Source organism: Nelumbo lutea, chromosome 8, assembly GCF_056320005.1.
Source record: "Nelumbo lutea isolate HS-2025 chromosome 8, American lotus-T2T, whole genome shotgun sequence".
Lineage (NCBI taxonomy): Eukaryota > Viridiplantae > Streptophyta > Magnoliopsida > Proteales > Nelumbonaceae > Nelumbo > Nelumbo lutea.
In genome coordinates this window covers 9517288-9635000 of record NC_142691.1, presented here as the reverse complement: position 1 = coordinate 9635000, position 117713 = coordinate 9517288, and the positions used below count along the sequence as shown (strand labels likewise).

General features: G+C 38.1%; 5 protein-coding genes, 3 long non-coding RNA genes and 2 pseudogenes across 14 annotated transcripts; 5 read left to right on the top strand and 5 right to left on the bottom strand.

Moving 5' to 3' along the window:
- Positions 1-15432: 15432 nt before the first annotated feature.
- Positions 15433-16362, bottom strand: LOC148842604 (uncharacterized). Its single transcript, XR_016103482.1, has 2 exons — positions 16232-16362; positions 15433-16107 (listed from the first exon to the last, which is right to left on the bottom strand). It is a non-coding gene; the product is annotated as an uncharacterized LOC148842604 (long non-coding RNA).
- LOC148842603 (uncharacterized) lies at positions 16182-18110 on the top strand. Its single transcript, XR_016103481.1, has 3 exons — positions 16182-17228; positions 17304-17546; positions 17771-18110. It is a non-coding gene; the product is annotated as an uncharacterized LOC148842603 (long non-coding RNA).
- LOC148842602 (uncharacterized) lies at positions 17700-18412 on the bottom strand. The gene is made up of 2 exons (XR_016103483.1): positions 18299-18412; positions 17700-18233 (listed from the first exon to the last, which is right to left on the bottom strand). It is a non-coding gene; the product is annotated as an uncharacterized LOC148842602 (long non-coding RNA).
- Positions 18413-19469: 1057 nt separating this feature from the next.
- LOC148842601 (uncharacterized) lies at positions 19470-34400 on the top strand (annotated as a pseudogene). Its single transcript, XR_016103480.1, has 8 exons — positions 19470-19602; positions 19773-19832; positions 28325-29026; positions 31152-31374; positions 31456-31551; positions 31668-31862; positions 32020-32130; positions 33972-34400. The product of XR_016103480.1 is annotated as an uncharacterized LOC148842601 (transcript).
- A 16270-nt stretch (positions 34401-50670) lies between these two features.
- PAP2 (phytochrome-associated protein 2) lies at positions 50671-56064 on the top strand. Of its 5 annotated transcripts, none has more exons than XM_088957891.1 (6): positions 50671-50816; positions 51157-52774; positions 53392-53621; positions 54116-54257; positions 54879-54940; positions 55664-56064. In XM_088957891.1, the coding sequence occupies exons 2-6, from the start codon at positions 52218-52220 to the stop codon at positions 55699-55701; spliced, it is 1029 nt and encodes a 342-aa protein (XP_088814017.1). In that variant the 5' UTR covers positions 50671-50816; positions 51157-52217; the 3' UTR covers positions 55702-56064. The 5 variants fall into 5 exon arrangements, with proteins under 5 accessions (XP_088814017.1, XP_088814018.1, XP_088814016.1 ...); XM_088957892.1 differs by lacking the exon at positions 50671-50816 and adding an exon at positions 50913-51017; XM_088957889.1 differs by lacking the exon at positions 50671-50816 and adding an exon at positions 50944-51017 and having other exon boundaries at positions 55642-56064.
- Positions 56065-65875: 9811 nt separating this feature from the next.
- Positions 65876-67799, top strand: LOC148842599 (ARM repeat superfamily protein). Its single transcript, XM_088959914.1, has one exon. It carries the CDS (start codon positions 66519-66521, stop codon positions 67542-67544), a length of 1026 nt encoding a protein of 341 aa, XP_088816040.1. The 5' UTR covers positions 65876-66518; the 3' UTR covers positions 67545-67799.
- A 2949-nt stretch (positions 67800-70748) lies between these two features.
- LOC148842598 (uncharacterized) lies at positions 70749-76614 on the bottom strand. Of its 2 annotated transcripts, none has more exons than XM_088957886.1 (4): positions 76098-76614; positions 75230-75670; positions 74946-75061; positions 70749-71417 (listed from the first exon to the last, which is right to left on the bottom strand). In XM_088957886.1, the coding sequence occupies exons 2-4, from the start codon at positions 75568-75570 to the stop codon at positions 70996-70998; spliced, it is 879 nt and encodes a 292-aa protein (XP_088814012.1). In that variant the 5' UTR covers positions 75571-75670; positions 76098-76614; the 3' UTR covers positions 70749-70995. The 2 variants fall into 2 exon arrangements, with proteins under 2 accessions (XP_088814012.1, XP_088814011.1); XM_088957885.1 differs by having other exon boundaries at positions 75230-75674; positions 76098-76608.
- A 1797-nt stretch (positions 76615-78411) lies between these two features.
- EMB2726 (elongation factor Ts family protein) lies at positions 78412-93788 on the bottom strand. The gene is made up of 5 exons (XM_088957884.1): positions 93703-93788; positions 93587-93638; positions 86636-88517; positions 81394-82108; positions 78412-79321 (listed from the first exon to the last, which is right to left on the bottom strand). The coding sequence occupies exons 3-5, from the start codon at positions 88449-88451 to the stop codon at positions 78691-78693; spliced, it is 3162 nt and encodes a 1053-aa protein (XP_088814010.1). The 5' UTR covers positions 88452-88517; positions 93587-93638; positions 93703-93788; the 3' UTR covers positions 78412-78690.
- A 4062-nt stretch (positions 93789-97850) lies between these two features.
- On the bottom strand, positions 97851-98525 carry LOC148842596 (syntaxin-111 pseudogene; annotated as a pseudogene).
- A 10668-nt stretch (positions 98526-109193) lies between these two features.
- Positions 109194-111129, top strand: LOC148842595 (protein SPEAR1-like). Its single transcript, XM_088959717.1, has 5 exons — positions 109194-109684; positions 109830-109946; positions 110286-110356; positions 110491-110578; positions 110728-111129. Exons 1-5 carry the CDS (start codon positions 109478-109480, stop codon positions 110842-110844), a joined length of 600 nt encoding a protein of 199 aa, XP_088815843.1. The 5' UTR covers positions 109194-109477; the 3' UTR covers positions 110845-111129.
- Positions 111130-117713: the final 6584 nt, after the last annotated feature.

The window sequence follows — 117713 nt, the reverse complement described above, 5'->3', positions numbered from 1 at the left end:
CATATGTATTATATTTACATAAAATTAGACATGTTCAGGGTCGGGTTGGACTTTCAAATGCAATATATTGAAGCCCGAGGCCGAACCCGAACTAACCATCAAGCCTAAATCGTAAGCCCAAGGGCTAAGCCTAATGCCCGAAGCCCAAGAGATGATTCAAGAAAGTTACATTTCTAATCCAGAGATTGTCGATTTGTCACAGGAAGGGTCGGTAGTCGACAAACTGGAGAGAGAGAGAGAGAGACAGGGAGAGCTCGGAAATGGAGTTCACCGGTTGTTTGTTTGTTGGCTTGCCATTGTAGATGTCGAAAACCATTGTTGGGGAGTGTTGGGGACACTACTACTTTGGAGTCTAGATCCAGAGCTCGAAGAAATGGAGACGTTGTTGAGTACTCTGAGTCAGAGCTCAGAGTTGGTTAGTCGGCTTGCTGTTGTAGATGTCGTCAACCACTATTGGGGACGTTGCTACTTTGGACTCTAGAGTCTGGACTCAAAGCTCGAAGAAATGGGGACGGCGGGAGGCCGCTAAGTACTCGGAGTCGGAGCTTGGAGAGATATCGTCACCAACTCGCTGCTTGTAGTATAGAAGATAGATAAACTACCACCAGTCGGTACTATGAAAGGGAAGAAGTTTCAATTCGTTCGAACAAAACAAGGATGAGGAAGAGTGAAAGGTTGTCAATTTAAATGAGTTAGGGTTAGAAAAAATATATATTATTATATTTTTTATAATATATATATTAGTATTTAAATTATTGTCGGGTTGGGCCAGGCTTTTTTGTAAAATCCCAAGCCCAACCTGAAATTAAGTTAGGCTTAGATAATAGGGCTCGAGCTTAAGCCCGGGCCCACAGGCCTAATAATATGTCCAAGCCCGATTGCAGTCATGTCGGGCTATCAAGCTATCCGGCCTATGAACAGGTATAATAAATATAAATACCCTAATTTTCTATTTGATTGAAATACTCCAATTTTTTTAATTTGGTCCCTCTCTAATTGTAAGGACAAAAATGTAATTTGAATAATCACTTTATTCCTCATTTGAATTCCTCTCATGAAGTATTGTTTTAAGATATTAACTTCCATTAACATTTAGTGATTCATATTTTTGAATTTGGTCCATCTCTAATTGTGAGAGCATAAAATATTCTCTCATTAAGTCTTATATTTAAGGTATTAACTTCATTCGTTCAATGAATTCTATAATAAGTAATCATATTAAAGAAAAATAGGTGTTACAAAGAATAATTATTTTTATTGATGATATAAATAAAATACAAACTTAAAACCAACCCAATAATAGAGTTGTTTTCTTATTTGGGGGTGAGTCAACAATTCAACCTTTTTGGGTCAAATGTGTCAACCCTTTTTGTCATAGTTAAATAATAATAATAATAATAATTAAAAAGATGAAAACATGCACAAATATAAAAAATACAAAAAAAGGTAAAAAACAATGTTTCAACCTGTTGTTAACCTAGTCAGTTGAGCTATTTGAATTGTCACTTGGCCTTGATTTCAAGTCCAGTTCTGCCGAAACCCTTGTGTTGGCAAAAATGTTTACCTAGTAAAAATTTGTTTGACCTGGGTGGTTCAATCACTAACCCATTCGACCCGGTGACTAAGTTGTATGTTGCATAATTAATATATGTGCAAACTTCTAGAGGCCATAACTTTGCACTCCAATGTTTGATTGGGGTATTTTTTTTTTTTATTCTAAGTAGCTTTTCTAGACCTATGTGACCCAAGGGGCCAAAGGCACCTTGCCTCGCTATTTTTTTTTCCAAAAAAAAAAACCCTTTTGGACATTGAATTACAATTTTTAACATTTTTACAAATAAAAAATTAAATTTTGAATTAATAAATATAAGTTAAACATAGAATAATATTTAGATATACATATATTACATCTAAAAAATAATTATACATTTTTAATGGTAAAATACATGTTTATCAAACTAATGACTTGCAACCCATAGTCTAAAGGAGGTCAGCCTCTAGGTCGGTTTTAAAACATCGGTGGAAACATTTGGGTACATCTCTAATGTCATATATTTATGATGTTAAACAAAAATAAGTATGACAAATATGAATTATTTTTATAGACATAAAACATAAAAAAAATGTTAAAAAAATTGGAAAACTATCATCATCAAAAATTGCCACGTGCAAAAGCACATGCGGACTTACTAGTAAATGCGTATATGTATACTTGTAAATGAAATTTATATATTCATACAATATTAAAAGATGACTATACAAAAAATATAAGGTAAAGTACAAAGACCCCTATACTATGGGGTCAATGGCAAATATCCCCTGTACTTTCATTTGTGACAAAGACCCACTAAACTTTCACTTTGCAATAAATACCCCATTCTACTAGAGTTCCATCAATTAACTTTGAAAAAGATTATCATTCAGTTGTTTAATTTTTTTTAAACCCTTGTGCTACATTTTTCTTATTTATCTGAACAATTTACGATTCAATTAGTTTTCTAAATATAATATTGAAATCTTCTTGGTTGCTCTAATAGATCTTGGAGGTTTTTGGCTGGATTCAATATTCAGATGAAATGGTAGAGTTTTCTTTTTAATAGGTATAAATTTAATGCTTCATTTGGTTTTTCTTAATTTATCAGAGAAAGGAGTGAATAATCTTTATATTTTAAGATGAAGAAAAAAATTCATTTTAGTGAAATAAACAAGAATTAAAAATAAATAAAACTTGTTTTTCTATGTCAATAAAATGATTCTTGTTATTTTAATTTGTTTTCTTTTGAGAAAATGGAATATTTATGGGTCAATTAGGGTTTAAAAGAATTTGGGTGAGGAAAAGAAAATAAGGAAAGTTTAGCTTGGTAAGCAGCATTTGTTACATAATGAAAGTTTAGGTTTTATTGCAACTGAAAGTTCAACAGATAATTGTCAATGGGATTTTATAATTTGCCCCAAACACTACAAGAAGAACAGTCAAAGTCGGCAGTCTGAAAAATACTGGCTTAGGCATTCTGACCACGGCCTTAGATCTAAGGTGGCAGTCAGTTGCCCGCCCTCTATTCCACTGCCACCTTAGATAGAAAAAGCTGTATTTAAAACCTTAGTTCGAATTTGATAATTTTGAATTTAACATTGGGTTGAGCTTAGTTTAACCTTCAACCTGATCCAACCCACCCAAATTGCATACCTATCATTAGTGATCACACAATGAGAATAGATCGGGTCCATAAGATCCACAATATCCAGATCGCAGTACATCCATGTTTCCCTAAAACAGGGCAAGAGGTGGAGGAGAGTGCATGTGCAGGTGCAGCGTTACCCGAGTATATGGCCCTAAACATGTTTTGAGTGGCATTATGTCCAAACACTGGTCCCAGATGAAGAGGCTCCAGCCCGGCTGCCCGGCTTGGTGGAGAGAAAAAAGAAATCCGGTGTCGGTTGTCAACTTGACTCGGTTATTTTTCTTCCATCTTGTTTGGGGAGACATCGAACATGAAACTGCATGCCCTTATGAGAGAGAAAGAGAGACAGGGAGGAGAGAGAGATTATTTATTTCTTACTAGTCTCAATTGTGGCCCATAAAGAAAATATCCCTTCGTCTGCTATGCTATGTGCATGCATGATAACTATGACTTGATATTATGTTTCTATGCAAGTTGGGTAAGTCTAGAGCGATCATGATATCAATTGTATTAAGGCTATCAATCGAGGGTTCGCTCGTTGGTGTGTTAAATGGGTTGTTCCAGCATTGACGTGAAATCAAATGCCGCAATCAGTACGTTGGGAAAAAAGGGGGTAAAGGGGAAAGTTATTGTTAATTAACCAAAAAAAAAAAAAAATTGTATTAAGGTTTGCTCAGTCCCAACCCAGTCCAGCCCTCACCCAGGGTCTGATATTACATGTTTGGGCATGGCCTCAAATCAGGCCGGGCCAAACACCCAGATTGGTCCATATGAATTAAAACTAAAATTTTAATTTAATTTTATGTTCATAATTTTAAAAAACGTATTTAAAAGGTTATTATGTATGTAAGTGTATATAATAATATATATTTAATATCACATATATATGTCATACATACTTCATATAAGTGTATATTTAGTAAAATATTATATCAGGTTCATCTGGGCCTAAGGCTTACTTGGCAAAGGCTTGGTCTGCATTGTGTGCAGGTTTGATGCAGGTCTATGCTGGGCTGGGCTTAATAGAAATATAACTGCTCAAGCCCAGATGTCGGGCCAGGCCAGACCATAAAAAATCACTACTAGCTAAGTCTAGGGGTGGATTTGAGCCGAGCCGAGCCAAATAACTAGTTTTTCGAGCTCAACTCACCAAGGCAGTACGAGGTTTGAGCTTGAGCTTGGATAGGCTCAAGTTTGACTTGAGAAAAAATGTTTTGTAAAAATAAAAAAAATTATATATAAAAATATTTTTATTTGATATTTAAAAATTTAAGAATTATAATAATTAGTTATTATTATATATAAAAATAAAATATTATATATATAATATTTTTATTATATATATATTATTTTCTATAATTTATTATTATTATTATTATTATTATTATTATTATTATTATTATATGTAGCTATGCAAGCTCAGCTCGTGAGTCTTGTAAGCCAAGATTTATTAGGCTCGAGCTTGGCTCAATTAGTAAATGAGCCTGTAAATTGAGCTCAAACTCAACTCGAAACTCAGTTGAAACTATGCCGAACTGAACCGAGCTCGAATAGCTCATGAAGAACTCAGCTCGTGACCACCCCTAGGTAAATAATAGTTTGTGCCATGCATCCATCTTCAATGCTTGAAATATTTCACAAATATGCATATGTGTGTATGCGAAAGAAATAAGAACATATATCACACATTTATTAAAGACAAATTGCACCAACTTGTGATGTGCCTAGCATTGTTTGTTACTAGTAAATGTGGACTTGCCTTAAGATATGTCGAGCAACTGGAATGCTATAATTTGCAAGTGTTGTATTCTAGGGGTATTAACCCCACCCATCAATTAGACTGGCATGTTACATAAGATTTAACCATCTTATCCTTGCATCTTATATTGAGTATTCATTATTTAAACTGGCAGAACTTTTTTAATAGTGGAAAGAAGCTAGGCTACTTAATCCAATCAAATGGAGGGTTAATTTCTCTACGCAAATCCACTTTTCTCTCCCACATGAAAGAATGTATATAGGTGATCTTGACTGTTGATAAGATCGATGGGGGATTCACAATATTGGACAATGGATAGAAGATAGAGAATAATTCAGGAACTCCGCTTGATACACTAATTTGCTATATGTAAAATTCCTTACTAACTAATGACCCGGCTTACAACCCTAGCCCGTTTTATCATGTGCACAACAAACAAACATATGACAGTTTATTTGGTCCTAACCACTGAAACACAAATTCAAGAATTTGGATTCAGTACTTACAAAACAAAACTGTACTCACAGCTTCCGTAGCTGTGCACGGTGTGAGGATAGTTTTGTAAAAATTGGTTCTGAATTTCAAATCTGGAGTTTCTTTTATCAAAGATGCTATTAGGAATGGCAATAGGACAGGTTCGGCGTGGGGATCATGCATATTCCTCATCTCCGTCGGATATAAAATTTGTCTTCCATCCCCGATCCTCGATGGGGATGGGTTCCCTGTGGGGATCCGAATCCCCAAAATTTTTTAGATAATAGTTTTTTTTTTGAAAAAAATAAATTTACTTAAAATAAATAAAAATTTAAATGATAAATAATGTTTTAAATATACTTTGATATATAGAAATAATATATATTTAATATAAATAACATTTAATATATAATAGGGGTCGGGCAGGGCGGAGACCTCAATCCCCACCTTCGATCGAGGATTTCTATTAATCCCTGCCCCTGTCCCTGCCTTGCCAAAACAATCCACATCCCCAACCCCATCGGGTCACAGAAGTCGGGTCTCCATTGAGGATGGAGAAAATTGCCATCCTTAAACGCCACTTGTTGTTGCCCCTGTAAAGACTGTCAATGTCATATTAATGGTGTAGTTTTCTTTTCTTTTCCTAAAAGGAATGTTGAATAGGTCAGGCATGGATGCATTAGTTGACCCAACTCCCAAGGAAGTCCAATATATGAGCCAAGGGAGTATAGAAAAAGAGATCATGTAGTCAAGGCTCAATTTGTTTGCAATGCAAATTTCATTTGAATCGGTGTAAATGCTTGAGAGTGCAAATAGGTTGAGTGTAGATTCTGATTTAGTTTTGCTTTAGATTTGATTTTGTTTTATTTGTTTGTATGACTTGTATGAAAGTGAAATGCAGTGGTGCTTGTTTGGTTTTAGATCTTGTTACGTGACTTCATTCTTCTACCTTGGCATCGCGAGTTGGAAGGACTATCTAATTGTGATTTTAATTAGGAACACCTCGGATTGGACAATATCAGTGCCCACTTTATATGAGAGAGAATGGAGATATATAGGATGCTATGTATTTGAGAGTGTGATAAGAACAAACATAGATGAGAGAAAATTTAGATAGGAGGAAGGTGGTGCAGTGTTGAAAATAAATGGCATAAAAGTGTACTTTTTGTAACAAGTAAGAGCATAAATTATAGCTACAAACAAATAAATGCAAAACTGAACCGTATAAGATCAAATTTGTACTGCAAACAAAACAAAACAAGCACATAACTTCAACCGATTGAACAGTCCCATCCTTTTTCTAAGTGATGGCCCATTATCACTAGATATTAGAAGCTCGTAATGAAAAAACGTGGTGAATATTACTTAAAAAATAAATAAATAGCCATAAATAATTATTGTGGTATATATATATTTAAGAAATATATACATACGATGGGCCAAATTGTGCTGTTATAAAAAATCAAGAATCACTGATTAATGGCGAGACAAAATTCAAGCTCACAAGTCACACCGGATGGATGGGTTTGGATGATCCGTTAATCACAGTGGTGGGCCCATCTATTCTGTCAAATAATCAACATTCAACAGTCAGTCAGTCACAAAACACGTTCATCATGTCTAATACTGACCGGCAAACATTCAAGAGAAAAAAAAAAAGGGTCAAAAGTCAAAACCGTTGAGAAGCTTTGGGCGGAATTCGGGTCTGGTGCTTGTATGAAACCCGAGGCAAGGCAAAAAGTTTGAACATAACCCGTGGCTCAGCCCGAGAAATTGAGAGGACTGATATACTCATATCGTAAAATCTTTCAAGAGAAATTGAACCGGTTAAATTTGGGAACCCTGCTTTAATTACCTTCATTCCTTGCGTGCTGATTCCCGAGGGGATATATAGACCATAAGCTGGCAAAACAATGAATGCAGTTTAATGAGTGATGACCTTCCAATTTCTAATTTGCAAATATAAACATGACATGGACAACTAATAAAACTGTATATTAGTTGAAATCTTACGTCTACTAATGATTAAAACTTATAACTAGAGTGGAGATTACGTTTATTTTGTGATGAACATGATATTTTATCAAAAGCAAGTGATGAATATGAGATGGAAAGTTTTGCGTGCACGGGATCTTTTAAGCGGATCCCATGAGATGGGAGATTGGGCGATTCTGTTGCTAACTCAGATTCGGATCGAAAGCACTTTAAATGAGAATTCGCTCGATATTTTATTAATTATTTTTTAAAATATATAAGGTAAAAAAAAATCTCCCTGAGAATTCTGATGCACCAGTTTTTTCCAAATATCTATTCTATCCTTTTATAAATTATATTACATATAAAATTATTGAAATAATCCTATTTTAATTCAATAAAAATACATATTTCAATATTTTTTTATGTAAAATTATTGAGATGGTAGTTAAAGGAGGTTTTTGTTGAATTAAAATGGGTTATTTCAATAATTTTGTATGTAAAATAATTTATAAAAGGGTAGAATGGGTATTTGAAAAAAAAAATTGATACATCAATCTAACGTTTTTCGTCTAAGACAATGACAGAAGGGAGTTTTTGTTGGGTTTCTCAAAAGTTCAGGGGAGGTATTTGTTAAAATGAAACTATATGGGAGGTTTTTATGATTGTTAGAAACTTCAAGGGAGTTTTTTGTATTTTACTCAAATATATAATGTATTCAGGGTTGTCAATGACTCAATGGTCGGAAATACCTGATAAAACCTAACCTACCATACTAATTATGTCAGTTCTAGTGGTTCTAGTTCAGTAGTTTGTGTAGTACAAATATAAATATATACAATATAAATACATACAAAATAATACAAATTATAAAGTTTTGCAAAATTAAGCTGAAATAAATTAACAAAATAGAGCAAAATTGAGCACGTGGACAGAAACAATGCAATGCAACTAAAAAAAATAAAAGCATCTCACTAGTATCTCTTTGTTTTAGGGAGATTGGAAAACTCTTGATCCCCTTCCATTTGGGGTAGTTCTCTTTGGGCAAGCATCTCTTTTTATGAATGGGATCAGTTTTAAAGTCGGTAAAGGGGATAGAATTCAGTTTTGGAAGGATTCCTAGTGTGTGGAGGGTCCCTTGGCTGAAGCCTTTCCCCGTCTGTTCTAAATTGTAGTGAATCAAGACTCTTCAGTTGCTTATAACATTTGCATCTCTGGGGACTCTTTCACTTGGACTCTCCTATGTAGGCAAAATTTGTTAGACTGGGAAGTGGATGAGTATGTAGATCTGTTGGGGCAGATTCAAAATCAAAGAGTTGACTTGAGTGTGGAAGATGAATGGACTTGGAAGTCGAATGCAGATGGTAGCTTCTCAATTAAATCCCTTTTCCTCAAGATGTGCAATTCATGTCAGGAGAGCTTCCCTGCTAAGCATATTTGGAATCCTATCTACCCCTCCAAGGTTAATTTCTTGGTTTGGACCGGATAAATGTTTAACTAGGGTTAATTTGGAGAGAAGGGGTGTTCAGATTCCTGATCACTCCTATGTGTTATGTGGAATTTGTGTAGAATCTACAAAGCATTTGTGTATTCACTATCCAGTTTCCTCTTCAATCTGGGGACATTTTTTCAAGAAACTGGAGGCTTATTGGTCTATGCCTACGTCTGTGAAGGAGCTACTAATGGGTTGGAGATTGGAGGGTCTTAGCAAGAAAGACAATTTTGTTTGGAATACCATTCCGTAGGCTGTTCTTTGGTCCATTTGGATTGAAAGAAACAACAAAATTTTATGTAATCAATCTAAAAGCCCAGAAGAGGTAGTGTAGAAAGTGGTGGGGAAAATTTGTTCCTGAGTGTCAATGAATGAGGAGTTTAAAAATCAAAATGTATCTCACTTATTTTGTACTAAATCGTGGATGTTCTTGTAATCTCTTTTGGGTCCAGGTAGCCCTAGTGGCTTGGGCCTTGTTGTAATCTTCATTCACTTTGAATAAATTACTTTACCTTTTTCCAAAAAAAAAAACTTTTTAATATTTTAGCCTTTTCAATTTTTATTGTTTATGTTTTTTTTATGAGTGATTCAAGGCTTCAACCTTATCAAATATTGGATGTTCTTTAGTGTGGATGAGAAATTGGGTGGTGTTTTCTCAACCGTTGTGGTGTGATATTGTAGTTGAGAACACACCATGCCACAAGAGAATATGTGTTTTGTATTGTGGACAAGAATAGGTAGCCTAAACCACACCACACCCATATAGGCATTATGCAAAGTGTAGTGTAATGTAGGGATGCAAATGGATCGAATTCGAAATCAGGGTATATATGAATACAATTCGAAGATCTGATCGGATCTCATAATTACTTATTCAATTTTGAATTCGATCAAGATGTTGGATATCCGGATATCGGATCCAATTTCATTTTTTTAATTACTAAATTATTAAAAGGAAAAGAAAATATAATAGTATAAATAAAGAAAAATACAAGTATTTTTACAATTATTTTTATCAAATATATACATGTTTTTTATAAAAATAAATAAATATAAATTTTTTACAAAAAATGCAACATAAATAACATATTTATAAATAGATACCATAAATATATTCATACTTTTAAAATTAGTAAAAATATAAGAAAATAAAAAATCCTACTTTTAATACCAATTACTAACATTTGTAATGGTAAGATAAACATTATTAATTAGATATAAGACAAATAATTAAAAAAATATTGTATGAATTAACATACATGCAAAGTACTCAGATAGAGAGAGGGGCTTGTGGTGTAATTGGAACTATGAATTATTGGTATGGTCAATATTTTGAGGTGTGGTATAGTCCACACCACAATGTGGGTTTTGAATCACACCACGCCATAACCAAATGCATTAAAGTGGTGTGGTGTGATTTGAAACCCACTATCTCATGGGTTCACTATAGTACCGAATGCCACGACAATTGTAGGTAAGTTTAGATATGTAATCGTTGTGTTGTCTGTTCCTTGGATATTTTGTTATATTTTATGTCTAAAAAATAAATTATATAAATAGTATATAAGAATTTTTTGAGAAGTATATAAGATATTTTTTTGGTTAAAAACACTTTTTTGTTTTTATGAAAATGAAAGCCTAAGTTATTATTAGGAAAGGTAATTATAGATGTTCAATTCAAACCCAAAATAAATAATTGTGGCGATTTGGATTATTTAATTTAGGGTATTTTGATTGCGGGATTTGAATCCGCGTCAACGCCGGAAGAAACCAGCTAAACGAGCCAGCTCTCGTTGGTTGTTACTTAGATACGCTACGTGTAGATTTGTCATATGAATCCCAATCTTTTAAAGTTTTGATTGTAATATTAGGCCAATCACCACACATCTATATCGCGTGGGTCCCACATGTACCAGGTATGGGTTGGGCTGATAGGGGATCAAGAGATTTTACATACATTGCACTCAAATCAACACTTGGAGACTCGTTGGACCACCAGCTGTGAACTGTTCTTCCACGTTGTCATTCGTAGACGTGTACAGTGTATGTTCAAGAGATTTTTTTTTTTTTATTTTAAGTTCGGTAGGCACCTGTTGGGTTTGAATCCTTTTTAACCAATGATAAGTTGCCACGTCATTAATTGGGATGCATGATTGATCATGTTTTCATGTATTGGTAGCTGTGTTTGAATAATTATGTCTATATAAAGGTTGCATTTGGCATGAATTTTGTGATTCTAAGCAAGGTTTTAAAGTATTGGAAACATAATTAAATGTAAGAAAATTAATCACAAGTGACTATTAGAATATGCATGGATCTATGATGGAAAACTTAGGATATATCTGGACTATGGTCTATGGATGGATACAGTTGAAAATTCAAATTAATGTCGAAAAAGTTATAACACTAAATCATAGTCCTAAATACATATTTTAAGAATATGTTTGGGGTGCAAGTATATCAGTACTAATGCATTATATCTCATTAGAACTCTAAAGTACGATTGAGTAAGAGTAGCATTATGATGGGCTTCGTATTGCACCTAAACTTTTATTTATATTATCTTAAAAAGTATAAATAACCTCAAGAATAATTTTAAATTTTTTTGAGAACAAAACTTATCCTTCTATATTTAAATTTAATGACAAAAAAGAGGACAAATATGGTAGTTGGTTATTGATATTAAATGAGTTGAAAAGAGGTAATTTTAAAATATTCAATGCTCGTTAAATCCAATATTTAATGTATTAATTTGCATTCACCTTCATTGAATTATATATTTAAGGTTTTTTTTTTGTTTTTTCTCATCATTAAATTCTATAATTAAATCCATGCATAATAAATTAATAATCTCAATAACATAAAAACTTATACTTTTAATATCTAGGTAGAAAAAAAAAATAGTGCTTTCATCTAGGTGGTGGTAAGAAATTAAACCATTTGAGTCAAATGGGCCAATCCATGTTGCCATAATTAAATAATAAAATTCAAAAATATATAAAATGCAAAAAAATATAGAAATTAAAAAATGTGAACATTTTTAACATCATATATTTGACATATTAAACAATAATAAGTATGATAAACAATGTTTTAAAAAACAACTTGGAGGCCAACCCACTTTTTTCTTTAGGTACATGTCACCGGTTCAACTATCAAGGTCAAACGAGTCAAACTGCTTTGTGTCAACAGTATATGTGTTTGTGTAAAAATACATATTTTATCAATAAATAGTATAATTATATTTTACATTATTATAGTTACATTTTACGTATATTTATAATTATGTTTTACATATATTACATATAATATATGTATTATGTTACATTTATTTATGTTTTTTAATTCAAGTTTTAATTTTTTATTTATAAAAATATTAAAATTGCAATTTGCATGGGGCAATTTTTTTTTTTTTTTTGCAAAAATAGCAAGACAAGGCGCCTAAGGCCCTTGGGATGTATAGATCTTGAAAATTCACTCAAAAAAGAAAAAAAGATAACCTTGATCAGACATCGGAGTGCAAAGTTATGGCTTCCAAAAGTTTGTACATAATTAAGTGCCCCACAACATGTTTATTGGGTAGAACGGGGCAATGGTTGAACCGCCTGGGTTATATGGGTTTTAACCAAAAGGGGGAGTTTCAACAAAACCAAACCTAGGATCAAGGCTAAGTAACGGTTCGAACGGTTCAATTGGCCAAGTTAACAACATGTTGAAAACATTGATGATAAATAAGAAATATTTATTATTAATGATGGAAATTGATAAAATTTAAAACCAATTGAAAGTAAAACTATTGTCCTATTATGTCTCATCAAATATCATATCTAAGGTATATTCTTTTATTAAATCCTATATTTAAGATATATTTTTTCTTATTATTAAATTCTACTAATTAAATTCACACCATTAATTTTAATAATATAAAAATAAATAGTTTGAAAAGTAATTTGAAAACAAACCATTTTCTTCCCTCTTGGTGGTGGGCATGCAATTCAACCATTTGCGGTCAAAGCGTTAATAAATAATACCATAATTAAATAATAAAAAGTAAAATATATAAAATATAAAACAAAAAAATTGAGCATGTCACTAGTGTTGTATATTAATTATACTAAACAAAAAGAAGTATAAAATATAAGAAGTATTTTTATAAATGATGAAAATGGAACACCAAATTTAAAATCAACATAAAAATGAAGTGATGTCATTGTCAAATATTATTATTTTTTAAATAGAAAATATAAAGAATCACAAAAATAAATGTTGTACATAAGATATAATGTTATGTATTTATAAAAATAGAATATATATTGCATACATCTATAATATTATACATTCATTATATTAAACAAAATAAATATTATACATAAGATATAATTTTCTCAATAATGAAAATATAATACAAAATTTAATGTCAACCTACAAATCAAACTTTTTATTTGGGTCGTGGGTGAGGTCAAATGGATTAATCGATGATATGATAGTTAAATAATAAATATTTAAAAAGCAGTAAAAAAGTACAAGTAATCAAAAGAATATATAAAAAATTATATATTAATTATGTCAAACAAAGATTAAGTGTGATAAATAAAAATTATTTATATAATGTAGATTAAATATATAATTTAAATGTGATCCAAAAGTAAAGCTATTTTCTTATCTAAATGATGAGTCAATGATCTAATTTTTCAAAGAAATTCATGATGTCATAATTGAATAATAAGTATTTAAAAAAAGATCAAACACAAAAAATAAAAAAGCATAGAGTTTTGTTAAAGAAATTTCGGAGCAGTTCTAATGTTATATAACCATCATATTAAATGAAAATAATTATTAAAATAAAAATTATTTTTATTTAAGACAAATAGAGCACAAAATTTAGTAACAACAACAACAATAATTATAATTTAAAATTTCTGCAAGTGCACATTTAGTATAAATGTTAAGTTTATTTTGTCATATTATTACTTTTATTAATTTTAATTTTTATCTTAACAAGATATATCTAAAATTCAAGTAATTAATATATCTAAAAATTCTGACCCTAGGTTGAACAATCATTCTCCCAAAAAAATTGTATACATGCAACACAAGAAAAAAAGAAAGAATGTGTTTAATTTGAAAGAAAAGGTAAGGAAAGGTAGGCCAACCTTTTCTTTCAAGTTTCAAGATGGTGGTTCGTATCCCAATACAATTAAGCCGGGCTTGGGCTTAATAGTTCAAGCTTGGTCTGACCCGCATATATTTAAACTTACACATTTTATGTATAATTTTACATATGTATAAATGTTATTTTACATTATATTATATATTTTATATATAAATATTATAACATGACATATATAATTTATATTATATGTAATATTTTATATTATATAATGTATAAAATAAGTTTATATGCATGTTATGTTATTTAATATAAAATATTATAGATATATAATGTTTTATATATGAATGACATTGGCTTGGAATCAGGCCCGGGCCTAGGCCTAAACTATAGCCCTTATTATAAGTGCAAAGCCCAGCCCGACTCAGCCCATGATCACCCCTAGTGTGAAGGTGGGGAAATGGTTACTACTGATTTTGACGGTATGGAGGAAAAGGTGCGATATTTAGTAATGTTGGAGGCCTTTGCATAGTACTAGGTTTAAATGTGATTGGTTGTTGGATGTTTTATTCAACCTTATGGCATGTTAAGGAGTTTAGATCTGCTGCTACGAACATTTTTATCAAAGAAAAATAAAAAGATATGCTAAGAACAAACAAATGCTCAAAACACTATTCGAACTGGCCATGACAGTTGCAGATCATCGGGGAGACAAGAATTAAGTCCTCATGAATGATAAAAGAGATATTCTCAATGTGTGGTTGCTGTGGGCCGTTGGGATAATGTTGAGAATGTTTTATTGGTAGTAAATCCCTACCCGAATTTAAGAGTTGGCAATGAATATTTTTTTAGTCGAATGTTATCCAATCTCTTTTCAATAACATCTTTTGCAAGAGGAGTTTCGCTTTTTTTTCTGACCTCCTCTTAAGCTTGCATATAAGAGGATTGCATTGCTATGGGTGGGGGTGGGGGTGGGGTTCATGTTGGCAAGTAGTTTCAAGTTGATGTGGCGTTGAAATTTGTGTTTTCCTCGACAATGTATCCTTTTGTTGGTGTTTCAAATTGTTTTTTTTTTTTTTTTTTTTTTATGTGTGTGTCACGGTATGGTTTACATCTCATTCAAGAGCAATTACAGAAGATTTGTGTTCGACCAACTGTTGTTCTCAATTAAAATTTTGGGTTTAACAGTTAGATATTTTAGGATAAGGGCTTTAAATAATAGAAGGGGTTTAACAGTCCAGATAGTCACATCTAGACTTTTGTTTCACCGCTATTGGTTTCATTATTTGTATTGTCAGTTGTGACTTGTGAGCATTATTTCAAGCGAAATTGTCTAAAATTCACCCTTATTTTTTTTATAAATTCTCTTCAACTCATCATAACTTTTCAAAACTTCCAAAATTTACCATCTTATGTTTTTATTTTCTGAAACTTACCATCCGCTCAAAGTATTATTAATATTCATCAGCGAAAATGATCCACATCAACATAAATACAATTTTTATAACCATACCCCTAAATGGCGAATCAACCTTATTAAACATAATTTTATGAGTAATCCAATGTTCATCGTCTCCAACAGCGGCGACGATGGATTCAAGTCGCCTCCATTTATGACCAAAACATCGAAGAGGAGATGATAACTGACAGGATGAACTTCGACAAATTGGTCGGCTCTGATCTCCTTCTTCGGCATCATTGAAGCTAAGAATGTCGATTCTGTTAGTTTGAAAGAACGAAGAAAACCATTTTCTTCAGCATATACAACAGCAGAAGAAACATGCATTGCCCTAACTTCGCACCCCCTACTTCCTCTTCCTCTCTTTCTGGAGTATGAGAGTGGCAGAGAAAACAGAAAAGTCGGAGAGAATAATTATCATATCTCTAGTTTTCTCACCCACTGCAGTCGCTGGCAACAGATGCGTGTCGGCCACTTTCTTGTCAACAACATCTGTCTGTATCTTTTTTTTGCCGAGTTTGTACTGAACATACCGTAGAGGTTTGTTAATTGTTATGCCATTCGACATTGCAACTGCTGTGCAGATGCCTTTCCCACTCCCGGACATGTCCTCTCCCAACAAGAGCTTAGAAAACCTTTCCTTCATCATTTCGATTTCTGGAAACAAATTCAATTCCCACTAGTTAAAAATAAAAATAAAAATACTGTTTTCAGAGTTCATGAGTAAGGACTTTTTTTTTTTTTTCACAAAATGAATGCAGATAAATTAAACCCAGCTCACCGGAGTCTGAAGCCTCATGAGCGTTTGAAATGTTTCTGGTCCAAAGAGGAAGCTCGTACACCCCGTTTGAGTACATCTTCCCACAGCACTCCCCCTCCGACGTCGATGTAAGCCGAGTTGCCAAACCTCACCTCCTCAATCTAAGTTTCCATGGACCCCATGTCCATCACCAGCCCTTTGTCCGTCATAGCCTGGCTATTGATGGAGTGGTCGTTACCCCTTGCAGCAACCGTGAGATGGGCGGACATGGAGGCCGCTCTGATTACTCTATCCGTCATAGCCGGGCCACTGATGGAGTGGCCGTTACCCCTTGCAGCGACCATGAGATGGGCGGACCTGGAAGACGCTCTGATTACTCTAGTTACGTCTTCTCGAGAGACTGGCCTGATGACCGCTAGCAGCTTTGCTTCAACGATACCGCCGAAATCCTTGGCAACAACAGCGGTAATCACTCTTAATAGGCTTGCATCGTCGTCGTCGTCGCCTGGTTTTGTTTTAGTTTCATTATCATGAACGAATTGCTCTAGGAACGCTATTATCGCTGCCATTGGCGGCAAAGCGAAAGGGAGAAACCACCGAAGAGGAAGAAAGCAAAGCAAGAGATTATGAACGTTAAAATAGTAAATTAACGATGTTCGTTAATCAAGCTACCGTTATGAGTTTTGGATGTTTTGAAAAGTTATGATAAGCTTAAAAGAATTCATAAAAAGTGAGGATTCGCATCTACCTTCACATACTTCTCCCAAAAACGTCCCACAAAATTGATACGCGACGCGCGTGATGACTCATACGCATTAAGCGAGACGCGTGCGAAATTCACTTTACGTCGTGAATACACCTCCGTTAATTTCTCTATTGCCCAAATGCGTTTCTTCTCCCATACGCTTCCATTGTACTTACGGGAACCCTTGGCGTCGGCCCCCTTTCGTAACCCACTCACCAGAAATTAATCCGGTCGAATTCCGCCGGCCGATACTGATATCCATACCGGCAGGAGGTAAGTACTCTATAAGTTTTTCTCGTTTCTTATATATTCTTTTGTTTTTTCTCATTCGTTTTCTAACATTCACAGATCTGAATCCGCTGGAGAAGACAAGATTAGCAGAGGCAGCGGAAGAAGAGAACGCTGCTGAAGCTGAGAGATCAGTACCAGAAAGAGGTCGATCACTGGAAACGCTTGTCAAACATGTTACAGGAGATGGAGAAAAGGACCCACCAACAGCAACAGCAACAAACTTCTGTTGAATTTCCTTTGCAGTCGTTGCAGACCTCAGGTTCCGTTTGCTAGCCATCGATCGACGACCTCTTATTACAGGTACTCTTTCCATATTTCTCTATCTAGGGAAAAGTTTTGAAATGCATGTTATCCCTCTCTCTCTCTCATTGTTCGGCAGTTCTTAAGCTCTTAAACGAGACTCCACAAAATAGAAAAAACCTAAACCCGGTGGGAGCAAACAAAAAACATCGATTTTCTGAAACATCCTTTTTCTTTTTTGGGAAATTTTAAACTTTCAATTGTATTGCAAATTTTACATGCAGGCGGAAGCCCAAGAAGCTATTATTCAGAATCTTGCGAACCTATGTGATGTGGCGGAGGCTATGTGCAAGGCGTCTGATGAAGGCTTGAAGCAATCTTTCTTCGAACTTCCAATATGGGGCACCGCTGTGGCCTCATGGCCTCTCTGTCCGACGAGTGATCTGTTGCGACAAATGCCTTTGTAATGATTGTCATGTATTTTCTCATAAAATATTAAAGTTTTTTTTGTCAATATTCTGTCTTTCTTTATTATTATCTGCAACGATATCTCTCTCGGAAGAGGTAGTTGGTTTCAGCAATGATAATTAAGTCTTAGGCTGCATTTGCCTCTTCTTATTTTAAGGACTTGCCTCTTTTTGCAGTCTTAGGCTAAGCGAATGTTGGAATTTTCGAGGTCTTTCAAATTCCGGGGGTGTCAAGGGTTTGAAACGGCATCAGGGGGCTCCTACGCCAGTGGGTTCAGATCTGTAAATGTTAGAAAATGAATGAGAAAAACAAAAATATATATATAAGAAATGAGAAAAACTTACAAAATACTTATCTCCTGTCGGTATAGCTGTTGGCGTCGGCCGGCGGAAATCGATCGGATTGATCTCCGGTGAGTGGGTTACGAAAGGGGGCCGGCGCCAAGAATTTCAGTTCGAAGTAGAATGGAGTATGGAGAAGAAACGTTTTTGTGCAAGAGAGGAATTAACAGAGGTGCATTCACGGCGTGAAATGAATTTCGCACACATTTCGCTTAATGCGCGTGTGTCATGACACTCGTCCTATTCCGTTTTTGTGGAACGTTTTTGGGGGCAAGTATGTGGGGGGCAGATGCGAACCTTAACAAAAATCTAGAAATTACCAAAATTTTTTAAAACTTTGTTTATATTTAATTTATATATATATATATATATTACAACTTATTTTTAGTTCTTAAAAATCATTTTACGTAAGTTGAATAAATCTAGAAAACAAAACCGATTAAACAATTGCAATCAATTGATAATCAACTGTCTTTAGCTAATCGACGAGGTCCAGAATACATATAAGCTAATGGGGCTACGGTGCTAAGTTGTAAATAGTAGTACCAAATAATTTATCAGTTGACTCTAGAAATCTGGAGCCGTCGTCGGTTCGCACTCGGTCCCTACATCACAGAGTGTGCGTACTAACTATCACGCTGTCCTTCATTCACCGGACGTCCACTGTCAAAGTGTCAAGCTTTTGCTGTTCCGTTAACAGGTAGACTTTCCTCTCTTCATTCAGATCTGGCTCCCCATTGTCTAGGAGACTGAGAGGGCTTTTCTGCTTGTTACGTTACTCCTGTCTGCAATACTTAGCTCTGCCTTATATGAAGATCAAGTAGGGCTTGCTGATTGGTTCGTCTTCTATCACCCCTCTCGTCAATTGATTTTTTTCCTGTTATTCATTTTCTGAACTGTTTTCTATTTATAATTCATCCCAATTGATAGTTTTTTTTTTTTTTTATTTCTGAAAAAATTTCAGAGCTTTCGAGCTCTGTACTTCCGATTTCTCTATTGCATTCAGGAGAATTTGTGGCCAAGTTCAATCTTTGATAGTTAACAAAAGTTCATTCATTGTTTTTTTAAGAATTTCTTTCATCGTTTCCCTTTTCTGCTGTGAATATATCGTGCACCTTAAATTTTTATAAAGCTTGTTTAGTATAGATGCATTACATCGTTGATTTGGGTTTACAGGCATCATCAGTACATTGGGAAAGTAAAGCAGGCAGTGTTCCATGCTCAAAATGTTGGTGGAAAGCGTGTTGTTGTCTCAATAGAGGAGAATGTTATTGCTTCACTTGATCTTCGTAGGGGGGGGGGCATATGTAAGTTTATATGTCTATTCCATTATGAGTAAGTGTATTAATTTCAAATCTCCTGTTTTTGTTGACTTTCATGATATAATTTTTATGAACCCATGATTGTTTAATTACTCATCATCTTAAATACCTAAGTAGATTCACTGAGATATTTTTTTGGTTTTGGTTAAATGCAGTCTGGAGACATGTCCTTGGGGCCAATGATGCTGTAGACAAAATTGATGCCACTAGAAAAAGTAATGCTAACATGTAGTTTTAATTCTTAAGAATATTTATTTTACTATTGCTTTTTTATTCTCCTAAGTTGGTCTTGTTAAATAGCTGAATTAAATAGGAACAAATAGGATAGCCATACATTTTCTAAGCTCTCATGGATTAAAAAACAAGCAGAGAATGATAAGATAGTGAACATTACTTCCATTATAAACTCATATTATAAGTCATTGTGGATTACTACAATACAATAAGCTACCTTTTTCCTCAAAAAAATGTACATTTCTTCTGTAACATTATCGTTACAAGCAATAAAAGTTTGAGTTACTGATAAAAAAATAATGTATTAGTATGGAGGGATGTGCCTTAGTCCTTGTGGCATGTTATTTGATAAGTTAGATGCTTCAAAGCCAGGGTGAAAATCTTATTCAACTGGCATATAAGATCTACCTATGAGTGAGATGTATCAGGGCAACAATACCTTTCTAGTCGGTGGTCTTTTTTTGGGGAGGAGCTCAGATTTCCTGCCCACAAACTCTTCCCACATGCCTACCTGCTGGACATTACAGGTGTGCATTGGGAACATCTCCCTTGTCATTCATGTGGAGATGTTTCCAATACATGGAAATAGTGTCTCTTGGGTAGGAGATCCAGAGTGGACGCTGAGTGGGTCAGTCAAAGGGTTTTTCTTGTTTTTTTTTTCTCATTTGGTGAGGTTTGCTTACCTGAATGAGGTGTTCACTTTGGGAACCAAGGCTTTGGTCTTTTTGATGATATGCAAAATGCATGATAGCCAAGAGCCATCTATCTTCACTCTAATCCAATTGATAACCATCCATGAATTACCTTCTATTCACAGTCTCCTACGTCTGTTCCATTAGAGCAAAGTATTCATTGATGTAAATGAAGCAGATAAGAAGTGGTCAGGATGGTTGCTTCTCAGTTTATTATTCCTTTGTAAAGTATCTTGGTGGTTCCATCATGAATCCTTCTTTCCCATGCAAAGTGGTCTGGGATTCCTCTACTCCCTCTAAAGTCCCATTCTTGGTTTGGACAGCTGCTTTGTGGAAGTGCCTGGCAAAGGATGTACTATTAAGGAGAGGGTTAATCCTGAAAACCCTATCTTAATTTTTAGGCTGTCTCAAAAAATTTGGGTAAATAACCTTGCCACATCTTGAGCCTCCCACCTGCACCCAAAGAGAATGCACAAAACCATCCAAACATAATTCACAACGGTACATGAGATTAGTAAATGAGGTATAGTCTCACCATTAGGGCTGTAATTGGATCTGATTTGGCAGAATCCTAATCTGATCTGATTATTGAAAACTTGCATCTGGATCCTATCGGATTTGAATTCAAATCCTAATGGACTCGGATCGGATTCAGATTTAATGTGACTCTGCAAAATAAAAAGTTAATTACTTTTCAACTTGTATATATAATAAATTAATGTAAATATAACATACTGAATTTATTATATATAAATTTATATATAATATAATATATAAAATTGAAATCAATAAATATTTTAATATAATCTTTGTAGTGGTACTTAGATTAAATTTTGGGAACATGTTTGGTTAAGGGTCTTCCCCTTTGAAGAAAAATTGCCCTCACTTTTTACACACACTTGTACTAAAAATAAGCCCATCTCTAAATTCTTGATTCCTTTAAACTCAAGTAATGGCTTTAATTGGGATTTGGACTTTTAGAGGGGTAAAAGAGATTTTAAACTCTAGAGTGTAACTACTTCAACAGTCGGAAGATTACTTTCTTGGTCCTTCTAAGTCAAATAACCGAATTTGGACTTGTACCACTTCAGGCATTTTGTTGTGCTTTTTCAAAGCCTTGTCCTAGCCTCTCTCTAATTCTTTGCCTTCTTTTCCAGTTAAGGAGGTATGGTGTAAGCCTATTCCTCCTAGAATTGGTATTTTTTGTTGGGAAGTTGTCTATGAAAAGATTAAAACTTGTGCTTTGCTTAAAAGAAACAACCAAAGTGGTGTTTATCTCTTCGCTAGTGTACTTTGTGTAAGGATAATGGTGAGACCTATTTATCTCCTATTCTTTCATTGCTTTTATTTGGGAATGTCTTTCTCCTTATTTGAATGTAGATGGAATCCGTCAGCAGATGTTCAAAGCCTATTTGCTCCAACTACCCTTATAGGGCCAAAGAAAAGGGGAAGACTCATGTGGAGGTGTATAAGAGTGGCAACAATTTGGTAAGAAAGTAATCCTAGAATTTTTCTAGAGAAGGAGAGAAGCAAGGAAGACATGTTGAAGAAAATTATGATTAGAGTGGCACATTAGTTGAAATCCTTGGATACCTTTTCAAATGTGTCAATGGATGATTTACTCAAAAAGTGAAAGGAAGTGACTGAATCTTGCTCAACCAAGATTATCTCCAATTACCAATGGTCTCCACCGGAAAGAGGGTCCATCAAACTTAACTTTGATGGCAGCAGCACAGGAAACCCAATAATGTTAGGTATTGGTAGTGTCTTTAGAGATGGGGAGGGCAAGATAATAGCTCTATAATCAGAATTGTCTAGGGAGGGAGACTCCCTTAGAGCAAAAGTATTGGCTTTGCTGGAAGGTGTACAAAGGGTGTAAGAATTGAACATTGGGAACTTGATTATTGAGGGTGATTTGAAATTGGTAGTAAGCTGGATACAAAGTGAAGAGTTGAAGCTATCAATTTACAACAAAGAAAAGAAATTCAGATTGTTGACAGAAGACGGAAGTCTCTTTCAATTGGATTAAACGATGTGCTAATTCCTTAATTGATACTTTAGCCAAACAAGGGGTGGGGAGACTTTATTTTGGGCACAATTGTAAGTGAGGGGAATTGTTGTGGGGAGAACTAAAAAGGCTTCGGTGGGGTCTAATGGATCGCATCTCAAAGGGAATAGGATGAACAAGGGGAATTCTGTTAAAGTGACTCAACGAAGGTATTAAGCTGGAATGTCAGGGGTTTGGGAGGTCAGCTCAAAAGAAGCTTAGTGAAATAAACATTGAAGAGAGAAAATCCAGACATAATTGTCCTTCAGGAATAAAAAAAAAAAGAAGTCATCGACAGAAAACTTATGAAAGCCATATGGGGAATAAAGGGTAGAAATTGGACTGCTGTTCCAGCTGAGGGATCCACTGGAGGTATCATCCTAAGATGGAAGGAAGATGAAATTTCAGGTTTGGAGATTGACAAAGGTGAATTCTCAATCTTGGTTCTGTTCACAAATATTAAAGATAGATTCAGCTGGATCCTCACTGGTGTGTATGGTCCTAACTCTCCCTCTGATAGAGTGAGGTTTTGGGCCGAGCTGGAGTCCCTGCATGAGGAGGAGGATATACCATGGTGTTTAGTGGGCGACTTCAATGTCACTAGGTTCAGTTCGGAACATTCTAGTGGTAGAATCCCAACCAGAAGTATGAGAAAATTCTCTAACTTTATTGACAGACACAATCTGTGTGATCTCCCCCTTACCAATGGACTATTCACCTGGTCAAACATGCAAGAAAGCCATAAGCTGCAGACTTGATAGATTTCTGCTATCTCAGGATTGGTTGGAGAGATTCCTGAACATGTGTCAAGAACTTCGTCCAAGATGTACTTCAGACCACTGGTCCATATTGCTGAACACCGAAAGAATCATCAAAAGAAAGACCCCATTTAGATTGGAAATTTTCTGGCTACACCACAAAGATTTCAGTAAAAATTGTTGCAACATGGTAGGAAGACTTCAAAGTAGAGGGGTGGGCTGATTTTGGGCTTCTTCAGAAATTAAAAGCTTTGAAGTAAAACCTTAAAGCTTGGGGGAGAGAAGCATTTAAAGCTGTTGAAGAAGAGAAGAAAAGAATTCTTTCAGAATTAGAGGATTTGGATAGTAGAGAGCAAAATGGGACCCTTAATGCCTTAAACAGAAATAAAAGAGCAGAATTAAGAAAGGAATGGGAACAGCTAGTTAGAAGGGAAGGAATCTATTGGAGACAAAGATCAAGAGTGAGATGGTTGAAAGAAGGAGACAATAACTTTATTTCTAAGCTATGCCTCATGAAGGAATAGGAAGAACTTTATTTCTAAGCTCAACCTAAATCAGATGGAAATGGAGAATCTTGTGGAAATTTTGGAAGCTTTCCTTTCCTTCTTTAAAAACCTCTACTCCAAGGATAGTGAAAACCAGTTTACATTATATAATTGGGAAGGCACTACCCTATCAGTTGAAAAGAGGGATTGATTGGAAAAAAACTTTGAAGAGGAAGAAGTTAAGAAGACTATTTTCAGCATGGACGGAGACATGGCTCCAGGGCCGGATGACTTCCCTATTCTTTTCTTCCAAAAGTGTTGGGAAATTGTAAAGTCAGATCTCATGGATTTTTTCAGGGATTTCCACTCTTCTGCCATTGTTAACAAAGGCCTAAACTCTACCTTTCTCTGCCTCATCCCTAAGAAAGGGGGAGATTTGGAAATTAAAGATTTTAGACCTATAAGTCTGGTTGGGAGAACAAAATTTTGGTGAAGGTACTGGCCAACAGACATAAAGAAGTCCTTGAATATCTAATTTCCTCAAATCAGTTTGCTTTTGTAAAAGGAAGACAAATTGTGGACAGAATTCTTATTGCAAATGAGTGTGTGGAAGACAGAAAATCTTCTAGGATCCCGGGGGTCCTTGTGAAACTTGATCTAGAGAAGGCGTACGACAAAGTGGATTGGGACTGTATTCTTGAGTGCTTAAGGCTAAGAGGCTTTGGGAGAAAATGGATCAGGTGGATTAAAAGTTGTATTGGATCTCCTTGGTTTTCAGTGTTGATAAATGGTGAAGCGAAAGGTTATTTCAAGGCTAGTAGGGGTCTAAGACAAGGTTGCCCTCTTTCCTCCTTACTATTCACTTTGGTGGTGGATATATTTAACTACCTTTTTGACAAGTCAATTCTTCTCAACTTGGTGAAAGGGTTTGAAGTGGGTAGGGATAAGATTCACATCTCTCACTTACAGTTCGCTGATGACATAATCCTGTTCTTGGATGCCTCCACAACTAACATCGCAAACACCAAAATGGTAATCGAATGTTTCGAGCTTTTCACTAGTTTGAGAACTAATTTTTGCAAAAGTAGTATTGTTGCTCTTAACTCAGTGGAAGTGGAACTTCTAGAAAACTTCAAATCTTTGCTGGGGTGCAAAGAGGAGAATCTCCCCATTACCTACCTTGGAATGCCTCTTGGAGGGAATCCAAAATCCCTCAACTTCTGGAGACCAGTGATGGAGAAATGTGAGAAGAAACTATCAACTTGGAAAAAGTGTTATCTCTCAAAAGGGGGTAGGCTTACTCTCTTTAAAGGCCTCCTTATCAAATCTGTCAGTCTACTTTCTTTCAGTCTTCTAGATTTTGACCAAAGTCAGAAATCAGATTGAGAAGCTTCAAAGGAACTTTCTTTGGGAAGGTGGTGGAGATAAGAGAAACCATTTAGTCAGCTGGAAACAAGTATGCAGACCTAAAGAGGAAGGCAGTTTGGGTATTGGACAGCTTAAAGAGAAAAATTCTTCTCTCCTAGGCAAATGGCTCTGGAGATTTCCGAAAGAACCCAATGCTCTTTGGACAGCTGTCATCTCAAGTAAATATGGATGAAATACAAACGGGTGGGATTGCAATCTCCAATTGAAGAGGATAAAGGCCACAAATCCTTGGAAAGGTATCTGTCCCATTCATACTTCTTTCTTTCCTTTTATAAGGTATAAAGTGGGAAATGGTTCTAAAATTAAATTCTAGAAAGATCTTTGGTGGGGGGGAATCTACCCTGGAAGCCTCTTTCCCTAGGCTGTTTAACCTTACCCTTGATCAAGAAGCCACTATTTCTTCCTGTCTTCCAAACCAAACTGCTGAGAATTCTTTAAACCTCCATCTCAAAAGACTCCTAAGGGATTCAGAGATTTCTGATTTAATAGCCCTAATTCAAACCCTCAAAGATGCCTACATATCCCCCTCTCATTCTGACACCCGAATATGGACCCTTCACCCAAATAGCGAATTCTCTTCTAAGTCTATGTTCAGGGCTTTGATTGCTGAGGAACAGCATTCCTCTTTTCCTTGCAAGAAAATCTGGTGTAGCCACATCCCTTCAAGAATTTGCTTCTTTGTTTGGGAAGCTTGTCTCCAGAAAGTTAATACTTGTGATCTCCTACAGAAATAAACTTTTGGGAAGACGCTCCATATCTCCTCATGTTTGTATTTTATGCCTCAGCGAGGGTGAATCTGCAGATTACATCCTTCTTCACTGCAGTTTCACCCAAAGGATATGGTCCCACTTCTTGAAAATGGCAGATTATAGCTGGGCTTTTCCAAAACACATTATGGACACATTGAATCAATGACAAGGAATAGGGCTAAGCAAAAGGGGTAAGGTCTTTTGGCAATCAGTGCTACATGCAGTGTTGTGGGGTGTTTGGGATGAAAGAAACAATCGCCTCTTTGACAATAAAAGCAGAACCTTGGAGGAATTAATCTCAGATATTACCTACCTTTGCATCCTTTGGACGGTGAATTCAGCTCTGTTCAAAGGACTTTCAGTCAATGATCTTATCAGAGATGTTCACCCCTTTCTGTTTCTCCCTCATCCCCAGCAAACATCCTTGTGCCTTAGGTAATCTGGCCTTGCTGGTATTGAAGGTACAGTAAGGGACGAAAGGGGCAATATATGCTGGACTTTTGGTGGTCCTATCGGCTGGGCTGATTCCACAAAGGCTGAAGTGATGGCTGCTCTCACCAGAATCAGGATAATAAAAAATTTGGGAATTCAGAATTTGATAATTGCAGGTGATTCAGCAAATACGATAAAATGGTTAATTTAGTTTGGATTCCTAGGGAACACAATCATACTGCAGATGGCCTAGCTAAATTTGGTGTGTACTTGGACCATTTGTATAGCGACAAGCTTCCTCCTTTGTAACTTGTAGTGGTTCTCCCCCTGCTTTGTATACCTCCCCTTGTTCCCCCTCTTTTTCTTAATAAATTCTTGTTAAATTTTCTCAAAAATTGTTATGGGGAGAGAGAAGAGATTTTATCTATCACTGACCTACTTTACACCTTTGTATTTCTATATTTTGTACAATCCTTTCTACTTTATCATCAATAAAATTATGCTGTTATTGATCAAAACATATAGAGGAAAATGATGCACTTTATTCATGAAGTCCAATTTAAGGCAATGTTTTCAAGCCATCATTGACCCAGATGGTTGAACCATTCAACTCGGAAACTGGTCCCATTTACTCTATAACCCTGCATTGTGAGAAAAACATGGACAAGATGTAGCACCGTGTGGACAACAACTTGGACTTCTACATAGACTAAAATTTGCCTAGCGTTTTGGATTCCTTAGATTGGAAGTGGAAGGGGACTCTCAGGTGGTCATCTCCTGGATAAGATGTAGCACCCAGACCCCGTGGATCTATAGGCACACATTTAGGGAGATTGAGAGCATTGCAAGGGAGTTGAGTGTTACTTTCAAATAGTTGAGAAGAACAGCGAATGAGATGGCGGATACTCTAGCTAAACAAGGGGCTATGAGACATCAAATGTTTTGGGCAAAACTGTAAAACTGTATTTTGGGGTTCTCACCCTGTTGTAACTTTTTTTTTTATCAATCACCATGTTGTAACTTTTCTTATTTGGCTCTAATTAAATATTTTCTTAATGATAAAAAAAAAGGAAAGAAAAACTGTCGAAATAGTTAGCAAACTGTCAACCCAAGCGTTTGAACTGTTAAATCGTTTGGCCCGGGTGATGGCTTGCAAGTAATCACTATCTCTCTCCCTTAAATGTGATGTTATTCACATCAATTAGTGGTCATAACTATCACATTTCAAACCTCAATAAATAGTAAGAATCACGACGTGATCTCTCTCTCTCTCTCTCTCACACACACACACACACACTCTCACTCTCACTCTCTTGCGTGCGTGTGTTTCTGATTGATTGAGTGATTGACTCACATCGATAAAATCATAAAGTCTGAATGCATTTTCTTTTGTTCTTTTTTTTTTCGAGAACTTGTAGTTCCGTGTGGTATGTTATTTAAACTGTTTTAGGAATATTTGTCTAAGGAAATCAATCTCATCATATTTTTATATGTTTATGGGTCAATCTGTTTGACCTGGACAGTTGAACCACTGACCCGTGACCCAGAAGGAAAAGTGGTTCCATTTCCGGTTGTTTTTTAAAACATTGAATTAAGGTACAAATGGAGCCATCTTTAAATTATCGAGAGATGCAACATCTATGAATTAAACCTATCAAAGGTTTAAAAGCTCCTTTGTAACTTGAAACTATGTTGAACACAATTACTTCAGCACATTTTATTGATGTTATTTACTAGAAACTTATTTTGTTATATCTAAGATTTATTCATGCTTGAAACTGAATATATTTCCCCTTTTTATGTTTCCATGTTTGAAATCAAAGATTTTGTTGTTTCTTTGTTTCTTAGCTGATATTGGTCTCCACTTTTGTATTCTGGAAAGGGAAATCTTTTGAAACTCAAAGGAACTCTGATGCTTGCATGCCCTGATGACATAGCTGCTATACAAGGAATGAGGATGAAAAACTCTGAGAAGAACAAAATGACACGAGGCCACAGTGGATTTTGAAAACTGCTGATAGTTCTTACTAGAGTAGGCAAGCTGTATGCCCTGCATACAAGAGATGGATGAGTCATTTGATCTCTTTTACTGCTTTCTCTTCGTAGATCAGAAGCCTGTCAATATCCCACTGGGTTGGACATATATCAATGGTGGAAATCCATCTATTCTTGTTGTTGGTAAATGTGGACTTGGTTTTGATGCACTTGGTGTTCTCTCTTTTGTTGATTCATACACTGGGAAGGATTTTGTATCTTTGAATCTTGCTTATTCAGTAGCACAAGTTACTCCATTGCCATTTACGGATTCAACAGAACAATGACTCCATCTGCTTATGGATTCTGTCAACCATGTACACGTATACCCCAGAATTCCTGAGGCTATTGATATCTTGCAACGTGAGCTACCAAACATATACTGGTATTCTGTTGAATCTGAGGACATCATTAGAGGGCATGCAATAGAAGGAAATTGTATTCTTGAAGTGGAGGATGACTACTGCTTTAACACCAGAGAGTTGTTGTCTGTTGCATTTCCCTATGATTCAGAAAAAATATTGCAACTGCAACATGGAAATTAGATGAAGTTCACAATATTATCCTAATTTCTTTCTTTCTTTTGCTACATGGTAGTTCTTTCTAACTATTACCTATTCTATATCTTCTTTATATACCAAATGTCCTTTATTTGGGTGGATTCTAAATTAAATGTTTTAGGCTTATCCTCATTTGTTCTTGACTTGGTTGAGAATGACAGTACAGTGATATTTTCATTCTACTTATAACCTTCGTGCCTCATTTGGAGGAAGACAACATATTATGTTTAGGTTGAAAATGAGGATAAAGGACTGTTGATTCTTTATAAAAGAAGATATTGGTTTAACTTTCTCCAATCTATAACCTTGTTAAGATGAATGTTACATGCTTCCTCCAGCTTGTCATTAATCTACCCATTTATGCTTATACTTGCCCACCCTACAGGAAATAAAATGTAAAAAAGTCAATTCTGCTTACTATCATCCCATTTCTTTAGTGAAAGTTTGTACCTCGAGATATGTCCTTGAATCCTGCATGGTGCATTAAGTTTTGGCAGCATTTCATCCTGCATTGAACTTTAAAATCAAAAGTATACATGGCCCTCTGTACAACAAGTTTCTATAGTATTAACAACCCATTCAAGGACCCCTAAAAAGTCGACATCCAAAAGGAGTAGGGCTGAATCTTGGAAGCATAGATAATTAGAGAGATAGCAGGAGACTGTAACATGTACAAGTTTTAGATGAGCCCCAAGGTCAGTCAATTACATGTCAGATGCATTAGCATAACAAGGCACCAAGGGGAAGCAGTTGTATTGGGGAAGGATCCCTCGTATTGGGGACTTTTAGGAAAGAATTGATGGGACATTTCTTCTGTTTTTTCTTTCTTTTTTTTTCTTTTTTTTTTATTGATGGTAAAAAGTATTGTATTAAGTAAGAACTATAATGAGGGGTGAGAGACACTCAAACACGTACAAAAAGTGTGCCTATAAGTATGCCCAGCATATACACTCAGCTCCCATACATTTCTTCTGTTTCTTAGGGGAAGGTTAGTAAGGGCTAGGCTTTGTATCAGGGTGCTTGGCACAATCTGCTTTATGTTTCATTCTTTTCATACATAACAAATAAAACTTCATCGCTACTGATAAAAGAGTGTTGGTCTTATAACTGTTTTATAGAATTTTCCCTTTTGTCTCCTTGCATTTGCTAATCACACAGCACAGTGGATTCATTATCCAATTCAACCACCCTGAGCTAATGCTATGGACAACATCCCCTTTAATTTCTCTCTCTCTCTCTCTCTCTCATTATGGATGGTTGATCCAAGTTAACAAGAGTAGTTAGTTTGGGGTATCTCCTTGTCATCAAATCTCAATTGCACCATAAGAAATTTCTTTTGCATACATGCTCTCGAAAGGAATTTCTTTACAAATTAACTAACAGTGCTTTTTTTACATGCGGACATTTATCTACAAACTGTGTATTCTACATGTATACATGTAGATAATATTATTTTCTTTTATAGGAAATGGTAACTTCATTAAAAAAAACTTAAAATACAACTGTCACCCCTAGAGTTGGGTTTGAGATACAATCACTGAGTCACAACTCTGCCCAGAACATGTTCCCCCTAACAGCCCCCTGTTTAGCTAATGTATCTGCTAATCCATTAGCTGATCTTCTTATCACTTGAAGTAGACACCAACCTCTCTTGTTAGGCTGATAATTTCCCTCATCGACTGTCTATGTATCCATGCCCCCAAATTACCTGATTGAAGCCACCCTTTTACCAGCTTTGAGTCCTCTTCTACTTCTACTTGTAGTCCTAGCTGCTTTGTGTATCTTACACCTTGTAGTAACGCCATCAATATGTAATAATTTATATATATATATATATAGATAATATTATATATAATTTCTTAAAATGTTATTACTTAATAGATATTGGAGAATATATAAACCATGGAACCAAGTTGATTCCTCATAGCTTTATTAGATCATGGGAATAATTCATTTAAGAACTATTTAATTATAATAGGGCTTACTGTACATTGCTTTTGCTCTTGTTGCATATATTCTTAACTATTATCCATGCTTAACTATTCTTTGTATTATTGATAAAAAAAAAAAACTACTTTGTATAGACTGAAATCATTTATGATTTGTGTTCACTAGGTGGTTTGTACTCAGGCTAAGGTTAATAGCATATCAAGATGTGATGTGTAAATATATTTCAAGAAATCTGCTCTTTGTAGCTGCTGTTTCACCTAAAGGTGCTGGTGAGATTGGAACAGCTGCACCTGAGGAATCTTGGTTGGTAGTATATCTCATTGACACCATTACCGATCGTATCCTGCACCATGTGACTCATTTTGGTTCACAGGGTCCTATCCATGCTGTAAGTGGTTATATCTTTATTTTCATCATTGTGTATTTTTATGGGTGATGGAACTGATCCCCCTTCTTTTTATTTCTCAAGATCTTTAGTGAGAACTGAATTGTATACCATTACTTCAATCTTAGAGCACACAGATATGAGATGTCTGTAATTGAGATCTATTATCAGTCTCGGGCTGTAAGTATCTTTTCAGTTCTTATGAATTCCTTTTTGTACTTGTATTTTTGTACTTGTACTTTGTACTGTTTAAATTAATCTTTCTCTGTATTCCCAAAATTGGCTTCTGTACCCAGGATAACAAAGATGTTTGGAAGCTTGTTCTTGGAAAGCATAATCTTACTTCAGCTGTTTCTTCATATTCTCGGCCAGAGGTGATGGTGAAATCCCAGTCGTATTTTTTCACTCACTCAGTCAAGACAATGGCAGTGACTTTAACAGCCAAGGGTATTACTTCCAAGTAACTTCTTATTGGTACAATTGGTGATCAGGTCAGTTGAAATCTACAGACAAACATTGATTCTTGAATGCACTCTTATTAAATTCTGTTGTGCAACTGGAACATTTTGCAGAGCAATTTGCTATGTTTCCAACATCTTTGTCTGTGTGTATGTGTGTACTGACAGTGCTGCAATTTTTGCTGTATAGGTGCTGGCACTTGATAAACGTAATTTAGATCCTCGACGATCGATTGATCCAACACAAACAGAGAGAGAAGGAATAATACCTTTAACTGATTCATTGTCAATTATTCCTCAGGTACATTACCTTTTCTTTCAACTATTCTATGTCTTTCTTTTCATGATTTTTTTTTTCTTTCATTCTTTACAAAGAAAGCTCCAGGAAGATTACCTGGGATATCTTTTTCCACAGACATCTTTACAGTTTACCAGACCATTAGATGGATCTAAAAGTTTATCTAGCTGTAATATGTACAATATATTGTTGAGTTGTTAACTAACCTTCATTGGAGCTGCTCCATATAGAAAAGGACAGCCGATTCAAGTTGTAATTCCTGGGTAGAGAGGTGGTTGCAAACACAATTCTCAGCTTATCTTTATCACTATTTGAGTTTAGTGTGCCTGGAATGAGTTTCTCTGCAAAATTCACTTGCATTTAATATACCTATGTTATTTCACTTGTGTGTATTTGTGCATGTATATCTGCAGCCATACCGACCTTAGCTTGGCTTGATTATTAACTTAAAAATGAAAAGGACAACATCTCTATGCCAGTTCAAGAAGCAACAGAAATCAAGAGGATCTATTTAGAAAGGACATTCCAATGCTAGTCCACTGTTGAGGACTTGGGAAGGTTTGACTGGAGACAGACCTAAGCTCTGCATTCTTTTGCATGAAGTGTCTGCTCTCAGTCTCAAATCTGTATAGTTGCACTTGTCAGCCCAAGATTTTACCATCACAACCAATAGCCCCTAAATCAGAAGCTTCTTTCTACAAGATAACAATGCAAGTTTGCTTGTTATATATACATGTAGCAGACCATAAGAGGAAGAAACAAAGGTTGAAAGAAATTGAGTGTAGGACTATATGTTTCACCCCCCTTCACCCCTCTTTATCTGCTAAGTTTCCCACCAAAAGATCTCTGTAGGGACATTATCCAAATGTTGTTCTAGGATATCCACAATTTTGGGAGGGGTGGACTGGTTATGGACCTAACCTTTGACATTTTTTTTGCACACAATTTCTGTCAGACTCAAACCCGTTTTTCCATGCTTCTTAGCCTGGGATTTTACTATTGCACAAAAAGGATCTCTACCGTCTGTCAAATTTAGCTGATTGTATTCTCCATTCCTTTTCCTTTTACAAATACATTCATGAAAAAAGAAAATGAAGAAAGAGGAAAGTAAAGCTCTATGATGGATTCCCTAGTCCAAGTATCTTTCATACCATATTCCAGGGTTGTTGCCACCATGTTTCCATAAACTATGTAATGGATTGAGCAAGGAACAGAAGTAAGATTACAAGGGAGGAGCTACTGTGAAACATCTTTAAGGTCTCAATATGAGATACAGACTTTTGTTTATCTATGTTTTCTTTGCTAAAAAATACTTGAAGCTGTGTATGTGATGACTCCAAGTGGAGCGGGCTCCAAGGCATGTGGCTCAAGTGACAAAGAAAGAAAATAGAAGAAACAATTCAAAAGAAAGAAATAAGAAAAATGAAATTGGATGGAACTTTATAGATGGAGATTGATTACATGGAAATATCACAAGGTTTGTATACCAAAATATATATATATATATATATATATATATGTATATTACAAGGTTTTGGGACTCAATCACCCAAAGAAGAGGGGATTCACTTACCCAAAAGGGTTCTCTCTCTCTCTCTCTCTCTCTCTCTCACACACACACACATAAACAAAGGCCCTTAGCTCTTACAAAGAATGGATAATGTGGATCCCTCATACTTGAGGTTATATGCCTTTTTATAGAAGAAATATAGCTGTTGGAGCATTTAAACAAAGTTAGCTGTTAGAATATGGTTAAGTGCTTCTTGTAACATGATTATATGCTGCATCATATACTTTGTCCTATGCTAGTTTGGTTTTTATTGATATAAGGGTTGTTTCCGCAGTCTTACGTGACACACTCACTCAAGGTGGAAGGGCTACGGGGCATTGTAACGGTTCTTGCTAAGCTGGAGTCAACTAGCCTTGTCTTTGCATATGGAGTGGATCTCTTCTTTACCAGAATTGCACCTTCACGTACCTATGATTCACTAACAGAGGATTTCAGTTATGCTTTGCTTCTCATAACAGTTGTTGCATTGATTTCAGCTATCTTTGTAACATGGATCTTATGTGAGAATATGGATCTGAGAGACAAAAGGAGGTGAGTCGGTATCTCCTTTTTGGTTCCTTTTTTGTCCTTTTAATTTTTTTGTACTTTCATCAAGTTATTTTTGTTTCTTCTTCATTGTATCATTTGAGCCTTAGTTTGGGACTTAACCCCACCTTGTAATATTACATTTTTTCTTAATTTGGTATTGCGCCATTGCATGCAATTTAATTTCTATAGTTTCTAAAACAGAAAATTCAAAGGAAAAGCTCACATATTGCTGGTAAATTCCATTTTGGTTTAAAGTCATGCAAAAATCAGGTCCATCAAATACTCTAGTACAAAGCACTGGCACTTGAATTGAAAGTACATTTTTTTTCATCATATGGATGACTTCCAATCAATAATATCACAGAAATTAGATATTTCTGAACCAGTAGGCTCCTGCACTTGAACCTTGAACACCTTATGCAGCTGTTTATCACATTGTTTACCTCTAAAAACATTATCGTATTTAACTGCTAGGAGAACAAATAACAAGGAAAAAGCCTCTAGATTGACTGTGACCTGTTTCCCTCTTTTTTGACAAGAGCTTTGGCTTTGCTTATACGTTTTAGGCTTTATCAGAAATGATTTCAACAGAGCCACTTAGGTGGTAGTAGTGTTCAAGGTTTAGCTTTTTTTCTTTGTTATCTTATCCGAAAAATATTAAAAAGGAAAAGAAAGGTTGGATAAAAAGATATGGCCTTATTATGTAGCAGCTGATATTTGTAAAACAAAGCAAACAGAGGAGGTGGTAGATGCCCTAAATGGATCCTCCACACCAATGATTATATGTCTCGAGTCTTGTCATCTCTGATGGTTAGTATGACGCAGCAGGATGGAGCATCTGACATGGAAAGTAAAAATACCTTAGGAATAATTTAAAGCTTTTCAATTAAGTTCAGAATCTCCTTTTAAAGTTTCAACAGTGTTAGATGCTTGACTAATTAAAGCAGAGGCATGAAGGAAATCCCTTGTGTTCTCAAATGAGAGATTAGAAGGAATAATACTTCCATGCCATATCATAGTTGAACTATACACATGAAGTTAAACATACATGCTAGAGAACTCCACGACGTCCTGGATTCACTTTTATTACCCAGATAAAGTTGAAGGCTTGAAGCTGGGGCTGGAGAGCTGTTGACAGTAAAAATTTACTTGGATAAAAGCAAGCTATTCCCATGAGATGCCATATGATATCTTAGTACTTTAATTGATTCTATTCACACCCATCTCACATGGTGACCCCACCGAGTGTCGATGCTTTTCAACGATATGATTCACAAGCCTAATCATTTATATGTAATGCGTCAACCTCATTCCTCTATTCAAGTATTATTGGCTGTGATGTTGCAGTCAATCTGGCAGCTACCTGCTTGATACTTGATACATGCTTCCATTGCTCGTTCTGTAATTTTCATTTTTTTTTGGTTGGCCATTATTGTTATGCTCATCCCCCAAATTTGCCCTACTATACAACTATGAACTTGACTTTTTTTTTGCCTTTTATTAGTTATCATAGCTGTCAGTTGTTTTGTTGGATACCATAAATCCACTGAAATAGTTTATCAAAATATTATAAGGTTTGACAAGTCTTTTTGTGTGGTCTTTTGGTTTTTTCAGAGTTCAGGAAACCAAAATTTGGTCTTTTTTCTGTTTGGCAATAAAAGATGGAAAAGCCAGAAAGACCCATGCCTCAGAAAGCCCACGGAAGCCCCAAATGGCTGAAAATCATACTTTCCGTGCCTAAAATCTTTCATTTAACAGCCTGATAGACCACAGCAGACTAGGATTTTGATCTTTAAAAAACAAGACCCCGAAAACTCAAGTATGCCTTTTGGTTATTTGGGTTGTCTGGAACATCTTGCTAAAACACTTGCCAAACACACTTATATTTCTTAACCGAACATATGTTTCCTTAGATTCTCTTGTATATTTACTCCTTCACTACGTCTCAATTTTCATCCCTTTTATCGGTCCCTCTCAATTTGCACATTCTCTCGTATTTTTAGGCCGCACGAGACAAGCTGTAGTCTTGTAGTTCAGTTGAATTGTTGGATAAAAAAATTTTCATTGATGCGTGCAGACGTGTTTGTGGGTAAGGGGGTCAATGGACCGGTTTTGGATTGGACCTCGTTCAGTCCACAATCAATTTGGGCGGATTGGACAGACCAATAAGGCATATTGGATTGGACCGATTCAGTCCAAAATATTTATTAGATTGGATTGGAACTGGTCCGTTCATAACAAATTTATATTGGATTGGGTTGTATTAAGCCAATATCTGGTCTATTGATATAAGATATGAATACGTATCAATGGACCGGGTTTAGGTTGAAACCAATCTAAATCAAAATGAATTTGAACAGATTGGGCTATTGATATAAGATATGAATACGTATCAATGGACCGGGTTTAGGTTGAAACCAATCTAAATCAAAATGAATTTGAACAGATTGGGCGGTCTAGACATTGAATTAGATCGGTCCATATTAGTCCAAAACATTCATTGGATTAGACCTGGTCCATTTATAATGGACTCACATTGGACTGGATCGAATCAAATCAAATCCAATTGACACCCTTACTTGTGGGCCGTTATTAAGGCCTTATATAATTGTGGTCATTAGTAGGTGTAAGAGGTCAAAGTCATTGGACCTGTGATCTCGAATCTCAATGTTGCATCCATTATTAAATGGTTACTGGTGAACGTGGTCTGGGCCTACAAATAATTCGTGGTGATACTTTTGGATCCCCTAGTGGAAGCACATCGAGTATGGGGTCGATCTGGTGGTGTCCATAACTGGGCTAGAACGTCAAGCTTGGATTCTTGTGTTCATTGTGACACCCTCCCACCCACCGTTGCAGGTACAAAGTATTACATCCAACATGTGACTGGGCCTTGAATCCTATCCATGATCTAACCTTTCGGTAAAAATGCATGGCAATAAACTTTTCTTACCTTCCTAGAGAATGCTCACTAATACATAATAAGGTTCAAAACACTGCAACATATTGGTGCATATTGTATGATATGTATTGATTTTTTAACTCATTGAAATATTCTTTACAGCTATTTAGTTTTTTTTTATGAATTTTATGTTCAAACATTCTAATCCTACTTAACATGTTTATCTAAGCCTTGTCCCAACTATATGGGGTCGATTATATGAATTCTCTTTCACCATTCCATTTGGTTTAGTGTCATATCCATTGTTAAATTATGAGTGTTTTAAAGTTTTTTTTTTGGTATTAATAATTGCCTGACACCCCTATAGGGGCCATTATTTTTTTAAGTAAAAAATACATTACATCAACAACCTCAAATAATCACATAATTCTTTTTCTTATAGATATAAGAATAGCGGGATTTGAAACCGCACCACCAACAGGACAATTCATCCAACGCAGCAACTGGGCTACCCCTCAGGTGGTAAGCACTTTAAGTTTGTTATTCATTGTTTTCCTAATCATCCCTTCAACTTGCAAAAGATCATTTCTTAAGGGATAGTTACTCTTCAATCTCCATATGATATTGATAATTTGATACACAGGCTTTCCACCTTCCATCCCATCAGCTACAGTCTCCTCCAGAAAACAAAATCCTCTTACTCTTGACACTTGATTTTGGCTGGCTTATCATCCATCTTAGCCAGGAACAGAGATATGCAAATTGAGGGAGGTCATTCTGTTGTGCTTTCCAGTTCCACTCTTAGTGACGTGATCGTTAACGCCCAGGGAAGACGGTAGACCATGGGGTTAGTTGTTCAGAGGTTATCAAATCAATGGTTATTGGTGAAGGGGAATCATCATCCTCTACACTATGAGACCTGTCATAATTTGATTCAAGAAACAACCACTGTCCATTGATTTACAGGAGTCAAAAAACTGAAAAGAGGTTAGGTCTTAATTTGTCACCTCGTGTCCTTCTCTCTTGATTCTTTCTTTTGACTCCTCAAAACAAACAAATTTGGAGGTACAGTGATGATGGGCATCAGCCATGAACTCATGAGCATAAATCCTCCATGGTTCTTGTATTGGGCCAATCACCTACACACAGACAGGCACATAAAACCCATCATGCCATGAGTGTGAGCTGGTCCATGTTGGGTCCCACAACCAGGCTGACGGGGGCATATCTTGATTGGCCCAGCAGTGTCCGGCCCAAAGAGGATGTGAAAGCCCATTTGTCTCAGAAGAAGGCATCTTTTAAACTTTAACTTTTAAAGTGATACACATGTACTGCTGGTGCCGGGTCCCACACGCATGCGTGGCTAGTGTGTAAGTAAATAAGCTATTGACCACAAAAATGCTACATGTTGATATTTCATTCAATAATGGCGCATTGGACCAGAAACCAGAAAGTAGGCCGATTCCAGTCACTTGTTACTGTTGAAGCAGCTTCAGGACTCTGGGAGTCAGGTGGTGCGTGCTACAATAAGATTCATCCTGTCTCCGTAGTCCGTCCTACTCCTGCCTGCCTCTCCAAGAATCAATCGTCAAGTGTCACTCCATCCAGCTCTCTGTATATTATATATTATTCCCCATCCCATCACCTCTTGCTAACAATTTCTTTTCCTCTTTGATTCCTCAAAGTCAAAATCCCAATTTCCCAAGTTTAATGGATCTGTGAAACAACTGGGCAAAGGCCCATTTGTTGTTGGGTTTAGAATTTTGGACTTTGGATGGAGGTGTAATTCAGTAATTGGACGGTTGGACCTCGCCTTCGCCTTTCAGCCTTTGGTGTTACTGTTGGATAAGGATTAAGGAAAAGAGAAGAAACGACGTAACGTAATTCCGTAAATTATCTACGTTGTCCTTGAGCCGCGTGGGGCTCACTGTAGCAATCGTGCGCGGCATGTAGGACCCACAATTGATACCACCAAAGCGTAGAGCTGCATAGGATTAGGATTGGGATTTAAGAGGAGAGGGTGAAAGATGCCTCCGTAAAAAAAAACGCCCATTTCAGTATTTCACTTCCGGGAATCAGGCATCAGCTTTCTCTCATCATGAGTCAGATGATGCCTGATGCCCTTAACTTAGTCAACCAAAACGTAAAATAACCCCGAAACAAAATATTCATGATGTAGACAATTTGATTGACCCGATCCATTTAATTCCGGTCTGCTGCATCGCAAATAGTGTATTATCATACATTTAAAATGGGCAGGCCACGGTCCATCTGAAAACCCACATGGCTGGAGTTCTTATCAATATGTCCTTAATGGGTTTCTTTTTTTTTTTTTGCGGTTTTGAGTATAAAGCTCAGATTTGATCAGGAGATAAACAGAGTACAGTTTTTTGCTACTCTTGATAATTCTTGGCCCGTTGGGCTTTAAAGAGAATTCATAAAGTCAATTTCACGTCACATTGATGGGTCGTGGGTCAATCAATTGAATGGTGGATGATGCTACTTATCATGTACACAAGTACAGTTTCATTATATTATCAATGGTAAAGTGCTTTCCTCACGGGAATGCCTAAAGCTAAAGGGTTTTTACTTTTTACTTTTATTATTGTGACTTTTTTGTTATGGCTTTTAATGAAAGCACGCTCATTTCAAAGAAGAGCTCTCAGCTCTATGGTGAATGGTGCTAGTTGGTGGTACGAACTACGAAGTACGAGCCAGGCAGGCCAAACTACAACGAACCAGACAGTCTCTGCAGTCTGGACTCTGGATGGGTATTTACTTATTACTGGATGTGGGTCAGCGGGTGGGCCTCCACTTCCCTGTACCCACAGTGCCTCTACGGACGGAGCATTGCATTGGATAACAGGCTCAGCCGCTCAGGCAGCGAGCGAGCTCTTCGACTCCGACTTTTTTGTTTTGTTTTTCTTTTTTTAAATTTTCGTAATATAAAATGTGTTTCAATGAAAAGGAATTTTACAGAAATGCCACTGAAAACGACACAGGAGTATTTTTGTCTAAGAACCCCCCACCCCCACAGATTCCATTAACGAATTGGGGGGATATCTATCAACCATCACTTTCTTGCTTTGATGAATGAAACTGATACTTGTATACTTGTAAAAGCCCATTTTGCTTCCAGCCAACGCGTATTTAAATTAAATTAAAGCTTTCCAAAATCAAAAGCAACAAATCGCCCAATTAAAGCAAGTCAGAAACGACCTCTGTTATTCCCGGAAAATTACGTGAAAACGTCTCTACCTCCAGAGTCCAGAGTATGCGTATTAAGCCAGGAATAGCTTAAGCCATAAGCCAATGCCAATGGGGTCCTTCCCAAACCCAAAACCAAAAGCTAAAGGGCTTTGTTAGTTGCCTGGGCTTGGCCCTACCAGCTTCCATTCGATCCAACCCAACCCAGCCCGATCTAATTATGAAGAAGTGTGACAATGTTATCGTACATAGGTTGGCATAGGTGAATTTTCTTCATTGAGTAAATGAGAAGCTCCTGGAATCGGAAGCCCCGCTGACCGTCTCAAAAATTATAGAGTTTGGACTTACAAAGTAATTGTACACTTTTTTTTTTTTTTAATTTTCTTCTTTGGGCCTACCAACTAAGTAACTCGGCCCCTTCAGAATTCAGATAGGGATAGAAATGATGAACTTGATCCATCATGTCTTATCGATCAAGCCCATTCAAGGACGCAACTAACTGGAGTATTTGAATATTTGATACTACTGGAACCAATTTGACTATTTGAGTAAGCACCTGAACCCGATTCCCTTAATATATGTATGTGGCCCACTAAACCGGGACTCAAAACCAGCCAACCTCTCCCTACCCCACCACTCAAAGAGGAAAAAACAATATGTCTGGCCGAGGTAACTGGAAAGCTGGTATTTTCCAGGCGACCTGATTTGTATTCCCTGGCCCATGAACGGAATGATCAACCTGATCTGACCCACCGAAATTACCATATACAAGTGTATGTGTAGGGAATCCTATGTACTGTGGTTTCTGGGGTATATCACTCTTCAGAGGCTTCAACTTTGAAGTGTGGGCCATCCATCATGGGCCACAATTGTCAAATCTGATCGGTTGTTGTTGTTATTCTCTGGGTAAAACAAGAAGTACTTTTGTGGGTTAGCCCTTGGAAACCAGATTGGACTCACGTGGGTTGTGGCCCAATTAGAGTTAATCCTGGTTTTGGGTTAGAGTTTATGCAAAAGCTGTGCTGCAATGCAAATAATGAAATATATCTGTGCTAGTGTTGTAACTTATAGGTTTATGGGACCCACTTATCTTTGTCGACCCACCAAATTTAGGTGATCAATTTGACAGTTATTGGCTATTTTGTTCGACCTTCCCAAGAAACGGAAGTGGGCAACTGGGCATTTCTTCAGCATTGGTTAAATCAATCTGGACATTCCGCATCCATTGAAGTGCTTTCCTTTCTTTAGTTGATTCATGGGGTTTTGGGCTCGTCAATAAGATGTGTGGCTCAGGCCTCAGAGTGATCCTGGCCCATATATAGGCCCTGTTTACACGATAGAGAACCGGTGCCTTCTAGTTCTGGTTCTGGATACGAGAAAGAGAATTGATGGAGCGCGATTCGGCTGGTCTTAGCTGTCCGCTGCCTTGCTTCCGAACGGGGTAGCAGGGAACCTGAAACGGAGGAGATGGGAAAGCTCCGGGGGGGAACTCGGTGTAGAAGCTCCGAATCTCAAGTTAGAATCCTTCAAAAGCAAGGTAATACCAGATAGCGCAAAGTTTGCATACCTCCGTTGTCGGGGGGGGGGGGGGGGGGCAGGGGGCTCTTATAGTCACTTCGTGTACTCGTCCCGAGGCCCTTGTCAGATCGGGTATGATTACCCTTGCGCTTATCAACTCGACTGTCGTCCTTTCTGCTGAGACAGAACCGTCACTGCCTAACCGTCTAACTGGAGATGGCGGCGTCAGTGGCGGTGGCAGGTGGCCGTTTAGACAGGCTCGGGAGGTCAAGGGGAGTTTAGGAGCGTGTTGACGCTGAACTACGCACTTCAGAAGAGTAGGGACGCTACTTTCCCCGAGGAGGTCGCGGCGTGGACCGATCTTCCCTTGAACCAGGTCGCTTACCGCGTCGTAACACATGCCATGGTGGTAAGTTAGATTCTGTCTTCCTTTTTTATTCTGTTGCTTCTGCTGTCATTTTGCTCACTTGTTTCTTTTGGTAGGTGAATTCTTCGATTCATGCCTTGGCGGCCCAAGTGGAGAGGAGCTCGCGACAGGCGCGAGCTGCTGAGGCTGCCGCTCATGCTGCTGAAGAAGCCTTCCGTGCTGCAGAGGCAAATACCCGGGCTGCTGAGGCGGCTGCTTATGCTGTTGAAAAGGCTGCTCGCGTCGCGATGGCCAGACAGGCGAGGTCTCAGCGTGACGCCGAGGCCATGGGGGTAGTTGTCAAGCATATGGCGGACTTGAAGTTGGATTTGCAGCATCAAGTCGAGTATCTTCAGGAGGACATTAGGGAGAGAACACAGATTTTTTCCCAAGGCATTGAAGATGCCAAGAAGAAGGCAGTTGAAGACTACATTGCCTCCCCGCGTTTTGACGATCTGATGGTGGACTCTTACAGGAGGGGCTTCAAGTTGAGCCGGTGGATGATCCGGAATACATACCCCGACCTCGATGTAAGTGCCATAACCACTTCGCGTATAACTCAGGAGATGGCCAATGCTGCCAATGGCGAGCCGGACTCTAAAGGAGAGGCAGGGCCTTCGGGTGTTGTTGAAGTGCCTTCCGATGGCGAAGAAGTGGCTCCAGGCATGTAAAAATTTTTTTTTTTTACCAATGTACTATTTCTGGCAATGGAGTGTCTTTTTCCCCTTGCTCATCTTCCCCGAGCTGTTTCTTTGCCGGGTTTTTAAATTTCCGTGGCCTTTTATGCCGCGAACTGATTTTTTGCCGAGCTGATAATGTGTTGTCTGCGCTGAAGTTCCTCGGCTTGCCTTGTGGCACATAGGGCCTGATTTCGTCCACTTCGCTAGGTGGTTTATAGGTAGTATCACCTCAAGTTCACGATGTTCCATGTTCGGGGTACTTGTTTGCCTTCCAAGGTTTCGAGTTCGTATGCGCCCCCGAGCGCTGTTTTTACTTTATAGGGCCCTTCCCAATTAGGTCCAAGCTAATCGATGCCGGGTTCGGGCACCATAATCTTACGGAGGACCAGGTCGCCGACTCAGAAGCTTCGTTTCTTTACTCTGCTATTGTAGTAGCGAGCTACCTGCTGCTGGTATGCCGCTGTTCGGATGTGCGCGAGGTCCCTTACCTCGTCCAATAGGTCGAGGTTGGTGCGTAACTCGTCTCCGTTCGTTCGATCGTCGTATGTTTCTAATCGCAACGTTGGTATTTCGATTTCCGCCAGGATCACCGCTTCAGTGCCGTAGGTGAGGTTGAAGGGGGTTTCTCCCGTGGCTGCTTTTTCGGTCGTTCGGTGAGCCCATAAGACACTTGGTAGCTCTTCGGCCCACAATCCCTTAGCTCGATCCAGACGTGCTTTCAGTCCGCGCAGGATGGCTCTGTTCATTACTTCCGACTGACCGTTTGCCTGTGGGTGCGCGACTGACGTGAAATTTTGCCGAATCCCCATGTTCTGGCACCACTCTTGGAACTTGATATCCTCGAACTGTTTGTCGTTGTCGGAGATTAGAACCCGAGGTAACCCGAACCGACATACTATGTTCTTCCAGAAGAAGTTCTGTATGTTTCGAGCCGTGACGGTTGCCAGAGGTTCGGCTCCTATCCACTTCGTAAAATAATCTACCGCAACAACTAAGAATTTTCTTCCGCCTGTTGCTGGTGGGAATGGCCCTAGGAGGTCGATGCCCCATTGTGCAAAGGGCCACGGGCTGGCGAGGTATTTGAGGTCGGAGGCAGGTTGATGGTGGATGTTAGCGTGCTTCTGACACTTGTCGCATTTTCTGACGAGCTCGACAGCTTCTGCCTTCATCGTTGGCCAGTAGTATCCTTGTCGAAGTGCCTTTTGGGCGAGTGCTCTGCCCCCAAGTGTCCGCCGCACAGGCCTTCATGAGTGTCGCGGAGTACGAACTCGGCTTCGGTAGGTCGCAGGCACCGCAAATAGGGGAGCGTGTACGACCGTCGGTATAACCGTTCGTCTATTATGACGTATTTGGCCGCCTGGCGCTGCACCCTCTTGGCCGCATTGCGTTCTGCAGGGAGGGTTCCGTCTATCAGGAAGCTCGCGAGTGGATCGATCCAACTCGGCTCTGCTTCTAAGATGGGAGCGACCTCCACTGTCCCCCCGAGAATACTAGGCCGAGGTAAGTCTTCTATGTACACAGTTCTCATATTGTTGTGACTCGTACTGGCTAACCGGGACAGGGCGTCGGTCTCAGTGTTTTCTGACCTCGGGATTTGCCTGATGATGTGTGACCGGAAGTTGAGCAAGGCTTCTTTTACTATGGCCAAATATGCGATCATGGAGAGATCGCGTGCTTCGTATTCGCCGGTAACTTGGTTTACCACGAGCTGAGAATCGCTGCAGATGACCAAGTGTTTTGCCTTAACCTTTCGCGCTAGGTCCAGCCCGGCGATCAGTGCTTCGTACTCTGCCTCGTTGTTGGATGCCGCGAACTCAAAGCGTAGTGCGTATTCTACTTTTGTGCCGCTCGGGCCGCACAAGACTATTCCAGCTCCGCTGCCTTGCCGGTTCGAGGAACCATCCACGTGAAGGATCTAGGGCTCCTCATCCCAATTCGCTCTTCGCCTGATTAGGAGAGATGCCACACTGGGTGATACTTCACGGGGTTCGGACTCTATGGGCTCAGGAGCTCCAGGTTCACCGCAACTGGAGACCTCGGGCTCGACCTGTGGGGCTTCGTGGCTGAAAGTGCACTCGGCGATAAAATCTGCCAAGGCTTGGGCCTTGATAGCGGTTCTCGGTTTGTACTGGAGGTCGTACTCGCTGAGTTCGATGGCCCATTTCGTCAGTCGACCGGAGACCTCGGGTTTGAGTAAAACTTGTCTAAGAGGTTTGTCAGTTAGGACGATGACGGTGTGAGCCTGAAAGTACGGGCGGAGTTTACGAGCTGCTATTACTAGGGCATATGCTAGTTTTTCTATCTCCGGGTACCTTGCCTCTATTCCCTACAAAATTTTACTAACATAATATATGGGTCGTTGGACCCGGTCTGTTTCCTTTATTAGTACCGAATTGACCGCCTCGTCGCTGGCCGAGATGTACAGTTCTAAGACCTCGCCCACCTCGGGCCGTGCTAAGGTTGGCACACTAGCGAGGTAACCTTTTAGTTCGTCGAACGCGAACTGGCAGTCCTGGGTCCACTCGAACCCTTTGCCTTTGACTGCCTTGAAGAAGGGTAGGCAGCGGTCTGCTGACTTAGACGAGAAGCGGCTTAGAGCGGCTATGCGGCCGTTTAGCCTCTGAACCTCTTTTACTTTCCGAGGTGGTTTCATATCTAGAATGGCTTTTATTTTGTCCGGGTTCGCCTCAATACCGTGTCGATTGACAATGTAGCCTAGGAACTTGCCCGAGGTGACGCCGAAGACACACTTGTTGGGATTCAACTTCATGCTAAACTGACGCAGGATTTGGAAAACAGAATCTAAGTCTTGTATTAACTCTTGTGAAAACTGAGTTTTGACGACCATGTCGTCTACATAGCACTCTATCTTCGTACCAATCAAGGGCCGAAATAGCTTATTTACAAGTCTTTGGAAAGTTGCCCCGGCATTTTTTAGTCCGAAGGGCATGACTTTATAGCAATACAGGCCGAACTCGGTAATGAAGCTGGTTTTTTCCTCATCGGATGGGTCCATCCTAACTTGGTTGTAGCCCGAGTAGGCGTCTAGGAAGCTTAGCAACTCGTTTCCCGAGGTCGCGTCCACTAGGCGGTCAATTCTGGGGAGGGGGAAGCAATCTTTCGGGCAAGCTCGGTTCAGGTCGGTATAGTCGACGCACATGCGCCACTTGCCGCTTGCCTTTTTTACCAACACCGGGTTGGACACCCAGCTTGGGTAGTGGACTTCCCTTATGAAGTTTGCTGCGAGGAGCTTCTCAACCTCCTCGTCGACCGCTCTCCAGCGTTCTGGGGCTAAGTTGCGTTTCTTCTGTCTAACGGGTCTGACTACAGGGTCAGTATTAAGTTTGTGAGTTATCAGTCTGGGGCTAATGCCGGGCATGTCGGCCGCGGACCAGGCAAAAGTATCTAAATTTTGAAGTAAAAAACTCACCAGTTCGGCTCGTAGGGGATCTTCGATGGAAGCTCCGATGCTTAGTGTGCGAGCTGGGTCCGTAGCTGAAGTCGGGATTGCGACTGTTTCCTCCGTGGGCGAAGCTCGCTCCTCACCTTGCTCCGCCAGCCGCTCCAGTTCGAGGTTGTCGGCCGCCTTGGTTTTTCCTTTTAGGGCGGCAACGTAGCACTTGCGGGACTCGAGCTGGTCGCCCCGCGCTACCCCTATACCGAATTCCGTAGGGAACTTCATGGCCAAATAGTAGGTGGAGACCGCCGCCCGTAGGATATGCGTGATCGGCCGCCCTATTATGGCATTGTATGGGGAGGGGGTCGCGACCACCAGGAAATCATGGTTGAGTCTGACCGCACAAGGCCATGTGCCGACTTCCACAGGGACAGTTACTTTTCCGAGGGGCCTGACTTCCTCTCCGCTGAAACCTACCAGGGGAGTGTTCGCGGGCTTCAGCTCGCTCCTCTTTAACTGCAGCTGGTCAAATGCTGATTTGAAGAGGATGTCCACTGAGCTGCCCGAATCTACGAGTACGCGCCTGACCTCGAAGTCGTTGATCCTTAGCTTAATGACAAGCGCGTCATCATGGGGGTAGTGGACTCCTCGCCCGTCGTCCTCCATGAAAAAGATTGGTTCTTCGGTCTTTGGTCTTTTTGGGGGGTTCCATTCTTCGAGGGCCGCTTCGCGAACTGAAGTCCGGGCTGCTGCCGAGGTACACCCCGCTACCACCGAACCTCCCACTATTACATGGATGGTTCCCCGAACTGGCCTCTCTTCCGAAGGCTGCTTCTGCAACGGTTCGGCAGGTCTGTTGCTAGACTCGGGGGCATCCTTTTCGTGCTCCCTTTGTCGACATGCTTTATTGTTATTGCTGTGCTGTACAAAGTTTCTCAAGTATCCGCGACGGATGAGTCCCTCTATCTCGTCCCGGAGGTTATTACACTATTCGGTGCTATGACCATGGTCTCTATGGAAACTACAATACAAATTCTTGTTTCTCTCGTTAGGATTTCCTTTTAGCCGAGGTGGCCACTTAATGTACGGAGCGTCTTTGATCGTCATTAAGATCTCTGTTCGCCTCGTGTTTAAAGGCGTGTAGTCCGTCCGAACTGCTAGGGGGGCCCGAAAGGACTGGTTCGGCTTCGGCTCCCGGGTCGGGTTTTCTCTATTCACCGGGTTGGAGAGCTCGCCTTCTCTCTTTCTTTTCTCGTTCCCGCCTTCGGTTCGTTGGTTGATTTCTTCCTCTGTCCTCATGAACTTATCCGCGAGTTTGAGGAATTCGGCCACGGTCGCGGGCTGGTTGGTCACCATGTGCCATTTGAACTCTTTGTGCGTCACCCGTCTTTTGACCGCCGCGAGCTGCACTGCGGGGTCCAACCGCGGTATTTGCAAGCATGCTTCGTCGAACCGCTTGATGTAGCCCCAAATAGATTCTCTTTCTCTTTGGACCACTCCGAAGATGCTTTCCTCTATTCTGGGGCACCGTCGGCTGGTGACGAAGTGTGTGGTGAAGACTTGCATGAACTGGGCCCAGCACTTTATCGACCCGGGGGCCAGGTTCCTGTACCAAGTGCGGGCTACCCCCCTGAGGGTGGTGGTAAAGGCCACGCACATGCACGATTCGCTAGCCCTGGCGAGGTGCATTTGCGACTGAAAGGCGTCAACGTGGTCGTTGGGGTCGAAGGACCCGTCGTACTTGTCCAGAGGTGGGAGCTTGAAGTCTCTGGGTAAGGGGACCGCTAGGAGTTCCGATGCGAGGGGGGAAGGAACGGAGAGAGCCGGGGCAGCCCCTACCTCGTACGAGCTTGTGTCTTTGCCTCTGAATTCCGACAAGGCGCGGGTGGCGGTTTGGCGACTTCGCTGGCGCCTTCGCCGTTGAGCGGGCCTTGTGCTGGCGCTGCTGGCCTCCGTGTTACCGAGCTCGATGGGCTCGGAGTGCTGGTAGTCTGCCGCCAGGGTGCTGAATCGGTTTTCAGTGAGCGGGAGCTCGGGCTGGGAGCGCCGGGGTGCCGACCTTGCGGGCGAGGTTCCCGACCCGCCTGCGGGTTGCGAGGCGGGGATGACATTTTTCTCTCTTCGGTCTGGGGACGAGGCCTGGCTGTTGGGGTGGTTCTAGGATCGGGAGGCCTTCGCCTGGTGGGGGCGCCCATCCTGCGGGGAGGCCTTGACCGGCCTCGGAGCGGGGTGGCGAGGTGGAAGTAGTGGTTGGTTCAGTGGCAGTTGGGGGAACTGCTGTTGATAGTGATACTGGGAGATGTTGTGCAACACTTGGTGCTGGTGAAGCTGGTGTTGCTGGAACTGTTGCATTTGGGCTTGCATTGCCCGCATGCACTGCATCAGGTCCTCCAATCGGTTTTGGCTAGCTGCCAGGGGGACGACAGTTGGTTCAGTGAAAGTTGTCTCAATGGGGAGAGGAAAGGGGACGCTTGTGGTAGGAGGGTTTACGGGTGCCACTGTTTGTGGCGTGTTCAAGATGGGGATCCCATCCGCCGAAAGGGGGATGGTGAACTGTCTAACGCACACTACGGGGACCTGAAATTGCTCTCCGTGGCGTTTGTCTTCGTGCCACGTCCGGTGTTGCTGGAGGAGGCCATGAGTGTTGGGTTTTTTGAAGAAAAAAGGGGGTATCGAAGTTTGGAGGGAGGCTTTTTGAAGCGTTTCCCACAGACGGTGCCAATTGATGGAGCGCGATCCGGCTGGTCTTAGCTGTCCGCTGCCTTGCTTCCGAACGGGGTAGCAGGGAACCTGAAACGGAGGAGATGGGAAAGCTCCAGGGGGGAACCCGGTGTAGAGGCTCCGAAGTTCAAGTTAGAATCCTTCAAAAGCAAGGTAATACCAGATAGCGCAAAGTTTGCATACCTCCGTTGCCGAGGGGCAGGGGGCTCTTATAGTCACTTCGTGTACTCGTCCCGAGGCCCTTGTCAGATCAGGTATGATTACCCTTGCGCTTGTCAACTCGGCCGTCGTCATTTCTGCTGAGACAGAACCGTCACTGCCTAACCGTCTAACTGGAGATGGCGGCGTCAGTGGCGGTGGCAGGTGGCCGTTTAGAGTGCTGCTGCCAAACGTCAGATCCCAAGTCAGTCAGGCGTGGCGCCCTCGGGCACGGACTTCCCTGGTGTCAGGCATGGTACGACTTGTTTGGCTTTGGTGCCCAGAAGATGATGCGAAGTGCTGAGCGAGGCGGTCTTGAGCTCGGAGGTATCCCGAACTGTTACAAGGTGGGTCAGTTTGGCGAAGTGTATCCCGAGCTGTTACAAGGTGGATCAGTTCGGCGAAGTGTATCCCGAGCTGTTACAAGCTGGGTCAGTTTGGCAAAGTGTATCCCGAGCTGTTACAAGGTGGTAGTTCGGGAAGCGTATCCCGAGCTGTTACAAGGTGGTAGTTCGGCGAAGCGTATCCCGAGCTGTTACAAGGTGGTAGTTCGGCGAAGTTTATCCCGAGCTGTTACAAGGTGGGTCAGTTCGGCGAAGTGTGTCCCCTTGTTCCCGCCTAGGCTTGGCCCATTTTGCCGAGCTGTCGTTTCTGCCACATGTGATAATAGAGAGGTCGGGCCAAATCTTCCTTCATCAATAACCGTAACTAATACATGTCTACGCAAGTGCCCATGTAATGTTAATTTACAATAAACGAAATTCAACTGCAAAATAATGTAGAAATTAAGTCAAAATCCAAAAGGTAAGGAATTCTAATTCCATGCCTCAGAATCTCAAATCCTGCCTGTAAAGTGGTGGATCTGTTCATCAGGTTGGATTTGGGCCGACGGCTCATGGCTTCTGGATATGAGTCTTGTCCAGTTTGGGTCCAAGACTGACACAGATGGTTCCTGCCTTGAGCAGTAGCGAACAGTGGACCATATTGTAGGTGGAAAACATCAAAAAATTTGAATTATTAAGAAGGAATATCTGAATAGGATAGTCCTTACAATTAAGGGTCCGGGTTTGAATTGACTGAACTGAATTGCTTATTAGTTGGCCTTTTTTTATTGGGGGTGGGGCGGGGGGTTAAGGCATTAATTTTCTTTGGTAGATAAAATAACCACGCTGACATGCCATTTAGCCATTTCGGTTCAGACGTTCATCCAGTGATAAAAAGAGGATAAGAAACGGGTTATCTCATAGGGTGTGACTTGTGAGTATACAAACGGGTTATCCATGCCCGGTCCATATAGGGGTAATGGATGGACCCGCTCAATTTCATGCCTCATCCGGTTTCCGGTTTTCATTTCACGCCCGGCCATGCACGAGTGGTGATTCGTAATCGGAACGCCGGGAGATGCCAAAAAGTAGTAGCCGGTGGCAGAAGCGTCGAGCCGTCGACCGGGACCCTGGGCCCTGACCATCACAGTACCTGTCGTTGCTGAATCTCAACCCAACAAAGCTTCTGGACCTCTGGCTGTTACTCCGATCGATCCTCCGATCGCTGACTTATTTCAAGTTAAAGGAAAAACAATTCCACTTTTTTATCACAGTTTTACTGCATGTAAAAACGATTAAAAAGTAGAAATTAAAGAGAAAGTACAGTTTTCAGATGATAATGCAGTGAATATTCTTCAGGGTTTCGAGATCACATGTTGAACTCTTCAATTCTACCCTAAAATTAATCAAATTGTCTTGAAAATTTCCTTTTTTTTCCTGGTTTGATCTTTAATCATCAATCCAATGCATATATTTTTTTTTTTCAGATTCGTTAAAACTTGATTTTCTAGGTTTTACTCTCGAGATCGACTGTTTTATTCATGCCTTTTTTTTTCTGGTGAATATCAACTTTAAACAGGATTTTTTTTGGGGGAGAGCTCGCTCAGTCGCTGGCCTGGTCTGGGATGGTGAAGATTACAACTCAGGTTTTCCAAGTCAGATCGTTGAACCTGAAACAGACAACGTTCTGCATCTCAACTGCCGTTTTTTTTCTTTTCTCCGTCCTTGTTTTTCTTTTCTGAGTCTTCTACGTTCGAGTGGTGTCAGCTTTCCAGCAATTCCCTTCAACTTCTCTAGGGTTTCGAATTCATTCTCCGTTCGGTTCAAGCCTCTACCTCTTCCCACCCGCATTACTTTAATCCTAATTTTGTTTTTTTCTCTTTTTTTGCACGCTTCAAGTCCGACGAAATATTCTTAAAAAACTAAAAATAATTACCTGGCGAATCTCAACAAGAGATCAGAGCAGGCCAAATCTCCAAGAACTATAATCGTGGGTCTGCAAATTTGTCGAGTTGAAAATCCGAAAAGAAAAAAGAATCAGGAGACAGCATTCGTTCAATCCCTTTCTACATTTTTTCCTTCCCGCCTTTTCTCTCATTTCTCTATCTCCGATTCCGTGCGATTCGTTTCGGTTCCCTCCAAAGCTGCTCCTCTCTCTCTCTCTCTCTCCTCTTTACTCTCGCTATAATGCGCTGCTTTCATCCGCGTATCTTAGCATCACTTTTTTACTTTTTCGTCCAAACAAAATAAATTAAAATGAGCATTATTTCGAAAGACTGCCGGAAACTTTCAGTTTCAGTAACCTGTCGGTGAGGTTGCCGAAAAGGGTGAAAATCGGGAAAAAAACCAAAAGAAAATTACGATAAAAAAATTCCCCAAACCAAGACTGTTTCGGTTTTCTCCTCTCTGTTGCTGTAGAGAGAAAATATAAAATAATAAAAAGCCTACAGAAGGGCCAACGAGACTTCTCTTCTATACATCAACTAAAACCAGCTCGTTTAGAGGTCCCGAAAGCTTCTTTATCCTGTTCTGCTCTCTCGACTCTGGTTCAAATAATCTCTCTCTTCTTCTTGTGCATATTCTTTTTATGCTTTCTGGTTTCTTCTGTCAGGTACTTAGGTGCCTTTGTGTTGAAGTTTAATGTCTAGGCCCTTAGAACATGATTACATAGGCTTATCAGAGGTCTCTTCCATGGAAGGCTCTGAGAAGATTTCTTCTTCCTCCTCCACTGTTTCTACCGAAGAGGAGGAGAAGAAAAATGCACTAAACCTCAAAGAGACTGAGCTCAGACTTGGGTTGCCTGGTTCTGAGTCTCCCGAGAGGAAGGCTGATGCTAGGGTTGGAATTTCCCTCTTGGGGAGGACAGTGGAGGATAAGAACGGCTACTCACTTAGTGTACTGAAAAATTTTGTTTCTGGGGCTAAGAGGGGATTCTCTGACGCTATTGATGATTCTGGGAAATGGGTTTTCTCTGGGGCGCCTAGTGGATCTGAGGTTGATTTGGGGAAAGGAGCTGTATTGTTCTCTCCGAGAGGTGGAAATGGTGGCAAGTCTCTTGCTGTTTTGGAAAACAGTAACCAGCAGCCGGCTTCGGCTGTTCCTGCGCTCAAAGACTTTGTTCCACCGTCGCCCAAGCCGGTCCAGGACAAGAAGCCCCAGATGTCTGCCGCAAATGACCATGTTGCTCCTGCTGCGAAGTAAGTTTATTTCCTTTTAGTTCCATTTCCACATTTTTTCCATGCATACCTAACCTGTGAAAGGGGAGAAATCGACGTATTTGTTCATTTTCTCTTGGCTTTCAGCTAAGTAAATTTTTGAGATTGCTGCTTTGCATACAACTCAAGTAAGCCTTGTCTGACCAACCATTATAGGGTCGGTTAGATTGCAGCTTTATATGGCAAGAGAAAAATTGGCAGAGTTGTTCATGGGTTTCTTAATTTTTCTCTATGATGTACTCTCCCTCTCCCTCCCCCTCTTTATTCACTTCGCAGATCAATCTCTTTTTTGTTCTTTCTTATATGTTTTAATGTAATTCGCCACACATTGTTTGGACGGACCATGGTTTCCTTCTTCTGAATGGGATGTTGAAGCTCCTCATTGGAATATTATCAATTTTGCTATGCTTTGGTTCTTTACGTCTATGCATTCGCCTGGTTTATTTCAACTAGATGCAATCTTTCTCTCTACTTTTCTGTATTTGTGCTTGCATTTAATTGAGCGGATTTCAGAGGGAAAGAGGGAGTTGATTGGTGTGAACTTTTCAGACACGAACGACTTAAGTAAATTTATTTTCTTTTCTTAATTCCTTGATCAGGGCTCAAGTTGTAGGATGGCCACCAATTCGATCTTTTCGGAAAAACACCATGGCTACCAACCCAGCAAAGAACAATGATGATGCTGAAGGAAAGTCAGGATCTGGATGTCTATACGTTAAGGTTAGCATGGATGGTGCTCCATATCTGAGGAAGGTTGATCTCAAAACCTATGGCAGCTATACAGAGCTTTCAGCAGCGCTTGAGAAGATGTTCAGCTGCTTTACTATTGGTAATCTCCCCTGTCCCTTACGTGGTTTTTGTAAGGCCTTAACATGATTTATTTTGATGCCAAGATTATGTAAATGCTTGACTCTAAGATGAAAACCTGTTAATACAATTTTCCCATAGAAGTTAGGATAGCCCGTAACTCAGAAAAATAATTTACATTTTGATTACTGAAGAATGCGGAAGACATGGACTGCTTCATTTCTTTCTCTTATATTCTCTAATTATAATAACAATCTTTGTGAAGTAGAAGACTGCACAAACGAATGCCTCTGTCAAGTCATGATGTCTTCCTAGGTTTACCAATTCTACCTTCCCTGTGCTAAATATAAATTAAAAGCAGGATTGTGACCATTGAATTTTTCAATTATTCCTTCCTCTTTCCTTTTTCTCTTTGATTACCAAGGTATTTCAGAGATTTATGACAGTTCCAAATAATTCTTCACACTCTAATAATATGAAAAAGGTGTTGATTACGCTTTTGCATGGATATTCCAGGGCAGTGTGGTTCTCATGGAGTACCAGGTCGAGATGGGCTAAGTGCAAGTCGATTGATGGATCTACTCCATGGCTCTGAGTATGTTCTAACTTACGAGGACAAAGATGGTGATTGGATGCTCGTTGGTGATGTTCCCTGGCAGTAAGTACAAACTCTATTTGCTGTACATGGATTTTCTTTCCAAAATCCCACGAGTTTTATAGTAAGATGAGTAAAATCATCCCACACCCAAACCATTCAATCTTAATATCCATTCTCTGGTTTGGTAGGATTTCTCAAAACGGGGCTGATACTATATACTTATCTGATGCAAGTATGCAGCAGAAATGCATAAAATTCTGTAAAGAAAGATAAAATACAGAAGTATCACCAATTACTGAGAATCCTTTAACCTGGAAAAAAAGCAAAATGGGAAAAAATAAGAAAAGAAAACGAAATGTTTCTTCTGTCTATTATTGTCTAGAACCATCTCAACTGCAACTTGGCAGTTGGCATGGTTATCTCATAATTCTTGTATCATTTGACATTACGTACATAGCGACCTCAGTCTACATATTATTAACTGCTCTTGTGGCGTTAATTCAATAAAATGGCGAAATCTTTATATGTTATCTTTAGCTGTTGAAACGGTATCCTCTGCTTTTTCTTTGACCGTTTGGTGAGAAAACAGTAGTTTTCCTTGTGATATTTTCTTGCCCTCTGCATATTTTTTTCAAGGCTGTGTTACATCTCCATATGAATTTTCTTTTGTTGTTGCTGCAGGATGTTCACCGACTCTTGCAGAAGGCTGAGGATCATGAAGGGTTCAGAGGCAATTGGACTAGGTATTTACTGATATATCCAAAACCTTTCTATGGTATTCTTGTTACCAAGAAGGTACTATGATCTGCCCTTTGATCTTCAACTTCAAAACAGGAACAGGTCCTTGACCATCAGCCACGCCAAACCCCTCCCTCAAAGCAGGCAGAAAAAAAGAAAGAGGAAAAAAGCAGATAAAAAAAACGGGGGGGGGGGGAGGGGTGATGGTGGTCTGCCTTGATTGCCCTGGAGCTTTAACATGGGCAAAAGGTCCTTCTGGAGAACTGATTTGAATCTGTGATAGTGTCTGTACACATTTGTTACTCATTTGCATTTTCCGAATTTACCCTTTATGACGGCAACCACTTCCCACTAAATTAATGTCTATGACCTTGAGGAAGATCATCATGATGCTTTTGCCAACTGAATTGCCTGAATGGTTTTATCATGTCGATAAGCTAAAATGCCATTGGGAGGAACTTCAGCATAATATGAACATAGTCAGTAGGAGTAGATAGATGCTAACCCAGAAGTCAATATTGATTCAGACAACCTAAGCGCCCAAGTCTGGAGTTGACTTGCTTACTGGTTGGTGGCCTAGACTTTGAAGGCCAGTTGTCATCTTTCCTATTTTTCTGCTTCTAGCTACCTGATTGTTTCATTGATGAAAAAATTTCGTCCTGTTATCAACATGTTTACAAAATTCGACATGAACGCTGTGATGAAGTCTTCAATCTGTTGGGTTGCAGCTCCGAGGGCCATGGAGAAGTGCAAGAGTCGGAACTAGCGGCACCGCCAGAGGATTGAAGTTGAATGAAGCCAAAGGCATCTCTTTTCAAGTGTTTTTTAATCGGAGTACCTAGAACAAGGCCTTGGGAACGGGTTCTGAAGTTGGGTACTCTGTTTCCTAATCATGTATTTTCTATGTAACTTTGAGGTTTGATGTCTTTCATGGACTGGGGAAAACAAAAGACTTCCTTGTAGGCTGAAGCTGAACTGAAGGTATCATTCATCTCTACGTATGTAAATGGTTTCTGTTTACTCTTGAGACCTTGTTTTCCATCCATTGACGATGGAAATTTTAAGCTAAAGAGAGCGTGATTAATGTCACAGAGTCCATCACAAAAAAGTGGTCTTTTTGTGCCAAAAAGTGTCGTCTGTATTGTTGTTGCTTGTTGGTGTTCCCTCTTTTCACTGGGCAGCCATTATGGGGCCAAGCGGCCAGGAACTCTGGTCTCTGAATGGTTTTCTTTTCCATAGTCGGCTCCGTTTTGGCTGAAACGTTCCGAGTAGGAACTATGGTTGCATGTGGCGGGCAAGACGGGCCACGCAGGAAAGGCGTCAGATACTTGATGGGCCATTCTATGCCATATTATATGTGATGCACAAAGGAAAGGGGTCATTTACAAAAGTTGAATGAAATAAAATCGAAGGGCTTAAAAAAAATGAAATAAATTAAAAGGGGGTTGTCCCATCGTTCCACTACAAGCAAATCAACAAAAAATAAAGGCTAAAAGTATGTAGAACCAGTGCTGTAGATGTTTCCTCTCCACTCCTAAAATATCGGCTTTTTAGGATTTTTTTAATTGAATAAATTAAGGATTCCTTCTTTTGGGTTGGCTAAATCTGCCCAATCACCTGTGATTGGGCATCTACAAATGCTTCCCCAATATTCTCTGTTTGGTATAAACAGATGCATTATTGTATTAATTAATAGGTTGGATTTATTTACTCTTTGTTATTAGATAAGTTGCAGGTTGTTTTAGCTTTATCTGTCGTGACCTGGATCTAGGTAATATTCTACCTTTAACAATTCTCTTGTCCTTATTATCAGAAAAAATTAAATATATCATGATGTACATCGTTTGATGAAAATAAAGTCACCCCTACTAAATGACTAAAGTACCCCTATGTTGTTGACTAAAGGCATAGCTTAACAGGGTTTGCTCATTTGGGTTACTTTAATATATATATATATATATATACTTTGAATATGCAACCAAATTCAGCCACTCTAGAGTTGTAGCGGACCAACTTGATTAATGTGGCTGAGGCTTGGGCAGCTTTTGAAACTTATAATTTGGTCATGCTATCCTCTCTCCACTGGAATATCATCAAAGAGAAGTTAAATATTCAATATTCTCGTCTCAGAAAAGCTAATTTTGCAGCGGATTGACTTGTAAATATGGGTTATGTTGTGGGATCTAGTGGGTTTGTGAGTTTAACTCGGTCGTTTTTTTTTTTTTTTTTTCAAGTTTAAGGTGATATTTGGCATCGATGGTGATTTCTTGAAAATCACTGTCATGTTGAAGTCACATCAGCATTAGAGTGGCATTGAAATTTCCGTTTAGTTGGCCAATTTTTATGATTTTCAGGAAATCGGTCAAAATTGATTATTGAAATCAGCCTTTTTTCAGGGATTATCTTTTTTTAGTAATTTCTAGCTGATTCTGATTTTTTGAGTATTACATGACAACGGCATTGTATAATACAAAAATAATTGGCTTGAGAATCAGTACCAAACAAACTCAAAGACGATTTCTCAAAACTTGGCTTACTTAAGGGAAATGATAGCATATAATAAAATTTACCGATTTTCGAAAAAAACACTAATTTCAAAAATCATTGATTGAAAAAATCAATAAAAAATAACCAGCACCGATGCCAAACATCATCTAAGTGATTGCTGGGGAGGGCTACCCCATGTTGTAGCCCACTCTTTCCTCAAAATAAAAACACACACACAACTGGATTAATTAAAATACCAAAGTTTTGGCCTTCTGAGCTGCAGTGCTCTTGCTACACTTGATTTTCTGAGATGTCACACAACGAAATTTTAAAAAGAAGAAAAAACGAAAATAAGGACATCCAAATTCATTAATAAATAATAATTTAAATAATCTGTGCAAAAGCATAATAACCATAAAAAATTAAATAAAAAAAAATCAATGTAGAACGTCCAGGATTCTAATGAGATTGTGCCCGGCTTGTGGCCCAACATAATAACTAGAAAACAAAAATTCCTGGCTCACCCTTGTTTTAACATTTTAAGGAAATCTTTCACGTGCTTTCTACCACTACAAAGGAAATCCATTCCGGACGATACACATTTTGGGCGGCCCATGTTACCCGTATTTTTTTTGTATTATATAATGAAATGGATCCAATCTAGGCCCATTATTTTATTTGTTATCACTGAAATGTCAGAGAACATATCCATCAATGCTTTTCAGGGGATGGACTAAAGTTGGAGTTGTCTGTTTAATCAACTATTTTTCTTTCAAAACCTAATTTTTTCTCTAGTAAAATAAAATCTAATAAAGAGGGTGGTCATGTTGGAGTTATTGTTCTTTCCTAACTCTTAAATCCTAACAACTCTTCTTTTTTCTAATAGTTTAATAAAATTTGATATTCTCAGTTTAGGTTTATGATATCTAAATTCCCCACATCTGCCAATTCTGCCTCCTTGTTTCACTGGGCCTCACATGGGTCCATGCTCATATAAACATACATGACTGATGTATACAAAAACGTACAGTCAAGTCACATGGGTATACTTATGTTGGGCTGGCCATTAATGGAGTTATGTAAATCTGGTGCTTCATGTTGGAGTTAAGAGATTTAGAATTGAGGTTTGGTGCACTTTTTTTTTTTTTGCTGCATTTATCTTACACCGATTCTTAGTAGTAGTTGGTATTGATTCTTTGATATTTGGATTTGATTGAGTTGGGAATTTGTTAAAATTTCGATCAACATGAATCCTAATCCAAGCTTGATGTAGTTGAAGTTCTTCAAATCGGGTAATCCGACTTACAGCCCTAATGACAGGTGTGTATAAAAATGTAAGGTAAGTGCATCAGAGCCAGACTTTGATTCTTAGTGGTAGTTGGTATTGCTTCTTTTGAAAGGTTCAAGTTAGGGATGGATTTTCGTGTGTATATTTATATGCAAATTTTAGGAAGGGGGGGGGGGGTGTTAGTCATACCTTTGGCATTGGGAGAAGACACAACTCATGAATGCAGTCTGGTTTGGTTGAGTTGTTGACTGTTGAGCCATTTCTTTCTAATGAAAGATGAGGGTGGATAGGAGACACAATCATGCACTGAATGTGCGTTTGCGTGCTAAAGAGGAGATGAGTGTTTTCTATGCTTCAGAAATTCATTCATGGAGACCCAAAACAGAATGGTAAGAGGAAATTTAGAACCTAATGGTAGTCCTTTGATGATCATTGTATTAACTAAAATTATTGAGGGCCTGTTTGGTTTGTGGGAATAGAGGTCTGAAAATGAAATTGAAATGAGTTATTCCGACTCCAACTGTTTAGTTGGATGGAATCAAAATTTTATTCTCATTTTAATTAATTCTGATTTTCATTCTTATTCTTATTTGAATCAAATAAATTATAGGAATAGATTATTTTAATTTTAATTCTGAAGAATTTTTATTCTAATTCTGGCTACAAACAAAATCAACCTTAAGATTTAATTGGAGTAAACTCGATACTAATGTTTAAAATATAGAAATATATGAGTTTACTTCATTTGACACTATAATTTAATCATAAATAGGAAAAAGCATGAATTAATATCAAGAAGAAAGTGAAGAGAAGAAGACAAAGGGAGCAATAGGAAATGGGGTTGATGCTTGAGGACAAGAGGAGGGATGGGATAAGGCCTGAAATGAATGGATTCTGATGCCTCATGTCGGGAGAATATTAATAAATTAAAATTAATTAAATAAATAATTCAATAAATGAGATGTCATTCATGCAAATGCATGCACACATACCCATCTGGATTCCAAACATCATATACACAATAATATTTCTTATGATTAATCATTCCTTTTCCTTAATATAAATGGTGGGGGGCTTCTCATCATCAAGCGACAAGCATAGACCGGACTGTATGGATATCTCCTACAGTCCTACTTGCATGAACGGTTATGCATGAGATATAATTAGATTAGTGGAATCCAGATTATTCTTCAATCAAGAATTGGACATGACATGGGTATTAATTAAATTAAACATTTTTTATATATAGAATTACTTCCTGTCTCATCCTGTCTATCTTTTATCCGGATGACTCTCAAAAGTTTGCGATTCTTCTTTTAGTGGCATTTTTTGATTGGTCGAACCTCGAACCCAGTGAGTCATCCCGGCCGGTTCTATTTCTACCCGGTTGTAATGATCGCTACAGTAGGGTCGTATTAAGCGGTGTTTGGAGCCAATGCTATTTTCTGAGATATAGGTGTACTGATATATAGGTGTTTTTCATTATCATGTCAGCATATCGGAAAAAGAAACATGAAAACACCAAACAATACTTTTTTTTTTCAGACACAGCTTTCCCAATTTCTAAGGCATAGTCTGAGTATATATTTGGCATCAATGTTATAGATGCAGCTGCTGATGTCTGAGTTGGAAGCACCGTTTTCTGAGAAAATGATGCCTTTTTTTGTTCTTTATTTTTTTGTTTGGAATCGTTGCTTCCAGGTAGGACATTTCCTAGAGCAACAACTTTTTCTATTTGGTTCCAATGCTCCAAGAGACGTTTTCAGCACTGGTACCCATTATCCAACACCACATTACTGCCACCTCACATCCTTGTTGGTAGCAATAGGTTGCAGTTCCAACAAACACCAAAATCGGCGTTGCTCCAAGCCATGCCTTCCCGATTTTCAAGACGTGGCTTGGAGCACTATTTTTTTTATGGAAAAATAGTTCCAAACAAATGCCCGTTTTCTGGAGCACCATTTTTCTGATGTGGTACTGATGTGGCCCCATTTTCTGGAGCAATGGCAACGATGCCAAACAGACACCGAGAAAATGTTTTTCAGAAAAAAACGGTTAATGAAACATTAAATGTTTTCCCAAAAAATAGATTTCTATTGTAGTGCTGATGTTATGTTGTTTTATGAGGAAATGGAATTGATGCCAAACACCTACTTAATTAACCAATTTATCAGGCTGCCTTCTCCGCGTACGGACTGCATCTGGACCATCTAAGCTCACCTACCTCCAGACGACTTCAAGTATAAATAGGAGGTGACACCCTCAAGTTAAGAAACTAGAACTTAAGCTCTCTAACTAGCACTCGAGATCTCCCATTCTCTCTAGTGGCCTCGTTTGGGTGCTCACACCTCGGACCTTTTCCACTTTGCACTTCCTAGTACTAACTTGACCATCAGAGTCTCCGCCTCAAGTTTCCACTCGGGGCCTCTGACATTGTCCTTTTCGCAGGATCGACCTACTAGTCCTTGGGTCCCAGATATCTCGGCCTATATACCTCGACCTCTTCGGCCTCCTTGGATACCTCGGTGTCACTTTGGGTGAGGAGCGAATTGACAGTATTATCCTCGGCCAACAACATGTAAAATTGTAAATAAATTCCTAAATTAATAAAAATAAGAATTCAGCAAAATGCATATACCAAAAAAAGCTTATAACCAATTAACCGGAATGATAAAGGTGATAATTAATCGGATGAATGTTTTAAAAGAACGGAAAGATTTTCATCAAAATTAATGAAAGGTTGTGATTGGTCAAAACCTTTCCGGCATCATAGATTTTCTCTAAAAATAAAAGCCACGTGGGTTACACATTTCTTTGGCTGTATTTTGAGCTAAAAGAGCGGAAAACAACAAACAAACTACCTGAGTATAAGGTATTTTAAATGATTTGACACCGCAGCTGAAAGTGACCTGAAACAAACTTGACGAGTTGAGAAGGAAAAGGATTCATTTTGCAACCGAAACAAAGACTAGTGATAATAAGTTAAAAGGGAAAATCTATGATAGGGGAAATATATGGTATAAGAAGAGATTTGACCAATTAAAATCTACCTATAAATTTTGATAAATAATACCGAATTGGCTATACCAATTGGTTAGTCAAAAAAAAATTCACATATGGCATCTTTCCCGTATCATAACCGAATCCTAAGTTAAATTAAATCACGAGGCGTGTGAGACTCAACTTCAAAACTTTGGTAGTATTTGCAGAAAAATGAAAGTCAACATGGCTGCCGCTTAGGGCCATGTTTTTGGCATGTAACCATGAATCATGGGCTTCCATTTGATTTGGGGTTTTTATTGTACGGTTTAGATAGGTGCCAAATCCAAATTGATGCCAATACAATACATGACAGGGGATTAGTGTTCTAAATGAAGGTATTTAAAATTTTGAATTGAAGTTTATAATGGAATTTAAAATTCTGAGCTAATGCACTTGTGTAACTATCCAATTATATAAATACATCATCTCAATCCGAGATAATGGGACTAATTGAGCCGGTATCCACTGGTGCAGACTATATGGCAATGATTGCATGGGGTTATGGAAGTAGGCTGTGTCAGTTCGGTAACTTATAGACGGGCCACGCGTGGCTACACATGAACCTTCAGAAACTTTCTTATTGGTGCCATATCTTTAGTTGGATGTTATATTCTAATACTTCTCGTGGCGTTTCTTGTTGCTATTCCCTAAGATTCTGAATCAGCTAAAGCTAGCTGTAAGACTTGTACCAAATTAAAAACTGGAATTCTGCACAATTTTATCAATAATTTCACTTTTGCTACGACAGTTTAATTCTTAGCGCAGGGCTAAAACCGAGAATCAAGACCTTCCCCTTATATTGCAGCGTTGATCCCAGTGAGACCATACTTCATCTAATCCAAATAAGCCAAATAAGGTGGGATTATAGCAAGACATCAAAGGCCTTAATTTCGTTGTTTCAGCACAAGGCTATGACGATGCTGTAGCCAATTAATCAGCTGGTTAGTTCATTTAACCGGGACCCAACATGCTTGCTGGTTCTTGATTAATTTTCATGGTCCAACCATCTGTCTAGTCCAAGACTAGCTTAGAACACTGAAGTCAACAGGATACAAATTAAGCAGCAGGCTATAGTCTCCAAAACCAGAAGATGGGCCATCTTCACATCATCTCTGAGGTGGTGTACTTGCATCTCATTTTTCTGATCAAAGATGACTCACCCAGTTTTCCATTTCTTGTATTTTACTTTTTTTTTTCTTTGGTTGGTGGGGAGGGGGTTGGAAGTTGGAACTTCCCTATTCATTTAAATTGAAATGTCAAATCTGATTTGTATTTAAAAGGTTGCGGGTTAATTAACATAAGAGTTTAATATGATAGATTTATTAATATTAGTTAAACATTAAATCAAGATTTCTATCAAACATATTAAAAATGTATTTACATTTTATTGGATGACATTTAGAAGATGCACTTATTTTAACAAAGTTTAAGAAATTGGTTATGATATGTCTGTTTATCACCGTCGCATCGGCCAAATCAACATATTTTTGTTGACGTAATAATCGATTATTTTTTCATAAAGCAAAACCATACACATTGGGTGATGGTGATTCATGCAAATGATCCAATCATGAGTCATTCAAGTATTCACACGAGGAGGTCAAGAACCCAATAAAGAAGATGTTTGACATCCCTCCGAAATAGGGGCGCAGCACAAGATCAAACCTATGAAACCGTAGGCTCTCCGTAGTAGCAGTGGGCCACATCACATGCACCTTACTTTGTACTCACCCTTGATTCCCCTGTGGTGTGTACTCTATAATTCCAAACGAAAAACAAAAAAAAAAAAAAAAAAATGTAAATCACACCAGGAGGAAGCCTGAGAGCAGAAATGATGAAGTCTAACCAGGAATGTTCGATTAAATGGAGACTACCATCTCCAAGTTTATCAACTAATTAAGGTAGCAAATGTAGAAGCAAAATTTGCTGCTGTTAATTGGTAATCCGTAATAATAGAAAAAGGGGTTTTAACCGTTCAGTGTACCCCTAGGGTGGAGCTAATACTTTTAAGGGTGGACTGAATTCTGACTATGAATTGATGTTACATTTATGGGCAGGATATGATTTATACGGGAGGCCACTGACAGATTAAGAGGTGGCTGTAATTTCAGATTTTAGGCTTCTTTATTAGTCGTCTATACATGTATATTAACCTTATTAATGTAGATTAGGTTTATGAGATTGGATTTAGGGCAGGACTAAATCAGTCCGACTACTTTAATTTTTTGACGCAAGTAGGTAAGCCCAGGGAATTAGGTCCATTTTAATTCTCTTCATTGCATGCATGTTGGGCCAATTGATCCATAACATCTAATGGAGGAAGGAGATCGCTTCAATCAGAGCAGGGTCCGTTTGAACACTATTCGAACAGCCTTTATAGCCTTGCATCAGGAATATTTTTATACTTGTATGTTTTATTTTATAGGAAAATATTCCCAATGCAAGGTTATGATGGCTCTTCGAATAGACTTTTCTCTGATTGAATACTGTTTCATTAGGAACGAATTAAAGGTCTCAAAACAACCGATAATCCAGCCTGCATGATCAAAACTCTTTGGGGTCCTTCCTCTTTCGTTCTGTTTACAATTTTTTATTTTTTTAAAGGAAAGAAGAAATAAGAAAGGAAGCAGAATATCTAACAACATCAATACACGCCTAACTCTTTAAAGTCTCCATTAATTAGTTGTGACATGCATGCAAAATGAAAGGAATCGACAAATAGCTTCAGCTGTGCTGAAAAAGCTGAAGGGCACAGCTTGAGCTAATTGACCACTTACCGTCCATGCCTGATCGCATCTGCTGCCATGCCATGTTCATCTTCTCTTTTCCCTCTGAAGTCGAGCCACCATGCAGCAACTACCGTAGTTGACAAACCTACTTCAACGTGGTGGGGCTACACATATTTTAATTCAAGTGTGACAAAGATGTCTAGACTCTAGAGAGAGAGAGAGAGTGCTCTACGTCGTTTATTGCTGTAATATGTGTCTGTCCTGTTATCTCGGCTCGTCCCAATTATTGTTTTGATTCAGTACACACACTCTCTCTCTCCCTCTGTGTGCGTGTGAAAGAGAGAGTGACATAGCAAAAGAATGGAATAATTAATGTATATAAAGGCTGACTGCTGACATGGAGTTAGAAATGGATCCCTAGAGTGAGAGTGAGAAAGAGAGGTTTATGGTGTGGAGTTTGGAGGTCTGTACTCTATAGGGAGGAGCCCAAAAATCAAATATGGGGATGAGTAGCATAATTCGAGCTTTAGATACAAAGGTTAGCTACTGTGCCATTTCATGGGCTGGGTAGTTCGATGGGCCGGCCTGGCCCCTAGACGGGCTTGACTTCAGGTTTAAAAGCTCGAGCCTGACTATTTTACAGGTTGGACTCGGGATTTGTTAAAAATGCCCGGCCCGGTTCAACTTTTGTATAAGTTAAACCCTAACCCTAAATATTAATCCCTCTCTTCTCAACCCCTCTCTTATCACTCATCTTTTTCTTAGCCAAACAAACTCCCTTTTCAATCACAGTTTCATAAACATTCTCAGGAAGACAAAACCAATGCAACCAATAAATTCCAGCGGTGACTGATGAGTCCTCTCTCTCTCTCTCTCACTTCATCGTTCAGTTGTTCCTCTTCTCATTTCTCCTTCACTCTCAGAATCTCAGTTCAATTCATTTATTAGACGTGAACTCAGGCACCGACGAATACAGGCACCGACAGCGAATCCTTTCTCTTTGTCCTTTTGTTCTATTCCTCTCTTATTGTTTGGTTGGCGACAAACATAAATGCAGACACAATCATCAATCTATCTTTTTGTTAAATCGAGCTTCGGGCTCGGGGCCAGGCTTCAGACATTTTATTAGGACCGGGCTCAGGCTTGGGCCTAACAAAATCTTATATATAAAGAATAAAAACCCGACCCGGCCCATAACCAGGTCTAGTCACGATCAAATTCATTCATCATCAACAAAATCGATCCTTGACCAGTTGAACCCCTCCTAGCTACATGCATGGTGCATGTGCATGGGGGTACCATCAGCCTTCAGCCCGTCAGCTGCTAATCGGACAGCAGCGCTTGTCAGTTTGACCATTTGATCAACATTTTCCTCAATAACCCAAGAATGGAGAAATAATCGAAGCCGGTTGTTTGCCTATTTGGCTACCATGAAAATAATAAAAACGACACACACGCCCAGACGAGAGCTGAGGGCTCACGGAAGGAATTGTCATTGTCAATTTGTCATTCAGTAAGTGGAGTGGGACCATGAATCAATTACAATTTTCCCGGCCCCATGTACTTCTAGACGTGCACGTGCCACTCTGAATCCCTCTCTTCATTTTTTTTGGGGGGCTTGGATCCATGTCCATCTGCATTCTGCACTGTTTCTCCTGCTCTGCTCACGTCTAGTGAGTAGTGGCGTTTCATTTGTTACTAGTAGCAGCAGCTGCTCTCCATCTGCATGCACACTGATAGATAGAGATAGATATCGCCCCAGCCAAGCCAGCTCCTTAGTCCTTCCACCATGTTTGACTGCTTGGACTACACTGCTTTTGTTTTTCTTCTACTCCTCTCTTTTCCTGTCTCCACACAGAGATATTAGATAGAATAGATTATAGATGGATGGATCGATATATAGAAGAAAATAAATTCATACTAATCGTTTTCAGTCCACTGATAGAGACCTTCCCCAGCTCTTTTTCGATTGATCGAGTCTGAGGCTCAGCAACTTCACCAGAGCCCAGAATTTGGCTCCCTATCTCTAGCTACACCATGAAAACCCATCACCCCAAGCTCAAAAGCCCACCTCGTCCACTCTTATCTTGTGGTATCTTTAGCTACTGCACTCAAACAGTACTTAGCCCCACTACTACTCAGACCCCAACCCTCCCTGAACCGGCTTCTGACACACCCCCACCTCCTCTTCCTCCTCCTCCGCCTCCGCCTCAACTTTCCACACCACCGTCCCGGCCTCATCCGGAGTCTGAGTCGTCCTCGTCTTCTACCTCCCAAAGCTTTACACAATGGCGATTCCCGTTGCCACAATCCCCGGTCGTACATCATTACCCATCAGCCGAGTTGGACGCACCTCTGGAATCCACATCTGCCCAATTACCCAAAGCCTTACCGGAGACCGACACACCTCTGCCACTGGTCTCCAACCTCGAAGAGCTCTTCCACGTGGCGGAACTTCAGTTCAGCACCGGCTCTGACAGTGCTCGGCTTTCATCTATTCACCTGCTTGAACGTTCTCTTGTGCCGAATCCGCCGGCTGATGGAAGCCGAGACCCCACCTGCCCGCCGTCGGTAATGAGTGGGGTGGTAAGATTTCTGAAAGATCCGGCAGGTGCCAAGCCTGCAACAAAAGTTCTGCTGGCATTATGCCTGGCAGAATGCAATCGTCACGTCGCCGTGGAAGCGGGAGCGGTTGCAGAGGTGGTGGAGACAGTGGCGGAGCTAGAAGGATCGGCGGCAGAGCGGGCGCTAGCTGCGCTGGAATTGCTATGTACGGTCCCAGAGGGAGCTTCGGAACTGAGGGCCCACGCCTTGGCCGTTCCAATGCTGGTAGAGATGGTAACGAAGATGGCGGGAAGAGGGAAAGAGCATGGGATAAGTGTACTGGCAGTGATTTTTGGAGGGGGTGGCGAGGAGGGGATTGCTCCGCCGGAAGAGGTTGGTCGAGCAGTGGTGCTAGCGCTGCAGGGAGAGTGCAGCGCAAGGGCGAGGAGGAAGGGGGCCCAGATTCTAAAGGTGCTTCAAGAGAATGGACGGCTGGATCTGACGGAGGACGGGCGCTGATGAACGTTGATGTACTTTTGCTTCTTTTGGCATAGGCAGACGACAGACGTAGAGTAGAGGAGAGAGAGAGAGACCATCTTTTTTTTTTTCTTCTTTTTCGTGTTTTGTCCTATACTCCTGTATTGAATTTATGTTTAATATTCTACAATTCTACTTGGTATTTTGTAGCTGAATGCCTGAAACCCTTCACAGAAAATGAAGTGTGGGAGTCAGATGCCGGCAGCACAGAGAAACAATAAAGGAATACTTTATACATGTGATGGATGCCGGCGACCCAACTCTCTCGGATTCACGTGCAGTGGTTTGTGTCATTGTGAATGTGTGTGAGACATTGTAAATTGTAATTAAGTTCGCAGTCCACACCTCGCAGGGGTGCAATTTGGGCAGGCAGGAATTGGACTTTTGTCAAAATTTAAATGGGTCCCGTCCCGGCCCATAGGGCCTAATAAAACCAGGGGACAATGTAAACTTAGGCCCATCCAAGTTGCACCACTATTAAACAGGGCCGGAACGTGTAGCGTAGCAGTGTAGGTCATGAGGTGACACAGCAAGAGGCAACTAACAAGGCGAAGGACCAGTGGTGGTGTGTCAGATTCAGGCCACGTATTTGAATTTACAAAGTGGACGGGCTGGAGATCTATTTGCTAATTCATCATATTGACGTATGTTGGAACAAAAACGGCCATCCTTGGTAGTTGGTATGGGTCTCAAGTCTCAACTAGGGGCAACGTCATAAGGTTACTTCCGCTTGCTATCGTGCCAAACTCTGTCTATAGTATAATTCACAATGCACAGAGCTGGGGATGTAAACGATATTCAAAAGTTGGATTTTGTATTCATTATTTAATATAATCACATCAAATTTGGACGGCTTTTTCAAATTGTTCAAATGAGCAATCATATACTTTACGTTGTTAAAATTTCCCATACTCTAAAGTTTGAGAATCATCCATATACTTGATACTAGATTTCTTGTTTATTCAACATTTTAGAAGAAAATGATACAACTTAGGGGCAAATCATACATAAAAAAACCATTAAAGAGAAAATATATCCATTAAGAAGAAAATTAAAAGGAAAATATTATGCAGAAAATAGGGAAAAAATTAAAAGTTAGACAAAAATAGAAAAATGATGACCTTGTACGGGTGCAGCTTGGATTGGCCCAAGTTAACATTATACAGTGCTTTGGTCTGAGCCCATTCAAATTTTGACAAAAACCCAACCCAAATCCACCCAACTTGCACCCCTGCAAACTTGAGATGCTAGATTTCTAGTCACCAAGAAGTGTAAAATAGTAAGAAAAAAACTATTTAATTTGGCTAACAATGAAAAGAGAATAATGAACTTGTTGCATTGATTACTAGGAACTCTATATGCTCCGTTAGCTTTTCATTTTAATCTTATTTTATTTAGCCTATAATTACCAAAGTGCCCTTACCATATGTTTTAAAGTTAAAAAAAAAAAACTCAATTGTCATAATTTTTTAGACTTATTCCTACAAGCTTATATTAAGAAACTTACAGGAATCTAATATAGAAGCTCTACTCACTCCCTTCTCACATGATTTTAGAGCCATCAAAAGACTAGCAGTTACACCAGTGAATCTCTCTAAACATATTTTTTTGACCAGTTACAAATGGAAGAAGCATTGTTCATAATATTCACAATAGATAGAGCATTGCAATGAATAACCAGATCTTTAGGCTATGTTTGGTTTAAGGAAAAGGTAGGGAAACCTTTACAAACCTTATACAGGTTTCCTAGTCTTTCCCTTCCTTTCCCTACCTTTTCCTTCAAACCAAACATAGCCTTAACATTTCTTCTCCATGCTTCCTGAAGGCCCAAAATAACTGCCTCCCATTCAGCATCCTAGGGTTGTTTTGCCTTAACCATATGACCTGCTGCTGCAATCTCCTCTCATAACAACATATGAACTAGTCTGATTAATGGATTACATAAAGCATCATCAATCTGTGTACTGGCAATATTGACCCTCTCCTATTTCTCTAATAACTGATATGGGATCTGTAGAGACATCCAAGAGCAACTGAAACTCTTCAAAAGGCGCAAGTGTGACGCCTAAGGCTTAAGCCTTTTAAAAATTAAAGCCATCCAACTATCAAAAAACGATTGTGAAGCCTTGAACGGGCTCAACAGGGCTGATCACTGACCTAACCTGTCTTCTTGTATCCTTTTAGGTTGTTTTGAACTGGGACTAGGGTCAGGATCATACGCGTCCAACCCAGGTTTGGTTCAAAGATATCCTGACAATTAATTTTTAAGGCCCGAACTAATCAAGGCGTATTTCCATGGTTACAGTCTACCTGATTCATCACATTTGGATTTGCTTCGAATTTAGTATAATAATATACACCCATGTCGGATTTCTGGATTATAATATCATATATTTGTTAACAAAATCAACTTCAAACTGCCTTCGACAAAACTAGATATATCATACACCAACGAACCAACCACTGTCTAAGTACCCAGGATTTGTGTAATTCAGTTATTCTCATGTGAATAAATATAGCATCGGTCCAAGTGATTGGTTAGTGTAGGAAATCCGGATTCCTTTGGGCTCAGTTTGGAAAGAATACAAATACAAATACATACAAAATAATGCAAAATATAAGGCTTTGCACTCTATAAATTTGTATTTGTACTCTTCCCAAACTAAGCCTTGGGGGTAAAACTAAAGTTCATATTGCTTTTGTGATTTAAGGTTGCATTTGCTATGATGCTTTTAGAGATTCACTTCAATGTGGGCTGAACTACAATTGAAGCGGCCGAACTATGGATGGGCTATCATGAAAGGGCTCACGCTGGCCTGGAGGCTAAGAGACTGAGACACAAAGGTTACAGAAATCTTGTTCTCCAATCATACCCCTTTATCCACCACTGTTTAAGCCCTCACAACTCAAAAGATGTCCTAATTGGAAGGTAACTCTAACTCGCTTTTTTCATAGTGTGTCATTCGCTCCTGAAAGCAAAAATTGTGCAACCCCCCCCCCCCCCAAGACTATGGCATCTAACTGCTCATCGGGAATATAGAGTACCCTTAGGTCTTGTTTTGATCTTGTGCTTGTTAGTTTGTAATAGTTCATTGTTTAAATAAAAAAAATGTCATTGAAATTTTGCAAAAAATAAAAAGAGAATCAAAAAAGAAAAAGGTATTTAGGCTGTGATAAGCTCCAACATTTAGGCAACCAATAATATATATTTTTTACGATAAAATTACTCCATTCCATATAATGTTCAGTTAAAATACAAACGATTATCAGGAAATGATTCTGCAAACCTAAATGCATTGAAATGAATGGCATGGGGTATACAACAATCGAACTTCATATATGTGATGCAAGAAAAATGCAAAATATTAGTAGATCTTAGATTCCCTACATTTGGGTACACCCTATAAAACCTTTACCATCTATTCGCGCGTATTCAAGAACCAGGTTCAGATATTTGAACATAAACCATCTGAGTGTACCCATTAAATACAGAAGTCTCAAGTCTTGTTAAGCCAAGCCTCTGAAACAAGCCAAATCTACCATCTTCAACAAGAGGCGTCTGTGCACGGGCAGGATCATATCTTGTTTGATGGGTAAGGGAAGGACCTGCCACCGGAGGAAGTTCCCAATAGACATCTAGTACCGATTCCACAAATCTGCTGTTCCGAAAATGTTCAGCATAAGAAACTGCCTTGTTGCTATGGTTGAAATCATCCCGCATCTGCCCTCTAACTCCCCACCATGCTCCATCTGGCCCACATAGTTCTTCTCTGTCCACAGCCTTTTCCCAAAACTTATTTCTCTGCATCCTAATCCTAGCTTCATCACTGTCTGGGAAGCAACTATGACCGCCACCTACAAAAAATAAAAAATCCCAATAAGCAAGCTTCAGACTTTGCCCATCCCAAAAGCATTTGCAGAACACCAAAACGTTTAAACCTCAGGTAGTTGGAATTGAGATTGAATTTCAGATGAGTTAACTTGGGCTGTCAATTGATTTCCCTATGATCAGTATTTTTCTTTATTTTCTATGTATTTATTTATTCATTTTTTTGAAGTCCTGTGTATTTATTTATTCATTTTTTTAAGTCCTACGTATTTATTTATTCATTTGTTCTTTTAGAAAAGGTAGGATTGTATAATAAGAGAAAGGTAAAAGGCTCCCAAGTACAAAATGGTACACCATAAGTGGGTCGGCTGGAAAAAGTAAGCTTCATAATATCTTCAGAGCTGGACTTGTTGCTCTTAAAGAAGCATGATTTGTTCCCATGAAATTCTTCAAAAGGATAGAAACCTAATTTCTATTAGACTGGGCGAGTAGTTGTCTCCTGACTTCTATTAGACTGTTTTGCCCACCTTGTTTGATAGTTTTATATTTGATACCCCTCTTAAATCGGTTCTCCATGTTTGCACTTAAAGTAGATTGTACCATTTGCTAGTCTTATAATTATTTTTTCTTAAATTTTGTATAAAAATTCTACCCTCAAAGTAAATAACATATTATTTTCGCTTATATAACATATCTCCATCTCCCATTAGATTTTGGTACTCTTCTCTTATGCTTCACATTTTACAAGTGGATAACTGTTATTTAGAATATAAATTTTCAATAAAATAGATTTCTGAAAAAATGGAAGAAAAGGGATAGAGGAAGGGCAAAAAAAAAAGGTTATGAGGCCATCCCTGTGCCTGTGTGGAGGGATTAACTAATAATAAGAAACAAGTTATCCTGTTAATTTACTGCTGCAAAGAAATTGGTTTGTCACAATAAATGGCGATTACTACCCTATCTAAATGAGTAATTTTAACTTATTAATAAAAACTTGGTTTTTCTTCGTGAGTATTTTTTAACTTTAATATAAACTTGTAGAAATAGAGATAGGGCAAACAACCTTTGACAGGGTGGCGATTACTACCCTATCTCAATGATAATAAACAAGTTACAAACGAGCCCAATACATTAAATTTCTAGTAGCCCCCCCCCCTTTTTTTCTTTTCCTTTTTCTTTTTTTTTTTTTTTTTGGGGGGGGGGGGGGGGGGGGTTAGGAGGGATCAGCACTAGTTAAGTAGTAGCACCCATTGACTCTTCAAAGCATGATTTTAAAAATCGGACTGGAAACGGAAACGTTTTGGCCACCAGTTCCCAGGTCAAATGGTCCAACTGTCCAGTCCAAACCTGGGTCAGATGGTTTTGGGGTCCAAAACTGGACCAGGACCTATGACCGGTTCCCAGGTCAACCAATCCAGTTTTCAAAACCATGCTTCAAAATTATGCACCTTGTTAGCCAATCGTCTGTTTTATTTCATTTTTTACCAATAACTGCAGATTTCATTAAATAAGAAAAAGAATGTGTACAGAAAAATAATACAAGGACTTAGAGATAAACTCTCTTATCTCCCCAAGCAATTTTCTTTTTAGAACTGTGCCCAAAACATATTTTCTCTCCCCACTCCTTGCTTTGCCAAAACATCTGCAAAGGAATTGACAGTTATTTAAACTTTTTTCTTGTTTTAGTTCCACACCTTCATTTATTCACTTTGTAACCACCCCACCACTAATTTTGAGTCTCCTTCAATAGTTAATTTCCTTATGTTCAAAATCCTTGCCCTTTGTTCTCCTATCATTGCCATGACCTCATCCCTAAGAGAATCACCCTCACCTGCTGGGCCTGAGTATAGAGCAACTATCTTCCCCTCCTCATCTCTGAAAACCCCTCCAATTTCTGACAACCTGGATTTACAATACTACTTCCATCGAAGTTGAGTTTAATGAACCCCATCTCCAGTGGAGACCACAAAGAAGTGGTGATGCTCTTTTTGTGGGACGATTCAGCCAATCGGCCCAATCCTTCCAGTTTCTAAGCATATCAGCCATTGTGGTGGATGAGAATGTCTCCAAGGACTTCAACCAATGGGCTGTCTAATTGTAATAGATTCAATTAGAGACTCCCTACTTCTCTCCTTAGCTAAGAAAATTCTTGAATTTCCTTCCTCCCAAATTGTTAACAGTATAGCTGCCCTTACAGATCTCCACATGATTCTTCCCCTCTTCTTTGGCCATGCAAAGGTTCTTGTAGCAAAGAGGCCAGTGACAGTTCCTTCCACTTCCTGTTTCATTTCATTTCTATAAACACAACCACTTCCTTCCTGCTTTCCATCCAGCCTATGACAGTTTTAGAATTGCCCGCCTCAATCAAATTATTTATATCCATTTCCTTAGCCTGGTGTAGTCCTTGGAGTACTGCAAGGAGTTCAGCCCTTGTTGAGTCTCCTTTCCTTTCTGATTGTTCAGAAAACAGAAAATGGGAGCATGTTCCCATGGATACTCTTTGTTCTCTCTATATATTTTTTATCAGCAACATGGAAATGATTTCATTAATAAAAAACAGGCATAAGTACAACATGAGGTTATGAAAAAAGAAGAAAAACACAGTTATAGAAAAGCAGACTCAACCCAGATATTACAATTGAGTTCTTTGTACCCCGTGCTTAGCTAGACCATCTGCCAAGCTGTTGGCAGTTCTTCTCACCCACTTAACTCTTTATTCTCTATATCAAGATCCTAAATGTGCAAAAATTACAAGATATCTTAAGAGACAACCATGCTACATGAAGAGAAGACATGGATTTCATCTATATGTATTGAAGATTGCCACACACATCCCCTGATATCACACCTTAAAACATCATAATAGCATCAGGGGACTCTTATATCTTTTATTTTTCTTCCTCTTCTCTGTGTGGTTGATTATGCTTTTCTTTTATCCTTATTTTCTTCTTATACTTTTATATTTCTTTTCCTTTCTTTGCACAGTAGTTTTTAAGTTTTTCTTTGTCTCTATGTGCATTGGGAAAGTATCACTACTTGTTGACTTGATTTTAGCCTATCCTTGCTATAATCTCTAAATTCTGCACAGAACTATTCATATTAGTCACAGTAGCATCGCCACAGAGCTCCTCTATGTTTTCAAGCATCAGCAGTTGGCATTGAATTTGATAGATACTATCATTATTAAGGCATTATTCACACTATAATTTCTAATAAAAGTAGAACTTTCAGTTTAAACAAGGAAATATATGTATTATAAGATACAACAGGAATACAGGACACAAGGTATACATGCTTCTTTTTTTTTTTTTTTTTGGTATTACATAGTACATAGTACACAATACAGGGGATTCAGGGATGGGGATAGGACAGGTGTACGTGAGGCCCATTGGCCATGCTACAGAGAGCTTGCAGTTCCCCAGTTTTGATTTGACCACAAACATTATTTTGGAGGAGTGCCAAGTGACCATTCAACTTCTGGATCATTGGCTACATGCTTCATAAGATCATATATAGCATACATGAAAAAGTAAAATAGGATAGGAGAAACACACCTCTAATGTAGAATTGATCACATATCTGCCTCAGTGAATAGTGATCACCAGTTCCAGTGTCATAGTTATCCTCAAACACAAGATGTCTGAAGCCAGCTTTCAGAGCCTGCTTAATCCTACCAGCTCAAAGCATAAAGATGGAAATTTATCAACTGGAAATTCCTAAAGGAGAAAAGAAAATGAAAGACAAACATGCCCAACATATTACAATAGTTAAAATATAAACGTAGTTGTGCATAAATTGTCACATAAATGTTTAAGGAATTCCAGTTTAGAGACAGCACCTCTTTAGTTCATTCTGATGATCATCAAAAAAGATGAGAACGCGATTGGCATCAGTAATCCCATGTTTCTTCATGACACTTCCCCAATCAACACTACCGAAATCCACAAAGTCCTTGCCAGCAAAGTATGTGCAATTCCCATCAACATAAGCAGGTCCTTTCCTGAGGTACTTCTCTGGGTGCCGTGGTGTGAAAGACGCTATGGGTTTGTCTGGCATTGCTTGGCGGAGGACCCAGGTGGAATGCCCCTTGAAGGCACCACTCTCAATCATAAGATCTGGCTTCAGCCAGCGCGCAATGAACCAAAGACCAAAGCTATGGTCGAATCCCATCCCATACATGTTATTTTTTATGGGACGGGTTTCGTAGATTGGTACAAACTCCTCCAAGCCCTTAAGCAAATCCTTTGACGTCCATTCAACCGTTCGCCCATGTTTCGATCTGCCTTTTTCCAATGACACGAATTATTTTTGATCAATATGACATGAATTAAATGGGGGTAAATTAAGAACTCAATGACTCGGTATTCAATTCATCAGGTTAAGTAAACTCTAAAACTTTTTCTCAACTAGCATTGTAGTTGCATACCATCCAGACAGGAACCAACCAAGCGAGTGAAAACATGAAAAGAAAAACGAAATTTTCTTACACCCACATCAAAAACCAACAGAAAAAGAAAATTTGAGTGGCAGGGTTTAGTGACCAGATAAAGATAGACCAAATTAATGAACGAGTAACAGGAATGCAGCAAAACTCCTTCAGATCTGACATGAGCATGACTCGTTAAAAGAAGCCAACATGAAAGAGGAAGACAGAACCCTAAAGCAAACCATTAAACAAGGCCGAGATCAGAGCGAGAAAAACTTACACCAGGGTACACCGAGGTATCCGAAGTCGGAATCAAGGGCGTCGATGCTAAAGAAATTCATCCGAGAAGAAGGCTGGTAGGAAGAGATACAAACGAGATTGCGGGAATGCGGTGAGAAGAGGGAGAAGATGAGTAGGAAAAGAAAGAGAAGGATACATGGCCGCAAAAACCCAATCTTATTCATGTACTGGGTGGTTCTCACGGCGAAGGAGGTGTTCTTTCTGGTCTTCGATTCGTCATCTTCGTCGTCTCCTTCTTCGCTATACTGCGCAGGTCTGCGCAAAGAGAGCACTCTCTCAAGCATGCTAATTGGCAATTGCTAAAGGGGGGAAGAAGGCCAGAGCCAGAGCCAGAGCCAAGAGGGAGTAGAGTATGAGCGCGAGTAGTAAGGAATAAGGATTATGACCCCATCGTCATCGTCATCGTCATCGGTTGTCCTCTCACCTCTCTTCTCTTAGGTTTTATTTTGGCCTTTGGGATGCATCACGCATTTTGATATTTATATGATAATAATTAGGCGGGAGAGATCACGCTGATTAATTTGGCTAAAATAGTGTGAAGTGTGTGATCCCTCATCCCTGTGGCTGTGGGTCGTGTTCATCATTCAAGGGCTAAATATTAATTTGAAAAGTGTCGCGAATAAGAGGCTTTGCTCAATGTGGTTTGTGGTCCCCCCCTCCCATGATTATTATCCATAAATCGATTAAACCGGTGGCTAAACTCTGAAGTATTTCCCATACTGGGGGTTAGTTTTTTAAATCTTATCGCAAATGTTAGATAAGTGTCAAATGGCTAATAAGTTGATCAAGTCTTTGCCTGATTGTAAGGGAGATTTGGGATTAAATTCCCCTAGTGATCAGTTGTAAAAGCCTTTTGGCTGATTGTTGTGAGATCGGCTTCAGTCATTGACCCAGATGGTCGGACCGTTTGGCTAGGGAATCATCCAAGCAACCTTTTTCATTTTACCTTAAATCCGACCTCTCGTAAAAATCGTTGAATCAGTCAACGACCCATTGATTTAGGTAGTCAAACCGTTGACCTGTCAATCCATTCAAAGGTTTTTGACTGTTTTTTATGTTTAATTATTTTTTAAATTTTTTGTCAGAATGGATCATCCATTCGAACTAGACGATCGAACCATCAACCCAAAAACTGATGGCCAAAATGATTCCATCTCCAGGTCATTTTTTTAAACCATGCTTTAGTCAGTACTCACACCGTTCAAACAGCCTCTCCCAACCTTGCATTAGGAATATCTCCCTACTTATATGCTTTATATCATAGAGGGAGATATTCCCAATGCAAGGCTGTAATGGGTTTGAACGGGTCATGCACTGACTGACGCTGAAATCGATTGTTGCCCATACTTGGAGTTTTAGATCAAATTCCAATGTCAGTATGGTTGAATGGCGGGTGGAGTGGGGTGGGGGTTATGGGAACAAGTTCTGCTCCTCACACAAGGATGCCTCACAGGCACATCCACCATGCATTGAAAATATCTCCCATAAATAATAATTTATAAGTACACATCCACCATGCATTAGAAACATCTCCCATGAATAATAATTTGTAAGTATGGGAGATGTTCCCAATGCATGATAGGATGTGCACATGAGGTTGGTGTGAGGCACCCTGTGTGAGGAGCAGATCCGAGAGAGAATGGGCCACCTGCTGTTGTGTAGTCATAAAAAGTGCAAGGCAAATTTATACTCTGGATTATAAATACAAATCTTAAATCATAGGGACTGAACCATGGACCTATTTTTACCACCAGTTTTTAGAAAACTGTGAACTGGATCGATCGGTTCAGTTTCTAAACCAGTTTGGTTCATTGGTTTTTTGATATTTATAATAATATATATTATAAATAAATAAATAAATATATATATATATATATATATATGCCAGTTGATTCGATTAATTGTCAGTTTTTTTATATTGATTAACTGAACATATACCTTCAGCTTTTCAAAAATATCAAAACGATCAATTTGGCTAACCAGAATCTTCGGTTTTGATTTGATTTTTCAAAATTTTCGGTTTTTGATTATCACTCCAAAAACCAGATAGAAATTTTGCACCCAGCCCCAGGTCAGTTTTACATATGTTTGTTACTTGTGCATGTAGCCATGATTTGCTCTCCAATCAAAGAGATGGATATTAGAAATGTAGGTGACAAGTTGATAAACATGATATCGAAGTGGCTGAAGTTGAACATGGCCACAAACAAGTACAGTTGTTTTGGCCAAAAAACAAAAATTCATTCCTCCGCGACTGAACTGTGTCCTCTCTTTACTGCAATGCAAATTGCAAATGGGGAAAACAAATAAATAAATAAATAAAGAAGAGAGATGGCTCTCTTGTTCCATCTCCCTCAAAATGTAGATTTCATAAGTAGCTTTTTGGATGACAAGACAAGAAGAGCATCATTAAAATTACTTCTATCTAAGACCTAAACTCTCTTTTATCGCAACAAAAAGAATGAGATAACCCTCCCAATGTCAATGGCCTCCTCGGTGCTACTGTACTCTTAAGGGTAATCCCTGGAACTGCTCAATAGCTCTGTATGAATTCCCTCCTCGTCCATTCTGCCTTAGGTTTCTGTTTGCACCTCCTCGATTTCCTCCCCGAGGGTAAAGCGTGCAAACCTCCTAACTTTTATGTTCTCCCCAAGGGCGGCAATGGTCTGCTTCACCAAGTCCTTAACTAGTACACTGTCATTCTTGATGAAGGGCTGCTCCAACAGAGCAAGCTCTCCAAGTCTCTTTGCCACCCGGCCCTCAACAATCCTCTCCCTTATGTTCTCAGGTTTCGACTGCAAGTCCTCTCTTTGCATCTCCAGCTCTTTTTCCTCTTTCACCACACTCTCCGGAATATCTTCTACAGAAACAACTTGCACCTGTGGGCAGGCTGCCACCTGCATTGCAAGATCATCAACCAACTCCTTGAATTTTTCACTTCGACCCACAAAATCAGTTTCACAGTTGACTTCAATCAGTACACCAATCCTGGAATCATGGACGTATGATCCAATCCTGCCTTCAGCTGCCAACCGGCTAGATTTCTTGTCTGCACTAGAAAGTCCCTTCTTTCTCAGATACTCCTGTGCCTTCTCAAGGTTACCTCCGGTTTCTGAAAGAGCTTTCTTGCAATCCATCATGCCTGCCCCTGTTTCTTCTCGTAGTTGCTTAACTAGTGCAGCAGAGACTGTTACTGTTGGCGGTCTGCAATAGAATCTCAAAGTCAGACCATGGAGATGATTGATTGAAAAGAAAGCCATGGCTGCTTCATTTATGAAACATTTATCCTTGATATGTATGTAATGGATGCACGGTCTACATATTTTGCACAATGGATGACTACACCATTTGAAGGGTGCCCAAGGAAATTAATTGTGGACAGAATAGTATAATGAAATGACTAAATGGACCATCCAAAATAATTCAGCAAAAGAGATCCTTTGCGACCTGGGCCTTATGCACACGAACATTCAAGATGTGCACCTCAGATGAAGATTGATAACCTTGGAGATCCATAAAACAGGATTGATTCTAAGTATGGTAATTGGGCATTATTGAAATTCAATAGTAAAAGATGATAAGTAGGTCACTTAATGATTATTACTTATATATACTCTTATCATATGACTACAAAACTTCAAGTTCCTAAGGGGAATTCAGGAATTTTATATTAAATTAAATATTGATTTTCTACAAGTAATACTAGTACTAGCAAGAACAAAAGGGGGAATATTTATGGATAAGGTGCTTACTGTATGTTAAAAGATTTGAAATAAATTGAAAGCTTCCTAACTTGTGCCAAAGTAGAGTAAATATGGGAAGCATTTATGTTTATTTTATTAAAAAGAAACTTTCTGAGGCTATATTATATATTTATATATTGAACTTTAGTAGTGTTAGATAGTGGTAGCTTTATATCTCTGTGGGTAAAATGAACATAGTGAAGTTATGACTGTGTATCCAATAAAAACACACGTGCATGTGTTTGGGAGGAGGGGTGCATGCATTTTTTAGTTATTTTGCTTGTTTTTGTATGCGAAAGGTTAGGTTTGTATCCAATCCACCACTCCCAAGACACCAGATAGCTGGAACCAACATTGGGTAATGGCCTTTTTTGCTTTTTTAGATGTTCAAGGGTTGGCCAATGAATGACTGGAAAAGTCTAGAGGAGTGCAGGGGACATATGCAAATAGGACTACATAACAAGAAACAAGTATGACTACTTTGGGAAACCCAAAATACAGATGCTTGGGCATTCTTTTATTAGTTTAAAATGTAAACAATGAAATCAGAGTAAAGATGTGTTTGTTTCATAAAAAAAGATGTTTTTACAAGATACCTAATGTTAGTAAAACATTCTTTCCAACTAAATAATAAAATGCTTTCATTGTTATTGATATAAGAAAAGAATTAATAATGTTAGTGTGCAATATAAATGAACTTACATCAGAATAATGCTGGTCTTCACCAAAAAAAACAATGCTAGTATTTATGAAAGATGATATAAACTGTTTAATGAGTAATAGAATGAGAACGAGTTAAAATACATAATACTAGATTGCATTATTAAATAAGGATATTTTTTGACTGGTCATTATTAAATGGAAAAATCTATGCTGCTGGAAAGACATCTATGATGCCAGTTGATTGGTTATAACTTTTTCGGGTATCATGTCTTTCCGGCATCATAGCTGAACCCTTATTAAATAAGTATATGGTATATGACATGATGCTCATCAAAATAGAACTTGAAAAAGGATCAAAGACATTAACAAAAGATGATAAGCTAAACTTTACCCTTGCTACAAATGTTAAACTTATAGAACAATGCACAACTCTAACATAGGCACAGAAGATGAAACTACCATAATGCACAATATTAATTTGGAAGCTCAACAAAGTAAACCTATGAATTCTTTAACAATGCATTAGCATAACTACCATGTATGTATTGCAAAAAATTATCATATGTCTTTCGTTGCTATCATTTTTCCAATTTCTTTTTCCTTTTCAGTGGGATAAGCTGGGAATAGATACATGACAGTGGCACTGAAGGCAATTAAGACAGGGATGGAGGTGTAGGACCATATTGCCATCTAAGTTACCTGGCTGAATAATGCATTCCCATTTGCACTCGTTAATATGGTTGGGTTCTTTGCCACTACTTTAGCTTGCTATCTAATAATTTGACTATATTAATTATCAAAGCTAATGAAAAACCAATATATCATCATAGTTACTGCTCAGAGAATAGCCAGGAGGAAGAAAAGGCTTACTTCTGAACAGTTTCTTTGGCTTCATCTGCATCAGGTTGCTCTTTTTCTGGAACTACAGGCAATGACTTAGCAGCAGTTTGGGCAGCCACCTCTGCTGCAAAATCCTGGCTTTTCTTCTCCAAGCCTTCTCCAAGACTATACCTTACAAACCTCTTCACTTTTATATTCTCTCCAATGGTTGCAATTGTCTGCTTTACCCAATCCTTCACTGCCACCTTATCATTCTTTATGTAAGGCTGCTCCAGCAATGCAAGCTCCTCAAGCCTCTTCCTGATACGACCTTCAACAATCTTTGACCTTATCTGCTCTGGTTTTGACAATAGATCTTCCTTCTGCATTTCAATCTCCCTTTCCTTGTTGACAATCTCTTCTGGGATATCATCAGTAACAACGCATTGCACCTGAGGGCAGGCAGCCACTTGCATGGCAAGGTCATCAACCAACTCCTTGAAGATGTCACCCCGAGCAACAAAGTCTGTCTCACAGTTCACATCAATCAGGACACCAATCCTGCTATCATGAATGTATGAGCCAATCCTGCCTTCAGCTGTGACTCTACTTGCTTTTTTATCTGCACTAGCTAACCCTTTCTTCCTCAGGAATTCCTGAGCTTTAACAATGTCCCCTCCAGTTTCTGTAAGAGCCTTTTTACAATCCATCATGCCTGCTCCTGTTTCTTCCCGGAGCTGCTTTACAAGAGCTGGGGATATGGTTGCTGCCAAGCATGCATGAACTGAAATCAGGAAGTGAAGGATGATATGCATTTTCTTTGGGATTACCGTAACATAAAGATATTTTTATTTCTGAACTGTGATCCTTATTTTGCTTGACTCATTCAATTTGCCCTTCTGTTTTGGTTTTAGTAGTTCAAAACTATAAAGGCCACTGCCCATTGTTTGTCTTAGCTCTCTGGAGTCTTGGGAGAGGTAGACTGGACACAGACCTAACTTTGGCATTTCTACACAGAGTAGCTGTTCTCAGACTCGAACTCACATCCTCGTGCTTGTCAGCCTGAGAATTTATCATTATACCATGAAATGGTCCCTGGTTTGAATTCAAAACTACCTGAAAAAATGTATTCCTATTGAATGTCTTTTTGCCTAGACAAGATCAGATAAAGAAGGGGCAAGCATAGTGTCAAATCAGAGTAAAATAGATATTGTTGTCCTAGAAACAGAAGAAAAGAAAAGAAGGATGAAAGAAGAAAATCAATATGTGTTTATCAGACAAAGTTTTCAGTTCTTCCATGTTTATGAGTTCAAGTTTTAAAGTCTTCAAGGGTTCAAGACAGTATACATCTTGATTGAACCCTAGAAAATAAGAAAAATAATAAAGAGAATGTAGTATTTTAACTCAAACTAAATAATTTAGTTAAATAATGTCTTTTATTATTATTATTATTATTATTATTATTATTATTATTATTATTATTATTATCTCATAAAGTAAGAATATAAAAGCACCCAAGAGCACTGTGTAAAAATATTTTGACAATTGGGGCGGCCTTCCATGAGAACCTTATTGCCTAAGCATCACTCTACATGTTAAGCTACCTTGGTATTATTTGATTGTCATAGTTAGACAGTATATCCTCGAGGTAGTCTCTATTTTTTCATATGACAATGGGTTGTTCTTATATCATTTGGTGTACCAATACAAACATGCCTTCACTAGGTTATTTGGTTTTGCATTTGATTGATAGCAGCATGTTTTTGTTTTATTCAATGTTCGGTCGCAAGAATTGGTGTGACTATGTGAACTCAAGAAAACCAAATCACCTAGGCATGCACTCATTTGGTGATTTGGTTTATCCTTTGACTTATAGTATGTTTGGGTATTTTTAAAGGCCACAAGAAAGTATTATAATTAAAGTCAACTTATCACTCCACTTGGTAGGCTACCTTCGTATTTTTTGATATTCCTACTAAGGTAGTTGATCCCAGAGGTAGTCTCTGTTTCATTATATGATAGCAGGTAGTTCATGTATCACTTGGGGTAGCAACAACAAGCATGCACTCCTGGGTAATTTCATCTTTCATTTGATTGATATAATGTCTATGTTTTATCAAAGGGTTGCAAAAAAGTGTTGTAACCATGTGGACAAATTGAAACCAAATCACCTAGGCATACACTGAAAGGTGATTTGATTTAAAATTTGATTATTAGCATGTTTTTGACTTGTTACATGGTTACAAGAAAGTGTTGTAACCACATGAACTCATCAAAATCAAATCACCTAGACATGCACTCACTGGGTGATTTGGCTTTTCTTTTGATTGATAGCATGTTAGTACTGTGACCATGTGAACACATCACAATACATGTTAGGCTACCATGGCATTTCTTAATTGTCATAGTAGGGTAGTAGACCTTAGAGGTAGTCTCTTATTTTTTTCCATATGTTGGTTGTTTTTGTACCATTTGAGGTAACAAAAAAGCGTGCACTCACTAAGTGATTTGATTTTTCATTTAATTATTAGCATTTTTATGTTTTATTGTAGGGTTGCAAAAAGTGTTGTGACCATGTTAAGTCATCAAGAGCAAATCACCCAAGCATGCACTCACTGGGCAATTTGGTTTTTCATTTGATTTATAGCATGCCTGTGTTTTATTGGAGGGTTGCATGAAAGTGTTGTGGTTGTTTGAACTTTGAACTAACCGCTCAACATGTTAGGCTACCTCGATATTTCTAAATTGTCACAGTAAGGTAGTAGACGCCAAAGACAATCTCTATTTTTTCATATGTTAGTGGATTGTTAGTGTGTCATTTGGGGTAGCAACAACATGATGTACTAACTGGATAATTTGGTTTTTTGTTTGATTAACAACATATCTGTGACTAGTAAACACATTGAACCAAATCACCCAAGAAAGCATTCACTGGGTGATTTGGTTGATAGCATGGTGCATTTTATTGGAGGATCCAAAAAAGTGTTAGGACCATGTGAACTCATTGCTCCACGTATCTTTGTATTTCTTGATAATCAAATGTAGTGGACCCTAGAGGAATGGTTTTTAAGGCATCGAGATAAATCTAGATGATGTTTGATGTTTTATTTTTTAATAAAACCCATCTTTCACTATAAATTGTCACCTAGGTGATGGGTTTTTTGAATAAAAACAATAAATCCTAGGGCAATTCCATAGGTTCCATAGCAAGCGGCAACCATCTTTTGCTATTAATTGTCTATAATCTTCATAAAAAATGTACAAGCTTCATTTGCAACATAGAAAATCAACAGATTCATGACAAAAATGGATGAAAAAGAAATTTCAGAAAATGGAAGAACTGTTTCTTTCCTAGGAAAAGAAGAAAACAAAAGAATGCGTGAAAATAATCATTATGTTTTGATTGGGAAAATTTTGAGTTGAGGGTTCAAGGCAGTATACACGTTGAATAATTTAGTTTACTAATGTCTATTTCATTACTATAATATCAAAAAGTTAAGAATAGAAAAGTATCCTAAAGCACCGTGTAAAACATGCCTAGGCAATTAAGCAAGGCAACCCTCCATGAGTGCCTTATTGTCTAGGCATTGCCTTAAAAACTATGATCAATCTCTACTAGATTACAATTCAATAATCAAGTCCCTCAATAGTACAAGGACTGAATGCACACATATTATCATTGATCATTAATATGAAAATTATTTAATGAAGTTGCCGTTTCCAATAAAAAAAATCATTAATATGAAAATTACTGGCATTGAATCCACAAAGTAAATTAAAAGTATTCCTTGATAAAAATTTGGATTACAAAAATAAACCAAGAGACATAGAGAATATATTAAATAACTAGGCATTCATCATGTATCCAGGAAAATGAAAAATCAAATCTTTATTATATAATCATTTATTTTAGGTTTGTTATGTATTACTTCCTAGAAATTAATTATATATTTCATTAATACAATACAATACCTTTTTCTCAAAAATAATTATATATTTCAATTGTCACAATTTAACTCATGTGACCATTATCTAATGATGGTCCTATTATCTGGGGTCTTAGGAGGGGTAGACTGGATATGGACCTAACCTTTGGCATTAAAGTGGTCATTCACAGACTTGAGCATTCTGATGCATGTCAGCCCAATATTTTACCATTGCACCAACCACAAATCAATGACCCCTTTTCACCTGTGATGAATTTAAAAAGGTTACTATGGATGATCTTCTGAGGGAGGTCAGAAGATAGGTAGGAAATTATAAACTCTGATAAGTCCAGTCTAGGTAAACTAGAGGATTCTGGCATATGGGGAGTCAACAGAGATGAAAAGAGGGGGAATCCTTAGTTTCTCCGGGTGGACTGGTATCAGAAACTCTCTAAAAGAAAAACCGTTGGCATTAGTCTAGGGTTTAAAACTTGCTTTATCCATTGGATGAACAGATATACTTGCTTGTTTTGTTTTGTTTTGTTTTTTTTTTTTTTTGATAATTGGTGAACACATATACTTGTTGAAGGGGAATGTCAAGTTGCTAAATTGGCTAGAGGCTGGGGATGTTGCTCCTTGGATACTTAGATTTCTAGTTACAAAATCTAGTGCTCTGGTTGCCAAACTGAATGCCCCATTTTGGTAGATTCATAGATCAGTCAATAGATTAGCTGACCTCCTAGCTAAATCAGGAGTTACAAGTGCAAATATTGTATGGGGAACACCTAGGCCAGGATGGGGATTGTGAAATCTTTCTATTTGCTAAACCTTGTTTTTCCCTTTTTTTTGATAAATTGCTAAATCTTGTTTTTCTTTCAGTAACAAAGTTTCTTTTACTGTTACTATAGAAAAACTTATTTCTACATTCTTCTCTATTCACAGGAATATCTTCCATTAAAGAGTGGGATGCCAAAACTTTGTTGAGTACTTGAAGTTATGCACCTTTTGCCCATTCCCTTGTGTTTCTAGCACAGAAAACTTGTACCAAGTCAAAAAACATTAATGTTTTTTTGGGTCTTATTTTCACTTTCACATGGCCAACTCATCTCAGTCAACTTGGATATACTTGTTTCTAGTTATATAAATAATTGAATACTCATATAATAATCTCACAAAATTATTATACATAGTTGTAATCTTGTAGATGTTGTGTTCAGGATCCAACTTTGCCATGTCTGATTATTTATTCATGTCAAAACTGTATCTTTGCATTTAGACAAACGTAAAAGTAGTAAATCACAAGAGAGGAAAAATGAAAAGAAAGAAAGGAATCATAAACAAATTAGTGGAGAAAAAAAGTTTATAACCTTTAGTTGAGGTTTCCTTGGAAGGAGGAATTTCAGCTTGTCCACTTGAGGTTGTGACACTACCATTCTTATCAGGAGGAGTAGGTGGTACATTATCATCTTCACTTGGTTCTGCTGGGGTCTCATTCTCTTCTGCAATTGATGTTTGTGCCTGCACTTTATCCTCTACAATAGTTTCATCAGCTTGAGTCTCTACAACTCCGCTGGCCACATTTTCTACAGAAGAGATCTGACCAGCAGTCACTTCTCCAGCTGTGTCTGATTTATTATCTTCTTTCTCACTATCTGCCACAGAGGCCTCTTCTGATAGCAAACTTGCTTCAGTAGATGAAGTTTCAGGAGTTTGCTCTTCCCTTATCGTTTCATCTGCAGTATCAGCAACCTGTGACAAATTAGAGGACATGTTCTCTGTGTCTACAGTTGTGGCAGTTGCTTCCACTTCCTCCTCTAAAGTAGTTTTCTCTTCAACTGCTCGATCCACTATATCCTCTTTTTCATCTCCTTCTTCTGAAGAAGTTTTGTCCTCTTCAATCACTTTATTCTCTACAGAAGAAACATCAACCTGGTCCCCATCATTGCTTGTTGGCCTGTCCTGCACTTCAGGAATGTCAGACTTATCTTCAGCTTCGTAGACCCTCTTTTCTGTCCCTTCCAAAGTATCTGGTACTACTGAAGTATTAACTGATTGTTGAACTTTCTCTCTCTCATCCAAAAATGCAGCAATGTCCTTGTTTTTACGGAAAGCCAAAACAAAGGGGTTGGTTGCAGTATGCACAACCCCCTGACTGAGTTTTGAGTTCAACTCATCAGCACCCTCTTCTTTCTTCATTGTCAAGGTGACCTGTCCTTTTGTAATACGTAATACTCGGACACTAACTTCTTGACCTACCTGCAGTGAAGAGCCACCCATAATGTTTCCAAACCCTTCATCAGCTTCCTCTGCTGTGGGAAGGAATCCTTCCTCCCCTTCAGGAAGAGATATAAAAGCACCTGCTCTGGTTAAGTTCTTTACGGTTCCTTCCAGGTCTTGCCCCTTGACAAACTTTGAGGTCTTTTGCACCCCATCACGCTTGGACTTTGTAGCGCTTCTTCTTGGAGGATTTTGCTTATCACCACCTCCAGGAACATCTTTCCATTGCTGAAGCTTATCGATGTCATCACTGTCTCTCATAGTTAGAGAAATCCGTCCAGTTTCGATATTCGCTTCCACTAATCTCACCTTCACCTCTTGTCCAACAGAGACAAACTTTGCCACATCTTTAACAAAGGAATCACTCAACCTAGAAACATGTACCAGGCCATCTGTAAATGCTCCAAAATCAACAAAAGCACCAAATGGCTGGATTGACCGTACTTTCCCCGTAAAAGTCGCACCAGGGACCAGATCCTCATTTTTCACGGGTGGCATCTCACTCTTCCTGGATGATCTGGTTCTTTTTGATTTAGCATCTGGTGTAGCAGTTGTGGTTGGTGAAGGTGCTTCACTAGCTTCAACAGTACTGGATGGAACATCAGATGTTCCATCAGCATCTTCCGCTGCAATGGAAGAATCTGGCTCCTCTATAGCTACTTCAGTCCCTGCAGCTGCTAAGATGTGGCATCTTGATCCATGTGGTGCAGAAAAACCATGTCTGAATTTTGGAAATAAGCTTACTTGTCTTGACAGAGGTAAGAAAAGCTTATGTGAGAATGATGTTTGTTCTGAGGATTTTCTCAAGAAATTGAATCTTGTTATACGATTATTTTTCCTTGAGATAAAGGGAGTTGCAGGAATAAGTGCAACACTGCTAATTGAACAAGGAATTACAAATGTCATGTTGGCTGCAGTTGCACCAGTTGAGTTCTAGTATGCAACTACAATAAGTTCATTTGATTTCTTAACCTGCATAGAACATGGAGAGATGAGTCAACAAAAGTGGTGTAAGCCTCCCTTGACATTAAAAGTATAGGTGTTGTTTGTTGATAGCCATTGCTTTGAAAAAAAAAATTAACAAAAAAAAAAGTGTCCTATTTCAGAGCAACTCTGATATATGATCACATTAACAACACAAGGTTTAGAACCAATGACAAGATACACCAGGCTATCAACAGACACTATATTTTACTCCACAATTTGGCTCCATTTCCATCAAACTATTTTTTTATCAGCATCAAACTCACAAGCTTGCATTGAGGAAAAGCTAATTCTAGTGGCATTATATTACTTTTTTATGTAGTTCCATGTATTTAAAGCACTTTTTATTAACATGGGGCACTGATTCAACAGTTAACTAATGTTGATATATGTGAACAAGCATATAGGAAGAGAATAAAAGAACATGCCACAAACATATGGAAAGTGAATAAAAATAAAGAAAATGTACCTACTTAATACTCTTACTAAGTCACTGACTTATATTCACTCTTGCAACCTTATTCCACTCATTTATTCAGTATTCTCAATAGGTTGATTGATCAGAAAAGGAAAGAGAACTTCTTTGATACGATAAGATAACAGTGTCCTCTAGAGTACAAAGTAAGAATACATCCCACGATGAACACTTAATAGCATCTTTTATCATCATATCACTTTTGAGGATCATGTCAAAATGATTGTATTAATAACTTAACCAATAGGGTTCCAAGAGATTTGCATTCTAACAAGGCATAACTTCTTCTTGTGACTTGTGAAAGGGCATGGAAGTGTGTGAGATAAATAGGAGATCAAATTAACTATACTTTAATTTTTTTAATTGCCACAAGATAGAAAAGTGATTAGGCATTGTTTTATTTATTCTCAAAAAAATTGAAATATGTCCATGTGAACTGGGAAGGATGCATTTTGGGTCAAAATGGAAGAATTGGATGAAAGTTTGCATTACAACTCCTAGTGTTTCAATCTTAATCAATGGATCAGCAAAAGAACAATTTAAACTCTCAAGAGGGTTAAGACAAGGTGACCCTTTATCGCCTTTATTGTTCCTCTTGATAATGGAAGGCTTGAGCCGGATGGAGGAAAGAGTGTCATCTTCAGGCTGTCTAGAAGGCTTTGAAGTCAGCAACAATGGACTGAAGGTGCCTCTTCTGCAATTCGCAGATGACACTCTACTCCTTTGTGATGCCAAGGCGGATCAGGTTAGTATTCTGAAGCACTTATTATTCTGGTTTGAGGTGGTGTCGGGGTTGAAGGTCAACCTTTCCAAAAGCAAAATGATGGCAGTAGGTGAGGTGCCAAATATTCAGGAACTGGCTGATGTGTTAGGATGTAAAGTGGTAAGACTTCCTTCTAAATATCTGGGACTCCCTCTGGGGGCTAAGTGCATCTCCAAATCTCTGTGGGATCCAGTCCTTGAAAGATCAGATTCGAAACTGGCTTCATGGAAGGCTCGTTACCTGTCAAAACTCAAAAGGAGGTAAGATGACCTAATCAAAAGTGTCTTGGATAGCCTACCTGCCTATTCTTATCCAACCAGTGCCCTCGAGTGTGGCTGACAAAATCAAGGAAAAAATGAGGAACTTCCTTTGGGCTGGCTGGAATGATTCAAAAAAGTACCACCTTGTCAATTGGAAGCAGGTGTGCAGACCTTTGAGACAAGGAGGCCTAGGAATATGGAAGGTTAAACTGTTCAATGCTGCTTTGTTGGGAAGATGGTTCTGGAGATTTTCTGCCGAACCAGATAGTTTGTGGAGAAAGGTTATTGAGGAAAAATATGGTTTGAGAAGCAATTGGTGGGATGCTTTGGATCCTAACCAGTCTTACAGATGTGCAATGTGGAAGGGTATCTGCAGAGCTTATGATCAGTTTTCTAAAGGCCTAAAATTCAAGTTTTTGTTGAACCCTTGGTGTGAGGATAATGCTCTAAAAGGTGATTTCCCGGCTCTACTTTCACTGGCTGCAGATAAATCAGCATTAATAACTGACTCTTATGTGGTGGAAAATAATGTGGTCACTTGGTCACCAGCCTTTAGGAGAGACTTCAACAACTGGGAGTTGGATATGGTAGCACATTTGCTGGAAGTCCTTCAAAATCAGCAGCTGAATCTGCAAACCCAAGATACAAGATGCTGGAAGTGGACAACGTCTGGGAAATTCTCTGTTAAATCCTTCTATGTGGGACTTGCAGGAGAAGCAAGGGATGTGTTTCCCAGTAAATCCATTTGGAGAATAGTGGCCCCTTCTAAAGTAAATTTTTTCCTCTGGGTAGCTGTGTTGGACAAATGTTTGACAAAGACCATGCTAGTGAAGAAGGGCTTCAATGCCCCTGATCTGTCGTGTGTTTTCTGTAACAGAGAGCTGGAGACATCCAGTCACTTGTTCTTGCACTGCAATTCCAGTGCTTCATAGGGGTGGCAACGAGCCGAGCTTTTCACAAGCTGCTCAAGCTCAGCTCGTGAAAAGCTCAGCTCGGCTTCAGCCAAGCTCGAGCCCAATTCAGTAGCTCGATTATTAAACGAGCCAAGCTCGAGCCTACTAGAGCTCGGCTCGTGAGGCTCGCGAGCGTGCTCAAATATATATATATATATATAATAAAAATATTATAATTATTAATTATTATAATTCTTAATTTTTTAAATATAAAAAAATTATATATAATTTTTATTTTTATAAAATAATTTTTCTAAATATTTTTATAATAAAATATTTATAAGATATATAATAAAATATTTTTATAAAATATAAAACAAGTCGAGTCGAGCCGAGCTTATGAACTCTTGACTCGAGCCGAGCTCGAGCTCAAGGTTCTGGCTCGAACCGAGCTCGAGCCCGAGCTCAAGCCTTGTAGAATAGTCTCAAGCCGAGCTCAAGCCTAGTACTATTCGGCTCGGCTCGGCTCGAATCCACCCCTAGTGCTTCAATATGGAACTATTTCCTTGCTACTCAAAATCTTAGTTGGTGTGCTCCAGGGTCAGTGAAGGACCTACTAAAAGGATGGCAGGTCCAGGGTATGTCAAGGAAAGGGAAGCTGTGTTGGTCATCTATCCTGGCTGCAATCTTATGGACCATCTGGCTGGAAAGAAATAGCAGATTTTTTAGCAGAAACTAGGTTCAGAAGCAGTGGTGATTAATGCTGCAGTAGGGTTCTTAAAGAGTTGGTTGTTTATTCATAATGTATTTAGAAATGATACTTTTTCTTCTTCCTTTTTGAGGGTGGATTTTTTTGGGGGTCCATAGTGGGTAGTCTTGTACAGTTTCTCGTTGTACAAAGGACCTTGATCAGGTTTTATTTCAATATACTATACTTTGCCTTTTTCAAATAAAAAAATTGAAATATTGATCAAAAAAATTTTGAAATATGTCATAGGCCTTGGTAGAAAATAAATTATATTCAATAATCATGCATTTATCTGAGTGAAATAGAATAAAAGTAAAATAAAAGGAATAAGAAAACATGGGAAGAAAAGTGTATATCGGCAAATCTTAGTGCCCCATTCTGGTCCTTAGCTACAGCCTGACCATGAAAGGACAAGGGAAGTCACATGCTTCAAGCATAAAGTCATAAGAGTGCAGATAAAGAAAAGCAATTATAGTAAAAATTCCTGGTGATAAATTACAATCAGCCAAGCAAGGGTTTAAACTTGTCAACCAAGCAGATCTTAAGAACTTGGAGATAGAAAGGGACTCAAATATAGTGATATCTTGGACCAATTCAAGCGGTAATGTTCCTTGGGTCTATAGACATCTGTTAAGGGAGATAGTAAGCATAGCAAGGAGACTTAATGCCTTGTTCACATGGATCAGGAGAACTGCAAATGGAATGGCTGATTCTCTGGCCAAACAGGGAGTTCAAAGGCAACAGCTTTTTGGGGCTTTATTGTAACAATTTCTGGTGCAATGTCTGCTTTATAATTGCTGTAATTCTATATGTAATTCTCTTAATTGAATAAAATTCTCATTTTGCTGATAAAGAAAAAAGTTGCAATCAACCAGACACATATGGCCCTAATTTTGACAGTTCTAAACTTTCACAGTTCCTTAAAACAGAACTTAACCCCTTTTTCCCATTTTATTTCATCCTTGTTTTTGCTTCTTCAGGCCAGACTTTTTCTACAGTAACCTGTTGTGACAATGTCAGCACTTCATACCCTATATTAAACTTAGCAGGGAGATTCTATTTTTCCTTAAATCCTTATAAAACTTTACCTTCATTCCAGATATCAATTATTTTCTACATGTACACCATCAATATTGTCCTAAGAGACTAGAACCCAAAGAAAAATTCTGAGTTGGTTAATGGTGACTTGAACTGTTCAAATATGTTTTAATAGTACATTTAATGGTCCTGTTTTCAGGACAACTAGTTCAACCAACCGATGTAATCTGGATTCTAATAATTGCTACAAGGAAAGAGAAATTCGAGTATTAAGGTTTCCCTTTGAAAATTTATTCAGGATAACAATTAGGAATTATATCACAAATATAAATATATATACACGAGTAAACCACAAGCAAATGCTTTCAACAACAAAGACAAGATTAACTAAGGCATAGACGAAAGAGGGAAGGATGTTTGCTTGTCCAGTAGTACTAGTACAGACCTATAAACATACCTATGTAGGTGCATACTTATACATGTATATACACATTTTTAGTTAAGACCACATTCATGCATGCAGAACTTGTGTTCTTCTACACAGACTGTACCTTGTTTTCTAGTTAGCAAAATGAGAGGGTGGCATGAGGAAATTAAATGCAATTCATCAAAGCTGTAGTGAAAAACTAACACAAACGCATGAAGAGCCATAGATAATAGTTAACACTGGTGGAATATCACATAATCATTGCGCCCACACAAGATAATGGATAAAAACGCAAATAAATCAGAGAATTTCACAAATTTCGGACAAGCCCTTGACCGTAAACCATAATAGAATAAAACCCTTCAACGCCATTGATTAATATAACGACTCAAAACCCTAAGAAAATTAAAATAGAAACTCAATATGAAAAAATAGTAAAAATAGCAGACTTACCTTCAAAAGATAACGTCGCCTGAGGATTGAAGACGTTGGTTCGGGCTAAAGTCTCTGAAGATGAGAGGAAAGAAGCATCTCAGAGAAATAAGGGGGAAAATCAACAAGAGTTGAGTGAGGTGAGTATAGTATCTAGTTAAGAGAGTGAAGCGAAGGAGCGGCTCTGGCCCTCTTGACGCTTTGGAAGATAAGAAGGGAAGGGACAAGGGAGAGGTAAGAAAGGCGCGAGACGAACTTGTGGCAGTTATTATCCACTTATCCATACTCTTTCTCCTGAATTACTTTCTTACCCCTTTCATCCTTAACGTTCACAGGATCGTCGCTCGTGATGGCGTTGTCTCTGCAGGGACCCACTTAGAACCGACGGCGAGGACCAGGTGGTTGATGGAACTTATATCACATCCATACTAGGCTATCGAGTATGGAATCGCGTGTCCTGCTTATGAGGTTGCTGGTAAACCGGTAAACCGGCTCGTTCTCCTCCCATGTCATGGTTTTTAAGTATTTATGGGTATTTGGTAAATAAGTATGAAAGAAATATTTTTTTTAAATAAGTATTTTTTTGAAAAAGTGACTTTAAGTTTGTTTTTTTAGTATTTCTTCAAAAAAATGGGACAAATTAGTCCTTGATAATTTTTTATAATGCCTAAAATACCCTTATGAGGGTTATACCTTCTTCTTCTCCATTCATTCGAACCTCAAACCTAGGTAATTGTGCACCAGTTGTAGCCTTATAGGTCCATCGATGATGACAATCGACAGGCTTGTTGTTTGGACTTTCTCTTCTATGTTTTGAAGTTTATTTTTTCATTCTAATCGTTTTTTTTTTTTCTAACTTGAACTCATAGTTCTTTGTAGATCTACGCTTGTGAACTCTCCTGTTCGAACGGCAACATATTCACCATCCAGCCACCACCGACGACAAGAGGTTAGTAAATCTACACTTGTGAAGTCCCTATTCTTTGTAGATTTACATGTGGACTCTATAGTTTCTTCCTGTTTTTTTTTTTTTTTCATTTGTAAGGCCAACAGAAAATGGGTATTTATTATTTGTATAAGCTTGACTGTTTGACGAACTCAACAGAGATCGACCTCTATTTTTTTTCCTATTTTTTTTTTTCATTCGTGAGGCCAACAACAAATGGGTATTTATTTATTTGTATAAGCTTGATTGGTTGAAGAACCAATTGCTCATTTGCTCTAAAAAAATTAGGTTAGGTGTAGCTATTATTGACGCCTATTCAGTTCAGCTGTCATAACAAAATCATCGTGGCTTGTTAGTGGATTCTCGTTTCTTTGTACTTGTGTGAAGTGGGTGTCTGGCTGTCTGGGTGTATGTAGGGAGAGCATTATTGGTTTAAGTGTCTTGAAGGGTTTAGAGGGGGCGCCCATATCTTGGACTCTCTAAGCTGGGGGAGTCTAATCAGTTACAGTTTTTTCTTTCTTGCTTAGTTGCTCAGTTGCTCTCTTTGTTCTTTTCGTGTTTTCCTTTTTTATTGTTCTTGGTATCTATATACGTTGTTTTATGTCATGGCATGTGGATATTTTTTCCCTGTTTTCTCCCTTTCTCTTCTCCTTTCTTCATCTTTTTTGTATATGAATAGTTTGTCATTAGTTATGATTGGTTCTTCTTCTTCAACACAAATTTCATATATAGCACAGCAGCAACTACACAAATTTCCTAACCGCAAAGCTAGAAAGCCTAGAATACATGTGCATTGATAAAAAAAATATATGTATATCATGTGAAACCATGCCAACAATTTGTTAATCTTAAAGAAAATAATTCATGAAGTGGAGTCCATGTGGGTTCTCAATTAAAATGTATAGTATAACATGTGAAAAGCATTGTATATATGCATGAGTGAAGTGAGGGTTAAAATTGCCATTTGTGTCAATATGAGCACTTATAGGGAAAAGTAGCTTACCAAACATTACCACCCCAATAAGTGCTTAAAAACATAATAAGTGATTTGAAAATTGAGTTACTAGACATCCTTAAGGATTGTTAAAATAAGTACTTCTTTTAACAAGGACTTAATCATAAAACAGGGCCCAAGTCCCAATGACAAGTAAGCCTTGCCATAAAATCACCAACCAAAAAATGATCAGCTAAGAAAATTAAATATTCTCTTTTCATCCATCTTTTGTTACATTAGGCTGTGTTTGGTTTGGAAAAAAGAAAGACGGAGAAACTTGTACAAGTGTTCTAAGCATTCGGCTGGCAATCAGATTGAATGTTAGCCCAAAAGGAATCAAGCCATATGACAATAATGGTGTTAAAAAAGCGCTGCCACATTAGTGTTATATAGGCATTTGTGTTTATTGCACATGAAACTATTGTTTGGTTCCACGTTTATCAAATAAACACCAAAAAGCTGAAATGCTTTGATTTTTGTGCATATAGTATTTGGATAAATGTCAATTTCTCATTTCCCCAATGCTCCAACATTTTCTTGTAATAAAATGCTTATATGGCATACTTTTATGGGGTGTTAATCTGAGGTGGAAAGTAAAAAAAAAACGTTTGGAGTAATGCCCAACCAAACAACAAAAGCAAGAACAGTTTAAAGTAAAGTTGTGCTAATAAACATTTAAAACAATAAATGGCCCACCACAAACACCTGCAGAACCAAACATATACAAAGTAGATGATTACATGTTTATCACCAGGGGTGTTTAAAAGAATAGTCTTTGTCCTTTGACCATCACTTGCAAATAATACTTAAGAACATTTTCTCAACTTTCTGTTTCTCTCTTATTTTTATCAAACCAAATATAGTTATAAAGGTTCATGTTTGACATCAATGCTGATTCTTTTTATTAAATTTCAAAAAAAAAAAAAATCGATGATTTTTCAAAAATTGGTAAAATTTATTGTTTGGTAAAATTTCTACCACGTGAGCTGATTTTTGAGAAATCAGCTTTGAATTTGTTTTGCATTGATTTTCAAATGGCCAATTATTTTTGCAAAATTACTATTCAATATTATGTTGATGCCCATGTCATCCTCAAAAAAAAATCGAAATCAACTGGAAATTGGAAAATCATAAAAAATGATGATCCCTGAAAAAGTGTCAATTTCAACAATCGATTTCTCAAAAATCACTAAAACCAACCAACCAAACAAACAAAAATTTTAGCACCAGTTCCTTTATGGCTGATGCGGCTCTGGCATGGCAGTGATTTTTGAGAAATTGACACCGAAGCCAAACATCCCCAAGCTCCCAAATTTAATATCTATCTTATCATTTCCTTGCAAAACTTGATTGGCGTATAAGGATTTAAGGCCATTAGCCAGTGCTTGTAGTTGTAGGGGGATGTTGTAGTGAAACCTAACCAACCAAACTCCACCTTCAACCTGAGATTCTCTATCTTAATCTAACCAGATCATGATTGGGTTTAGGTTATAACTTTTGTATCAAATTAATTTACAAAAGCATGCCTCAATGTACCTTATCCATTCATGCAAGCATACATGTTGCATATCATAATTTACATAATTAAACATCACGTTTTATTAATATTTTACAACGATTTTAATGTATCAGGATGATAAGGTGTATTATGGTTGACCGAACATCATCCGGTTTCAAAGAAGATTTCAATTCCAAATTTATGGTTTGGAATACTTAAATAAAAATTGCATTTGTCAGTGGGTATGATTAATTTTCAAAACAAAAGCAACTGCCACTTGCATAAACAAAATTATATCGATATTGATGATTACAAAGTCCAGATGTTTGATGACTTTCCTTCAACTCTCTCTTTCTCTTATTTTCTGTCAAACCATAGACAGCCTTGCTATATACTGACCCAATCAAAATTCCTTTAGAGCTGGGCTTGGGCCTAAAGAACCCCTTAAAATTTCTGGATTAAGTTGGACCCCCACCTTGTAGCTTTATCCCGCCCAGCCTATATTAAACCTATTAGTCAGGTCTGTGCGACTGTGCCCAATTGTCTCTTTGGTTTTGTATGTTCTGACTTGTGAAGCATTTTTTATTTTGTGCCACGTTGGATTTGACATCTTTATTAACCTTATAAAGCCTTAGAGGTAATTAGAATTATAAGTCTCATTATAGTCTTAATTAATTTGTTCAGTCCATGCATGATGTCATCTATTAGTGTATTAATAATAAGGGCAAAATATAAAAACCTTCCCTGAAGTTTCTGACAGTCATAGAAATCTTTCCTATAGTTTTATTTTAGCAAAAACCTCTCCTAGATTTTTAAAGAACTCAACAGAAAATCTTACCCTGAAGTGTCATTCAATTAATTTATAAAGTACACATTTGCCCTCAATCTCCTTCACCGCGCCATGCCTATCTTGTATCTCCAACACTGTCTCAAGAACCTTTCCCTCCCGTGCTCCTGCACCGCCCTTTGCAGTAGCTCCTCCCCTCCCATTCTTGCCCCACTTGATATAATCTTCTCTATCACCTCTTTCTCCAGGTACTCCCCTGTTACCATGATATATCAACGGCCCTCCGTCTCTTTATACTCCATCATCATCCGTTGCCTCAACTCCTTTAGCTTCTCTTGCAGCCCGTGGTGATCGAAGTTCTTGTGCGGTCCACTAGCGTCCCTTCTTTGTATCCAGAGAGCCTCCTATTGGCAGCATTGGCATAGTCCATATTCTCGAGTTGAGACTTTATGCTTCTCACCTTTTAAGCACGGTCACGATATCGACATTGGTCCGTGTGCGTAAGGATTTTCAGGGCCTCCGGCTTGTGGAGGCACTTGCTCTCTTCGTTGGCTTGCTGTAGTCAGCCAAGGATGTCTCTGGTGAAACTAATCTCTTTCACCATCTCGGCCTCCTATGGTCTATTTGATTTTGCTAGCTTCCAGATCTTTCATGGCTTCTTTCTTCAGATCCACATAGTTGATGAAGGGTTTTGTTATCAAACCGTTCATCTTGCTTTGTTTTCTCTCTCTCAGTTGAAACTTGGAACCACAGGACTTTGGAAGAGAGAACGCTTCAGTTACGAGAGTAGATTATGGCTATATGAGATGTTTTTCGATTTAAAGGACCCAATTTTGGAAATTATTTCCTTCATAGAAGTGAAATCTATATACAAATGACTTACACTGATGCATTTATACGGAAAAATGATTTAGAAACCTATATATAGAAAATTCTGGGGCTGAAAATATACAACACATTGTGTGCTTTATGATTTGGAAACCCGTGTACAAAAAACTCATGAGAATGAGCCCTCATTCCCTTTAGCTTCCTTGACTGGTAATGGTGGATGGTTGGCTATAGGAACCTCATACGGATGATCAATATCATCCTGTTCCCCACCATAAGTACCTTGTATCACCTTGGAGCTGTCAATGCCAGGCAGCCAGGCCAATGAATGGTGAACATTAATTAATTCAGTGCTGAAAACAACATTTCATTAGCACAAACAACGCTGGCTTGAAGATTTTCTGTAAGAAAAATACTCTATATCATTCAACAAGTCCATACCTCCAAAATACATTAAAATTTCATGCTTCAATAAATAGATTTTTTTTCTAAGTCAAGTAGGGCAACAAACAGGCGAAACATAACTGAACACAAAATTACAGATTCATGGGAGATTGAAGGAGGAGGAGAAATCGACAAAGAAAGATAAGGGAGAAAAGGAAAGAGTTGTGATCCGTTTGGGTTTGGATGAAAGATTAAAAGAGTTGTCGCTTTCCTCCTCTTTAGATGATAGAATTCAGGGATAGGACAGAGGATAAAAGAGGTTGATGGGAGAGGTAAAGAGGATAACAGGTCGGCAGGGTTATTTCTGTAAAAATGTATGCAAACTAATTTGCAAAATGGTAAAATGGGAATTTGGAACAAAATTGATGTACCGGTCTGATGTTTTCGGTTTGGGGCATTGCTGGAAGGGAGATTTTTGTCAAACTTTTAAAAATTCAGGAGAAACTTTTGCTAAAATGAAACTATAGAGGAGGATTTTATGATTATAAGAAACGTTAGGGAAGGTTTTTGTATTTTATCCTAATAATAATTACCAATATATATCCAAAATGGGAGGATGGTGCAAGGGGCGGCCTAGGCCTAGCTACCATACCTCGTGCTCTGGATTTTATCAGTCTCCCATAATTGAACATTGATTGTCTAAGAGATTGAAGATTTTGAAATTATTAGATTATTAAAAGAGAAAAGTGTATTCCTTTGAAATGTAATATGAGCATTAATGAATTGATGCCCGAGCACCAATGGGTTGGGTTCAACACTTCAACCCATGGTTTTTAAAACCGAACCGGTCAGGGGTTTGGTTACTGGTTTGAATGGTTTGATTGTTTGACTCAAACGGTTGGACCGTTTTAACAATAAAAATAAAAAAATTAAAAAAAGTTAAAACCGTTTAAATGGTTCGAACAGTTCAAATAATTAACCGGCCGGTTCAGCAGTTTATTGACCCAAATCAATAATTTTGAGAAAAAATTTGATTTTAGAAAAAAACGGAACCAATCAAGTGACCGATTCCCAATTTTTCTGGTCTGACTGTCTGATCCCAGATTTTGAAAACAGTGCTTCAACCTGAACCAGCGGAAGGTGGAATGACTTTCACTTTGCACTCTTGGCCCAAATATTCCAAGCACAGTTTATGACTGGAAAAGGTCATTTTACAGACCGATGATGAACTTCGTGCAATGGTGCATATGCTGCAGTCTCATTTCTTGGTCGATAAGGGGCTGCATTTGGCCTTCCATTTATCACATTTTTACAGTTAAAAATTCAATATTAATATTTTAATTGCAAAAAAAATGATAAATCCTTAAAATAAAGATAATTCCTTCATATCAAATGATTTGTTCTTTAGGGTCAGTTTGGAAGGAGTACAAATACAAATATGTATAGTATAAATACATACTAAATACAAAGTTTTGTGCTTTATATATTTGTATTTGTACTCATTCCAAATGGGGCCATAGGCGTGGCCGTTTAATATCTTTAATGTGAATATGAGTTTATTTATTCATTGATATTACTACAATATTTTCAAGTTAAAGCAAGAATCAAAATATCGATACACACATTGCATATTGGTGCATATTGATCGACTGATGCTCTTTTTTTTTTTTTTTTTTCTATCATCCCAAACTTTCAAACCCCCCACGGCGGCTTTGTATCAACTTATGCTGAAGTGAATCAGATCCTTTAGATATGTATACAATACGTCTAAGGTGGCCTTCTATGTATCAAAGTGAATATATCAGACCATTTGAATATGGGGCATATGATATCAATATTTTGGTCCTCAGTAGAGTGTTGGATTTGCAGATGTAACGCCGAGGAGGCTTCATAGGGCAGCCCACCTGTTGGAGTTGGGATCTGCTGATCGTAACACATTGCTGGCCACGCGCATCTAGCTATACATCAGGGATATGTGGCAAGATGCATATATGGCCAGCAATGCCTTGTGGACCGCAGATCCGAACTCACCCGTTGGTGTCATGGACTAGGAACCTATGAGCTGCCATGACTGTGACCTTGCACCTCGCGCATACTCCTGTTCCGCTTGATGATGTATGCAAATTAAGAACCACTCCCCAGGAAATATTAATTTGTGTTGAATGTTCAGTTACTTGGAATTCATTAGGCTCAGTTTGAAAGGAGTATGAATTGAAAATCAATATGTAGAATGTAAAACCTTTTAATTTGTATTATTTTGTATATATTTGTATTTGTACTCTTAAACTGGTAAGCTTAGTTGGTGTATATATCAAAGCCAAATCTTAGGCCCTGTTTGGATTGTAGGAATAGGGGTTTGGGATTGGAATTAGAATGAACTGTTTGGTTGTGTGGAATTGGAATCGCATTCCCATTCTTGCTAGAATGGCAGTCCCCAATTTGAGGGAATGGCAATTTCCTGCCCCTCCCTTGAGAATGAAATCTCACTCCTGCTAATTTTAATTCCTATTCTTGTCTGAACCAAACAAACTATGAAAATAGACAATTTCGATTCTAATTCCGAAGAATTTAGATTCCGATTCTGACTATAAACCAAATGGACCCTTAGTTCAATTCTTCCCATATATTCATAAAACTCGTTGGGAGTTTTCGATTTTCAACTAGTAGCATTCAAAAACTTCAGTGGATCATCGATCCTTCCAAAAATTGGAAATCAATTTTCATTCCAAAAAGTAAAACATCTTCCGAGCTGTAATTCCAAGACTGGGGTATAGCCTTGGTTGTTCACATTTCTCTCGAATGAATACTGGGCTATAGGGGTGTCAGTTGGACTGGATTTGGTTCAATCCGGTCCAGTCCAATGTGAGTCCATTACAAATGGACCTGGTCCAATCCAGTCCAATGAATATTTTGGACCGGTCCAGAACTGTTCAATTTGTTCAAATTCCTGTTAATTTAGATTTATTTCAATGCAAACTTGGTCCATTGACAACTATGTTCTTATCTTATATCAATGGATCAGATATTGGCTCAATCCAATATAAATTCATTGTGGATGGATCAGGTCCAATCCAATATGTTATATTGGTCCGTCCAATCCATTCAAATTCAATATGTCTTATTGATCCATCCAAATAGATTTTGATTTGGACGGAATTCAACCCAAAACTGGTCCATTGACACCCGTACTGGGCTAGAAACAGCTAATGAGTTAAAACAGCTGGTACAGAATCCTGTTTGGCTTAATTGGTAAGCTGTTGTTGGCGAGACCGGGTTTTATCGTCTCACAATACTTACAGTGATGCATCAGAAATTAATATATCTCTCTATTTGTATGTTTTCATTCATGGGGCCAGGATGTTTTCGCTCCAAATGTTGTGAGGATAAATCTGGATTCTATTTCTATCCTTCCTCCTTCCATGGTTTATGTTTGAGCATTTTTTTTCTAAGTGATACTGGCAGATGAAAGGGGTGTTTGGTTCTTGTTTTGATTTTTGAAAAACAAAATCATTCATATTGGCCACATGGGAGGGGCATGTTTTTCGCTTGTCCCAATAGAGGTTGATGGAGTAGGTATCGAGTCTGTTTCAGTTGCCACGTAAGTTGCAAATTTCGATAACGGAGGGGACATTGAACAGTGAAAAAGCAAAACACTTTTTTTGAGTTGTCATTTGTCGCATCCTTATTGTAACAATGTTTTTCCTGTTTGTTTTTTTTTTTTTTCTTAACAAGACAAGAATATACAATATTTTGAATGTCATGTCAGCATTCTCTCAATCAAACAGCGTTTTTGTAAAAGTCATCGCATAAATGCGAGGTCATTGAATTGCTGTTTTGAAAATCTTTAAGTTGTGTGCTAATAGAAAGTGAATGTGAAAACTTAATCACCTCCATATATGGAATAATGGAAGCTGTTGTCCAGCAAATCTCTTTTACCATATTCAGGATGTTCTAAAGTTAGCCCCTACTACATCTTGCAGATTTCAGTTTGTGGCAGGACTGACTCAGGCCTGTTTGAAGAAAACCTTCCTCTATGGGCTGTGGTAGTCTTAGATGCTGATTTTAGAGGAGAAAGCTTCGGAGTTGGTTCAAATTTTTCTGTGATGAATAGTCTTTAGGGAGCATTCTTTTTTTGGATTTTGAGGGGGGAAGTTGGTCAATAGAATTTTGATTCCCATTGACCAAGAAACACTAGGGAAAGTTTATTTTCTTGTGTATCACTTATCCATTTCATAGGTGGGTAAATAATTTTTTCACCTTGTAGGGAAAGTTGCCAAAACTTGAATGGAACAAAAATGCCCTTTTAATAATAGATTTTTATGGTTAAAATGGTCATTATCTTATTTATATGGGAAATAAAAGAACATGGGTAAATGTACCTGCCCGGGGAAGCACTTATTTGGGTAAATAACTTACTAAAAAACAAATGGGGGCTCTCATGTTTTCTTTTCCTTTCTCTGTAATTGTTAATGTTTTGTTTTTCCTGTGTTTATTTTTTAATGTTCTTGTTTTCTCCTGTGTTTTTTTTTTTTTGGTGATTCTGCATTTATTGCTTTTTGCTTCACACCAAAAAAAATAAAAGAATTGCTATATATATATATAGAGAGAGAAGAAGAAGAACCCTCGACCGTGCCAAACACGATGCATCATAATAACGAAGAATACAAGGAGTTTTGCAACTCTCTAGTAGACATGATGGGACCCATAAATGCCAAACCACAAAACAAAGTTGGATTTGTCTTTTTAATGAATTCCACCTTGTTTACAAAACCAACAGTTGCCTAAAATAAGGTTCAAAGTGTTCACATAATATGTCGGATACAAGGCATATCATATCATTATCTAAGATAACGAGCATGTGGCACAGCACGGTGCCAAATATTCAACCCATGACCACAAGTTAGTTGATACAATACAATACAATAATAAATTTCAGTGTCTTTCTATGCATGCTTGATATTACTTTCTTGTAAGCCCGTTAGAGAGTGACAAGACTCCCAATTTGCAAAATGAAGAGGAAGAGAAGAAGAGAACGTGTTTCTGTGTGTGTTTTTTTTTTTTTTTTTTTAATTTAATCATTCATGTTTTAGTAGATTTATGTATTTTGGTGTTTCGGTTGTAAAAATATGGTGATTTGTGATGTTTTAGGCCTTATTAGTAGATTAATTTATTAATTTCCTCCCCAAAAAGAAACATCTAAAAAATCACGATATGCAATACCGATAATCTGATTATTGGCTTAAATTGTCTACTAAGGCTCAGTTTGGAAGGAATATAAATACAAATATGTAGGGTGCAAAACCTTGTATTTTGTATTATTTTATATGTATTTGCACTGTATATATTTGCATTTATACTCTTTCCAAACTGAGCATAAAATCCATATGAAAGAATGCATTTAATTAAACTTTCATGTATGGATGCAATTTGGGTGAATTTGGGCTGAGAATTTGTTACCCAAACTTGATTTGGTTGTAATAATTCAAATTAGGCAGCCCTACTTCCATGATCTTGCCAGATCTGACGTACACATCAGTATAAATATACATTGTAATACATAAATGATAATGGAATCATATCCCAACATGCAAGTTGTGATATTGGTAACCACCCAGTTTGATATGCTTGAAGTAAGCAAAAAAGGGGGTGGCAAGAAAACAAGGAATCCATAAGATTTATCCAGACAGGTGGAACAAAGAAGCAGTATGGGGAGAAGTATATATAAACAATGTTTCATGATAGAGGAATATGAGATCATGGCTCCTTGGGTTTCAATATTTTGATTGCAATATAAGAAAGAAGTTCATACATTTATTTATTAAACAAAAAGGAGACTTTGTAGGCGGATACGTCTCTATTCCCTATGTTGCAAGAAATCAATTCGTCTTACTAGCTATTCCCTGCTGCCATAGAATGATAAATTTTTTTGAGTGAGATGGAAGCAATTTTAAAAGAAAGCCATGATCCATAAAAATATTTTTAAAACCAAACTTTTTGTATTGATGATCAGACTCATTACTACGCATAAAAGTCTTCTTTAGCCTATCTCTTCTATAAAAAAAAAAAAAAAAGAAAGTCTTCTTCAACCAATATTTATCAAGACCAGATCAGTATCTTTGGCCAACAAGACACCTGTTCTTTATGAGATTTCTATCACTCCATTTAGATCTCTCTCTCAAAAGAATTTAAGAAGTGATAATTATTCATCAGGAGGTAGATGACAATCTAATCTCATTGAGCGTCAGTTTCCAGGAAGATGAGTTCGTGGGTTTTATTCATATTTTGAACTCCTTGGAGGAAACACAATCACTCCTTGCAACTTTATATTTCCATGCTTGGGCTTTGGTGTCTTAGAACATATGCTATAGCATTAATATTCTGATCAGTTTATAATTTGGTTTTGGTATTATTAAATTGATCATATGGTACACATTGGACATTTAAAATGGAGGCTAAGCTGTGAATTACTGGATTGTCCATCAAATCATATCCAAGGTAGATCATAAGGGCACTGGGGATTTTGGTTTTGTCATTGTTACTTTGGGATGAGGAAGAGACAAGAGGTGACCAGTTTATCGCTAATTGTGCACATTTCCTAGTCATCAATCAGGCCTTTTCACTTATGTTTCTTAAAAAAGTCTCCACATACTACTAAACAATCATGGTTGAACTTTGTAGCATCTGCACATGTGTTGAACGGCTCTTTCCCAGGATATATATATATATATACCCTTCTAGCTGGTTGTATCAAAAATCCAAAATTCCTCACTATAGATCCATGAAGTCTTACTTGACAACTCAACTTTTGTTTTTCTTTCACCTCTTGGAGGATTAGATCTAACCCTAGTCCCTATGGCAGAGGGCCTAGAAACCATGACTGATGTCTTTGTCCAAGACTACTAATTCATATTACCAAGTTAATTGCAGTTTGTGAAAGTTATATATAGATTGCCTACACCATACACACATATCTATATATTTGAATTCACAACACAGAGTGGCATATGGCAAGGAGTACTTCCTAGTTCCTACCATAACACTCAGGCCTTCATTTGATCCCCAAAATCACTATATGTCAACACAACAAATAAATATATGCATAGGGATTTATGCCCAAATCAACATGGAGCTATCATGACAAAGAAAAAAAGGGAGCTTCTGGGTTCAATTTAAAAACCAAATTAGACAATGAGATGTTGCTGATGGTCGATCTTTTTGGAGAATCTTAGGGGATTCTTTTGTTTTTTAGCCCAAAAGTTGAGACATAAGAGTCTCTCTCACACAGAAGCCCCTTAAAAGGGTTTTTGCTTCAAGTCCCCGTGCACATATTATATAGACCCACATCAAATTATTTATATGGGTAACATGGGTAAAAGAAAGGCACACAAACACTGATAGACTGAAGTTGATTTGGTAAATAGTTGGATAGATATCATATAATATATATATATATATATGAGATGGTGGGTGTATTAAGCTCTCCACATGATCGATCGATGTGCCTACACAGCAAATAGCTTTGTTTGTTGGAAATGTAATATATATATATATATATATGAGATGGTGGGTGTATTAAGCTCTCCACATGATCGATCGATGTGCCTACACAGCAAATAGCTTTGTTTGTTGGAAATGTAGTTGTTTGTTTTCTGGGTTAATTTATGTCGGATCGGAATTATGAGAAAGCCGAAGCCCACAGCGTTTTTCAAGGGATTGTTTCAATCGTGTGTAGTAATGCATCTATGCTCTGCATGTGCCCACAATCAACAGTTGATATTCTCTACATTTCCCCACTTTGTTTTGTCTTGTTTTTTTATATTCCTCCGCCGAGGTACATCAAATCGAACCTAACAAACAACACCTTGTGGGTTTTTGCTTTTCTTTTTTTTCTTTTTCGTTTTAATTTTTGGAATTTGGAGGGTAATCCGAGTTTAGAGTTCAGGCTTGGCCCAACAATTAAACGGTCTGTATTAATCCATACCATATATAGTTCAAGCGAGATTGGAGAAGAAATGCCAAGTTAAAAAGCCCATAAAATAAGAAGCCAAATTTGTTGCTACTTCCTAGGCTCCTAGCCAAGCCCAGCATGTCCATCTCCAGATGGACAAAACTGAACCATAAGTTCATGAAACCATGGTTAGTGAACACGATTGCTTAGTGTACTAATGAACATTAGATTATTATATAGAGCTGAGTTTTGTATATGTGCATCAATCTCCATTAATGTTGATGATACGTTTGTGCATGTAACCAACTTCAAGCCGTCCGGCCAATGAGACCAGCTTACGCGGGACAACTTGAAGAAATTAAGATGATCAGACAGCAGAGGAATCAGAACAACATGGACCACTTGCTCCACCGTCCAATCAGATGATGGATAGCCAGAGTTAAAAGTTTGTGTACCGAATGGACCAAGATATAAGTTAAGGTTTCATTAATTGCTTGCCACATGAAGAGCAAATGAGAAAGGGTGTATGGTTTTCTGACTAGAAAGTGTTTGTTGTGGCTTCATTATCTGTCCTCAATATATCAAGTTTTAAAAAAAGAATGCAGAAATTCTTTGTATATTCGGTTGTTGCTAGTATTTTGAGAGCCATGATGGAAGACATTATATATTCTTATGGCTAGAAAATTAGGGATTAGAGTTTTCAAAGTTTGACTAATGAGATAATCTAACTCCTAATTGACTTTGGCTTGCAGAAGAAAACACACCAACACCTTCTTCATTTTATTTATTTTTTCAATTGTTCTTTTCTTTATTTTGAAGCCCTTGACACTATACCTATACCTATATAGCCATGTGTCGACGATGGCTTCGAGGATTATTAATTAATATTCTGTAATTTAAATAACTAAATTAAGAAAGTTCTTTGACTGAGGAGTTTGAACTCAAGAACTTTCCTTACCTTAGAAAACCATACCTACATCTATACGTGTCCACTAGGATATGGTAACTCATCTCTAGACAAGATTAAGATCTATAAGATCCATCTTCCAAGCTATAATGCAGAAATGTATGCATCATAACAAAAATGATCAGTCTGCTAACAAAGTGAACAGCTCAACAAAAAGCCATAATAGGGTCCATAGAAATGGCCCTTCAGTGGGTCATGTTTAGAAATAGGTCAACATGGAATCGGACCTTGAGAGGACCCAATAAAGCAACCAAAGCCACTTGCAAACTCTAAATTCTAAATTTCTAATATATGGATGAATAGAATTTCTTTTTCTAGCATCTGTTGAATAATTCTTGCAAGTCATTTGGTTTCTAAATCTATGGATGGTAATTAAGTTTTTGTAGTTTTCCGGGAGTTCACATGTCTGTTTAAGCATGGAGACCACATAAATATTGTGACCCACAAATCATGCTTGAAACAGCTCAGTTTGATTTGGTGAAACATCCTGATATTTTGACCCACAAACAACTCCTCTCTCTCTCTCTCTCTCTCTCTCTCTCTCTCTCTCTCTCTCTCCCTCCCTGTGATATTTTGACAAAGATCACTATGTATTGATTATTTTCATGGTTCAAATTTGTTTGGTTAGGTTTCTTCTTTTAAATATTAGATATTCCAAGTTCTAACAGATAATAGTTATCTAATTAAGATTTTTAATTTATCCCATAATAACAACTAATAAAATAATAACAATTACTAATTTAATTAGTGACACCTCGAGGTTGATATAGTTTAGATACCTTGCCCAAAGTTTCATTCATCCGATATGACAATCCCTGGAAAGTTGCCAAAGAAATTTCTTGAAAATATAATCAGAATGAGATATGGTCTACCATTTTAATTGTTTTTAATTAGCTAACCTTTTCTAACTAATTATAAAAGAGGGAACACAGTGTGCTTTCCAGATAATACAAGCTTGCTATTTGCTGATATGGTGGAACCAATTCTTTTCATGGGTTTCTGATTGGAGCTGAGTCAAGCCAGAACCCAAAGAGATCTGAGCCACACAATTCATTGTATCCCACCTCAAGATTGATGACAAAACCAGTGAATGTCCAAGCTATCCATGTGGCCCACAAATATTTTTAATTTTTTATACATGGGTGCACGGTGCACCATCCTAACGTTCTACTCAAACAATTCAGATTTCCCCTCATAAAGAACCTGTTCTCTTATTGGATTAAAAAAAGGAAATTCTTAACAATTAATCAAACGACAATCGCTTTCCACTCTCAAATCTAACCAACCAACAAACAAAAGAACATGGGAAAAATATACGCATACAAGTTATATATAGAACCTCTCAATATGACTAAATGGGAAAAAAAAGAGAACAAAATCTAACTAAATATCTATATTTGAATCTTCACAATCTGATTCAGCAGATCAATAATTATTTTGGCAAACAGCATTAAAAGGGCATCCGGAGATCTTCTCCATTCATTCGGTCACACTGGAGAACACGTTAAGAGAATAGAAGTTGCGTTGCGTTCAATAATCTTCAGTACAGAAGAAGAGACGATGGATAGAAGTTATTTTGGTGAGCCAAGCTTGGCGTATGGAAGATCTGGGTCTTCAAGGAAAGGTAAGAAGAGCAACTCAGACAAGCCAAAGCAACCACAGAGAGGCCTTGGAGTGGCTCAGCTAGAGAAGATTATATTACATAACCAAATGAGTTCAAGCTATTTTCCATCCCTTCACAGCTCCTACTACACTAATCTGAACCAGGTATCGTGATTTCGTTTTGTTTTTCTTCAAATTTCATTCATCTTTCATGCTATATATGAGAAGATACGACCAAAATCTGAAGTCTACTGGACTATTGGTTATAGGGTGCTCATGGATGCTTTCTGGCTATAATTCATACTTGCAGGAGGAGGATGCGAGGATGGGCACAACATACTCGTCCATTCCATCTTCATCTTCATCATCCCTTTCTTATTCACCATCATCGTCATCGTCATCTTTTGCCTTTCAACCAAACATCATGGTATGTTGCATTAAATTTCGTTTTTCTTCCTTCGCGAATCATGTTCATATAAAATGCATATATATTAAATTGGGATTTTCCAACTCTTAGTCGTTCAGCGTTTATTTGATCATAGTGTTACCATTTGATCAAGCGAAACATGATTTTCTTTTTTTCTGGGTATACCGTAGGGACAAAACCCAATTTGTTCTATTTTATAAATTATTCAAATAAACTGTGTATATATTCATGCCTTTAATGGGAGATGGTTGCACAAGAAGAGATTCAAGAATTTTGAAGGGATATTTTCTGTTTCTGTTTAAAAAAAATTGTTCTGTTGTGTGAATCGCTGATAACCAGATGGGTATGGGGGAGATGGAAGCGATGGATATGAGATATGGTGATTCGCAGTATGGTACTACAGCATCTGGGTACTTATCTTTGCTTTTTTTTTTTTTTAATTCTCCTGTTAAGCGAAATTAAAGCTCCAATTGGAGTCATCTTTGGAGTTCATTCTGATATATATGCAAATATCTGAGTTATCTGTCAAATTCATTACAAGCAGATGGAACTACAGCAATGGTATCTTGGAAACCCAACATAGCACCGTGCCACCAAGCGTGACTAGACATCTTTTGAGCCTTAGTGTGGAGGTTGATCTCAGATGCTCATCTATTTTACTTGTCATAATAATATATAAATGTTTGTCAACATTATTTTCTGCATTGTTTCTTCAATGGAGAATCAGAAATCTTCTGAATCTGATAATGAGATTTCTTTCCATAATTTCATCATCTTATAGGATTCGGTACAGAAGAAGAGAAGGAAAGACCGTTGTGACTCAATGGGTTCAAGCAGTCAGAACTCCGATTCAAGTGACCCCAGAGAAGTAGATTTGGAACTCAGGCTATCACTCTAATTTGCTATGATGTTCGATTCAAATTGATGGGTTTAATTTTCTTTCTTTTTTTTTTTTTTCCTTTTTCTTCTTCTTTCTTGTGATTTAACCTCTACTAGGGAGTTCAATATAAGTACATAACCAATTGGGTTTTCAGAACTCACAAGAGTTAAGCTAGTTGACGTACAGGCTTGTTGTTTTATTTGTCAAGTGCAAGGAAACTTCTGTAATGAATTAAGCAGGTACAGTACCGTTAATGCGTAATATAAGCGAATTAATTTCCTCCTGCAGCATCCCACGAACTGTAAATGAAATGAGAATAAACAACAACCAGGAAAGATCCAATTCTCTAAAAGTGTTCATGTTGAATAAAGTCTAACAGACAGCATCTAGTATTACCTTTTTTCTAAAGCTTTCATGAACATGCTCATGGTTACTTTTTATTCTGATGAAAAGTATGCATGTCAAAGAGAAAACAGAACTGGGAGTGGAAGAAGACAAAGAAATCCATTCTCATATTGACAAGTGGAGATTAAAGCTTTCTACTTGGAACTAAAAGTGAAGGAGTAATATTAATTTTCCCCTAATCACTTGAGTTAATTTCTCTGGAAATTGATGATCATGAGCACAAAGTGTCCGACTTATATGCATGATTAGTTACTTCACAACCCAGTGAAAGCATGCATTGTCTTACAATTTGAAGTTCTTTATTGAATAATCCTTCATTATATTTGAAGTGTAGTTTGCCTCCTAACATATTAATATCAAACCTGCTCCCTCCCCCCTTCCTCTCCATTTCTCACATACAGACGCAAATGCACATTCAATCTAACCAGATGCTCCACCACTTCACCTTAGGCCTTGGGGCTAAATAATGTAAATTATATATTTCATTGCTGTACAATATTCAAGGCATTAATTCTTGTCACTACATGGATATATCTCTTTGTACGAGTGATAAATGCAATTCTCAAAAGCCATCTTAGTTGCTGGCAGAAATTAAAAAAAAAAAAAAAACTTCAGTAGTTTATTAATTTTGCATATATTTGATGAGTTAATAGTGTCCTTACCTGACTGCACAAAAACTTGAAAGGATTACCTCATTTGGATGCAAAAAATTCGCTCCATCCCGGATGTATGTACTGCTGCTTTTTCATGGTGGATGACACAGCCACGCCTCTTGAGAATCAAGTTTTTTTTTTTTTTTTTAAGTCTCCAAACTTTCTGAGGCCACCTAATTAACATTTTATTGATGAATGGCTGAAATCGTATTCAAAATACTGGGGAGGAAATGGAGGATGTAGCCACCTTGCCCCAATCCCGATGTACTGGGCTCTCCCTAGACTCTCCACCCATTTCCCAACAAAGAAAACTAAACTAACTTGAAATGGAACCAAAGTTGATTAAATGTTCACAATTAAATTTGTTAACCCACGAGAAAAGAAAAAGAAAGAAAGAAGAGAAATTGATTGATTGCTTTCTACATATTAAAACATCACCAGCATATATCCTTGAAGGTAATTAATTTGTCTATAGACCATAGCATGAAGTAGTAATTTCTGAAGACAGCTTGAACCTTCTAATTGAATATTTGTACTAGACCAGCTTTTCCTTTTTTTTTTCTTTTTTTCAAATTCACGTATCATTTCCAGCAATTAATCACATTCCATTTATTCATTATCATCTCATCCCTCCCTGTAAAGCATGAATTGATTTTTATGTTTCTCTTGTCATCATCGGTCATCGTTATAACATGTGAGAAAGATGTTTCCTACTGGCAAAGGCAATCCATTTGAATAGTGGTCTACCCTTGACATTCACACACGAAATATCATGCAATCATGCTTCCTGCTGGCAAAGACATTCACCCTTGGAAATTGGGATTTTGAGCCCAAGCCCTACCAGGAATCTTGAAATATCATAAAATCCAATTCTGGGCCTGAATTAATCCTTTCATCAGGGTTGGGTTTTGGGTGAGGGCTACATCCAGTTGTATATCCTAGCGCAGAGAGAGAGAGATGATACCATATGAATTTATATTTTAAATTTTAATATTAACAAAAAAAGTAACCAAAAAATAAATTTGCAAACGTTTCAGTAAATAATATTTTCAATTTTGTTAACAATAAATATGTTTATATAAAATATAAATGAAATTTTGAAGATTCATATCATATGAAAATTCATAAATTTTAATTATAAAATAATTATTTATTATTAATATTTTTTATGAATTTTTTAAAATAAAAAATAATAATTTTTATTTAAATGTATTTTAGTGGATTTGATAGATTCAATTTATATTATATTCTCAAATATTTTGTAAATAATATTTTATCTTTTTAATAATAAATACATTTTTATTTAATGCAAATTGAAATATTAATTAATAATTTATAAAATAATTATTCTATTAATAATATTTTTATTTGTATAAATATATTGAAATTAAAAATCATTTATATATATTTGGGTTTGATAAATAGTTTATTTTATTGATTTATAAAATAATAATTTTGAATATTATTCTTGTTAATTTGACTTGGAGTTATTGAACATTTTTTTTTGGTAAATGAGTTATTGAAAGTGTGTAGATTAAATGTAATATATTAATTGTAATAAAAATATAATTTATTTCACTTATTATCATGAAATGGAAGTTGGCTTGATGGTTAATATCCTTGTGCTCTTGGATGTTTTGCAACTTAGGTATGAGGGATCGAATCACGTTAAGACATTTTTTTCTAGTGAAAGCTATGAAGTTTTTGTGCAATACGCATGTTCCGATACTGATATGATACGCTCCGTATTGGGCATATCGTATCGATTTTTTAATCCTTGGTTACACCCCGTACATCTTCCACCATTTGGAATCATTGGTTGGGCCACACTCCTTTCAGCCATATCTCAAGATTAAAAGAATTGTCCCTAATAGAACACAATAAGTTATACTATTGTCACGTTTGTTTTAAAGCCAAACAAACATGAGCACCTTTTCCATTAAGTTGAATACACACTTCCTCACCATTTGAGCTAATTCATTGTAACATATGGGGAGGGAATGGAACACCTTTTATCACCGGTGCCCATTATTTCCTAATCATTATGGATGACTATACTAGATTCACTTGGGTATACTTGTTAAAATGCAAGTATGATGCTAGCTCCTTCTTCATTATGTTATGCAATATGGTAAAAACCCAACTTGGTTTTCAAGTGAAAGGAATCGGGTCTGATAATGGCAATGAATTCATTTATGGACCTTTGAAACAATATCTATTTGACCATGGAGTTACTCAGCAAGGATCATGTGTCAACACACCACAACAAAATGGTGTTGTCGAACAAAAATATTGTCACCTATTAGAAGTGGTAAGAGCCTTAAGTTTTCATGTAGGTCTTCCTATTAAGTTCTAGTGTGAATATGTACTCACAGCTACCTATATCATCAATTACTTGCTTACCTTTGTATTATCTGGTTGGAGTCCATGTGAAGTTCTTTTTGGCAAAAGCCCATCTTACAACCATTTTAGGGTGTTTGGCTGCCTATGTTACTTCCACACTGTTCAAAACATCCATGATAAATTTGTGGGACTCTCAAATGTTGCATATTTATTGACTATACTCAAGGACAAAAAGGGTACAATCTCTACAACTTGGAAACTGGTGATATCTTTGTTTCTAGAGATGTGGTTTTTTTTTTTTTTTTTGAGAACAAATTTCCTTATCTTGAGGACTCAAAAACCATTCAAGATAGTGGTATGGTCATTCCTCTCCCAGTGGATGATACACATGACTATGATAAGCCTATGGACTAACCCATTACTGAAGAAATAAATTTACAAAACAACTCAATACATGCTTGTCAACCCACCACTAGTGGGTCAAATGGTCCTAATTCGGCCCACTAGGACACATACCCACTTGTTTGCTTATGAATGTCCCACCTTGTCATCATCTCACACCAAATATCCAATTTTAAACCACCTCACTCATGCTCCTTCCACCACCTCCGCCCCCCTTGGCGCCAAGCCATGGTAGCAGAACTCCCTTCTCTTGAGTCCACCAATACATGGATCCTTGTTGACTTACCCTCTAACAAAAGCCCATAGGTTGCAAATGGGTTTACAAAACCAAATTGAACCTAGTTGGGACCATTGAGAGGTTTAAGGCCAGACTGGTGACCAAAAGCCATACACAATTAGAAGGAGTTGACTACTTAGAAACATATGCTTTAGTTGGAAAGCTCGTCACAGTGAAATGCGTCATTGCTCTAGCTACAACTTACAATTAGGAATTACACCAAATGGATGCCAACAATGCCTTCTTACATGGAGCTTTTCATAAGGAGGTACTTATGACTCCTCCTCTAGGACTTCTACCTCAAGGTGACAAGAGAGTATGCCATTTAAATAAATCCATTTATGGCCTCAAACAAGCCTCAAGGAACTTATTTGATACATTAGCTCATGCTCTCAAAAACCATGGCTTCATTCAATCCTTGGCCGACAACACTTTGTTCACCTTAAATCAACTTAGTTCATGGCGATGACATTTCACACATCACAACTTTAAGATCTTATCTCAATTCATGCTTCCCCATCAAGGATCTTGGTCATTAAGTTACTTATTAGGGATATAGATCTCTCAAAAACTGGTTGGAATTTTCTTATGTCAACACAACTTCACATCCTCTCAGATACTGTCATGCTTGACTATAAACCCAATCCATTTTCCATGTTACAACAACATCATTTACTACCCAAATCTAGAGTCCCTATAGCCCAGCTAGATCAATATCGTCGATTAGTGGGGCGATTAGTTTATCTTACAACCACTTGACCTAAGCTCACATACTCAATTCATATTCTAAGTAAGTTCATGAGCCATCCCTGTCAACTACATATGGATGCAGCCATGCAAGTTCTTTGTTACCTCAAAGCCTTCCTAGAACAAGGCATATTGCTTTCATCTACATCTGATATGGTTATACGAGCCTACTATGACTCGGACTGGGCTGGTTGCCCACTCACACAACGATCCACCACTGGTTACTTCACCACACTCGGTCACTCCCCTATCTCTTGGAAAACGAAGAAACAATCCATAGTAGCACGTTCTTTTGTAGAGGTTGAATTTCGTTCTATGGCTGCCACCACCAGTGAGCTCATTTGGTTAAAAGAAACTCTTTGCTGACTTGCGTCTTCCTCATCCTAAACTAAGCTATTCTTTTGTGATAACAAAGCTACATTACACATTGCCGCAATTCCTTTCTATCATGAAAGAACAAAGCATATTTAAATGTATTGCCATTTTGTTTGAGACCATTTTCTTGTAAAGAGAATAACCATGGTATACATTACTAGAAATCAACAACCAACTAATGTCTTTACCTGCACTTGGATGTGACAAACTTCATGGCTTATATTCTAAGTTGGGAATTCTCTTCCATGCTCCAACTTGAGGGGGGCATCTTAGAGTCAGTTTGTTCATGTATAAATTAGTTAGTTACACAATTGTAAAGACGGTTACACTAAATACTTCAGCTCTTATAATAAATAATCAATTGATTTTTCTTGTGCAACTTCATTCTTGAAGTCTTGAATTCTTTGTTTGATAGTTTTCACAAAACTTGTTTTACATTACAACGTGGGCAATTTCTTCTCTTCAACAACTCTTTTGTTGAAAATCGATCCCCATCTTTGTAGCCCATTACATCATTTATCGTGATTCTTATCTAATACCCTAGATGAATATTTAAGATGAAAGACCACTAGGTCTTCAAAGGACGTTATGGTCATATTGTGATAATCTTAGCTATTCACTTGTTTTGTTAGGCCTTGTCACCATTGGATAGTTTAGACATATTAGTTAAGCACCTGATCTGAAGAAGTTACTAGGGTGGTTACATGATTTCTCAATTAAAATTTAAACTTTGGAAAGAACCCAATGATGAAACGATGTAAGTTGGTCAATTTTGCCATGAGTCTCATATGTTTCTGAAATAAGAATATGTGTAAGTTGGTCAATATGAACCATAATCCCATTGACCAACTTTCCCCTTTCAAAATCCCAAATAATGAACAAAGCCTTAATATTTATGCTAAGAGATGTAATGTTTGGACAAAGGGAGAAGGTTAGACATGTCTTGAGTTGTTTGGCTTCTCACACAAGTGCGATACTTGTCATTGTCCCACCTTAATTTTCTAATCACCACTTAAATTTCCATTTTATGTTTCTTGGTTGCTAACTATCAATTCTTCTTATAAAGAAAGGTCGATCTTAAAACCATATCATATAAATTTTCTGTTTCCTTGAGGTTCCATTTAAAGTTATTTAATCTGTCAACTAGATCTAAGCTAGTTTTCCTTGATATATCTTTTGATTAGGTGGCTAAGGCCTCATTTGATAACTCTTTTTAGAGGTCCGAACTGTGAATTATCTACTTTTCAAATGGCCAGGCTCGTTTGTATTACATCTGAATGAGCGATTTGAAATGTCTTTTTAAATCTGAAAGCCATAGACATTGGCCTGGCTCTTAACACGCTCAGACGTGTTTAAGAGGTGACCAAAAGACATAAATACCCTAGCATTTTTTCGAAAAGACATGGTATGCCTCATTTTAAACCAAACCCTAAACATTTGTGTTCTTCTCCACCAAGGAAGACGAACAACGAACCTTCAAACTTTGCTCCAGGAAGACAAACAACAAACCTTCGAACAACAAACCTTGAAGCAGCAGATCTTCTTCTTCTTCTTCTTTGTTGTTGTTGTTGTTGTTTTTATTGCTTTGTTTTTCGTTGTGGTTTTATTCTTCGACCCATTATGCAAGCATGCATCACAGTAACACAGAGTAGTAGCTCAATCTGACCATGTAAAGAGTCTACATA

What these genes read in the sequence shown, in the direction of transcription:
- PAP2 (XM_088957887.1), top strand. Translation starts at nt 52,218, where the DNA reads ATGTCTAGGCCCTTAGAACATGATTACATAGGCTTATCAGAGGTCTCT. An exon ending in GTTCAGCTGCTTTACTATTG is followed by an intron (nt 53,622 to 54,115) that starts GTAATCTCCCCT and finishes TGGATATTCCAG; the next exon opens with GGCAGTGTGGTTCTCATGGA. An exon ending in TTCAGAGGCAATTGGACTAG is followed by an intron (nt 54,941 to 55,641) that starts GTATTTACTGAT and finishes GCTGTGATGAAG; the next exon opens with TCTTCAATCTGTTGGGTTGC.
- LOC148842599 (XM_088959914.1), top strand. Translation starts at nt 66,519, where the DNA reads ATGAAAACCCATCACCCCAAGCTCAAAAGCCCACCTCGTCCACTCTTA.
- LOC148842598 (XM_088957885.1), bottom strand. Translation starts at nt 76,401, where the DNA reads ATGCTTGAGAGAGTGCTCTCTTTGCGCAGACCTGCGCAGTATAGCGAA. An exon ending in ATACCTCGGTGTACCCTGGT is followed by an intron (nt 75,675 to 76,097) that starts GTAAGTTTTTCT and finishes CATTGGAAAAAG; the next exon opens with GCAGATCGAAACATGGGCGA. An exon ending in CATCAGAATGAACTAAAGAG is followed by an intron (nt 75,062 to 75,229) that starts GTGCTGTCTCTA and finishes TTGAGCTGGTAG; the next exon opens with GATTAAGCAGGCTCTGAAAG.
- EMB2726 (XM_088957884.1), bottom strand. Translation starts at nt 88,451, where the DNA reads ATGACATTTGTAATTCCTTGTTCAATTAGCAGTGTTGCACTTATTCCT. An exon ending in CAAGGAAACCTCAACTAAAG is followed by an intron (nt 82,109 to 86,635) that starts GTTATAAACTTT and finishes CATGCTTGGCAG; the next exon opens with CAACCATATCCCCAGCTCTT. An exon ending in GCCAAAGAAACTGTTCAGAA is followed by an intron (nt 79,322 to 81,393) that starts GTAAGCCTTTTC and finishes ATTCTATTGCAG; the next exon opens with ACCGCCAACAGTAACAGTCT.
- LOC148842595 (XM_088959717.1), top strand. Translation starts at nt 109,478, where the DNA reads ATGGATAGAAGTTATTTTGGTGAGCCAAGCTTGGCGTATGGAAGATCT. An exon ending in TATGGTACTACAGCATCTGG is followed by an intron (nt 110,357 to 110,490) that starts GTACTTATCTTT and finishes CATTACAAGCAG; the next exon opens with ATGGAACTACAGCAATGGTA. An exon ending in TTTTGAGCCTTAGTGTGGAG is followed by an intron (nt 110,579 to 110,727) that starts GTTGATCTCAGA and finishes ATCATCTTATAG; the next exon opens with GATTCGGTACAGAAGAAGAG.